Here is a 144,179-nt window from a genome sequence, read left to right on the forward strand (position 1 = left end):
TCATGAAACGAAAACAAATATAATCTGAAGCATAAACTACCAAATGTATAATGGGCTCATCCAACTAGTCGAGAGTTGATAAGGAGAGTGTGGAGTCAATCCCGATCTCGCCTATGCCGTAACAGACAACCGGGAGCTAGCCGCTCATGGTGGTGATGACGGAGGTCGAAACGGTGGAAACGGAGCTGACCATGGCGGAGAGGAGGTAACCGACAGCGATATGGTGCGAAAAAGGGCGAAAACGCAACGGACAGCCCGGATACGAACAGTGCGGTTCGCCAGAAACCGTTAATTTTCCGGCGGGTCTCCAGAAAACGGTGGCGGAAATGGGATCCGAAGGTACCGATGGAAGCTCTGGTGAGGGGAGTTCAGATCAGGTCCCGGGGAGGTGAGAAGTCGCCGGAAATGACAGGATCTGGCCTGGAAGATGAAGAGTCGCGGCGGCTAAATCACGGATTCGGCGGTTTTCGCGGCGGCTGGCTGAGCTAGGAAGTATAGATCCGGCTATGGGGAATGAAGATCTACCTGGGGAGCTAGAAAGTCACCGAAAACGGCCAAAACTGGCCGGGAAGACGAAACGACGGGTGGAAGACGAAGCGTCGCGGCGTGGTGGTTGGCTCACGGTGGTGATGAAGCGATGATGGTGATCTGTGGTCGAGGAAGACGAAGGGTCGCCGGAGGTGGAAGACGAAGGGTCGCCGGAAAACCTATCGATGGCAGCCTCCTGTTCACGCGATCTGCACTTTCTTTTATAGTGGATATTGCAAAATTTCAGTTGTCCTGCACAATTGAAAGTGACAAAATCAGCCCCTTAAAACATGACTTTTACCCCCTAAACAGATAAATGAGACAAAATCACCCTGGATCCATAAACCACAACCTAAATCAATCATATATTTTCCAAAATCATTCCAAACACATTAGATTCATAAGAAAAAATATTAGGAAGCGATTTTCGTGAATAAATCATAAATTCTTTAATTGTTCTAATATACTTCAAATAATCACAAATGGGGTATTTATCACCAAAATAGAGTCACTTTTATGACTCTAACAAAATGTCTTTTATTGATGAATAAACATTATCAAAGAGTCAATTATACAATAATTGATTTGCTTTAGGGCACCTACTCCAACAGAAATGCACTCCTTAAAGGTAAATAGAACCTAGTCATTGATTTGAAAACCTAAAGATCAAAAGTGTGTAAAGTATAGATGGCTATTCAAGCTAAAGAAAGGGATAAATCAATCTGACCCTCTAAGATACAAGGCCACGGTAGTTGCAAAGGGCTACACACAAAGAAAAGGTAATGATTTAATGAGATATTTTCTTCTGTGTTAAAACTTAAACAATTAAGTTAGTGTGTCTATAGTTGCTCACTAGGATTTAGAACTAGAATAATAGACATTAAGATTGCATTCTTACGTGGTGAGTTAGAAGAAACTATATATATGAGTCAGCCATTGGTTTTATAGATAGAAATCTGCCTAAACATGTGTGCTTTGCATAAATCTCATATGGTCTAAACAGTCTCCTAGGCAGCGGTATAAACAATTTGATCTTTTATCGTTGGGATTGGGTTTACTATGAGTAAATATGACAATGCTTTTATTTTGCACTTTTCAATGACATGCCTAATATTTACTTTTGTATGTTGATGACATGTTGTTAATATGTGAGTCTAAGTCCAAAATAAATATTTAAGGCAAAGTTGAGTGTTGAATTTGATATGAGGGAGTTAGGATGTGCAAAGAGGATTCTAGGAATGGTGATAGAGAGAAAGGAATTTAATAACCTGAAAATTCACCAAATGTCATATTTACATAAACTTACATCCAAGTTTGGAATGACTAACTCTAGAATTGTTTCTATACCCTTAGCAAGTCACTTTGTATCAGCAAAGTGCAATGTCCTAAAACAGATTCTAAACTAATAAACATAGAGAACATTCCTATGCTAATGCATTAGGCTCAACAATGTAGCTAGATTAGACAAGACAAGACCTAGCCTTTGCTATTCTTTACTAAGTAGATCATGTCTAATCTTGGAATTGAGAATTGGGTTGCTTTGAAATGGCTTTTAAGTACATAAACAGTTTGTGCAGTTTGCAACACCCGACCCACTATCGGAACATAGAAGATATTGTCTACTTTGGCAAACTGGGTGGTCTGACTACAAAGCCCAACCCCTCCACAGTTTAGTATTTAACAGCTCAGGCTCCTCCTTCAAGCAATGTGGGAGTCTCAATCTCCCCCTCAGGATCCAACGTCCTCGCTGCGATCCCTTAGGCCACGAGATCTCTTGACTATCCACACACTTCCGGTTGGGGTTGGCTTTGATATCAATTGTAACACCCCGGCCTACTGCTGACCTAACACAGTCAAGATTTATCAGCTTTGGCAGCTTGGGTGGTCCAACTCCCAAGCCCAACCCTCACGGTTATTTTCAGGCCCAGAAAACCTTGCTCAAGCCCAAAACGCGTCTTGACTATCAGGGGGTTCCCCTAGTATTTAACTAGCTCAGGCGCCTCCTTCCTAAGTAATGTGGGATGTCTCAATGTGGTTGGATTATTGCAAGAGAAATATTGTACTTGATCTGGTTGGGTATATAGATTCTGATTTTGCAGGCGACAGAGATACTAGAAAATCTACTACAGCATATTGTTTTTTCTTGGTGGGAATTGTGTGAGCTGGAAGTCACAATTACAACCCCTGGTTGCTTTATCCACAACTGAGGCGATATGTGGCTTAACTGATGCGTTTAAGGAAGCAATTGGTTGCAAGGTATTCCGAAAGAGGCTAACTAGTTGGAAAGGCTTGTGATTGTATATTCTGACAGTCACACATCCACCTATGTAAAAATCCAATGTATCACGAGAGGACTATACACGTGGATGTGAGGTTCCATTTTGTGAGAGATTATTCAAGAGGCCATTGAACTTACGGAAGATCCCAACCGAGGAGATCCAGCTGACATGGGGACTAAGGTGGTGATTTCCACTAAGTTCAAGCATTGCTTGAACTTACTTCACATCAGATAAGGTAATAGAGTAAGAAGGAACATTAAAGATGCTTGTTGCACTAATTGGTACTGTTCAAAAGGGTGTGTTGGCTTCAAGTTGGAGATTGTTAAAGTATGAAGCCATAAACGGTGCAGATGACTTAATCCCATGCGTCCTATTTGAATGTGTCCTTTTTTAATCCTGGCGTCACATTGTGTGAAGATCCAATGTCTGCCCTCCTCTCATTTAGTCAACATATAAAAGCAGCCAATTCTCTATTGTGTGAACATATTTTGCTCTCTTCTTCGTGTATTTTTACTCTCTGCTAGGATTCTACTTTGCACTCAATTTGTGTAGTTCTTAGGCGATTTTGGTGAATCGTGAAAAAAGTTGTGTTTCCTTTTGGTTAAGAGGAGTGGGTTAGATTTCTCTTAGGTTTTATAAGGATTACTTTGAGTGGGTGTTTGTAATAGCGTTTGAGAGAGATTGAGAGTTCTTGTGAGTGTAATCTGTACAAACTTCCTTGATACATAGGCAGCGAGCCTCAGTGTTCTGGAGCTCAACGTGGACGTAGCTTGTTCAAATCTTAAACAAGTAAACCACGGTAATTGTTTGTGTCTTCGATTCTTCTTTAATCTGTGTGTGTTGATTAAATTGGCAGTAGATTAGAGTGTGATTTGGCCCAAATCACAACAATGTTTATCTGATTTCCAAACCTATTGTATAATTATCAATTTGCATTATTCAAAACCATTATAATATGTCGAACCCTTGTTATTATCTAAAAAAAAATCCACTATTTAATTCCAGTTATTAAAAAAAATGTGGTGTCAAAACCAATTTCATAAGCAACCCGCGCAATGCGCTGGCCTTTCAACTAGTTAAACTATAACATTAAAATTGAAATTAACAAGACTTTGATATTAATAACATATACTTAAAGAATTTAACATCAAACTTGATATTCTTAATATTTAAGTTGTACCCAATTAAAATTTAGTTTTTTTTAATTTTAAATATTAAAAAATTAAAACCTTAATTATGATTATTAATATTTTTTTTATTTTAAAAAAATAAAAAAAAATTGAACATTATGGTTGAAATTTTTATCACCCATTTCACACTTATGATACTTGATTAACATTAATTACATTTAGAATTATATATTAAATTTAAAATAAAAGTAATTTTAAAAGTATTTAAAATATGAATAATGTTACACTTATAAAGAAACTTACAAAGATCTCCATACAAAGTGATGTAGCAAAAAATGAAGGAATAGTGAATATGAGTTTGACTTTTTGTTTCACTTTTACATTCATTTTTGCTACTTCACTTTGTTGGATATCTTTGTAAGATAGATTGTTGTAAAAGTATTTTTAAGTAATTTTGACCATTGCCCTTGGTCATTGTCTAAGCCGCCTAATTTCGTGTAAGGTAGCAAAATCGTGATGGATCTTTGTCTATTTAATATTTATTTCTTATTTAAAAATTTTGTAATTTCAAATTTTGAAAGAGGAGAAATGAATTTTCTAATTTTTGGTTCAAAAATAAAAATTACTTAGACGTGTGAATAGCTGAACATGAATTGTTGTTTTGACACACAGGACCTCACGGTTTTGTTCTAGACTTAGACTCAACATGTTTTTTCCTGGGCTTCAAACCCAAAACGCCTTATGTTGGTTAAGGCCTCTAGCCCCATATATAAACACACCCGCTCTCACACTAGCAACGTGAGACTTCACAACATTAGAAATATTTTCATTTCTTTATTATTTGGAGTAGTATTTTGAAATATTATGTTAGATAGAGTTAGATAATATTACAAGGTAGAATTTAAAATTAAAAATAGTTGAATAATTTAGGATGATATTTTAAAAATAGAGAAATAGATATGCATTTGATTTGGAATAAGAATAGGGTATGGAAACAAAGTCACCATTAGTCTAACCCTTTTCACGGTGGTTGTTTTGTTGGTGATTCCACCGTAACATATCCGTTCGCAAACATCTGATTATTACCTGTTCCTAAATTACAAGTAAGCCAGTGGTTATTTTTCGCGGCCTTCCTCGTTTGAATTATGTTACGTACGGCTCACTTTCTCCAGAAAAGAATAATCTACTCCTCTCTACGTTCACCCTTTAAACCCTAGAAACACAACAGTTGCTCTTAATTTCTTAAAACCTAGAACGCACAATGAAGACCAAGAAGCCATTGAAACAACTCAAGCTTTCAGTTCCAGCTCAAGAAACATATCACCTCCTTCTGTATGTTATTATTTCACATTTTTAGATTTAATTACTGTTTATATTTCTTGATTGGGTCTTCAATTTGGCCGATAAATTGGAGAAAATTTTGAATCTCTACGATTTAGTTGTTAGTTTTCTTGGTTAATTTGATGCGATTAAATTGACACCATGAATCTTTATGAATTGTATATTCTCAGGACAGCGAGTGGCACATTTCATGATGGCGATTTGCTTTTGAATCAGAAAGGTTTGCGCCTCATTTCTGAAGAAAAAGAATCCAGGGTAAGTTCTTTATTTTGATTCTGTATTTATATTGCGTCTTATTTTGGGTCTTTGGTTAAAGATATAATTTTGAGTCTTCAGTGCGCTTGAATAACTATTCTTGAATTTTAAGGATTCTCTTTTCACTACAAGTTTGTCTCATAAACTCATGCTTATAGGAAACGATACCACAATGGCCCTGATGACTGTGAACTTGATGTCACAAACTCTTGTTATATGTACATCAGACTTTCATCCGCATGTCCGGAACAATATTCCTCAATTTTGTGTTTTAAAGCCTCTTGAAACTTGCTTCTATTGTAATTTGAACAGCATTCGATTGCAAGGAGCTTGATTTTGAGTTCTCTTTGGAAGACCTCGAGACAATCAAAGTAATTGGAAAGGGAAGTGGCGGTGGTGTACAACTGTTCGTCATAAATGGATAGGAAGACTGTTTGCATTGAAGGTCATTATACTAGCAACTAATGTGCTTTTGTTCCTTTTGGGCTTGCATATAAAACTATATGACCTGTTTGCTTTGTGCTTTAACTTATATTCTTCAACATTTGCTAGTGAATGAGTTTTTAATTTGTTTGAATCGATAAGTATTTTCCTTTATTCCTTATTCAATTATAAAAAAAAAAAAAAAAAAATAGGAGGGTTTAGGGTGTTTCATGTTTAGAAAATATTAAAAAAGAAAAAAAAAAAACACATTTCATCATCCCTAAAAGAACTTTTATTGCGGTTCCTATTTGTAAGTTTATACTACACAGATTCTCAAAGCAAAGAGATGCATAGGGAATTTGATTTCTGAACCATTTGGAATTTCGCCGAGTTGTGTATTACAGGTCATTCAGATGAACATACAAGAGGATATCGCAAACAATTGTGAGGAGCTGAAAATAAATCAGAGCACAATGTTCCCATGTTGTAGTTTGTACCACTCTTTTTATCACAATGGAGTTATTTCTTGTGTTAGAGATATGGATCGTGGTTCTTGGCAGATGTGATCCGACAAGTTAATACCATTCTGAACCATATCTTGCAGTTGTGTGTAAGCAGGTCTGTGAGCTTCCTTCTTATTAACTCATTGAGCAGCTTGCTACATAACAAAATCACTTGCAACATTTTAAAATCTTCTCTGTTTCTGGCTGAATAGCCTATTTCCTTTTGTATATATTTCAGGTTTTGCAAGGTCTTGTGTACTTGCACAATGAAAGACGTAATACACGGGACATAAAACCATCCAATTACTGGTAAATCAAAAAGGGGAAGTGAAAGTTACTGATTTTGGTGTGAGTGCAATGTAGCTAGCTCTATGGGTCAAAGGGATACATTTGTTGGAACTTACAATTATATGTCGGTATGTGAGCCTTTATTTCACTGTATTTCGTTTATCACATTGAATTCCTTAATCTGTATATTTCTCTTGTAGGCTTTATAGCATTTTCCCACACATCCAACCACATACGCAGTAAAGTTTCATGAGAATATTGACTTGAAATTTTTATTTTTTTCTTGTCTAGCAGAAAGAATTAGTGGGAGCCTTATGACTATAGCAGTGATATGTGGAGTTTGGGCTTGGTAGTACTTGAGTGTGCTATTGGACGTTTCCCTACATGCAATCTGAAGACCAGCAAAGCTGGCCTAGCTTTTATGAGCTGTTGGAAGCCATTGTGGAAAGCCCACCACCAACTGCTCCACCAGATCAATTTCACCAGAATTCTGTTCATTTGTGTCATCCGGTAACTTAAATAGATGTCAATTACATATTTAATATTGTCTAAATGTGTTAGTCTTTTCTTTTAGTTGCTTGTATTCTTTTTTTTTTTTTTTTTCGGTCATTGCTGATGTTTTAGATACCAACCCATTATTTTATATTTCCTTTTGGAGCCTATAAAGGATATCTGATGCGTAAGCTTGTGGATTTCATTTTGATGATATGCAATAATTCAGTTTCATTTGTTGAAATTTGAGTTCATAAACCTGAGCTTACTTTACAAGTTTGCTTCTGAAATTTGAAGACCCTGATAAATTAACAATATATCTACTGCACTTACCTTTTTGTCATTGAGTTGAAATGGTTATAGATTGCGTTTTTCAGTTTCTTCCAATGAGAATGGGGGTCAGTTGCAAAACATTTCTGCAATGACACAATGAAAATTTTGAAGCTTGTATTGAAAAAACAAAAATTTGAATTGTCTTGATAAATATTTTTATCATTCTACCATTTGTGAATATTTATTGCTGGAGCAGAATTGTTTATAAATAGTTTTGACTGCCACTTTCTTGCATTTTCAGCATACAGAAGGATCCCCGAGACAGGTCATCATCTTGGACCTCTTGGTTAGTAATCAACTGCACTGTACTGTTCATTTGACAATATTATGTTGAGAATGCTATGTGCACTAACTTATTGTACTAATCCAAGTACTAACCGTGAAAATTTGAATTTTTTTTTTTGAGGAATTTCAAATTTTCAATGTTAGTACTTGGATTAGTACAAAATGGTTAGTGCACATAGTATTATTGATTATTGTTTTATAAGTCATATATATATATATTTTCTTAAGAAAGAGTGGAGTCTCCTATGCATGATTTTTTTGTGCTTTCAGAGTCACCCATTCATCAAAAAGTTTGAAGACAAGGACATTGATCTTGGAATTTGGTTGGTAGCTTGGAACCTCCTGTTAATTATCAAGGTAGTTTGTCTTATAATGATGATATTTGAAGTGTAATATGAATCTACCAGTGTATCAGTAATCAGTCTGGCAACATTATATCAATTTTCATATAGCACTTTAAGCATATGATTTATAAAATATTCTTACAGATTGAGTTTAATATTTCAGTTGTGAGACAACTTAATGGAAAATTGTTGGTATCCTTCTGCTGTTATATTGAATCTTAAAAAAATGAAATAATTACTAATACAATCATTAGGGCCAACAAAATGACGAGGAAATGAGATAATAACATACTGTTTTTATTTATTTTTGCCCTTTTCCATATTTCTGGTTGAGCTAAAGTTTATTGCTAGGGATGAGTTAGGGGTGGCAAACTTGAGTGTGAGTTGAAGTAAGCACAAACTTTAATGATTTCAAATTAAGGCTACAAACTGATTGATTTTGTTAAAGTGCTTTTTATCAATATAAATGAGTTATTATTTAATAAGTAATTTAAAATGTATTAGTTCAACATTAGATTTTATTTTTATTTTATTTGTTATTAGGGTATTCGGGTCAACTTACGTGAATCTTAACTAGTCATTTGGAACCGTAAAACTACGGTTGGGTAAGAGCTTCGGTAACCACCCTTATAACAACTAAAGAGAGATTTAAACTTAAGATCTCTAAATAATACATCCAAGAATTTTTATAGAATCACTCGATTGTCCAAGAGTTGGTTATTAGATTTTAGATTGGTATGCGCAACTATTTGCCTAATTTCATGTAATTCAGTCGAGTGGATTTAGTAGGTGTGTATCAAATTAGTATTCTAAAAAGAATAATAATTATGAAAAGAAATTACAAATTCCAATACGCAATTTATGTTTTTCATCAAGGTCGTATGAGTAACAGACTCAATTTTTTCATTTCAGGAAACATATTTAAATTCGCTATTATTATATTAATTATGCCATTTATGTCCTTACATATGCAGACTTGTATTTCAATGAAATAGAGAACTACATCATCAACTCCGCGTGCCCAAACGAGATGAGAAAACGGATAGGACTTATTACGAGAAAATCAGTTGGTACATAAATGGGAATTAGGAAGGGCAAGTCATTTATTAGAAAAATAGTAGTAAAAGGTTTAAAGCATTAATAATAATAAAAGAAAAGGTGAGTGAGAGTGCATTATATTTTATGGAAGAATTACTAGAAGAATTAAATTTGGCAGTAGCATGTGGTGCAGTTTGGGTGCCCATCACATACCCACATGCTTTTCCTTTATCATCTAATCTAAGTCAACTTCTTATCCTTACCTACCTTAATTTCCCCCTTAAATATTAAGCTCATAACCCGAATATCCATAATTATTTACAGCTTTAATACATCATAATAAATTAGATAAATACTATATATTATATTTTTAAAGATCTGGGATTGTTTCCACATGAGAAATGAGTAAAGACAAATAAAGTTTGTACACATGAGTGAAAAAGGTGAAAAATGAAATTCTTGAATTATATCAGTTAAACAAGATTGTTGGAAGTATTATCCATGCCCAACAAAAATTGGTGCGGTCTGCTAAGTGTAGAGATTCTTGGGCATAAACTTTTACTTTGGTTATTGGCCTGAAATGGGGAAATATGCCAATTTGTCATAGCTTTATGAGGCAAAGTTGCCAAAGATGGTGACCTGAGTTTCAGCCATATAAAAAAAGAGGTGACTCGGATATGGATGTCTTCAAAATTAGACCTATCCTTTTCCTGTGTATGGGAAAGGCAATAAGTTTAAACCATACACAGTTGATAATTACAAATCTCATCATATTGATTTTAATGTATAAACAAATAAATAAAATGGTCAACATTATCCAATCTTTGCTGGCCACCGAGTATAAAGGTATTAGTATATATACAATATAGCTTCCTCTTCAAAGACCATACAACAGAAAAGTCTTCAATAGATCTTGAAGAATCGAACCAATAATTCAACTTCTGAATTTTGTGAAGTGGTGTCATGGATGGTAGCAACCAGTTTTTGAACATCTGAGTAATTTGAAAATAAACCAGATGATCAGTGGGTCATTATAGAAGGTAGTAATGAAATTTCGTGATCAGTATCATCTGTTGAATCCTTAGAAGATTCAACGAACTCTGTATCTTCTCATTGTTTGTAACGGAGTTGATGGAGGATGCATCTTTCTCAGGATGTGTATCTTCTTCATCATCTTCAAATGGACCTGTATGAATTATCTGAGCTGTGTGCTCAACTCCCATAAGTAAGCATAGAGATGAATGATGATATCATTTGTTGTGAATAATTATAGTTCTCTCTAAAGCTTATAAATTTTGTTATGCAGAAGAGGTCTTTCAAGTTTATCAGGGGAAGTCTCAATCTTTACATCTTTAGCAAGTGTGAAGAACCTGGAAGATTTGTAAAGAAGGGAGCTTCTTGTAGATTAAAAATGAAGTCTTGCAAGAGCTATGCAGCTGGTTTAGAGGCCACAAATCATACAGTCAAGGCTACTATCTCAAAGAAGTCTATTTACAAGAGGATGTTTTATCATCAATGGGTAATAGAAGTAATTTTGTGAATGGTTGCAGGCCTTCAGTACAGAAGAACTTATGATCTGGGCAAAAAGAATATCGAAACTCGCATGTTTTTTGTAGCAAGCTAGCTAGTTTGGGTTTTCTGTACTAGTTAAACTTGAGATGATTTTGATATATAATACATTCTGAGGCTTTATCTGCATTCTTCAGTAACACCTTATGTGATGATTTTTTTTTTTTTTTTTTTTTTTGAGAAAGAGATCAAAAACTTGAATGAAATTTTTTTATAATTAAGCGTTCAACTCGAGAAAAACTGGACACAAGATTAGTTCTCAAACATCACAAATATTCAGATGGAGTTACAAGTTGGGAGGTATCTGCAGTAGAATGCCAGCAAATAACAAACAAAATTCCTTTTCTCAATCCTGATCCTTAGCCCAGATCAAATCAAACACCAAATGAAAAGTAGCACAATTTTTCAAGGGAAGGTAGCTACAAATTCACGTTATACAGAGATCTGCAAATATCAGTGGCAAAAGGCTCCCTAGTGCTTCTACTCATCTAATTGTTGCCTTGTAAGAAACAGCTCAGCTGATACCATGAGAGATGAACAAAGGATTTGCAGGAAAGGCTATCAAACTTATTGAAACTGATGTGAGTGCTAATTGCAGCAAGTGAAATGAACGACCAATATTAAAAAGTGATATATGGCATTTATAAAAATACATAAAATCGCAGTTGATGAGTGACTGATATAGTGGATGATTATGTGAAGAAAGCGTCGTTCCTTGATAATATGTATGTCCAGTTTTCTCTCACTATAAAAGCGAAGCGTAATTGCTTATGAATAGTGGTCGTTTGGCAGCACCTATAAATAGTGATAGTTTGGCAATCTCTGGTCAATCACTCAGTTCAAAAGAGATGGTTTGATAATATTTGTTAGTTTTTGGCTTAAATCTTTACCCAAAAAGCCTTAATGAGTGAAATGATTGTCCATTCTTATAAACTTATTGACTGACCGTATCTATTCGACATGGGATCTCCAACCAAAATAATACCAAACCATCTTTGCATGTGCCATAAATAGTAGGGAAGGCCTTATTTAATAGATGAAAGATTATAGCCATACACAGAAAATGTACTCAAAAGTTATTTGACTCTTTTCAACAACTTTGTAGCTTGTTGAAGGTGTCGTCAGTATTGAATCGTTGCATCCACCTCCACTCTACTTATATGAAGTGTTAAAGCTTATAGAATTCACGTAGCCTCTTTAATGCTCAGGACATACAGCCATTTGAGAATTGATGTTGATACAGATTCTTACATCCGTTTGTTATACATGAAATTGAGAAAGTGTCCGATTAAGTTGAAGAATCAGGATCAACTTCTCTTGTTTGAGATAATGAAGTATAATGTACTTCACTCCAAGTCGGAAACGGCAAATCTCGTCTTCGGCAATTTTGTTTGTGAAAATTGATGCGAATCAAGTGAAGACTCCGAACTTCGACGGCATGATTCTTGAACATCTACTTCCGCATAAACAAAATTACGCAATGAAACTGACACTACTATTCTTGCATTTTTTTTTCTCACAATTCAGTCTGGTAATGAGTCAACTAATTTCCCCTCTGACATTTGAGTGTCATAAGCTTTTGTTGTACAGAGACTCCGTTATGCTTGTATGTGACCGATTTAACTGCAATACATAAGTATAGAGGTAGATCTTGAAACCAGCTTCACAATTAGTGTTTTAAAATCCAGCCGATTAAAATTGGATCTACGACCTTCACCGGGCTATGTTAACAATTTCTCTATTCACCCAAAACCCAAGAATTTGGATGATAATCGACAAAATATTAAAAGCCGGGATGTTGGGACTTTTGAAGAGGAAGTGCCGGTGAGTACAATGGTGACGACGAAATTGATTTCTGGTGAGTTAATCAACCGAAAATTAAAAAAAAAAAAAAACAATGGTAGCAATAGTCGACTTTTGCCAACGATTGGCAAGGTGAACGAGGGTAAGGTGAGATGGGTTTTGGTCAAGAGGCTGAAGAGAGTATTTCGTGGTGATGGAAAGGGTTGTCAACACCAACGATGGTGAGATCTAGGCGAATAGGTCAACGCCAACGTTGGTAAGATCCTACAGAAATCAGTCGATTTTGGCTTGATGTTGAGTAGATTTTCTATGGGGTGGACTCAAGAGGTGATTGGAATTGCGTTTGGTATGTCGCTGTCGTCAACTAGTCGACAGCCGATTTGTATTTGGGATGTATTTGTTAAATTTCAAACCTATAGGGACTTAACTAAATTTCATGGATGTATTTGTTGAATTTGAAGGGCCCCTTTGTTTCACAATTTTTCACTACTTTATTCCATATTCTATCCAAAATACACATTTATTTCCTTGTTCTCAAAATATTATTTTATATTATTCAATTCTTTTAAAACCCCCTAGATTTGTATTTAATTATTTTTAAACCTCCTAGATTTGTTAATTTCAAAAACACCCCCAAAAAAATTTAGAAATTGACAAAAACACCCCAACAACCCACATTTGTCAGATTCCAACCACCACCGTCAGCAGCTAGCCGGAATTTGGTATAATGGCGCACTACCGACTGGATTTGGCCGATAGTACGCCGATCTAGCCTTTTCCACTAGATCCACGGTGGATCTGACCAGAAAATGTCAGATCTTTAACCGTAGCCAGTTGTCAACGACGGCCAAAATATGGTCGTCGTTGACCATCAACAACGGCCAAAATATGGTCGTCGTTGACCATCAACAACGGCCAAAATATGGTCGTCGTTGACTATCAACAACAGCCATATCTAACCGACTAGTCGTAGATCTAGCCAAAAAAGATCATATCAACGCACGATCGGTCAGATCCAACCATTCATACGCCAATACGACGACTCCGACCACCCTCCCACAATGATAACCGATTATCAGTATTTAATGGTTAGGTGAAAGTGTTTTTGTTAATTTTCAATATTTTATTATAAGAGTATTTAATAAATAAACAAACCTAGAAGATGTTTTTGTTAATTTCCAAATTCTACATCGTAATAACCACCCAATTTTACTTTTTCCAAAATATTATTCTAAAAAATATCAGAATAATGAACCAAGTGCACCCTAAACTTTTTGACACCCGGTTTGACTAATCAAACCAGTCAACCCGAGACCCAACAACTTAGCCGAGTTCCACCCTAGGTTGGTTATTAAAACATTGTTCACAATTAAATAATACAAATTCAAAATCTGACTTTCTTATAAATTGCCTGGCCAAATTTTCCAACCAAAATTTGCCAAAAGTGCTATTCTGTATACAATCTCTAAATGAAGCGAATAACTTACAACCCTTTATAACGGGTTACACATTTAAACAGTCATATCTTGTAAACGGGTACAATCCCAAGAAGATAAAAGCATTTCCTCATAACTGTTGCTGTTGCTTCGCATAGTAAAAGTCTGCTTGTTTCCTCGGCTGACCCAACAACCTGTGCCATTTTTCAATAAAATGAAGTTACATAATAGGAAATTTAAAAAGTCATTTCCACAATTTTCATGCAAATTTTAAGTGCATCTTCATCTAGCAGGACATATTAAAATTTCCTTGCAATCATAATAAAATTGAGGAGACGCATACAGTGAACTCTTTGCTTAGTTAATATGGTTGATAAAGGTGGCTAAATCATACTTAGTTGCTGTCTTCCTATTCAACACTAAGGATGACCTAGAGAGCTACTTCCCTATCTCATCTCAAGCCAAAAAAAATGATGAAATCAAATACAAAATATCTACCACCATATTGAGTCTTGACCATACCTGACAATTCGAATAAAATTTTGTGAAGTATTCGGATAAATTGTAAAGGTATTCACACAAAACATTAGGCAGCAGATTAGAACAGGCCTCCTCAACAACCTGAAAAGTGAGGAAAACACATCCATCATAAGTAAATATTCTATATGATGAGCTAATTAAATAACATCCCAACTAAGGTCAAGATGCAAAGGAGAAATATCTACCTCAGAAAATTGTAGTAAATGAAGTCCCAACGCACGTTCATCTGCATGATCCAACACTAATGATCCGGTCTGTAAATCAAATATCAGTACATGTAAGAACAAAGCATGGCAAAGTCCACACCACTCACACAATAAGATGTTAATGTGCTTAGTAAAACAACAAACACAACAGTAATATATTGACTCCCTGATTTGTGATCCAACTACAGAATATTCCTGTAAATTATGAAAAACAGCCAGTAATTCAAATCAAACAACCTCCACATTCTGGTAAGATATATATTTAAAACTTGAGAATTTTTGACAATTTGCAACCACGGGCTTTAAAGGGGTAAGATTCAGAGAGTGGGTTAGATTTCTCTTAGGTTTTTAAGGATTACTTTGAGTGGTGTTTGTAATAGCGTTTGAGAGAGATTTGAGAGTTCTTGTGAGTTTAATCGTACACTTCCTTGATACATAGTGCAGGCGAGCCTCAGTGTTCTGGAGCTCAACGTGGACGTAGCTTGTTCAAATCTTAACAAGTAAACCACGGTAATTGTTTGTGTCTTCGATTCTTCTTTAATCTTGTGTTTGTTATAATTGGCAGTAGATTTAGAGTGTGATTTGGTCCCAAATCACAACAATGTTTATCTGATTTCCAAACCTTATTGTATAATTATCAATTGTGCATTATTCAAACCATTATAATATGTCGAACCATTGTTATTATCTTAAAAAAAATCCACTATTTAATTCCAGTTATTAAAAAATGTGGTGTCAAAACCAATTTCATAAGCAACCCGGCAATGCGCTGGCCTTTCAACTAGTTAAACTATAAACATTAAAATTGAAATTAACAAGACTTTGATATTAATAACATTATCTTAAGAATTTAACATCAAACTTGATATTCTTAATATTTAAGTTGTACCCAATTAAAATTTAGTTTTTTTTAATTTTATATTAAAATAATTAAAACCTTAATTATGATATATTATATTTTTTTCTATTTTAAAAAAAAAAAAAAATTGAACATTATGGTTGAAATTTTTATCATCCCATTTCACACTTATGATACTTGATTAACAATTAATTACATTTAGAATATATTATATTATTTAAATAAGTAATTTTAAAAGTATTAAAATATGAATAATGTTACACTTATAAAGAAATCTTACAAAGTCTCCTACAAAGTATGTAGCAAAAATGAATGGAATGTGAAATGAGTTTGACTTTTTGTTTCACTTTTACATTCATTTTTGCTACTTCACTTTGTATGGATATCTTGTAAGATATTATTGTTGTAAAAGTATTTTAGTAATTTTGACCCTTGCCCTTGTCATTGTCTAAGCCGCCTAATTTCGTGTAAGGTAGCAAAATCCGTGATGGACTTTGTCTATTTAATATTTATTTCTTCTATTTAAAAATTTTGTATTTCAATTTTGAAAGAGGAGAAATGAATTTTCTAATTTTTGGTTCAAAAAATAAAAAATTACTTAGACGTGTGAATAGCTGAACATGATTTGTCTGTTGACACTACAGGACCTCACGTTTTGTTTCTAGACTTCAGACTCAACATGTTTTTTCCTGGGCTTCAAACCCAAAACGCATTATGTTGGTTAAGGCCTCTAGCCCCATATAAACACACCCGCTCTCACACTAGCAACGTGAGACTTCACAACATTAGAAAATTTTCATTTCTTTAGTTATTTGGAGTAGTATTTTTGAAATATTATTGTTAGATAGAGTTAGATAATTATTACAAGGTAGAATTTAAAATTAAAAATAGTTGAATAATTTAGATGATTTTTAAAAATAGAAATAGATATGCATTTTGATTTGGAATAAGAATAGGGTATGGAAACAAAGTCACTATTTAGTCTAACCCTTTTCACGTGGTTGTTTTGTTGGTGATTCCACCGTAAACATACCGTTCGCAAACATCTGATTATTACCTGTTTCCTAAATTACAAGTAATGCCAGTGGTTATTTTTCGCGGCCTTCCTCGTTTGAATTTATGTTGTTAACGCCTCACTTTCTCCAGAAAAGAAAATCTACTCTCTCTCTCTCACGTCTCACCACCCTTTAAACCCTAGAAACCCAACAGTTGCTCTTAATTTCTTAAAACCTAGAACGCACAATGAAGACCAGAAGCCATGAAACAACTCAAGCTTTCAGTTCCAGCTCAAGAAACCCATATCACCTCCTTCTTGTATGTCTATTATTTCACATTTTTAGATTTTAATTACGTTTATATTTCTTGATTGGGTCTTCAATTTGGCCGATAATTGGAGAAAATTTTGAATCTCTACGATTAGTTTGTTAGTTTTCTTGGTTAATTTGATGCGATTAATTGCCACCATGAATCTTTATGAATTGTATATCTCAGACAGCGAGTGGCACATTTCATGATGGCGATTTGCTTTTGAATCAGAAAGGTTTGCGCCTCATTTCTGAAGAAAAAGAATCCAGGGTAAGTTCTTATATTTGATTCTGTATTTTATATTGCGTCTTATTTTGGGTCTTTGGTTAAGATATTTTGAGTCTTCAGTGCGCTTGAATAACTATTCTTGAATTTTAAGGATTCTCTTTTCACTACAAGTTTGTCTCTATAACTCATCTGCTTATAGGAAACGATAACCACAATGGCCCTGATGACTGTGAACTTGATGTCACAAACTCTTGTTAATGTACATCAGACTTTCATCCGCATGTCCGGCAATTATTCCTCAATTTGTGTTTTAAAGCCTCTTAAACTTGCTTCTTATTTGTAATTTGAACAGCATTCCGATTGCAAGGAGCTTATTTTGAGTTCTCTTTGGAAGACCTCGGACAATCAAAGTAATTGGAAAGGGAAGTGGCGGTGTTGTACAACTTGTTCGTCATAAATGGATAGAAGACACTGTTTGCATTGAAGGTCATTATACTACAACTAATGTGCTTTTGATTCCTTTTGGGCTTGCATATAAAACTATATTGACTGTTTGCTTTTGTCTTTAACTTATATTCCAACCATTTGCTAGATGAATGAGTTTTTAATTTGTTTGAATCGATAATTCTTTCCTTTATTCCTTATTCTATATTATAAAAAAAAAAAAAAAAAATAGGAGGGTTTAGGGTGTTTCATGTTTAGAAATTATTAAAAAGAAAAAAAAAAAACACATTTCATCATCCTAAAAGAACTTTTATTGCGTTCCTATTTGTAAGTTTAGTACTACACGATTCTCAAAGCAAAGAGATGCATAGGGAATTGATTTCTGAACCATTTGGAATTTCGCCGAGTTGTGTATTACAGGTCATTCAGATGAACTACAAGAGGATATCCGCAAACAAATTGTGCAGGAGCTGAAAATAATCAGGCATCACAATGTTCCCATGTTGTAGTTTGCTACCACCTTTTTTATCACAATGGAGTTATTCTCTTGTGCTAGAGTATAGGATCGTGGTTCTCTGGCAGATGTGATCCGACAAGTTAATACCATTTCTGAACCATATCTTGCGTTGTGTAACAGGTCTGTGAGCTTCCTTCTTATTAACTCAATGTTGACAGCTTGCTACAATACAAAATTCACTTGCAACATTTAAAATCTTCTCTGTTTCTGGCTGAATAGCCTTTTCCTTTTGTATATTTTTCAGGTTTTGCAAGGTCTTGTTACTTGCACAATGAAAGACACGTAATACACAGGGACATAAAACCATCCAATTTACTGGTAAATCAAAAAGGGGAAGTGAAGATTACTGATTTTGGTTTGAGTGCAATGCTAGCTAGCTCTATGGGTCAAAGGGATACATTTGTTGGAACTTACAATTATATGTCGGTATGTGAGCCTTTTATTTCACTGTATTTCGTTTATCACATTGAATTCCTTATCTGTATTTTCTTCCTTTGTAGTCTTTATAGCATTTTCCCACACATCCAACCACATACGCGTAAAGTTTCATGCAGATATTGACTTGAAATTTTTATTTTTTCTTGTCTAGCCAGAAAGAATTAGTGGGAGCACTTATGACTATAGCAGTGATATGTGGAGTTTGGGCTTGGTAGTACTTGAGTGTGCTATTGGACGTTTCCCTTACATGCATCTGAAGACCAGCAAAGCTGGCCTAGCTTTTATGAGCTGTTGGAACCATTGTGGAAAGCCCACCACCAACTGCTCCACCAGATCAATTCTCACCAAATTCTGTTCATTTGTGTCATCCTGGTAACTTAAATAGATGTCAATTACATTTATTATTTGTCTAAATGTGTTAGTCTTTTTTTTAGTTGCTTGTATTCTTTTTTTTTTTTTTTTTTCGGCATATGCTGTAGTTTTAGATACCAACCCATTATTTATATTCCTTTTGGAGCCTATAAAGGATATCTGATGCGTAGCTTGTGGATTTCATTTTGATGATATGCAATAATTCAGTTTCAATTTGTTGAAATTTGAGTCTCATAACCTGAGCTTACTTCTACAGTTTGCTTCTGAAATTTGAAGCACCTGATAAATTATACAATTATATCTCATGCCACTTACCTTTTTGTCATTGAGTTGAAATGGTTATAGATTGCGAGTTTTTCAGTTTCTTCCAAATGAGAATGGGGGGTCAGTTGTCAATTAACATTTCTGCAATGACACAATGAAACTTTTGAAGCTTGTATTGGAAAAAACAAAATATTTGAATTGTCTTGATAACTATTTTATCATTCTACCATTGTGAATATTTATTGCTGGAGCAGAATTTGTTATAAATAGTGTTTGACTGCCACTTTCTTGCATTTTAGCATACAGAGGATCCCCGAGACAGGTCATCATCTTTGGACCTCTTGGTTAGTAATCAACTGCACTGTACTGTTCATTTGACAATATTATTGTTGAGTAATGCTATGTGCACTAACTAATTGGTACAATCCAAGTACTACCGTGAAAATTTGAATTTTTTTTTTTAGGAATTTCAAATTTTCAATGTTAGTACTTGGATTAGTACAAAATGTTAGTGCACATAGTATTATTGATTATTGTTTTATAAGTCATATATATATATTTCTCTTAAGAAGAGTGGAGTCTCATATGCATGATTTTTTTGTGCTTTCAGAGTCACCCTTCATCAAAAATTTTGAAGACAAGGACATTGATCTTGGAATTTTGGTTGGTAGCTTGGAACTCCTGTTAATTATCCAAGGTAGTTTGTCTATAATGATGATATTTGAAGGTAATATGAATCTACCATGGTATCAGTAATCAGTCTTGCCAACTTATATCAATTTTCATAGCACTTTAAGCATATGATTTATATAAATTATTCTTACAGATTGAGTTTAATATTTCAGTTGTAGACAACTTAATGGAAATGTTGGTATCCTTCTGCTGTTTATATTGAATCTTAAAAAAATGAAATTAATTACTAAACATCATTAGGGCCAAACAAAATGACGAGGAAATGAGATAATAACATACTGTATTATATTATTTTTGCCTCTTTCCTATTTCTGGTTGAGCTAAAGTTATTTGCTAGGGATGATTAGTGGCAAACTTGAGTGTGAGTTGAAGTTAAGCACAAACTTTAATATTTCAAATTAGGCTACAACTGATTGTTTTTGTTAAAGTGCTTTTTATCAATAAAATGAGTTATTATTTAATAAGTAATTTAAATGTATTGTTCAACTTGATTTTTTTATTTTTTATTTTATTTTGTTTATTGGGTATTCGTCAACTTACGTGAATCTTAACTAGTTCATTTGGAACCGTAAAACTATCGGTTGGGTAAGAGCTTGGTAACCACCCTTATTACAACTAAAAGAGATTTAACATTAAGATCTCTTAAATATCATCCAAGAATTTTTATAGAATCACTCGATTGTCCAAGAGTTGGTTTATTAGATTTTAGATTGGTATGCGCAACTATTTGCCTAATTTCATGTTAATTCAGTCGAGTGGATTTAGTAGGTGTGTATCAAATTAGTATTCTAAAAAGATAATAATTATGAAAAAGAAATTACAAATTCCAATACGCAATTTATGTTTTTCATCAGGTCGTATGAGTAACGACCAATTTTTTCATTTCGGAAACATATTTAAATTCGCTATTATTATATTAATTATGCCATTTATGTCCTTACATATGCAGACTTGTATTTCTAGAAATAGAGAACTACATCATCAACTCCGCGTGCCCAAAACGAGATGAGAAACGGATAGGACTTATTTACGAGAAAAATCAGTTGGTACATAAAGGGGAATTAGGAAAGGGCAAGTCATTATTAAAAATAGTAGTAAAAGGTTTAAAGCATAATAATAATAAAAGAAAAGGTGAGTGAGATGTCATTATATTTTATGGATAAGATTACTAGAAGAATTAATTGGCAGTAGCATGTGTGGCAGTTTGGGTGCCCATCACATACCCACATCTTTCCTTTATCATCTAATCTAAGTCAACCTTCTTATCCTTACCTACCTTAATTTCCCCCCTTAAATATTAAGCTCATAACCCTGAATATTCCATAATTATTTACAGCTTTAATACATCATAATAAATCTAGATAAATACTATATATTATATTTTTTAAAGTCTGGGATTGTTTCACACTGAAATGAGTAAAAGACATAAAGTTTGTACACATGAGTGAAAATGGTGAAAAATGAATTCTTGAATTATCATGTTAAACAAGATTGTTGGAAGTATTATCCATGCCCAACAAAAATTGGTGCGGTCTGCTAAGTGTAGAGATTCCTCTTGGGCATAAACTTTTACTTTGTTTTATGCCTTGAAATGGGGAAATATGCAAATTTGTCATAGCTTTATGAGGCAGTTGCCAAAGATGGTGACCTGAGTTTCAGCCATATAAAAAAGAGGTGACTCGGATATGGATGTCTTCAAAATTAGACCTTATCCTTTTTCCTAGTAGTATGGGAAAGGCAATAAGTTTAAACCATACACAGTTGATAATTCAAATCTCATCATATTGTTTTAATGTATACACAATATAAAATGGTCAACATTATCCAATCTTTGCTGGCCACCGAGTATAAAGGTATTATTATATATACATATATGCTTCCTCTTCAAAGACCATACAACAGAAAAGTCTTCAATAGATCTTGAAGAATCGAACCAATAATTCAACTTCTGATTTTTGTGAAGTGGGTGATCATGGATGGTAGCAACCAGTTTTTGAACATCTGAGTAATTTGAAAATAAACCAGATGATCAGTGGGTCATTAGAAGGTGTAATGAAATTTCTGAGTCAGTATCATCTTGTTGAATCCTTAGAAGATTCAACGAACTCTGTATCTTCTTCATTGTTTGTAACGGAGTTGATGGAGGATGCATCTTCTTCAGGATCGTGTACATTCTTCTCATCTTCAAATGGACCTTTGTATGAATTATCTGGGTTTGCTCAACTCCCATCAAGTAAGTATTCATAGAGATGAATGATGATATCATTTGTTTGTGAATAATTATAGTTCTATTCTCTAAAGCTTATAAATTTTGTTATGCAGAAGAGGTCTTTCAAAGTTTATCAGGGGAATTCTCAATCTTTTACATCTTTAGCAAGTGTGAAGAACCTGGAAGATCTTGTAAAGAAGGGAGCTTCTGTAGATTAAAAATGAAGTCTTGCAAGACTAGGCAGCTGGTTTAGATGGCCACAAATCATACAGTCCTAAGGCTACTATCTCAAGAAGTCTTCATTTACAGAGATCGTTTTTATCATCAATGGGTAATAGAAGTAATTTTGTGAATGGTTGCAGGCCTTCAGTACAGAAGAACTTATGATCTGGGCAAAAAGAATATCGAAACTCGCATGTTTTTTGTAGCAAGCTAGCTAGTTTTGGGTTTTCTGTACTAGTTAACTTGAGATGATTTGATATATAATTACATTCTGAGGCTTTATCTGCATTCCCAGTAACACCTTTATGTGTGATTTTTTTTTTTTTTTTTTTTTTTTTGAGAAAGAGATCAAAAACTTGAATGAAATTTTTTTATAATTAAGCGTTCAACTCGAGAAAAACTGGACACAAGATTAGTTCTCAAACATCACAAATATTCAGATGGAGTTCAAGTTGGGAGTATCTGCAGTAGATATGCCAGCAAATAACAAACAAAATTCCTTTTCTCAATCTGATCCTTAGCCCAGATCAAAATTCAAAACACCAAATGAAAAGTAGCACAATTTTTCAAGGGAAGGTAGCTACAAATTCACCCGTTACAGAGATACTGCAAATATCAGTGGCAAAAGGCTCCCTAGCTGCTTCTACTCATCTAATTGTTTGCCTTGTAAGAAACAGCTCAGCTGATACCATGAGAGATTGAACAAAGGATTTGCAGAAGGCTATCAAACTTATTGAAACTGATGTGAGTGCTATGCAGCAAGTTAAATGAACGACCAATATTAAAAAGTGATATATGGCATTTATAAAATACATAAAATCCGCAGTTGATTGAGTGACCTGATATAGTGATGATTATGTGAAAGAAAGCGTCGTTCCTTGATAATATATGTCCAGTTTTCTCTCACTATAAATCGGAAGCGTAATTGCTTATGAATAGTGGTCGTTTGGCAGCCCACCTATAAATAGTGATAGTTTGGCAATCTCTGGTCAATCACTCAGTTCAAAAGAGATTGGTTTTGATAATATTTGTTAGTTTTTAGGCTTAAATCTTTACCCAAAAAGCCTTAATGAGTGAAAGATGTTCCATTTCTTATAAACTTATTGACTTGACCGTATCTATTCGACATGGGATCTCCAACCAAATTATCCAAACCATCTTTGAAATGTGCCATAAATAGTAGGGAAGCCTTATTTAATAGAGAAAGATTATAGCCATACACAGAAAATGCTTACTCAAAGTTATGTGTCTTTTCAACAACTTTGTAGCTTGTTGAAGCGTGTCGTCAGTATTGAATCGTTGCATCCACCTCCACTCTACTTATATGAAGTGTTAAAGCTTATAGAATTCCCGTTAGCCTCTTTATGCTCAGGACATACAGCCATTTGAGAATTGATGTGATACAGATTCTTTACACCCGTTTGTTATACATGAAAATTTGAGAAAGTTCCGATTAAGTTGAAGAATCAGATCAACTTCTCTTGTTTAGAGATTAATGAAGTATAATGTACTTCCCCTCCAAGTCGGAACGCAAATCTCGTCTTCGGCCAATTGTTTGTGAAAATTGATGCGAATCAAGTGAAGACTCCGAACTTCGACGGCATGATTCTTGAACATCTACTTCCGCATAAACAAAATTACGCAATAAACTTGACACTACTATTCTTGCATTTTTTTTTTCTCACAATTCGTCTGGTAATGAGTCAACTAATTCCCCTCTGACATTTGAGTGTCATAAGCTTTTGTTGTACAGAGACTCCGTTATGCTTGTATGTGACTCGATTAACTGCACTACATAAGTATAGAGGTGATCTTTGAACCAGCTTCACAATTAGTGTTTAAAAATCCAGCCGATTAAATTGGATCTACGACCTTCACCGGGCTATGTTAACAATTTCTCTATTCACCCAAAACCCAAGAATTTGGATGATAATCGACAAAATATTAAAAGCCGGGATGTTGGGACTTTTTTAATCACAAATGGGGTATTTTTATCACCAAAATAGAGTCACTTTTATGACTCTAACAAAATGTCTTTTATTGATGAATAAACATTATTACAAAGAGTCAATTATACAATAATTGATTTGCTTTAGGGCACCTACTCCAACAGAAATGCACTCCTTAAAGGTAAATAGAACCTAGTCATTGATTTGAAAACCTAAAGATCAAAAGTGTGTAAAGTATAGATGGCTATTCAAGCTAAAGAAAGGGATAAATCAATCTGACCCTCTAAGATACAAGGCCACGGTAGTTGCAAAGGGCTACACACAAAGAAAAGGTAATGATTTTAATGAGATATTTTCTTCTGTAGTTAAACTTAAAACAATTAAGTTAGTGTTGTCTATAGTTGCTCACTAGGATTTAGAACTAGAATAATTAGACATTAAGATTGCATTCTTACGTGGTGAGTTAGAAGAAACTATATATATGAGTCAGCCTATTGGTTTTATAGATAGAAATCTGCCTAAACATGTGTGCTTGTTGCATAAATCTCTATATGGTCTTAAACAGTCTCCTAGGCAGCGGTATAAACAATTTGACTCTTTTATCGTTGGGATTGGGTTTACTATGAGTAAATATGACAATTGCTTTTATTTTGCACTTTTCAATGACATGCCTATATATTTACTTTTGTATGTTGATGACATGTTGTTAATATGTGAGTCTAAGTCCAAAATAAATTATTTAAAGGCAAAGTTGAGTGTTGAATTTGATATGAGGGAGTTAGGATGTGCAAAGAGGATTCTAGGAATGGTGATAGAGAGAAAGGAAATTTAATAACCTGAAAATTCACCAAATGTCATATTTACATAAACTTACATCCAAGTTTGGAATGACTAACTCTAGAATTGTTTCTATACCCTTAGCAAGTCACTTTGTACTCAGCAAAGTGCAATGTCCTAAAACAGATTCTAAACTAATAAACATAGAGAACATTCCCTATGCTAATGCATTAGGCTCAACAATGTATGCTATGATTAGTACAAGACAAGACCTAGCCTTTGCTATTTCTTTACTAAGTAGATACATGTCTAATCTTGGAATTGAGAATTGGGTTGCTTTGAAATGGCTTTTAAGATACATAAACAGTTTTGTGCATGTTTGCAACACCCCGACCCACTATCGGCCCAACATAGTCAAGATATTGTCTACTTTGGCAACCTGGGTGGTCTGACTACAAAGCCCAACCCCTCACAGTTTAGTATTTAACTAGCTCAGGCTCCTCCTTCCCAAGCAATGTGGGATGTCTCAATCTCCCCCCTCAGGATCCAACGTCCTCGCTGCGATCCCTCTTAGGCCAGACGAGATCTCTTGACTATCCACACACTTCCGGTTGGGGTTGGCTTTGATATCAATTGTAACACCCCGGCCTACTGCTGACCTAACACAGTCAAGATATTATCAGCTTTGGCAGCTTGGGTGGTCCAACTCCCAAGCCCAACCCCTCACGGTTTTATTTTCAGGCCCAAGAACCCTTGCTCAAGCCCAAAACGCGTCTTGACTATCAGGGGGTTCCCCTAGTATTTAACTAGCTCAGGCGCCTCCTTCCTAAGTAATGTGGGATGTCTCAATGTTGGTTTGGATTATTGCAAGAGAAATATTGTACTTGATCTGGTTGGGTATATAGATTCTGATTTTGCAGGCGACAGAGATACTAGAAAATCTACTACAGCATATTGTTTTATTCTTGGTGGGAATTGTGTGAGCTGGAAGTCACAATTACAACCCCTGGTTGCTTTATCCACAACTGAGGCTGAATATGTGGCTCTAACTGATGCGTTTAAGGAAGCAATTTGGTTGCAAGGTATTCCGAAAGAGGCTAACTAGTTGGAAAGGCTTGTGATTGTATATTCTGACAGTCACACCATCCACCTATGTAAAAATCCAATGTATCACGAGAGGACTATACACGTGGATGTGAGGTTCCATTTTGTGAGAGATCTCATCTCAAGAGGCCAATTGAACTTACGGAAGATCCCAACCGAGGAGAATCCAGCTGACATGGGGACTAAGGTGGTGATTTCCACTAAGTTCAAGCATTGCTTGAACTTACTTCACATCAGATAAGGTAATAGAGCTAAGAAGGAACATTAAAGATGCTTGTTGCACTAATTGGTACTGTTCAAAAGGGGTGTGTTGGCTTCAAGTTGGAGATTGTTAAAGTATGAAGCCATAAACGGTGCAGCATGACTTAATCCCATGCGCTCCTATTTTGAATGCTGTCCTTTTTTAATCCTGGCCGTCACATTGTGTGAAGATCCAATGTCTGCCCTCCTCTCATTTAGTCAACATATAAAAGCAGCCAATTCTCTATTGTGTGAACATATTTTTTGCTCTCTTCTTCGTGTATTTTTACTCTCTGCTAGGATTCTTACTTTGCACTCAATTTGTGTAGTTCTTAGGCGATTTTGGTGAATCGTGTAGAAAAAGGTTGTGTTTCCTTTTGGTTAAGAGGAGTGGGTTAGATTTCTCTTAGGTTTTATAAGGATTACTTTGAGTGGGTGTTTGTAATAGCGTTTGAGAGAGATTTGAGAGTTCTTGTGAGTTGTAATCTGTACAAACTTCCTTGATACATAGTGCAGCGAGCCTCAGTGTTCTGGAGCTCAACGTGGACGTAGCTTGTTCAAATCTTAAACAAGTAAACCACGGTAATTGTTTGTGTCTTCGATTCTTCTTTAATCTTGTGTGTGTGATTAAATTGGCAGTAGATTTAGAGTGTGATTTGGTCCCAAATCACAACAATGTTTATCTGATTTCCAAACCTTATTGTATAATTATCAATTTGCATTATTCAAAACCATTATAATATGTCGAACCATTGTTATTATCTTAAAAAAAAATCCACTATTTAAATTCCAGTTATTAAAAAAAATGTGGTGTCAAAACCAATTTCATAAGCAACCCGCGCAATGCGCTGGCCTTTCAACTAGTTAAACTATAAACATTAAAATTGAAATTAACAAGACTTTGATATTAATAACATTATACTTAAAGAATTTAACATCAAACTTGATATTCTTAATATTTAAGTTGTACCCAATTAAAATTTAGTTTTTTTTAATTTTAAATATTAAAATAATTAAAACCTTAATTATGATATATTAATATTTTTTTCTATTTTAAAAAAATAAAAAAAAAATTGAACATTATGGTTGAAATTTTTATCATCCCATTTCACACTTATGATACTTGATTAACAATTAATTACATTTAGAATTATATTATATATAATTTAAAATAAAAGTAATTTTAAAAGTATTTAAAATATGAATAATGTTACACTTATAAAGAAATCTTACAAAGATCTCCATACAAAGTGATGTAGCAAAAAATGAATGGAATAGTGAATATGAGTTTGACTTTTTGTTTCACTTTTACATTCATTTTTGCTACTTCACTTTGTATGGATATCTTTGTAAGAATAGTATTGTTGTAAAAGTATTTTTAAGTAATTTTGACCCATTGCCCTTGGTCATTGTCTAAGCCGCCTAATTTCGTGTAAGGTAGCAAAATCCGTGATGGATCTTTGTCTATTTAATATTTATTTCTTCTATTTAAAAATTTTGTAATTTCAAATTTTGAAAGAGGAGAAATGAATTTTCTAATTTTTGGTTCAAAAAATAAAAAATTACTTAGACGTGTGAATAGCTGAACATGATATTGTCTGTTTTGACACTACAGGACCTCACGGTTTTGTTTCTAGACTTCAGACTCAACATGTTTTTTCCTGGGCTTCAAACCCAAAACGCATTATGTTGGTTAAGGCCTCTAGCCCCATATATAAACACACCCGCTCTCACACTAGCAACGTGAGACTTCACAACATTAGAAATATTTTCATTTCTTTAGTTATTTGGAGTAGTATTTTTGAAATATTATTGTTAGATAGAGTTAGATAATTATTACAAGGTAGAATTTAAAAATTAAAAATAGTTGAATAATTTAGGATGATATTTTAAAAATAGAGAAATAGATATGCATTTTGATTTGGAATAAGAATAGGGTATGGAAACAAAGTCACTATTTAGTCTAACCCTTTTCACGGTGGTTGTTTTGTTGGTGATTCCACCGTAACATAATCCGTTCGCAAACATCTGATTATTACCTGTTTCCTAAATTACAAGTAATGCCAGTGGTTATTTTTCGCGGCCTTCCTCGTTTGAATTTATGTTACGTTAACGGCTCACTTTCTCCAGAAAAGAATAATCTACTCTCTCTCTCTCACGTCTCACCCTTTAAACCCTAGAAACACAACAGTTGCTCTTAATTTCTTAAAACCTAGAACGCACAATGAAGACCAAGAAGCCATTGAAACAACTCAAGCTTTCAGTTCCAGCTCAAGAAACCCATATCACCTCCTTCTTGTATGTCTATTATTTCACATTTTTAGATTTTAATTACTGTTTATATTTCTTGATTGGGTCTTCAATTTGGCCGATAAATTGGAGAAAATTTTGAATCTCTACGATTTAGTTGTTAGTTTTCTTGGTTAATTTGATGCGATTAAATTGACACCATGAATCTTTATGAATTGTATATTCTCAGGACAGCGAGTGGCACATTTCATGATGGCGATTTGCTTTTGAATCAGAAAGGTTTGCGCCTCATTTCTGAAGAAAAAGAATCCAGGGTAAGTTCTTTATTTTGATTCTGTATTTTATATTGCGTCTTATTTTGGGTCTTTGGTTAAAGATATAATTTTGAGTCTTCAGTGCGCTTGAATAACTATTCTTGAATTTTAAGGATTCTCTTTTCACTACAAGTTTTGTCTCTATAACTCATCTGCTTATAGGAAACGATAACCACAATGGCCCTGATGATTGATCTTCTCCTATTTATGTCTGTGAACTTGATGTCACAAACTCTTGTTATATGTACATCAGACTTTTATCCGCATGTCCAGAACAATTATTCTTCAATTTTGTGTTTTAAAGCCTCTTAAAACTTGTTTCTTATTTGTAATTTGAACAGCCTTCCGATTGCAAGGAGCTTGATTTTGAGTTCTCTTTGGAAGACCTCGAGACAATCAAAGTAATTGGAAAGGGAAGTGGCGGTGTTGTACAACTTGTTCGTCATAAATGGATAGGAAGACTGTTTGCATTGAAGGTCATTATACTAGCAACTAATGTGCTTTTGATTCCTTTTGGGGTTCCATATAAAACTATATTGACCTGTTTGCTTTTGTGCTTTAACTTATGTTCTTCAACCATTTGCTAGATGAATGAGTTTTTAATTTGTTTGAATCGATAAGTATCTTTCCTTTATTCCTTATTCAATTATAAAAAAAAATAGGAGGGTTTAGGGTGTTTCACGTTTAGAAATTATTAAAAAAGAAAAAAAAAACACATTTCATCATCCCTAAAAGAACTTTTTATTGCGGTTCCTATTTGTAAGTTTAGTACTACACAGATTCTCAAAGCAAAGAGATGCATAGGGAATTTGATTTCTGAACCATTTGGAATTTCGCCGAGTTGTGTATTACAGGTCATTCAGATGAACATACAAGAGGATATCCGCAAACAAATTGTGCAGGAGCTGAAAATAAATCAGGCATCACAATGTTCCCATGTTGTAGTTTGCTACCACTCTTTTTATCACAATGGAGTTATTTCTCTTGTGCTAGAGTATATGGATCGTGGTTCTCTGGCAGATGTGATCCGACAAGTTAATACCATTCTTGAACCATATCTTGCAGTTGTGTGTAAGCAGGTCTGTGAGCTTCCTTCTTATTAACTCAATGTTGGGCAGCTTGCTACAATACAAAATTCACTTGCAACATTTTAAAAACTTCTCTGTTTCTGGCTGAATAGCCTATTTCCTTTTGTATATATTTCAGGTTTTGCAAGGTCTTGTGTACTTGCACAATGAAAGACACGTAATACACAGGGACATAAAACCATCCAATTTACTGGTAAATCAAAAAGGGGAAGTGAAGATTACTGATTTTGGTGTGAGTGCAATGCTAGCTAGCTCTATGGGTCAAAGGGATACATTTGTTGGAACTTACAATTATATGTCGGTATGTGAGCCTTTTATTTCACTGTATTTCGTTTATCACATTGAATTCCTTGATCTGTATATTTCTTCCTTTGTAGTCTTTATAGCATTTTCCCACACATCCAACCACATACGCAGTAAAGTTTCATGCAGAATATTGACTTGAAATTTTTATTTTTTCTTGTCTAGCCAGAAAGAATTAGTGGGAGCACTTATGACTATAGCAGTGATATGTGGAGTTTGGGCTTGGTAGTACTTGAGTGTGCTATTGGACGTTTCCCTTACATGCAATCTGAAGACCAGCAAAGCTGGCCTAGCTTTTATGAGCTGTTGGAAGCCATTGTGGAAAGCCCACCACCAACTGCTCCACCAGATCAATTCTCACCAGAATTCTGTTCATTTGTGTCATCCTGGTAACTTAAATAGATGTCAATTACATTTATTAATATTGTCTAAATGTGTTGTCTTTTTATTTTAGTTGCTTGTATTCTATTTTTTTTTTTAGGTCATATGCTGATAGTTTTAGATACCAACCCATTATTTTATATTTCCTTTTGGAGCCTATAAAGGATATCTGATGCGTAAGCTTGTGGATTTCATTTTGATGATATGCAATAATTCAGTTTCAATTTGTTGAAATTTGAGTCTCATAACCTGAGCTTACTTCTACAAGTTTGCTTCTGAAATTTGAAGACCCTGATAAATTATACAATTATATCTACTGCCACTTACCTTTTTTGTCATTGAGTTGAAATGGTTATAGATTGCGAGTTTTTCAGTTTCTTCCAAATGAGAATGGGGGGTCAGTTGTCAATTAACATTTCTGCAATGACACAATGAAACTTTTGAAGCTTGTATTGGAAAAAACAAAATATTTGAATTGTCTTGATAACTATTTTTATCATTCTACCATTTGTGAATATTTATTGCTGGAGCAGAATTTGTTTATAAATAGTGTTTTGACTGCCACTTTCTTGCATTTTCAGCATACAGAAGGATCCCCGAGACAGGTCATCATCTTTGGACCTCTTGGTTAGTAATCAACTGCACTGTACTGTTCATTTGACAATATTATTGTTGAGTAATGCTATGTGCACTAACTAATTTGTACTAATCCAAGTACTAACCGTGAAAATTTGAATTTTTTTTTTTGAGGAATTTCAAATTTTCAATGTTAGTACTTGGATTAGTACAAAATGGTTAGTGCACATAGTATTATTGATTATTGTTTTATAAGTCATATATATATATATTTCTCTTAAGAAAGAGTGGAGTCTCATATGCATGATTTTTTTGTGCTTTCAGAGTCACCCATTCATCAAAAAGTTTGAAGACAAGGACATTGATCTTGGAATTTTGGTTGGTAGCTTGGAACCTCCTGTTAATTATCCAAGGTAGTTTGTCTTATAATGATGATATTTGAAGTGTAATATGAATCTACCAGTGTATCAGTAATCAGTCTTGGCCAACATTATATCAATTTTCATATAGCACTTTAAGCATATGATTTATATAAATTATTCTTACAGATTGAGTTTAATATTTCAGTTGTGAGACAACTTAATGGAAAATTGTTGGTATCCTTCTGCTGTTTATATTGAATCTTAAAAAAATGAAATTAATTACTAATACAATCATTAGGGCCAAACAAAATGACGAGGAAATGAGATAATAACATACTGTATTATATTTATTTTTGCCTCTTTTCCATATTTCTGGTTGAGCTAAAGTTTATTTGCTAGGGATGAGTTAGGGGTGGCAAACTTGAGTGTGAGTTGAAGTTAAGCACAAACTTTAATGATTTCAAATTAAGGCTACAACTGATTGATTTTGTTAAAGTGCTTTTTATCAATATAAATGAGTTATTATTTAATAAGTAATTTTAAAATGTATTAGTTCAACATTAGATTTTTTATTTTTTATTTTATTTTGTTATTAGGGTATTCGGGTCAACTTACGTGAATCTTAACTAGTCATTTGGAACCGTAAAACTATCGGTTGGGTAAGAGCTTCGGTAACCACCCTTATTAACAACTAAAGAGAGATTTAAACTTAAGATCTCTTAAATAATACATCCAAGAATTTTTATAGAATCACTCGATTGTCCAAGAGTTGGTTTATTAGATTTTAGATTGGTATGCGCAACTATTTGCCTAATTTCATGTTAATTCAGTCGAGTGGATTTAGTAGGTGTGTATCAAATTAGTATTCTAAAAAGAATAATAATTATGAAAAAGAAATTACAAATTCCAATACGCAATTTATGTTTTTCATCAAGGTCGTATGAGTAACAGACTCAATTTTTTCATTTCAGGAAACATATTTAAATTCGCTATTATTATATTAATTATGCCATTTATGTCCTTACATATGCAGACTTGTATTTCTAATGAAATAGAGAACTACATCATCAACTCCGCGTGCCCAAAACGAGATGAGAAAACGGATAGGACTTATTTACGAGAAAAATCAGTTGGTACATAAATGGGAATTAGGAAAGGGCAAGTCATTTATTAGAAAAATAGTAGTAAAAGGTTTAAAGCATTAATAATAATAAAAGAAAAGGTGAGTGAGATGTCATTATATTTTATGGATAAGATTACTAGAAGAATTAAATTTGGCAGTAGCATGTGGTGGCAGTTTGGGTGCCCATCACATACCCACATGCTTTTCCTTTATCATCTAATCTAAGTCAACCTTCTTATCCTTACCTACCTTAATTTCCCCCCTTAAATATTAAGCTCATAACCCATGAATATTCCATAATTATTTACAGCTTTAATACATCATAATAAATCTAGATAAATACTATATATTATATTTTTTAAAGATCTGGGATTGTTTTACACTGAGAAATGAGTAAAAGACAAATAAAGTTTGTACACATGAGTGAAAATGGTGAAAAATGAAATTCTTGAATTATATCATGTTAAACAAGAATTGGTGGAAGTATTATCCATGCCCACCAAAAATTGGTGCGGTCTGCTAAGTGTAGAGATTCCTCTTGGGCATAAACTTTTACTTTGTGTTATTGGCCTTGAAATGGGGAAATATGCAAATTTGTCATAGCTTTATGAGGCAAAGTTGCCAAAGATGGTGACCTGAGTTTCAGCCATATAAAAAAGAGGTGACTCGGATATGGATGTCTTCAAAATTAGACCTTATCCTTTTTCCTAGTAGTATGGGAAAGGCAATAAGTTTAAACCATACACAGTTGATAATTACAAATCTCATCATATTGTATTTTAATGTATAAACAAATAAATAAAATGGTCAACATTATCCAATCTTTGCTGGCCACCGAGTATAAAGGTATTATGTATATATACATAAATGCTCCCTCTTCAAAGACCATACAACAGAAAAGTCTTCAATAGATCTTGAAGAATCGAACCAATAATTCAACTTCTGAATTTTTGTGAAGTGGGTGATCATGGATGGTAGCAACCAGTTATTTGAACATCTGAGTAATTTGAAAAATAAACCAGATGATCAGTGGGTCATTATAGAAGGTAGTAATGAAATTTCTGAGTCAGTATCATCTGTTGAATCCTTAGAAGATTCAACAAACTCTGTATCTTCTTCATTGTTTGTAACGGAGTTGATGGAGGATGCATCTTCTTCAGGGTCGTGTACATCTTCTTCATCATCTTCAAATGGACCTTTGTATGAATTATCTGAGCTTGTTGCTCAACTCCCCATCAAGTAAGTATTCATAGAGATGAATGGTGATATCATTTGTTTGTGAATAATTATAGTTCTATTCTCTAAAGCTTATAAATTTTGTTATGCAGAAGAGGTCTTTCAAAGTTTTATCAGGGGAAGTCTCAGTCTTTTACATCTTTAGCAAGTGTGAAGAACCTGGAAGATCTTGTAAAGAAGGGAGCTTCTTGTAGATTAAAAATGAAGTCTTGCAAGAGCTATGCAGCTGGTTTGGATGGCCACAAGTCATACAGTCCTAAGGCTACTATCTCAAAGAAGTCTTCATTTACAAGAGGATCGTTTTTATCATCAATGGGTAATAGAAGTAATTTTGTGAATGGTTGCAGGCCTTCAGTACAGAAGAACTTATGACCTGGGCAAAACTAATATCGAAACTCGCATGTTTTTTGTAGCAAGCTAGCTAGTTTTGGGTTTTCTGTACTAGTTAAACTTGAGATGATTTTGATATATAATTACATTCTGAGGCTTTATCTGCATTCTTCAGTAACACCTTTATGTGATGATTTTTTTTTTTTTTTTTTTTTTTGAGAAAGAGATCAAAAACTTGAATGAATTTTTTTTATAATTAAGCGTTCAACTCGAGAAAAACTGGACACAAGATTAGTTCTCAAACATCACAAATATTCAGATGGAGTTACAAGTTGGGAGGTATCTGCAGTAGATATGCCAGCAAATAACAAACAAAATTCCTTTTCTCAATCCTGATCCTTAGCCCAGATCAAAATTCAAACACCAAATGAAAAGTAGCACAAATTTTTCAAGGGAAGGTAGCTACAAATTCACCCGTTATACAGAGATACTGCAAATATCAGTGGTAAAAGGCTCCCTAGCTGTTTCTACTTGTCTAATTGTTTGCCTTGTAAGAAACAGCTCAGCTGATACCATGAGAGATTGAACAAAGGATTTGCAGGAAAGGCTATCAAACTTATTGAAACTGATGTGAGTGCTAATTGCAGCAAGTTGAAATGAACGACCAATATTTAAAAAGTGATATATGGCATTTATAAAATTACATAAAATCCGCAGTTGATCGAGTGACCTGATATGGTGGATGATTATGTGAATGAAAGCGTCGTTCCTTGATAATATGTATGCCCAGTTTTTCTCTCACTATAAATCGGAAGCGTAATTGCTTATGAATAGTGGTCGTTTGGCAGCCCACCTATAAATAGTGATAGTTTGGCAATCTCTGGTCAATCACTCAGTTCAAAAGAGATTGGTTTTGATAATATTTGTTAGTTTTTAGGCTTAAATCTTTACCCAAAAAGCCTTAATGAGTGAAATGATTGTCCATTCTTATAAACTTATTGACTTGACCGTATCTATTCGACATGGGATCTCCAACCAAAATTATCCAAACCATCTTTGCAATGTGCCATAAATAGTAGGGAAGGCCTTATTTAATAGATGAAAGATTATAGCCATACACAGAAAATGCTTACTCAAAAGTTATTTGACTCTTTTCAACAACTTTGTAGCTTGTTGAAGCGTGTCGTCAGTATTGAATCGTTGCATCCACCTCCACTCTACTTATATGAAGTGTTAAAGCTTATAGAGTTCACGTTAGCCTATTCTTTAATGCTCAGGACATACAGCCATTTGAGAATTGATGTGGATACAGATTCTTTACATCCCTTTTGTTATACATGAAAATTTGAGAAAGTGTCCGATTAAGTTGAAGAATCAGGATCAACTTCTCTTGTTTAGAGATTAATGAAGTATAATGTACTTCCACTCCAAGTCGGAAACGGCAAATCTCGTCTTCGGCCAATTTGTTTGTGAAAATTGATGCGAATCAAGTGAAGACTCCGAACTTCGACGGCATGATTCTTGAACATCTACTTCCGCATAAACAAAATTACGCAAGGAAACTTGACACTACTATTCTTGCATTTTTTTTTTTTTTTTTCTCACAATTCAGTCTGGTAATGAATCAACTAATTTACCCTCTGACATTTGAGTGTCATAAGCTTTTGTTGTACAGAGACTCCGTTATGCTTGTATGTGACTCGATGTAACTGCACTACATAAGTATAGAGGTAGATCTTTGAAACCAACTTCACAATCAGTGTTTTAAAACCCAGCCGATTAAAAAGGGACTTAAGACCTTCACCGGGCTAGGTTAATAATTTTTCTATTCACTCAAAACCTAAGAATTTGGGATGATGATTGACAAAAAATTAAAAGCCGGGATGTTGGGACTTTTGAACAGGATGTGCCGGTGAGTACAATGGTGACGACGAAATTGATTTCCGATGAGTTAATCAACCAAAAAAAAAAAAAAAAAAACAATGGTAGCAAGAGTCGACTTTTGCTGGCGATTGGCGAGGTGAACGGGGGTGAGGTGAGATGGGTTTTGGTCAAGAGGCTGAGGGGATATTTCATGGTGATGAAGAGGGTTGTCGATACCAATGATGGTGAGATTTAGGCGAATAGGTCAACGCCAACGTTGGTAAGATCCTGTAGAAATCGGTCGATTTTGGCTTGATGTTGAGTAGATTTTCTAAGGTATGGACTCAAGAGGTGATTGGAATTGTGTTTGGTGTGTCGCTGCTGTCAACTAGTCGACCGTTGATTTGTATTTGGGATGTGTTTGCTAAATTTCAAAACTATAGGGACTTAACAATGTTTTAGGGATGTATTTGCTGAACTTTAAAGGCCCCTTTGTTTCACAATTTTTCACTACCCTTTTCCATATTCTATCCAAAATACATATTTATTTCCTTATTCTCAAAATATTATTCAATTCTTTTTAAACCCCTTAGATTTATTAATTTAACTAAACACCCCAAAATAATAATTTAGAAATTGACAAAAGCACTCTAACAACCCACATTTGTCAGATTCCGACCACCACTGCCAAAAGTTGATCGAAATCTAGTATAATGGCGCACTATCGGTTAGATATGACCGGTAGTACGCCGACCTCACATTTTCCGGCCAGATCCACAGCCAAAGATCTGGCCGTTGACAGCCAGATCTTTGGCCATAGTCAGTCGTCAATGACGACAAAGATATGGTTGTCGTTGACGATCATATCTTTGGTCGTCTTGGACAACCAAATGCGACCAGATCTAACCGTCAATGGCCAAATCTAGCCGTCGATCTGACATTTTCTGACCAGATCCATCATGGATCTAACCGAAAAATGTCATATCGACGCAGACCAACCAGTCATACGCCGATACAATAACTCCAACTACCCTCCGACGATGGTGACCGATTGTCAGTATTTAATGGATGAATAGGGATGTTTTTGTTAATTTTCAATATTTTATTATAAAGATTTTTAATAAATAAACGAACCTATGAGATATTTTTGTTAATTTCCAAATCCTACATTGTAATAATCACCCAATTTTACTTTTTTTCAAAATATTATTCTAAAAAATATCAGAATAATGAACCAAGTGCACCCTAAACTTTTTGACACCCGATTTGGCCAACCGATCAAACCAGTTAAACCGGTCAACCCGAGACCCGACAACTTAGTCGAGTTCCACCCTAGGTTAGTTATTAAAACATTGTTCACAATTAAATAATACAAATTCAAAATCTGACTTTCTTATAATTGCCTGGCCAAATTTTCCAACCAAAATTTGCCAAAAGTGCAATTCTGTATACAATCTCTAAATGAAGCGAATAACTTACAACCCTTTATAACGGGCTACACATTTAATCAGTCATATCTTGTAAACGGGTACAATCCCAAGAAGATAAAAGCATTTCCTCATAACTGTTGCTGTTGCTTCGCATAGTAAAAGTCTGCTTGTTTCCTCGGCTGACCCAACAACCTGTGCCATTTTTCAATAAAATGAAGTTACATAATAGGAAATTTAAAAAGTCATTTCCACAATTTTCATGCAAATTTTAAGTGCATCTTCATCTAGCAGGACATATTAAAATTTCCTTGCAATCATAATAAAATTGAGGAGACGCATACAGTGAACTCTTTGCTTAGTTAATATGGTTGATAAAGGTGGCTAAATCATACTTAGTTGCTGTCTTCCTATTCAACACTAAGGATGACCTAGAGAGCTACTTCCCTATCTCATCTCAAGCCAAAAAAAATGATGAAATCAAATACAAAATATCTACCACCATATTGAGTCTTGACCATACCTGACAATTCGAATAAAATTTTGTGAAGTATTCGGATAAATTGTAAAGGTATTCACACAAAACATTAGGCAGCAGATTAGAACAGGCCTCCTCAACAACCTGAAAAGTGAGGAAAACACATCCATCATAAGTAAATATTCTATATGATGAGCTAATTAAATAACATCCCAACTAAGGTCAAGATGCAAAGGAGAAATATCTACCTCAGAAAATTGTAGTAAATGAAGTCCCAACGCACGTTCATCTGCATGATCCAACACTAATGATCCGGTCTGTAAATCAAATATCAGTACATGTAAGAACAAAGCATGGCAAAGTCCACACCACTCACACAATAAGATGTTAATGTGCTTAGTAAAACAACAAACACAACAGTAATATATTGACTCCCTGATTTGTGATCCAACTACAGAATATTCCTGTAAATTATGAAAAACAGCCAGTAATTCAAATCAAACAACCTCCAAATTCTGGTAAGATATATATTTAAAACTTGAGAATTTTTGACAATTTGCAACCACGGGCTTTAAAGGGGTAAGACATATGTCAAGCTTATTTAGGTTTTGGGTTGTAAGTAAGCACATCGATCCATGTAGCTTGACTAAAGTACAAAATTAATTCATAGATTAAACTTCCACATAGATTCAGTTAGAAAACCTCTGAATAAGGAGAGCACCAAATGTGTGGGCCCCAGCTAATTCAATTGCTTAAGCATCTTAGGCTAGATCAAGACATATAGGAATTAGGCCTCGCTCACACCAAATATGGGAGGTGTTTGACTTGAGAGAAATATCTCCATTACATCATCTTCCTTATGTTATCTATACAAACATTTAATGATGTATTATTCAATAATATGTCATCTATATATTCATCTAATAAAATTATATTAAATAACATAAATTGAAAAGAACAATTTTTTTAAATAATAACTAATAAAAGAAACTAAAAATAATATATTAAAACTAAGAGTTATATATATTTTATACGAATTTCAATAAAATGAATTTGAATTTTGTAATTTTTAAAATGTATTAAATGTGTAAAATATATCGAATGTGCAAATTACATTAAATCTTGGAAGCCATAAACGTGCCGCATGACTTAATCCCATGCGCTGCTGTTTTGAATGCTGTCCTTTTTTAATCCTGTCGTCACTTTGTGTGAAGATCCAATGCTTCCCTCCTCTCATTTAGTCAACATATAAAGCAGCCAATTCTCCATTGTGTGAACATATTTTCTGCTCTCTTCTTCGTGTATTTTTGCTCTCTGCTGGATTCTTACTTTTCAGTCAATTTGTGTAGTTCTTGGGCGATTTTGGTGAATCATGTAGAAAAAGGTTGTGTTTCCTTTTGGTTAAGAGGAGTGGGTTAGATTTCTCTTAGGTTTTATAAGGATTACTTTGAGTGGGTGTTTGTATAGCGTTGAGAGAGTTTTGAGAGTTCTTGTGAGTTGTAATCTGTAAAAACTTTCTTGATACATAGTGCAATGAGCCTCAGTGTTCTGCAGCTCAATGTGGACAAGCTTGTTCAAATCTTGACAAGTGCCCATGGTAATTATTTGTGTCTTCGATTCTTCTTTGATCTTGTGTGTGTGATTGAATTGCAATAGATTTAGAGTGTGATTTGGTCCCAAATCACAAAATGTTTATTTGATTTCCAAACCTTATTGTAGAATTATCAATTTGCATTATTCAGACCATTATAATATGTCGAACAATTGTTATTATCTTTAAAAAATCCACTATTTAAATTCCAGTTATTCAAACAAACGTGGTGTCAAAACCAATTTCATAAGCAACCGCGCGATGTGCTGGCCTTTCAACTAGTTAAACTATAAACATTAAAATTGAAATTAACAAGACTTTGATATTAATAACATTATACTTAAAAAATTTAACATCAAACTTGATATCTTAATATTTAAGTTGTACCCAATTAAAATTAATTTTTTTATTTTAAATATTAAAATAATTAAAACCTTAATTATGATATGTTAATATTTTTTTCTATTTAAAAAAAAAAAAAAAAACTGAACGTTATGGTTGAAATTTTTATCATCCATTTCACACTTATGATACTTGATTAACAATTAATTACATTTAGAATTATATATATATAATTAAAATAAAATAATTTTAAAAGTATTTAAAATATGAGTAATGTTACACTTACAAAGATTTGCATACAAGTGATGTGGCAAAAAATGAAAATAGTGAATAGAGTTTGACTTTTTGTTTCACTTTTACATTCATTTTTTGCTACTTCACTTTGTATGTATATCTTTATAAGATTTCTTGTAAGTATAGTATTATTGTAAAATATTTTAATTAATTTTGACCCATTGCCCCTGGTCTTTGTCTAAGCCGCCTATTTCGTGTAGTGCAAAATCCGTGATGGATCTTTGTCTATTTAATATTTATTTCTTCTGTTTAAAAATTTTGTAATTTCAAATTTTGAAAGAGGAGAAATGAATTTTTCAATTTTTGGTTCAAAAAAAAAAAAATTACTTAGACAGTGTGAATGGCTAATATGATATTGTCCGTTTTGGCACTTAGGACCTCATGGTTTTGTTTCTGGACTTCAAACCCAACAGGTTTTTTTCCAGGGCTTCAGACCCAAAAAGCATTATGTTGGGTTAGGCCTCTAGCCCCATATATAAACACACCCCCTCTCACACTAGCGATGGGGGACTTCACAACAATAGAAATATTTTCGTTTGTTTAGTTATTTGAGTAGTATGTTTGATATATTATTGTTAGGTAGTGTTAATGGTTATTACAAGATAGAATTTAAAAATTAAAAATAGTTGAATAATTTAGGTGAGATTTTGATAATAGAGAACAAATTGGAATAAGAATAGATAGGAAACAAATGCACTATTCAGTCTAACCTTTTTTATGGTGGTTGTTTTGTGGTGTTCCCACGTAATAATACGTTCGCGAACATCTGATTATTACCTGTTTCCTAAATTACAAGTAATGCCAATGGTTATTTTTCGCGGCCTTCCTCGTTTGAATTTAGTTACGTTACGGCTCACTTTCTCCAGAAAAGATAATCTACTCTCTCTCTCTCTCACGTCTCACCCTTTAAACCCTAGAAACACAACAGTTGCTCTTAATTTCTTAAAACCTAGAACGTACAATGAAGACCAAGAAGCCATTAACAACTCAAGCTTTCAGTTCCAGCTCAAGAAACCCATATCACCTCCTTCTTGTATGTCTATTATTTCACATTTTTAGATTTTAATTACTGTTTATATTTCTTGATGGGTCTTCAATTTGGCCAATAAATTGGAGAAAATTTTGAATCTCTAGATTTAGTTGTTAGCTTCTTGGTTAATTTGAGCGCGTTAAATTGACACCATGAACTTTATGTTGTATATTGTCAGGACAGCGAGTGGCACGTTTCATGATGGCGATTTGCTTTTGAATCAGAAAGGTTTGCGCCTCATTTCTGAAGAAAAAGAATCCAGGGTAAGTTCTTTATTTTGATTCTGGATTTATATTGCGTCTTATTTTGGTATTTGGTTGAAGTATAACTTTGAGTCTTCAGTGCGCTTGAATAACTATTCTTGAATTTTAAGGATTCTCTTTTCACTACAAGTTTTGTCTCTATAACTCATCTGCTTATAGGAAACGATAACCACAGGCCCTGATGATTGATCTTCTCCTATTTATGTCTGTGAATTATGTCACAAACTCTTGTTATATGACATCAGACTTTTATCCGCATGTCCAGAACAATTATTCTTCAATTTTGTGTTTTAAAGCCTCTTAAACTTGTTCTTATTTGTAATTGAACAGCCTTCCGATTGCAAGGAGCTTGATTTTGAGTTCTCTTGAAACCTCGAGACAATCAAAGTAATTGGAAAGGGAAGTGGCGGTGTTGTACAACTTGTTCGTCATAAATGGATTGGAAGACTGTTTGCATTGAAGGTCATTATACTAGCAACTATGTCTTTTGATTCCTTGGGTTCCATATAAAACTATACTGACCTGTTTGCTTTGTGGCTTTAACTTATGTTCTTCAACCATTTGCTAGATGAATGAGTTTTTAATTTGTTTGAATCGTAAGTATCTTTCCTTTTCCTTATTCAATTATAAAAAAAATAGGAGGGTTTAGGGTGTTTCACGTTTAGAAATTATTAAAAAAGAAAAAAAAACACATTTCATCATCCCTAAAAGAACTTTTTATGCGGTTCCTATTTGTAAGTTTAGTACTACACGATTCTCAAACCAAAGAGATGCATAGGGAATTGATTTCTGAACCATGGAATTTCGCCGAGTTGTGTATTACAGGTCATTCAGTGAACATACAGAGGATATCCGCAAACAAATTGTGCAGGAGCTGAAAATAATCAGGCATCACAATGTTCCCATGTTGTGTTGCTACCACTCTTTTTATCACAATGGAGTTATTCTCTTGTGCTAGAGTATATGGATCGTGGTTCTCTGCAGATGTGATCCGACAAGTTAATCCCATTCTTGACCTATCTTGCAGTTGTGTGTAAGCAGGTCTGTGAGCTTCCTTCTTATTACTCATGTTGGGCAGCTTGCTACAAACAAAATTCACTTGCAACATTTTAAAACTTCTCTGTTTCTGCTGAATAGCCTATTTCCTTTTGTATATTTCAGGTTTTGCAAGTTCTTGTGTACTTGCACAATGAAAGACACGTAATCACCAGGGACATAAAACCATCCAATTTACTGGTAAATCAAAAAGGGGAAGTGAAGATTACTGATTTTGGTGTGAGTGCATGCTAGCTAGCTCTATGGTCAAAGGGATACATTTGTTGGAACTTACATTATATGTCGGTATGTGAACCTTTTATTTCACTGTTTTTCGTTTATCACATTGAATTCCTTGATCTGTATATTTCTTCCTTTGTAGTCTTTATAGCATTCCCCACACATCCAACCACATACGCAGTAAAGTTTCATGCAGAATATTGACTTGAAATTTTTATTTTTTCTTGCTAGCCAGAAAGAATAGTGGAGCACTTATGACTATAGCAGTGATAGTGGAGTTTGGGCTTGGTAGTACTTGAGTGTGCTATTGGACGTTTCCCTTACATGCAATCTGAAGACCAGCAAAGCTGGCCTAGCTTTTATAGCTGTTGGAAGCTATTGTGGAAAGCCCACCACCAACTGCTCCACCAGATCAATTCTCACCGGATTCTGTTCATTTGTGTCATCCTGGTAACTTAAATAGTGTCAATTACATTTATTAATTGTCTAAATGTGTTGTCTTTTTATTTTAGTTGCTTGTATTCTATTTTTTTTTTTAGGTCATATGCTGATAGTTTTAGATACCAACCCATTATTTTATATTTCCTTTGGAGCCTATGAAGGATATCTGATGCGTAAGCTTGAGATTTCATTTTGATGATAGCAATAATTCAGTTTCATTTGTTGAAATTTGAGTCTCATAACCTGAGCTTACTTCTACAAGTTTGCTTCTGAAATTTGAAGACCCTGAATAATTATACAATTATACTACTGCCACTTACCTTTTTTGTCATGGAGTTGAAATGGATATAGATTACATGAGTTTTTCAGTTTCTTCCAAATGAGAATGGGGGTCAGTTGTCTTAACATTTCTGCAATGACACAGAAACTTTTGAAGCTTGTATTGAAAACAATATTTGAATTGTCTTGATAACTATTTTTATTCATTCAACCATTTGTGGATATTTATTCTGGAACAGAATTTGTTTATAAATGTGTTTTGACTGCCACTTTCTTGCATTTTCAGCATACAAAGGTCCCCAGACAGGTCATCATCTTTGGACCTCTTGGTAGTAATCAACTGCACTGTACTGTTCATTTGACAATACTTGTTTTATAAGTCATATATATATATATATATTCTCTTAAAGAGTGGATCAGCCATATGCATGTTTTTTGTGCTTTCAGAGTCACCCATTCATCAAAAAGTTTGAAGACAGGACATTGATCGTGAATTTTGGTTGGTAGCTTGGAACCTCCTGTTAATTATCCAGGTAGTTTGTCTTATAATGAGATATTTGAAGTGTAATAGAATCTACCGTGTATCAGTATTCAGTCTTGGCCAACATTATATCAATTTTCATATAGCACTTTAAGCATATGATTTTATAAATTATTCTTACAGATGAGTTTAATATTTCAGTTGTGAGACAACTTAGTGCAAAATTGTTGGTACCTTCTGCTGCTATATTGAATCTTAAAAATGAAATTAATTACTAATGCAATCATTTGGGCCAAACAAAATGACGAGGAAATGAGAAATAACATATATATTATATTTATTTTTGCCTCTTTTCCATATTTCTGGTTGAGTTAAAGTTTATTTGCTAGGGATGAGTTATGGGGGTGGCAAACTTGAGTATGACTTGAAGTCAAGCACAAACTTTAATGATTTCAAGTAAGGCTACAGCTGCTTGATTTGTTAAAGTGCTTTTTATCAATATGAATGGTTCTTATTTAATAAGTAATTTTAAAATGTATAGTTCAACATTAGATTTTTTATTTTTTATTTTATTTTGTTATTCGGGTCAATTACGTGAACTTTAACTAATCTTTTGAAACCGTAAAACTATCGACTAGAAGAATTTCAGTAATCACCTTTATTAACAACCAAAGAGAGATTCAAACTTAAGATCTCTGAGTAATATTTCATTTTTTATAAAATCACTCAATTACCCAAGAGTTGGTTTATTAGATTTTAGATTGATATACGAGCTTTTTGCTTAATTCCATGCTAATTCATCTAGTGGATTTGATAGGTTTATATCAAATTAGTATCCAAAAAGAATAATAATTATGAAAAGAAATTAAAAATTCCAATACGCAAGGTCGTATGAGTAACAGACTCATTTTTATTCATTTCAGGAAACTATTTAAATTCGCTAGTTTATAATAATTATGCCATTTAGTCCTTATACGCAGGCATGTATTTCTAATGAATAGAGAAATACATCATCAAGTCCGCGTGCCCAAAACGATAGGACTTATTTATGGAAAAATCATTGGTACATAAATGGGAATTAGGAAGGGTCAAGTCATTTGTTAGAAAAATGGTAGTAAAGATTTAAACATTAATAATAATAAAAGAAAAGGTGAGGAGATGTCCAACCTGTGTGCATTATATTTTATGGATAAGATTACTAGAAGAATTAATGGGCAGTAGCATGTGGTGGCAGTTTGGTGCCCATCACATACCCACATCTTTTACTTTATCATCTAATCTAAGTCAACCTTCTTATCCTTACCTACCTTAATTTCCCCCCTTAAATATTATGCTCATAACGCATGAATATTCCATAATTATTTACAGCTTTAATACATCATAATAAATCTAGATAAATACTATATATTATATTTTTTAAAGCTGGATTGTTTTTACACTGAGAAATGAGTAAAAGACAAATAAATTTGTACACATTAGTGATGGTGAAAAGAAATTCTTGAATTATATCATTTTAACAAGAATTGGTGGAATATTATCCATGCCCACCAATGGTGCGGTCTGCTAAGTGTAGAGATTCCTCTGGCAAATAACTTTTACTTTGTGTTATTGGCCTTGAAATGGGGAAATATGCAAATTTGTCATAGCTTTATGAGCAAAGTTGCCAAAGATGGAGACCTGAGTTTCAGCCATATAAAAAAGAGGTGACTCGGATAGGATGTCTTCAAAATTAGACCTTATCCTTTTTCCTAGTATATGGGAAGGCAATAAGTTTAAACCATACACAGTTGATTTACAAATCTATATTTTAATGTATAAACAAAAATAAAATGGTCAACATTATCCAATCTTTGCTGGCCACCGAGTATAAAGGTATTATGTATTATACATAAATGCTCCCTCTTCAAAGACCATACAACAGAAAAGTCTTCAATAGATCTTGAAGAATCGAACCAATAATTCAACTTCTGAATTTTTGTGAATGGGTGATCATGATGGTAGGAACCAGTTATTTGAACATCTGAGTAATTTGAAAAATAAACCAGATGATCAGTGGGTCATTATAGAAGGTAGTAATGAAATTTCTGAGTCAGTATCATCTGTTGAATCCTTAGAAGATTCAACAAACTCTGTATCTTCTTCATTGTTGTAACGGAGTTGATGGAGGATGCATCTTCTTCAGGGTCGTGTACATTCTCTCATCATCTTCAAATGAGCCTTTGTATGAATTACTGAGCTTGTTCTCAACTCCCCATCAAGTAAGTATTCATAGAGATGAAGGTGATATCATTTGTTTGTGAATAATTATAGTTCTATTCTCTAAAGCTTATAAATTTTGTTATGCAGAAGAGTCTTTCAAAGTTTTATCAGGGGAAGTCTCAGTCTTTTACATCTTTAGCAATGTGGAAGAACCTGGAAGATCTTGTAAAGAAGGGAGCTTCTTGTAGATTAAAAATGAAGTCTTGCAAGAGCTATGCAGCTGGTTTGGATGGCCACAAGTCATACAGTCCTAAGGCTACTATCTCAAAGAAGTCTTCATTTACAAGAGGATCGTTTTATCATCAATAGGTAATAGAAGTAATTTTGTGAATGGTTGCAGGCCTTCAGTACAGAAGAACTTATACCTGGGCAAAACTAATATCGAACTCGCATGTTTTTTGTAGCAAGCTAGCTAGTTTTGGGTTTTCTGTACTAGTAAACTTGAGATGATTTTGATAATAAATTCACTTCTGACTTTTCTGCATTCTTCAGTAACACCTTTATGTATGATTTTTTTTTTTGGGAAGAGATCAAAAACTTGAATGAATTTTTTTTATAATTAAGCGTTCAACTCCAGAAAAACTGACACACAAGATTAGTTCTCAACATCACAAATTTTCAGATGGATTACAAGTGGGGAGGTATCTGCAGTAGAGTCCAGCAAATCACAAACAAAATTCCTTTTCTCAATCCGATCCTTAGCCCAGATCAAAATTCAAACACCAAATGAAAAGTAGCACAAATTTTTCAAGGGAAGGTAGCTACAAATTCACCCTTTATCAGAGATACTGCAAATATCAGTGGTAAAAGGCTCCCTAGCTGTTTCTACTTGTCTAATTGTTTCGCTTGTAAGAAACAGCTCAGCTGATACCATGAGAGAGATTGAACAAAGGATTTGCAGGAAAGGCTATCAAACTTATTGAAACTGATATGAGTGCTAATTACAGCAAGTTGAAATGAACGACCAATAGTTAAAAAGTGATATATGGCATTTATAAAATTACATAAAATCCGCAGTTGATCGAGTGACCTATATGTGGATGATTATGTGAATGAAAGCGTCGTTCCTTGATAATATGTATGCCCAGTTTTTCTCTCACTATAAATCGGAAGCGTAATTGCCTATGAATAGTGGTAGTTTGACAGCCCACCTATGAATAGTGGATAGTTTGGCATCTCTCAATCACTTAGCTAAAAAGGGACTGGGTTTGATACCATTTGTTGGTTTTTAGGCTTAAATCTTCACCCAAAAAGCTTTATTGAGTAAAAAGATTATCCATTCTTATAAACTTATTAGCTTGAGCATGTCTATTCGCTGTGGATCTCCAACAAAAATTATCCAACCGTCTTTGCAATGTGCCATAAATAGTAGGGAAGGCCTTATTTAATAGATGAAAGATTTAGCCTACACAGAAAATGCTTACTCAAAAGTTTTTTACTCTTTCAACAACTTTGTAGCTTGTTGAAGCGTGTCGTCAATATTGTCCTTGCATCCACCGCACTCTACTTATATGAAGTGTTAAAGCTTATAGAGTTCACGTTAGCCTATCTTTAATGCTCAGGACATACAGCCATTTGAGAATTGATGTGGTACAGATTCTTTACATCCCTTTTGTTATACATGAATTTGAGAAAGTGTCCGATTAAGTTGAAGAATCAGGATCGACAACTTCTCTTGTTTAGAAATTAATGAAGTATAATGTACTTCCACTCCAAGTCGGAAACGGCAAATCTCGTCTTCGGCCAATTTGTTTGTGAAAATTGATGCGAATCAAGCGAAGACTCCGAACTTCGACGGCATGATCTTGAACATCTACTTCGCATAAACAAAATTACGCAAGGAAACTTGACACTACTATTTGCATTTTTTTTTTTTTTTTCTCACAATTCAGTCTGGTAATGAATCAACTAATTACCCTCTGACATTTGGTGTCATAAGCTTTTGTTGTCAGAGACTCCGTTATGCTTGTATGTGACTCGATGTAACTGCACTACAAGTATAAGGTAGATCTTTGAAACCAACTTCACAATCAGTGTTTTAAACCCAGCCGATTAAAAGGGACTTAAGACCTTCACCGCTAGGTTAATAATTTTTCTATTCACTCAAAACCCTAAGAATTGTGGATGATGATTGACAAAAAATTAAAAGCCGGGATGTTGGGACTTTTGAACAGGATGTGCCGGTGAGTACATGGTGACGACGAAATTGATTTCCGATGAGTTAATCAACCAAAAAAAAAAAAAAAAACAATGGTAGCAGAGTCGACTTTTGCTGGCGATTGGCGAGGTGAACGGGGGTGAGTGAGATGGGTTTTGGTCAGAGGCTGAGGGGTATTTCATGGTGTAAAGGGTTGTCGATACCAATGATGTTGAGATTTAGGCGAATAGGTCAACGCCAACGTTGGTAAGATCCTGTAGAAATCGGTCGATTTTGGCTTGATGTTGAGTAGATTTCTAAGGTATGGACTCAAGAGGTGATTGGAATGTGTTTGGTGTGTCGTGCTGTCAACTAGTCGACCGTTGATTGTATTTGGGATGTGTTTGCTAATTTCAAAACTATAGGGACTTAACAATGTTTTAGGATGTATTTGCTGAACTTAAAGGCCCCTTTGTTTCACAATTTTTCACTACCCTTTTCCATATTCTATTCCAAATACTATTTATTTCCTTATTCTCAAATATTATATTCAATTCTTTAATTTAATTACACAGCAAAATTACCAATATGAATATTTTTCTAAAAGACAAATATGCCCTTACAAAATTTACCATCCTTAAACTATCTTCTAAGTGTGTGACCCGTAGGTTTCTCATCATATCGGCAGTGAGTAGTATCACGATTAACACCAATCAATCGTCTCACTATACACAGACCAAGATTGGCCCCTAGCAATGCATTATAGCCACCCAGTAAATTCGAATTCAGCAAAACAGCTATCTATCAACCATATGGTTACCGTGCAATCAAATTCTTTCATCATCTGTTATCTCATCGAGACTGAGGTACAGAAATAGTGTCAACCTCAGTTATCTTCGATACCTTTGTATTCAGTTACTGGACTGATGATCGGAATAATAAATTGGATTAGGCAACAACTCAATCCCACTGTGGCCACAGCTTTAGTGTCATTGCCATATACTGAATTGCGCCATGAGATAAATTCTTTCGTAATCGGGAGTGATGAATCCTCTATCAATCCACCATAATCTCGATATACTCCTCGATGCAACCAATCACTACCGGATGGATAGCTCTAAATAGAATTACATTAGACTAGTGTCAAACTATATCAATCGGTGCACAATGCGCTCCGGTGATCTCAAGTCTAAGGGTAACATGCACCACCATTCGTTGAAAGATTTATTCCATAGACAATGGGTTTCCATCTATATGGAATCCTCTGGTGGGTAAATCCAGTGAACTTGCCTGCAACATACACCCGTGTATTGCACTAGGTTGTCAGCAAACAACCTTGACAAGTGAAATCAGTCATTGGCTTTCAACTGGATCGTTCAAAACTATGATAGTCTTACCGTATTATCTGTGTCCTTGGTCAAAATAATACCGGGGCTATGGACATTTCTAGAATGGTCACCATATGTGATTATAGGGTTCTCACTATCAAGATTTGAAATACTTAATACACTCATCATGATTTTACTATCCTAAGGACATATATCAATACATACAATTATGATTTACATGATATAGTAGAAAATGTCTTTTATTGATTAATAAACATTATTACAAAGAGTCAATTATACAATAATTGATTGGTTTTAGGGTACCTACTCCAACAGAAATGAACTCCTTAAATGTAAATAGAACCTAGTCACTGATTTGAAAACCTAAAGATCAAATTTGTGTAGAGTGTAAATGGCTATTCAAGCTAAAGGAAAGGATACATCAATCTGACCCTCCAAGATACAAGGCCACGGTAGTTGCAAAGGGCTACACACAAAGAGAAGGTATTGATTTTAATGAGATATTTTCTTTTGTAGTTAAACTTAAAACAATTAGGTTAATGTTGTTTATAGTTGCTCACTAGGATTTAGAACTAGAATAATTATGACATTAAGACTGCATTCTTACATGGTGAGTTAGAAGAAACTATATACATGAGTCAGAATATTGGTTTTATAGATAGAAATATGCCTAAACATATGTGCTTGCTGCATAAATCTCTGTATGGTCTTAAACAGTCTGCTAGGCAGTGGTATAAACAACTTGACTCTTTTATCGTTGAGATTGGGTTTACTAGGAGTAAATATGACAATTGCTTTTATTTTACACTTTTTAATGGCATGCCTATATATTTGCTTTTGTATGTTGATGACATGTTGTTAATATGTGAGTCTAAGTCCAAAATAAATTATTTAAAGGCAAAGTTGAGTGTTGAATTTGATATGAAGGACTTAGGATGTGGAAAGAGGATTCTAGGAATGGTGATAGAGAGAAAAAGGAAATTAAATAACCTGAAAATTCACCAAATGTCATATTTATAGAAACTTGCATCCAAGTTTGGAATGACTGACTCTAGAGTTGTTTCTATACCCTTAGCAAGTCACTTTGTACTCAGCAAAGTGCAATGTCCTAAAACAAATTCTGAACTAATAAAAATGGAGAACATTCCCAATGCTAATACAATAGGCTCAACAATGTATGCTATGATTAGTACAAGACAAGACCTAGCCTTTGCTATTTCTTTACTAAGTAGATAAATGTCTAATCTTGGAATTGAGAATTGGGTTTCTTTGAAATCGCTTTCAAGATACATAAACAGTTCTGTGCATGTTCTGTGGATGTGTTTAAGGAAGCAATTTGGTTGCAAGGTATTCTGAAAGAGGCTAACCTATTGGAAGGGCTTGTGATTGTATATTCTGACAGTTACACCATCCACCTATGTAAAAATCCAGTGTATCACGAGAGGACTAAACACGTGGATGTGAGGTTCCATTTTGTGAGAGATCTCATCTCAAGAGGCTAATTGAACTTACGGAAGATCCAAACCGAGGAGAATCTAGCTAACATGAGGACTAAGGTGGTGACTGCCACTGAGTTCAAGCATTGCTTGAACTTACTTCACATCAAATGAGGTAATGGAGCTAAGAAGGAACATTAAAGATGCTTGCTGCACTAATTGGTACTGTTCAAAAGGGGTGTGTTAGCTTCAAGGTGGAGATTGTTAAAGTATGAAGCCATAAACGGTGCCGCATGACTTAATCCCATGCGCTGCTGTTTTGAATGCTGTCCTTTTTTAATCCTGGTCGTCACTTTGTGTGAAGATCCAATGGCTTCCCTCCTCTCATTTAGTCAACATATAAAAGCAGCCAATTCTCCATTGTGTGAACATATTTTCTGCTCTCTTCTTCGTGTATTTTTGCTCTCTGCTGGATTCTTACTTTTCAGTCAATTTGTGTAGTTCTTGGGCGATTTTGGTGAATCATGTAGAAAAAGGTTGTGTTTCCTTTTGGTTAAGAGGAGTGGGTTAGATTTCTCTTAGGTTTTATAAGGATTACTTTGAGTGGGTGTTTGTAATAGCGCTTGAGAGAGTTTTGAGAGTTCTTGTGAGTTGTAATCTGTAAAAACTTTCTTGATACATAGTGCAATGAGCCTCAGTGTTCTGCAGCTCAATGTGGACATAGCTTGTTCAAATCTTGAACAAGTGAACCATGGTAATTATTTGTGTCTTCGATTCTTCTTTGATCTTGTGTGTGTGATTGAATTGGCAATAGATTTAGAGTGTGATTTGGTCCCAAATCACAAAAATGTTTATTTGATTTCCAAACCTTATTGTAGAATTATCAATTTGCATTATTCAGAACCATTATAATATGTCGAACAATTGTTATTATCTTTAAAAAATCCACTATTTAAATTCCAGTTATTCAAACAAACGTGGTGTCAAAACCAATTTCATAAGCAACCCGCGCGATGTGCTGGCCTTTCAACTAGTTAAACTATAAACATTAAAATTGAAATTAACAAGACTTTGATATTAATAACATTATACTTAAAAAATTTAACATCAAACTTGATATTCTTAATATTTAAGTTGTACCCAATTAAAATTTAATTTTTTTATTTTAAATATTAAAATAATTAAAACCTTAATTATGATATGTTAATATTTTTTTCTATTTAAAAAAAAAAAAAAAAAAAACTGAACGTTATGGTTGAAATTTTTATCATCCTATTTCACACTTATGATACTTGATTAACAATTAATTACATTTAGAATTATATTATATATAATTTAAAATAAAAATAATTTTAAAAGTATTTAAAATATGAGTAATGTTACACTTACAAAGATTTGCATACAAGGTGATGTGGCAAAAAATGAATGAAATAGTGAATATGAGTTTGACTTTTTGTTTCACTTTTACATTCATTTTTTGCTACTTCACTTTGTATGTATATCTTTATAAGATTTCTTTGTAAGTATAGTATTATTGTAAAAATATTTTTAATTAATTTTGACCCATTGCCCCTGGTCATTGTCTAAGCCGCCTAATTTCGTGTAAGGTAGCAAAATCCGTGATGGATCTTTGTCTATTTAATATTTATTTCTTCTGTTTAAAAATTTTGTAATTTCAAATTTTGAAAGAGGAGAAATGAATTTTCTAATTTTTGGTTCAAAAAAAAAAAAATTACTTAGACAGTGTGAATGGCTGAATATGATATTGTCCGTTTTGGCACTATAGGACCTCATGGTTTTGTTTCTGGACTTCAAACCCAACAGGTTTTTTTCCAGGGCTTCAGACCCAAAAAGCATTATGTTGGGTTAAGGCCTCTAGCCCCATATATAAACACACCCCCTCTCACACTAGCGATGTGGGACTTCACAACAATAGAAATATTTTCGTTTGTTTAGTTATTTGGAGTAGTATGTTTGATATATTATTGTTAGGTAGTGTTAGATGGTTATTACAAGATAGAATTTAAAAATTAAAAATAGTTGAATAATTTAGGATGAGATTTTGATAATAGAGAAACAAATTGGAATAAGAATAGATATGGAAACAAATGCACTATTCAGTCTAACCATTTTTATGGTGGTTGTTTTGTTGGTGATTCCACCGTAACATAATACGTTCGCGAACATCTGATTATTACCTGTTTCCTAAATTACAAGTAATGCCAATGGTTATTTTTCGCGGCCTTCCTCGTTTGAATTTATGTTACGTTAACGGCTCACTTTCTCCAGAAAAGAATAATCTACTCTCTCTCTCTCTCACGTCTCACCCTTTAAACCCTAGAAACACAACAGTTGCTCTTAATTTCTTAAAACCTAGAACGTACAATGAAGACCAAGAAGCCATTGAAACAACTCAAGCTTTCAGTTCCAGCTCAAGAAACCCATATCACCTCCTTCTTGTATGTCTATTATTTCACATTTTTAGATTTTAATTACTGTTTATATTTCTTGATTGGGTCTTCAATTTGGCCGATAAATTGGAGAAAATTTTGAATCTCTAGGATTTAGTTGTTAGCTTTCTTGGTTAATTTGATGCGATTAAATTGACACCATGAATCTTTATGAATTGTATATTGTCAGGACAGCGAGTGGCACGTTTCATGATGGCGATTTGCTTTTGAATCAGAAAGGTTTGCGCCTCATTTCTGAAGAAAAAGAATCCAGGGTAAGTTCTTTATTTTGATTCTGGATTTTATATTGCGTCTTATTTTGGGTATTTGGTTGAAGATATAACTTTGAGTCTTCAGTGCGCTTGAATAACTATTCTTGAATTTTAAGGATTCTCTTTTCACTACAAGTTTTGTCTCTATAACTCATCTGCTTATAGGAAACGATAACCACAATGGCCCTGATGATTGATCTTCTCCTATTTATGTCTGTGAACTTGATGTCACAAACTCTTGTTATATGTACATCAGACTTTTATCCGCATGTCCAGAACAATTATTCTTCAATTTTGTGTTTTAAAGCCTCTTAAAACTTGTTTCTTATTTGTAATTTGAACAGCCTTCCGATTGCAAGGAGCTTGATTTTGAGTTCTCTTTGGAAGACCTCGAGACAATCAAAGTAATTGGAAAGGGAAGTGGCGGTGTTGTACAACTTGTTCGTCATAAATGGATTGGAAGACTGTTTGCATTGAAGGTCATTATACTAGCAACTAATGTGCTTTTGATTCCTTTTGGGGTTCCATATAAAACTATACTGACCTGTTTGCTTTTGTGCTTTAACTTATGTTCTTCAACCATTTGCTAGATGAATGAGTTTTTAATTTGTTTGAATCGATAAGTATCTTTCCTTTATTCCTTATTCAATTATAAAAAAAAATAGGAGGGTTTAGGGTGTTTCACGTTTAGAAATTATTAAAAAAGAAAAAAAAAACACATTTCATCATCCCTAAAAGAACTTTTTATTGCGGTTCCTATTTGTAAGTTTAGTACTACACAGATTCTCAAAGCAAAGAGATGCATAGGGAATTTGATTTCTGAACCATTTGGAATTTCGCCGAGTTGTGTATTACAGGTCATTCAGATGAACATACAAGAGGATATCCGCAAACAAATTGTGCAGGAGCTGAAAATAAATCAGGCATCACAATGTTCCCATGTTGTAGTTTGCTACCACTCTTTTTATCACAATGGAGTTATTTCTCTTGTGCTAGAGTATATGGATCGTGGTTCTCTGGCAGATGTGATCCGACAAGTTAATACCATTCTTGAACCATATCTTGCAGTTGTGTGTAAGCAGGTCTGTGAGCTTCCTTCTTATTAACTCAATGTTGGGCAGCTTGCTACAATACAAAATTCACTTGCAACATTTTAAAAACTTCTCTGTTTCTGGCTGAATAGCCTATTTCCTTTTGTATATATTTCAGGTTTTGCAAGGTCTTGTGTACTTGCACAATGAAAGACACGTAATACACAGGGACATAAAACCATCCAATTTACTGGTAAATCAAAAAGGGGAAGTGAAGATTACTGATTTTGGTGTGAGTGCAATGCTAGCTAGCTCTATGGGTCAAAGGGATACATTTGTTGGAACTTACAATTATATGTCGGTATGTGAGCCTTTTATTTCACTGTATTTCGTTTATCACATTGAATTCCTTGATCTGTATATTTCTTCCTTTGTAGTCTTTATAGCATTTTCCCACACATCCAACCACATACGCAGTAAAGTTTCATGCAGAATATTGACTTGAAATTTTTATTTTTTCTTGTCTAGCCAGAAAGAATTAGTGGGAGCACTTATGACTATAGCAGTGATATGTGGAGTTTGGGCTTGGTAGTACTTGAGTGTGCTATTGGACGTTTCCCTTACATGCAATCTGAAGACCAGCAAAGCTGGCCTAGCTTTTATGAGCTGTTGGAAGCTATTGTGGAAAGCCCACCACCAACTGCTCCACCAGATCAATTCTCACCGGAATTCTGTTCATTTGTGTCATCCTGGTAACTTAAATAGATGTCAATTACATTTATTAATATTGTCTAAATGTGTTGTCTTTTTATTTTAGTTGCTTGTATTCTATTTTTTTTTTTAGGTCATATGCTGATAGTTTTAGATACCAACCCATTATTTTATATTTCCTTTTGGAGCCTATGAAGGATATCTGATGCGTAAGCTTGAGGATTTCATTTTGATGATAAGCAATAATTCAGTTTCAATTAGTTGAAATTTGAGTCTCATAACCTGAGCTTACTTCTACAAGTTTGCTTCTGAAATTTGAAGACCCTGATAAATTATACAATTATATCTACTGCCACTTACCTTTTTTGTCATTGAGTTGAAATGGATATAGATTACATGAGTTTTTCAGTTTCTTCCAAATGAGAATGGGGGGTCAGTTGTCAATTAACATTTCTGCAATGACACAATGAAACTTTTGAAGCTTGTATTGGAAAAAACAAAATATTTGAATTGTCTTGATAACTATTTTTATCATTCTACCATTTGTGGATATTTATTGCTGGAACAGAATTTGTTTATAAATAGTGTTTTGACTGCCACTTTCTTGCATTTTCAGCATACAGAAGGATCCCCGAGACAGGTCATCATCTTTGGACCTCTTGGTTAGTAATCAACTGCACTGTACTGTTCATTTGACAATATTATTGTTGAGTAATGCTATGTGCACTAACTAATTTGTACTAATCCAAGTACTAACCGTGAAAATTTGAATTTTTTTTTTTGAGGAATTTCAAATTTTCAATGTTAGTACTTGGATTAGTACAAAATGGTTAGTGCACATAGTATTATTGATTATTGTTTTATAAGTCATATATATATATATTTCTCTTAAGAAAGAGTGGAGTCTCATATGCATGATTTTTTTGTGCTTTCAGAGTCACCCATTCATCAAAAAGTTTGAAGACAAGGACATTGATCTTGGAATTTTGGTTGGTAGCTTGGAACCTCCTGTTAATTATCCAAGGTAGTTTGTCTTATAATGATGATATTTGAAGTGTAATATGAATCTACCAGTGTATCAGTAATCAGTCTTGGCCAACATTATATCAATTTTCATATAGCACTTTAAGCATATGATTTATATAAATTATTCTTACAGATTGAGTTTAATATTTCAGTTGTGAGACAACTTAGTGCAAAATTGTTGGTATCCTTCTGCTGTTTATATTGAATCTTAAAAAAATGAAATTAATTACTAATGCAATCATTTGGGCCAAACAAAATGACGAGGAAATGAGATAATAACATATTATATTATATTTATTTTTGCCTCTTTTCCATATTTCTGGTTGAGTTAAAGTTTATTTGCTAGGGATGAGTTATGGGGGTGGCAAACTTGAGTATGACTTGAAGTCAAGCACAAACTTTAATGATTTCAAAGTAAGGCTACAGCTGCTTGATTTTGTTAAAGTGCTTTTTATCAATATGAATGGGTTCTTATTTAATAAGTAATTTTAAAATGTATTAGTTCAACATTAGATTTTTTATTTTTTATTTTATTTTGTTATTCGGGTCAATTTACGTGAACTTTAACTAATCTTTTGAAACCGTAAAACTATCGACTAGATAAGAATTTCAGTAATCACCTTTATTAACAACCAAAGAGAGATTCAAACTTAAGATCTCTTGAGTAATATATTCAATTTTTTTTATAAAATCACTCAATTACCCAAGAGTTGGTTTATTAGATTTTAGATTGATATACGAGCTTTTTGCTTAATTCCATGCTAATTCAATCTAGTGGATTTGATAGGTTTATATCAAATTAGTATTCCAAAAAGAATAATAATTATGAAAAAGAAATTAAAAATTCCAATACGCAAGGTCGTATGAGTAACAGACTCAATTTTATTCATTTCAGGAAACATATTTAAATTCGCTAGTATTATAATAATTATGCCATTTATGTCCTTACATACGCAGGCATGTATTTCTAATGAAATAGAGAAATACATCATCAAGTCCGCGTGCCCAAAACGGATAGGACTTATTTATGAGAAAAATCAGTTGGTACATAAATGGGAATTAGGAAAGGGCAAGTCATTTATTAGAAAAATAGTAGTAAAAGGTTTAAAGCATTAATAATAATAAAAGAAAAGGTGAGTGAGATGTCATTATATTTTATGGATAAGATTACTAGAAGAATTAAATTTGGCAGTAGCATGTGGTGGCAGTTTGGGTGCCCATCACATACCCACATGCTTTTCCTTTATCATCTAATCTAAGTCAACCTTCTTATCCTTACCTACCTTAATTTCCCCCCTTAAATATTAAGCTCATAACCCATGAATATTCCATAATTATTTACAGCTTTAATACATCATAATAAATCTAGATAAATACTATATATTATATTTTTTAAAGATCTGGGATTGTTTTACACTGAGAAATGAGTAAAAGACAAATAAAGTTTGTACACATGAGTGAAAATGGTGAAAAATGAAATTCTTGAATTATATCATGTTAAACAAGAATTGGTGGAAGTATTATCCATGCCCACCAAAAATTGGTGCGGTCTGCTAAGTGTAGAGATTCCTCTTGGGCATAAACTTTTACTTTGTGTTATTGGCCTTGAAATGGGGAAATATGCAAATTTGTCATAGCTTTATGAGGCAAAGTTGCCAAAGATGGTGACCTGAGTTTCAGCCATATAAAAAAGAGGTGACTCGGATATGGATGTCTTCAAAATTAGACCTTATCCTTTTTCCTAGTAGTATGGGAAAGGCAATAAGTTTAAACCATACACAGTTGATAATTACAAATCTCATCATATTGTATTTTAATGTATAAACAAATAAATAAAATGGTCAACATTATCCAATCTTTGCTGGCCACCGAGTATAAAGGTATTATGTATATATACATAAATGCTCCCTCTTCAAAGACCATACAACAGAAAAGTCTTCAATAGATCTTGAAGAATCGAACCAATAATTCAACTTCTGAATTTTTGTGAAGTGGGTGATCATGGATGGTAGCAACCAGTTATTTGAACATCTGAGTAATTTGAAAAATAAACCAGATGATCAGTGGGTCATTATAGAAGGTAGTAATGAAATTTCTGAGTCAGTATCATCTGTTGAATCCTTAGAAGATTCAACAAACTCTGTATCTTCTTCATTGTTTGTAACGGAGTTGATGGAGGATGCATCTTCTTCAGGGTCGTGTACATCTTCTTCATCATCTTCAAATGGACCTTTGTATGAATTATCTGAGCTTGTTGCTCAACTCCCCATCAAGTAAGTATTCATAGAGATGAATGGTGATATCATTTGTTTGTGAATAATTATAGTTCTATTCTCTAAAGCTTATAAATTTTGTTATGCAGAAGAGGTCTTTCAAAGTTTTATCAGGGGAAGTCTCAGTCTTTTACATCTTTAGCAAGTGTGAAGAACCTGGAAGATCTTGTAAAGAAGGGAGCTTCTTGTAGATTAAAAATGAAGTCTTGCAAGAGCTATGCAGCTGGTTTGGATGGCCACAAGTCATACAGTCCTAAGGCTACTATCTCAAAGAAGTCTTCATTTACAAGAGGATCGTTTTTATCATCAATGGGTAATAGAAGTAATTTTGTGAATGGTTGCAGGCCTTCAGTACAGAAGAACTTATGACCTGGGCAAAACTAATATCGAAACTCGCATGTTTTTTGTAGCAAGCTAGCTAGTTTTGGGTTTTCTGTACTAGTTAAACTTGAGATGATTTTGATATATAATTACATTCTGAGGCTTTATCTGCATTCTTCAGTAACACCTTTATGTGATGATTTTTTTTTTTTTTTTTTTTTTTGAGAAAGAGATCAAAAACTTGAATGAATTTTTTTTATAATTAAGCGTTCAACTCGAGAAAAACTGGACACAAGATTAGTTCTCAAACATCACAAATATTCAGATGGAGTTACAAGTTGGGAGGTATCTGCAGTAGATATGCCAGCAAATAACAAACAAAATTCCTTTTCTCAATCCTGATCCTTAGCCCAGATCAAAATTCAAACACCAAATGAAAAGTAGCACAAATTTTTCAAGGGAAGGTAGCTACAAATTCACCCGTTATACAGAGATACTGCAAATATCAGTGGTAAAAGGCTCCCTAGCTGTTTCTACTTGTCTAATTGTTTGCCTTGTAAGAAACAGCTCAGCTGATACCATGAGAGATTGAACAAAGGATTTGCAGGAAAGGCTATCAAACTTATTGAAACTGATGTGAGTGCTAATTGCAGCAAGTTGAAATGAACGACCAATATTTAAAAAGTGATATATGGCATTTATAAAATTACATAAAATCCGCAGTTGATCGAGTGACCTGATATGGTGGATGATTATGTGAATGAAAGCGTCGTTCCTTGATAATATGTATGCCCAGTTTTTCTCTCACTATAAATCGGAAGCGTAATTGCTTATGAATAGTGGTCGTTTGGCAGCCCACCTATAAATAGTGATAGTTTGGCAATCTCTGGTCAATCACTCAGTTCAAAAGAGATTGGTTTTGATAATATTTGTTAGTTTTTAGGCTTAAATCTTTACCCAAAAAGCCTTAATGAGTGAAATGATTGTCCATTCTTATAAACTTATTGACTTGACCGTATCTATTCGACATGGGATCTCCAACCAAAATTATCCAAACCATCTTTGCAATGTGCCATAAATAGTAGGGAAGGCCTTATTTAATAGATGAAAGATTATAGCCATACACAGAAAATGCTTACTCAAAAGTTATTTGACTCTTTTCAACAACTTTGTAGCTTGTTGAAGCGTGTCGTCAGTATTGAATCGTTGCATCCACCTCCACTCTACTTATATGAAGTGTTAAAGCTTATAGAGTTCACGTTAGCCTATTCTTTAATGCTCAGGACATACAGCCATTTGAGAATTGATGTGGATACAGATTCTTTACATCCCTTTTGTTATACATGAAAATTTGAGAAAGTGTCCGATTAAGTTGAAGAATCAGGATCAACTTCTCTTGTTTAGAGATTAATGAAGTATAATGTACTTCCACTCCAAGTCGGAAACGGCAAATCTCGTCTTCGGCCAATTTGTTTGTGAAAATTGATGCGAATCAAGTGAAGACTCCGAACTTCGACGGCATGATTCTTGAACATCTACTTCCGCATAAACAAAATTACGCAAGGAAACTTGACACTACTATTCTTGCATTTTTTTTTTTTTTTTTCTCACAATTCAGTCTGGTAATGAATCAACTAATTTACCCTCTGACATTTGAGTGTCATAAGCTTTTGTTGTACAGAGACTCCGTTATGCTTGTATGTGACTCGATTTAACTGCACTACATAAGTATAGAGGTAGATCTTTGAAACCAACTTCACAATCAGTGTTTAAAACCAGCCGATTAAAAAAGGACTTAAGACCTTCACCGGGCTAGGTTAATAATTTTTCTATTCACTCAAAACCTAAGAATTTGGGATGATGATTGACAAAAATTAAAAGCCGGGATGTTGGGACTTTTGAACAGGATGTGCCGGTGAGTACAATGGTGACGACGAAATTGATTTCCATGAGTTAATCAACCAAAAAAAAAAAAAAAAACAATGGTAGCAAGACGACTTTGCTGGCGATTGGCGAGGTGAACGGGGGTGAGGTGAGATGGGTTTGGTCAAGAGGCTGAGGGGATATTTCATGGTGATGAGAGGGTTGTCGTACCAATGATGGTGAGATTTAGGAATAGGTCAACGCCAACGTTGGAAGATCCTGTAGAAAACGGTCGATTTGTGCTTGATGTTGAGTAGATTTTCTAAGGTATGGACTCAAGAGGTGATTGGAAGTTGTTGGTGTGTCGCTGTGTCAACTAGTCGACCGTTGTTTGTATTTGGGATGTGTTTGCTAAATTTCAAAACTATAGGGACTTAACAATGTTTTAGGGATGTATTGCTGAACTTTAAAGGCCCTTTGTTCACAATTTTTCACTACCCTTTTCCATATTCTATCCAAATACATATTTATTTCTATTCTCAAAATATTATTCAATTCTTTTTAAACCCCTTAGATTATAATTTAACTAAACACCCCAAAATATAATTTAGAAAATGACAAAAGCACTCTACAACCCACATTTGTCAGATTCCGACCACCACTGCCAAAAGTTGATCGAATTAGTATAATGGCGCACTATCGGTTAGATATGACCGGTAGTACGCCGACCTCACATTTTCCGGCCAGATCCACAGCCAAAGATCTGGCCGTGACAGCAGATCTTGGCCATAGTCAGTCGTCAATGACGACAAAGATATGGTTGTCGTTGACGATCATATCTTTGGTCGTCTGGACAACAAATGCGACCAGTCTAACGAATGGCCAAATCTAGCCGGCGATCGACATTTTTGACCAGATCCATCATGGATCTACACGAAAAAAGTCATATCGAAGCAGACCAACCAGTCATACGACGATACAATACTCCACTACCCTCCCGATGGTGACGATTGTCAGTATTTAATGGATGAATAGGGATGTTTTGTTAATTTTCAATATTTTAATATAAAAGATTTTTATAAATAAACGAACCTATGAGATATTTTTGTTAATTTCCAAATCCTACATGTAATAATCACCCAATTTTACTTTTTTCAAAATATTCTAAAAAATATCAGAATAATGAACCAAGTGCACCCTAAACTTTTCACCCGATTTGGCCACCGATCAAACCAGTTAACGTAACCGAGACCCGACAACTTAGTCGAGTTCACCCTAGGTTAGTATTTAAACATTGTTCACAATTAATAATACAAATTCAAAATCTGACTTTCTTATAATTGCCTGGCCAAATTTTCCAACCAAAATTTGCCAAAAGTGAATTCTGTATACAATCTCTAAATGAAGCGAATAAATTACAACCCTTTATAACGGGCTACACATTTAATCAGTCATATCTTGTAAACGGGTACAATCCCAAGAAGATAAAGCATTTCCTCATAACTGTTGCTGTTGCTTGCAGTAAAAGCTGCTTGTTTCTCGGCTGACCCAACAACCTGTGCCATTTTTCAATAAATGAAGTTACATAAAGGAAATTAAAAAGTCATTTCCACAATTTTCATGCAAATTTTAAGTGCATCTTCATCTAGCAGGACTATAAAATTCCATGCATCATATAAAAATGAGGAGAGCATACAGTGAACTCTTTGCTTAGTTAATATGGTTGATAAAGGTGGCTAATCATACTTAGTTGCTGTCTTCCTATTCAACACTAAGGATGACCTAGAGAGTACTCCCTATCTCATCTAAGCCAAAAAAAATTATGAAATCAAATACAAAATATCTACCACCATATTGAGTCTTGACCATACTGACAATTCGAATAAAATTCGTGAAGTATTCAGATAAATTGTAAAGGTATTCACACAAACATTAGGCAGCAGATTAGAACAGGCTCCTCAACAACCTGAAAAGTGAGGAAAACACACATCATAAGTAAATATTCTATATGATGAGCTAATAAATAACATCCCACTAAGGTCAAGATGCAAAGGAGAAATATCTACCTCAGAAAATGTAGTAAATGAAGTCCCAACGCACGTTCATCTGCATGATCCAACACTAATGATCCGGTCTGTAAATCAAATATCAGTACATGTAAGAACAAAGCATGGCAAAGTCCACCACCAATGTGTAGTAAAACAACAAACACAACAGTAATATATTGACTCCCTGATTTGTGATCAACTACAGAATATTCCTGAAATTATGAAAAACAGCCAGTAATTCAAATCAAACAACCTCCACATTCTGGTAAATATATTTAAAACTTCCAAATTTTTGACAATTTGAAACCACGGCTTTAAAGGGGTAGACATATGTCAAGCTTATTTAGGTTTTGGGGAGTAAGTAAGCACATCGCATCCATGTAGCTTGACTAAAGTACAAAATTAATTCATAGATTAAACTTCCACATAGATTCAGTTAGAAAACCTCTGAATAAGGAGAGCACCAAATGTGTGGGCCCCAGCTAATTCAATTGCTTAAGCATCTTAGGCTAGATCAAGACTATAGGAATTAGGCCTCGCTCACACCAAATATGGGAGGTTGACTTGAGAGAAATATCTCATTACATCATCTTCCTTATGTTATCTATACAAACATTTAATGATGCATTATTCAATAATAGTCATCTATATATTCATCTAATAAAATATATTAAATAACATAAATTGAAAAGAACAATTTTTTAAATAATAACTAATAAAGAAACTAAAAATAATATATAAAACTAAGAGTTATATTATTTTATACGAATTTCAATAAATGAATTTGAATTTTAATTTTTAAAATGTATTAAATGTGTAAAATATATCGAATGTGCAAATTACATTAAATCTGATCATTTAAAATAAATAATAATTACAAAAAAATTATTATAATTTGCTTACTCATAAGAGTTGTTCTAAAAATAAATTTTATTTAAAAGAATAAAAACGAAATTAAAGTTAGTGATGAATGAGGTGATGGCATTTTTAAAATGTAGCAAATGTGTAAAATATATTGAATATGCAATTACATTAAATTTGATCATTTGAAGCATAATAATTTAATTACTAAAAATATCTAATAATTTGATTATTCATAGAGTTGTTTAAAAGTAGATTTATTATTAAAAAAAATAAATGTGAAATTAAGAATTTAGTGATAAATGAGGTGATGTGTCAAAAAAGAATAGGGGGTCCCACATGATAACTAGATAATGGTATGATAGTAGAGTAGGTAGTTCCATGTGCCCTAAGCTCAACCCAATTCTAACTGGGTGGGAAAGGGTAAGCCAAATGGGTTGAAACTGTGAATACCCGACCCGTTTACCCATATTACCATCCTACCACCAGCAGTTGGACTAATCTAAGGGATAATTTAGAGTATGTATGTCTAACTAGCTTACGATTCTCAATCCATGACAGATTATACCATCTTTTAACATATTATACGATATAAACAAATATTTAGAAAAGACATCAACTAATCATCTTGTTGAATCTCCTTTATAACTGCATTCACAATAAGCTCTAATGATCTTCTATGCTTTCCTCGTTAACTCGCGATTCCAAACCCCAAAACCAACCTCAAAATATCCCCAATGAAAGCGAAACAGCAAAATAGGTAAACGGGTTGGGTTCTCACGCATTTAAATCATTTAGAATTAGGTTGAGATTGGAATGCCTGAATCTCAATCCATTAAATTGGATTGGGTGTCACTGCATCACCTAACTACCACATGGAACCACCCTATTCTGCTAATCTACTCCAACACATCACCTCATTTATCACTAACTATTAATTACACTTTATTAACTATAATTTCACTTTTTTTAAATAATAAATTTATTTTCTCAAGCTTTTTAAAAAGTTTTATTAATTTTTTTTTTTAAATTAACAATCACTGAAACAAGTAATTATAGATTTATTTATTTGTCGTAAATTTAATTTGAATTACATAATAAAACAATTATTTTTAAATAAATTTAATGAATAATATTATTTATAATAATTTTAATTTTAATTATCGCTAAAAAATTCCTAATTTAAAATCTATTATTGTAATAATTTAAACAATATAATGAATGAATTTTAAAAGTAGGTCGGGGCGGGTAAACCCACAACCCAATCATATCCACCCCAGTTCCCCTGAATGTTGGATTCAAATAATGGGGTGGGGTGGGGTGCCTCACAACCCAAAAATTGCCATCTAGTCAGGTTAGTCCACGTGCAAAAAATAACAAATGAGAATTTAAAAAACATTGCTACAAGAAGGAAATAAAAGCATTTTCAAAGAACTCTTTATATGACTTAAACTCTTTATTATAAAGAGTTTATTCATAGAAATAAGAATTTAACACTCTTTATTCTTTATATATAAATTAAGAGTAATACTAAACTTACAAAGAAATTTTACAAAGACCTCCATACAAAATGATGTAGCAAAAAATGAATGGAAGAGTGAAATTAATGAGTTTGACTTTTTGTTTCACTCTTCCATTCATATTTTGCCACCTCACTATGTATATAAATCTTTGTAAGTATAGTATTATTGATAAATTAAAGAGTGAGTTTGGCTCTCCATATTTAAAGAGTCAAATTTCACTCTCTATCCTAATTTTAAATAATAAATTGCAAGTTTTTATGCATTTTATTTATGATTTATCTCTCCTATTAAGTTTCTCTCTTTAAAAAATATATTCTCTCTCCTAAAATTTAAAGAGTATAAGATTTGAATAAAAATTTTGTTCTTTATATTTAAAAATCAATAAAGATGCTCTTTATTTATATGAAAGATGTTCTTTAAAATAAACAACACAATTGGAGATGCTCTAATCATTGCTTTTGCTTCAAATAGAAAGCTTACCTTTTTCAACTCTTCTATATCTTTGCCAGATTTTCTGATGATCGAACAGATCCGTGCATGAGCATACNTGTTTGACTTGAGAGAAATATCTCCATTACATCATCTTCCTTATGTTATCTATACAAACATTTAATGATGTATTATTCAATAATATGTCATCTATATATTCATCTAATAAAATTATATTAAATAACATAAATTGAAAAGAACAATTTTTTTAAATAATAACTAATAAAAGAAACTAAAAATAATATATTAAAACTAAGAGTTATATATATTTTATACGAATTTCAATAAAATGAATTTGAATTTTGTAATTTTTAAAATGTATTAAATGTGTAAAATATATCGAATGTGCAAATTACATTAAATCTTGATCATTTAAAATATAATAATTTAATTACAAAAAATTATATTATAATTTGCTTACTCATAAGAGTTGTTCTAAAAATAAATTTATTATTTAAAAAGAATAAAAAAGAAATTAAAAGTTTAGTGATGAATGAGGTGATGTCATTTTTAAAATGTAGCAAATGTGTAAAATATATTGAATATGCAATTTACATTAAATTTTGATCGTTTGAATCATAATAATTTAATTACTAAAAATTATCTAATAATTTGATTATTCATAAGAGTTGTTCTAAAAGTAGATTTATTATTTAAAAAAAATAAATGTGAAATTAAGAATTTAGTGATAAATGAGGTGATGTGTCCAACGAAGAATAGGGGGTCCCACATGATAACTAGATAATGGTATGATAGTAGAGTTAGGTAGTTCCATGTGCCCCAAGCTCAACCCAATTCTAATTGGGTGGGATAAAGGGTAAGCCAAATGGGTTGAAACTCGTGAATACCCAACCCGTTTACCCATATTACCATCCTACCACCAGCAGTTGGACGTAATCTAAGGGATAATTTAGAGTATGTATGTCTAACTATGCTTACGATTCTCAATCCAATGACAAGATATTATACCATCTTTTAACAATATTATACGATATAAACAAATATTTAGAAAAGACATCAACTAATCATCTTGTTGAATCTTCCTTTATAACTGCATTCACAATAAGTCTCTAATGATCTTCTATGCCTTTCCTCGTTAACTCGCGATTCCAAACTCCCTAAACCAACCTCAAAATATCCCCAAATGACAAGGAAAATCAAAATAGGTTAACTCGCGATTCCAAACTCCCTAAACCAACCTCAAAATATCCCCAAATGACGAGGAAAATCAAAATAGGTAAACGGGTTGGGTTCTCACGCATTTAAATCATTTAGAATTAGGTTGAGACTGGAATGCCTGAATCTCAATCAATTAAATTGGATTGGGTGTCGCTGCATCACCTAACTACCACATGGAACCACCTATTCTGCTAATCTACTCCAACACATCACCTCATTTATCACTCAACTATTAATTACACTTTATTTAACTATTAATTTCACATTTTTTTAATAATAAATTTATTTTTCTCAAGACTTTTTAAAAAGTTTTATTAATTTTTTTTAAATTAACAATCACTGAAACAAGTAATTATAGATTTATTCATTTGTCGTAAATTTAATTTGAATTACATAATAAAACAATTATTTTTAAATAAATTTAATGAATAATATTATTTATAATAATTTTAATTATAATTATCGCTAAAAAATCCCTAATTTAAAATCTATTATTGTAATAATTTAAACAATATAATGAATGAATTTTAAAAGTAGGTCGAGGCGGGCAAGCCCACAACCCAATCATATCCACCCCAGACCCCCTCAATGTTGGATTCAAATAATGGGGTGGGGTGGGGTGCCTCACAACCCAAATATTGCCATCTAGTCAGGTTAGGCCACGCGCAAAAAATAACAAATGAGAATTTAAAGAACATTGCTACAAACATCTTCAAATGACTCTTTATATGATTTAAACTCTTTATTATAAAGAGTTTATTCATAGAAATAAGAATTTAACAGACTCTTTATTCTTTAAATATAAATTAAAGAGTGAGTTTGACTCTCCACATTTAAAGAGTCAAATTTCACTCTCTATCCTAATTTTAAATAATAAATTGCAAGTTTCTATGCATTTTATTTATGATTTATCTCTCCTATTAAGTTTCTTTCTTTAAAAAACATATTCTCTCTCCTAAAATTTAAAGAGTATAGGATTTGAATAAAAATTTTGCTCTTTATATTTAAAAATCAATGAACATGCTCTTTATTTATATGAAAGATATTCTTTAAAATAAATAACACCATTAGAGATGCTCTAAGCATTGCTTTTGCTTCAAATAGAAAGCTTACCTTTTTCAACTCTTCTATATCTTTGCCAGATTTTCTGATGATCGAACAGATCCGTGCATGAGCATACAACAAATAAACAGCAGTATTTCCCTGCTCATATAAATTTTAGAATGTAAGAAATATAAACAATGGTGGTAGTGGCAATCATATGATTAACAATAATGAGAGAAGGTGTGTGGCGTTTGTTTGTTAATTGCAGACATCAACTCCGATTAGAATACTACACTGGTAACATATAAAGCAAAAGCAGGGGGAAAAGAGAAGAATATACAGAAAAAAGTTCAATAAAACAATATTTAGAACTGATCAAACTAAACATCAGTAAATAGTACAGACACACCTTATCATTAAGCATCTGATCAAAATTAAATGTGTAATTGGTCAATCTGTTGTTCTTCAGGTCAGCATACCTGCCAAGACAAATGTAAATATACATTTACATATCATAAAGGGGAACTGACAATAAAATTAAAAGGCATGGTCATTACAGAGAGACGATATTGTAGGAGTCATTTGAGACCCAATTCACATACTATCAATCATTTATTTCATCCACAAACCTTATGTAGTTTATAAGATCCAGCACACTGTTGCATGAAAATAATACCTCAACGCATATATTTGATAGAATATTCAGACAACAATCATGGGAAATGATCATGGATTACCATAATAATTAAATAATAATAAAAGTATATTTCATTATTTCTGATAACCCCCTCCCAACACCAGATAAAAGTTCCCAAGAAGCATGTAACTTTGAATATAAAAATAACAAATTATTAAAAAAAGAAACAAGATAAAGTCTACTTTGACATGTTTTCTAATGACAACTAACCCCCTTTGATACGCCTCCCACCCTTTACTTTGCCAACCTAGAACGCCATCCCTTAGCTTATATTATAAGGTGATAAGATATTTGGTCCAAGGGCAATGGCCTAAGTGCAACAGATCGTTTAATACATCATATCCAAACTGAAAAGGGTGTGTATTACTAAGTTGTGATAGTTGGCAGAAAGGAATTGACTATGAAAATCCTATTAATCACATGAGACTAATATATCTAGATATTGGAGTCAATTGTATAACAATTCCTAAGATCCATGGAACCATTTTCAAAAATTTAAGAATAGAGTTGTAGTCAATATATACTGGAATTGCAACAATGTTTTCATCAACATAGCATGTAAAGTATCCCTTTCTTTTCTTTTCTTTTTTTCTTTTCTTTTCTTGAGTGCATGCAACCTGTGTTGCAAGCCACAACCAATGATTCTGGTGATTCAAACTGTTGCCAAGGAAAAGCTTATAAGATTATAGAAAGCTTACTTAACAGCACCATAACCCACTGCCTCAGCAGTTTGCTCCAGCTCCTCCTCAGTCCATTCTTCAGCCTTACCTGATCAGGGATAGATGAACTATTTTCACACTTGAGAAAATGAAAGGATGAAAGGTACCTCACAGAAGCACATGAAATTCAAAGGTATCTTACAGGAACAAAACTGAATAAGCACACAATATCAGATTATGCATACAGTGAGATGGAGCACATGTCTAGTAATTAAAAAAAAAAAAAAAAGATCACTCAATATTATACCACGCTCAATTAGTGCCATTTTACTGCGGCTCTTGGCTTCATCGAGTAAATCAACTAACCGAACTACTTCACTGCTGCGAGTCCGAAAACGCTTGCCATCTTCTCCAAGAACAAGGCCAAAACCAACATGGCTAGCTTTAGGGTATGTACTACCATCAGATGGAAGCCAACCAGCACGTTTGGCAGCCTGAATATAAAATCAAAAGCATGTATTACCTTCTGATACCATTACAGAATGCTATTTGCACAAATCCACAATTTTTATAATGAAATGTTTCTTAGTATACAATTTAACAGACCACCACTAAAGGGAATTAGCATTATAATGTCATTACAGGTCAAATAACAGGGAAAAGAAAGAAGAGTTTAGACAACATGATGAAAAGCCACAAAAACAGAAAACAGCACATGGGTTTTGATACATACACTGAACACCATATCAAAATGTTGCTGCTGACCAACATCAGTAACATAAATAATCCATTCAGCCTTCTCTTCATTAAGGCGATACCTGCACAATTTAAGCAGTGCAATAAATAAGACTATGTTAACTAGTTCCCACTTTTATACCACACAGAGATATGTAATCAAATGAATGTTGATTAACACTAGAACTGTAGTTGAGTAACTGACAACAGCATAGTTCCAAAAATTAACAAGTTAAAAACCTCTAAAATACAGCATTTAGATGTTATCCAGAAAGCACATGAAAACACGTAACTCAGTGGAAACAGTGTGACGTGACCACTATGAGATATATTCACAACACACCACCAAAGGACAAAAGCGTAACATGACACTAAATGACAGCGAAAATGGCAACTCCAAACAGGTCAATACAAACTGTAAAAGTCTGGCATGCTATGCTGTACAAAGAATTAGCAAGATGGGCACCAAAATCCGGCAATTCAATTCACTAATCCAGATATCATATTAGATCTCCATGACACTTAACTTAATTTTACAAGTCCAAGGCTCCATGCAACTCGAACATCCAAACTTTTGAAAACAGAGAATTCAAAAGAGAAGATTCCAATATTTGATATTTATCTTTACAATCATCAATAACTAATCTTTTTAGCTCTAACTCCAATTGCTACCCATAAAAAAAAAAAAAGAAAGAAAAAAGAAAAATGAAAAAAGCCAACAGGTCTAATTATTGATATATAATTAGTGCAACAAGTCTGCAGAGTGCTATAGTTGTGTTACAAGCATATATATGTGAAAATTGTATAACCCAATGGCATAACCCACTCTATTTCAGTGTCTCTCAACCGTGTAAGATATTTATCAACATTTCTCGTCAACTTAGCCAATAAAATACAACGAAAATCTAAGAAATGAAACAACAAACAAAAAAACACTTAAGAATCTTAAGATCTACAATTCATCAGCTCCAAAATTTTATTTTCAAAACATAATAGAAGAAGAATAGAACAAAAGACTAACCAGAGAGCAGTTAGATCCGTTGAAGCATAATTGAAACCACCATCACTCTTCACAACAATGAGAGGTATGTTAACCCCTTCAATAAAGATCACACGAGCACCCTGACTTTCTTCAACCAATCCTAGCTTTGTCAATGCCTCAATCACCCCAGGAATATATGGATTATAAAAGCTTTCCCCCTGTCAACAAAGAAAAATTATTTAATACATTCTAAATTTGCCCTAATTTTTTGTATTAACTATATCAGCTTAAAATTTGAAGAGATCTATGCAGTGAATCAATCTGGAAAAAGAACGCAGCTTGCATTTTGTACACAACTTCAATTCAAAATATCTAATTCTCTTTTTTTAAGTTTCCAAGTCATATAAAAACAACTACTCAACATCATCATATACATTCACATCATGTATTCATATAAAATTCTAAAAAAATAAAGGTAAACTTTCATTTCAATGGTATAGCTGGAGTTGAATTTATTCTAACAAGGTTCTTTAAAACCTTTCTCTATATCAAAACATTACTATACGTGTATTGAGAATGTGCAGGTGGCTGCGCAACTTAATTTCCTTCTCAATTTACCTCTTCCAAAGGTTACTCAGACATAATGTTACAACAGCCACACTCATTAACTTGACAAGGTTGCAGATTTACATATTAATGCCACTAACAGCTTCAAGGAACATACTAATTGCCTAGACCTAACCTGGTAGCAGAGCTTGTAAGAAAGAATCATAGAATACAACTAAAGCTAGGATTTAAGAAATTCAACTCATGAAGCAAAATGCAGTATATCAGATCAATTAATATAAACAAGCTTCCAGCTACAACTGTCATGCTTATACAAAAGTAATAAGCACAAAACAAAATATTTTCTTTATAAATGCACAAGTTTCCAGGGGACCCATGAGTGCCCATGAAAGTTAGCATGGTGCACAACAACAAAATGTTAAATAAAGCTAAACATTTACCTTCTCCTCTAGCTGAACTCTAAGCCTTTGATAGACCTTATCAAACTCTCTTCGACTGATCTCACAAATCTGTGCCCAAGCCTGGTGATACTTGGGTTCCCCGCCCTGTAATGATTTTGGCATAACAAGAATATATAGGGAAATTTATACATGAAAAAATTAAAAGTCTCACAGATCTTTAAAAGATCTTTCAATAGCACATAGATCAACCTTACAAGTATCACACTACAAGGGCAAACAGTTCACCTGAAGCCGAACTACAGCCTTTTGAGCTATATCCTTAAAAGCTGGATCAGAGTCAAATCGCTGTTTGGATGCCTTGTAGAATGCCTAATAATGGTATAACATCCAAGTAAGAGTTGCAATAACAATCATATTAAACTTCACATTTTCATTTTTTGTTTTTCCATACAAAATATGTGTTATTAAATTCTTTAGTATCAAGAAAATAACTAATTTCAAATATCGATTCATCATTTCTACATGCATAATAGTTTACTGACAAAGTAAAGGACAACAACAAACATACTCCATGAAAGTTTTGTCTGCACCTTTTTATACTTTTATCATGAGCTGATTGCTTAATTAGAAATAACTTTTTTTAGCTTCCTCATTAACATGTGGATATTATTTAACTGAAAATAGTAGAGCCACCATCTTCTGTTGCACACAAAAAGCAGTCATCAATGTACAGAATATTTTTTCTTCTTCTCCTCCTTTTTTTTACAGGAACTCTATAGCATGAAGTTGCACCAATTTAAAAATCTAAAAAAAATAAAAATAAAGAAAGAGGTCCAGGATTGCAATGCAAAGTGCTATATTTGGTAAGTCTGTATAAATTAAAGCTCAGTATTCCAAGATTATTGATATTTTTCACTCACCTGTAAATCTCCGATGGCTGTTTCATTAACATCTTCAAAATTGGGGAACTTCTCAAAGAGATGTTCAATCAGCATACCAAACTGCAAAATATGTTTGAAATCTTTAAGCTGGACAGAATGATGAAGGGAAATGAAGTTTGGAGTACCAACAAAATCAATATACAGTGAAGAAATAAGCAAACCTATCAAGAATACGAACTTCAAAATCATAAAGGATACAAACTTTGTAATGGAACAAAATCATGAATCATTAAGTTGTCACCCTCAAAATTACAGTGTCAAAAGATTGGGATCTCATCTTTGTAAATTATTAAATAATCCACACAGGCAAATATATGTAGACAAGAACTATGTGTTGTACAGCAAAGAAACTCTTAAGAAAAACTTCAATTTGCCATTTTCTGTCAGGAAATAATTCAGCTCTGATTGGAATAATATTGAAAAACGAAGCATAAATATTGATGCTACATTGAGTAGTCTAAAATTAAGGTTGATGACTTAAGTCCTTATAAGACATGAGAAGCTTCCACACAGAGGATACATATTTTCAGAAACCAAATCTACCTGTGTACCCCAGTCACCAACATGATTCCGCCTAAGAACTTCAACATTGGAAAATTCAAGCATTCGGGCTAGTGAGTCACCAATAATAGTAGATCTCAAGTGGCCAACATGCATTTCTTTTGCAATATTGGGTGAGGAAAAGTCAACCACGGCCTTTTTCACACAAAGCCTAGGTGCCCATGTTTCAATACCATCAATTAGCATCCTCTGAATGGTCTGAAATAGCAATCAACAAATAAGCAGTCTTGCAAAACTGTTGCAACTACAAATCAGGTGAAATAAGATAAAACAAAATTACAGATTTGAAATAAAATAGATGATATGCAGACACCTTAGCTATCCAATTCTTTGCTAACACAACATTCACAAATCCAGGTCCTGCTACAGAGCACGACTCTATCATTTCAGATGGAGGAAGATTTTTCATGATGGCCTAACCAAGAAAAAAAATTGTCAACAATTATTTGATGCAATAAAGTAAGTCCAAAAGCAAGGTCATCCACACTCAAATTAGAAGTAGAAGATAGAACCATACAGAATGACAATGTAAATACCTGTCCAACAGCTGGGGGACCCCTAAATTCAGTACCCTTTCCTTTAATTTTGGACCATAAACCCATGGCATTATTACTGCAGCAGATAAAAAATTTAATTAAATTCATAGAGAAAGCGTATAAAACATGAACTCAAAAACTGAAATATAGGTCTAGTTTAGATATCCCTTCTAAAGAAAACTCATTAACTATATTTATTCATATTTTTCAGGCTACCAGCACAGTATCATACCATTGGTAATCACCAAATTTTGCAGTGCAGGCAGCAACTAATGGCTCTACATCCGGCTCGTTAGGTACTGTTGCTTTAAGTGATTCATCAAAGAGTTTTGCTAATTGCCGCTTTACATTGCCCGCATTTTCTTCTTCCTGTATCACAACAATGGAACAATTTCAGGGCAAATCAAGTTGCACCAGACATGAATCTCAGAGGTGCACATGACAACAAAATATATCAGCTTACCTTAGCCATGCTTGTTATTGTACTAGCCTTTGTTGCCAACGCAAGCCTTCTAGACGTTGCCCTCAATAGGTCTATCTAGTTTTGCAATTACCACATAAATTACTCCGAATGATACAATAATGTATAGAACAGAAGACCCGCCCGAACAACCAATGAATCAATTCATGCTTATAATTTTCTTTCTGAAGAAGTAAAGCAGCAAAATCCATGGAATTTAGATTCTATTTTCATTTTAAAACAAAAGAATATCCACCAAACAACCATAAAACTAAATAACTGATTATTTATAAGACAAAAAAAAAGGAAAAATAAAAAGCCGCGTCTAAGTTTTATCAATGCATGCACAATCATATCCTTATTACAGTAGATAAAATTACAAGTCTACTTAGAATGCACTTAGTCCTCCATAAGTATAGAGCAGAAAATTCTAATTAAAAAAGGAATAGAAAGTCAAAATGAAATGAATTTCAGATAATGTGAGAACAAGCAAGCATGCAGCAAAAGTTTGAAGGGTAAATTATCTGGTGCAAAACTAGAGAAAGAGGAAAGAAGGATTTGAAGGATTACCAGAGGCAGAGAGTGCAGAAGAGGAGTGAAAACAAGAGAGTCGATTTAAGGAGAGAAATGGGGAAGAAGAAACCGGCGCCAGCAGAAGGTTTAAAGACCCTATCATAACTCAACTTATATATTTATTTGCTTTTGGTATATAGGTGAGAGTGGGAGACAACCAAACCCTCTCTCACTCAGCCTAACTTTTCCATTCATTGATACTTCCTTCTCGTTTTAACTTAACTGGGCTTTTAGCGAATCCAATTCTTTTCAGCTCTATTGGTCGCCCCATGGCGTGTTGACATCTCAGCAATTATATAGCCACTGGAAATTTTTTTTTTTATTATTTATTCTTTGGTAAATTGGAAAAGAAGTTAATAGTAAAATTAGCTTGATTCTCAGGCTACCAAAGAAAAATGTTATTAATAGTGTGATTTATTCGAGATGTAAATATGAATTTTTTATATAATTATAATCATAATATTCTTGAGTGCGTTTGGACCGTTTGGTTCCATATTTTTACCCATATTCTTAATCTTATTCCCTAAATTTTGTTTGGCACATTATTTGATAAATATTACTATATCTTTTAATTATTTTTAGACCTTTTAAGTTTATTAATTTCATAAATACCCCTAGAAAAAAATTTAAATTAACAAAAACACCCCTTACTTGCCAGATTCTGGCAACCACCATCAGTGGTAGCTAAAATCTATCACAACGGCCTACACCACGATCTAAACTGGCCGATTATTCACCGATCTGGCCTTTTTCGGCTAGATCCACAATAGATTTGGCCAGAAAATGGCAGATCTAACTGTCGTTGACAACCAAAAATGGACTTTTGTGGCCGTTGATGGTCGCATCTGGCCATAGACCTGGCATTTTTCGGTCAAATCTATGGTGAATCTGGTTGGAAAATGTCATATTGACGCTATACCAGCCAGATCTGAACGGTATGTGTCATTACGCAATTTTACGGCTAGATTCCAGCAGTGGTGGTTGAAATCTGGCACTACGGGTGGTGGGGGTGTTTTTGTCATCTTACAAAAATTTTATATATTGGGGTGTTTAGTTAAATTAGCAAATCTATGAGGTTTTTTTATAAATTTTTAAATTTTACCTCAGAATACTCCCCTATTCAACAACCTAATATTATTCTCAAAACTCTATCCAAAATAATAAAACAATATATATAACATGAACTCAATACAATATTAATAGGCAGTGGCGGATCCAGCCACATGGCCCACCCTCAAATTTTTTTTTTTTAATATTAATATGTATAATTTATATATTTTGGCCCACCCTAATAAAAATATTAATGGACAAAAATAGTAATGTATAATAAATTTTTATTTTAGCCTACCCTAAAAGAAATTTCTGGATCCGCTACTGTTAATAGGTACAATCAATTGATGGATTAAAATAAAATTTCAATAATAACATCATACATACCAGTGATCATATAAGAAGGTCCAAATATAACTTTACAATAATGAGGTTACATGTCAATTTTATGTAATATGAATAATGTCATGCACAAAGATCATGCAAATAGATAATTAGAATAAAGTGGTATTCGAGGTCGTGGAAGTGGATTAAGCACAATTATTGGAATAACGCTAAGAATCGATACTTACCATGTTAAGGTATCGGAAACTTTACATAGCGAAATCAACATCCAGCAATCACAAATAGATGAGTTTATTTGCAAAAAATAATTCAATACATAAATTTTAATTTTGATAAATATAAAATATGTGATCCATAATTTGTAAAGATTTAAAACTTGAAATATATGACACTACTTAAAAAAAAAAAAAAAAGTTATTACTGTTTTACTTGGATAAATATTGGCTAGCATTGTATTATAAAGTAGATATTTCGAACTTATTAGGATGTAACTGTTTATTATTAATAATATGCTTTAAAACTAATAATAATAATAATAATAAGGGTGAGTGGTAGACTGGTAGTAGCTATCATGCTCCATTGGGGTGTTTGTCAACCACGTATTTGGGTTTGGGAAACACGGCAAGGCAGCCGTCCCGTTGGCTGTTGTGCGTGTGCTTGTCCCTCAAGTCAATTGACCAACTATTCAAGAGTCAAGATTAAATCATTAAACTGCTAAATTGCTTTTATTTATTAGATTTTTTCATGGTTCTTTAAAACTAGTTGACTCGTAAATATACAATTCTAACTAGGAAGTTTTCTCATAAACAATTAAATTTTTATATTTATCAAATTTGGTAACTGATCCTAAAATTTAAATGGCTTATAATTATAAGAGTATTTTGAAGAGAGTAACATTGTTTTAATTTTTTAGTATCTGAGAGTGTCCAGACTAGCTTGTGCACACTTCAACTAGTCTTCGAGACTCTGAAATTAACAGTCAGATGAACTTCCAGTGATTACCCCTTATTAATAGTTATGGAGATTCGAATTTATGACTTCTTGAGTAATACACCCAAGAGTCTTAAGCAAATATGTTGAGAAAAACTATGTTTGCATATTTAATCCTCAATATTGAAACTATATATCTCATATCTTACATTAAAATATACAATGATTTTTTTTTTCACTTTTATTTTATTTTTGGTAATTTCGGAGTTCATCTCCAAAATGAAGAAGACCAAAAATACAAACTTATGCAACAATAATAAAAGAATGGATCAAAGCATTCCATTTAAGATAAGATTGAAATAATTTCCTAGTTTACTGCAGGGCTTCTTTTTTTATGTTTCTCATTTTCGTATTCCATTCTAATGCAAAACTAATTCACAGAATAACTATTTTCATTTATATTCTTACACATCATAAGCTTTCTTTTAAATATAGATGATTTGGATAAATTGTACATAAATGATAATAGTATTTATCTCAATTTTTTGTTCTAAATGATGAATCAATTAATTAACATAACCTCTATGTATATTAAATTGATATGATGTTATTAATACTAGGGGTGTTAAAAAATGTAAAAACTGAACCGAAAACCGGTTAACCGAAAAAACGGTTCTGTTATGGTTCGAAAAATTCAAAAATTGGATTTTCGATTCAGAAAAAAAAAAACAGTTAATCGAAACCGGTTTTACAAATATATATATTAAATAAAAATAAAAATAATATTTATATATTTAAATAAAAAAATATTCATTCCAGACTTTCATTTGCATCAATTTTAATGTATTGTGATAGTGGTCAATTGATACGTATGAATATTTAATTTTTATTTGGATATATATTATTTATATTTACAATTTAATTTAGGAAAAAAAAACCGGTTAATGAGAGTATTTAACACAATTTTTTTAAGTATTTCATGAAAGAAATTATTTTAGATCGATCACGGAAATAAGGTATCTGTTTTTTGAAGTTGAAGAGGTAAATGTCTTAAAATAATTAAATCAAATTACCGCAAATCAAATTTCGAAAGATCCAAACTCCGTACTGATGATCAAATATTTTTGCCACGTGCACGGTGAAGGAAATTTGATGCCAAATTGCGTCTCTGATTCATGCAGTCTCCCATGGCGCGTACGAGAGAGCAACTATTCTCTCACAAAATAAAAATGAAAATAAATGTTGTCCTTATCCACTCAGCAGGGTCCACGAATCACAGCATAACAGACCGATCATGGGTTCAGACCATTTCTCCTCTATATAAAACGCGGCAAATCTCGACCCATTGGCCATTACACATTAATAATTCAGTTGATAAGATAAAGAGAGGCGAGAGTGAGAATGGGGAAGGCAGAGAAAAGCCACATGGGAACTGTTAAGGTAAACGGAAAATTAACAGAGGTGAAGATGGACAAAAAATCTGGCACTGGCTTGAGAGGATCGCCCAAGAAAGGAGGTCGTGGAGGAAAGTGGACGTGGTCCGGTGATGGCTATTCGAAGGCTGAGATCGGTTTCGCCAAAGAGGTTGTGGATGTTAAAGATCCAAACTATGAAGATCCAGAACCAGAAGAGACCGTCGCCGTGGCCGTTTGATTTTCATCAAGATGATTGTTGGGTCATCATCGTTATTGTCGTTTAGCTATTCTACTTATCGGCTGATGTGATGTATATATATTATGGTTTCGGATTAGAATAAAAACTTTGTTTTCTGGAATTTCTATAAAGGGAATTAGTTGTTATTGTCTTACTTGATTGCTGTTCGGATTTTATCTCAGTAGATCAAAATTAGGAGTGCTGGTGAAAAATTCACTGATCAGATAATGTGATAATCAAATCAGCTGCTTTTTGGGTTGAGATTCAACAAAACTTATTCAAACTATTGAGGATTTGTTGCTGCTTAAAGATGTTTCCCCATGAATTAACAATAAAATGCTCAGTTTCAGTGTGATTTATATGGATCCATAAAAAAAAATTCCCTTAATTTAAAGTTTGTTGGGAATGGATTAATTGGTTTATTTTTAAAATATTAAATTTATGTAGTATCTAATAGATCTTAAAAATTAGTTGAGGTATTTAATATATATATATATAATAAAAAATCCACAAAAATGGTAGACCACAATTGTCGAATCTATATGGAATGATTAGAATACGTAAATCTACTGTCTCATCAAACTCTTACCAGAATATTATTTTATTGGTCAAAATTCTGATAAGTTAATCGCCGTTGGTCACTGTTATTAGAATAACTATAAGTTCGATAACACTATTTATACCAAAATAATCGAAACACGATTTGCAATTTAATCATAAAACTATCTTCAACAAACAACTTACTATCTACAGATATGTTACGAATTTTTTTCCCCCACAAGCAACTTTGATTAGTGTATTTAAATTTAATTTATGAAACACCGTAATAAAAGAATCAGAATAATTATTAACTATTACCGGTTTTGACTTTTGAGTTAAGTCTGCATGGCTAAATGGTGGGCAACATTATCACTCCAAATTGAGCCTTAAAGTAAAGATCTCGACAAGTAGCAAATTCAATTGCTTCAGTTTTTCATAAGAAATTTTGTTTTAAATTTCATTTTATTAGAGATGCGTAAATCATACATGTGTTCTGGTAGGATCCCACATCGGGATCTCACACTCATAAAGTGTGTTACTTAAGCCTAGTGCTCTCCCATTTATCAGACCTATTTTTTGGGTTGGACTCTTCCATGAGCTTGAGTTTTAACATAGATGTTTTTCGTTGAGAGTTGGGCTACAGAGAGGGCTACTTATATGCTTGATTAAGGTGTAGTGTGCTCAAGAGGTATTGCATCGAATAACTGATAGGTGAGTGAAACCACTCAAAGGGATAAAAGGTTACTGTCGGGGGTGCAATGCTAGGATCCCACATCAGGATCTCACACCTGTCAAGTGTGATACTTAAGTCCAGGGATTCTTCCACCTATCAAGTTGGTCTTATGAAATAACGGTGATGGATAAAAGATGTTAATCCAATTAGATAGTTAATGTTTAAAGAATAGGGGTAATTTTAAAACAAATTATAACTTATATTTTAAGTTCATTTTTTCTAATAAATTTAAACAATAATAAGACTTGTGAAAAGAAATAATACCACTGTAAATATAATTTAAAAAGGAAATTCATTAGTTTTAATAATTTGTCTTAACAATAAGATATGTGTTTAGTGAATTACCTCTTGATGGTTGAGTGGTTTAATAAAGACTTTTGAGTGTATTACACTATTACTCAAGAGACTCTGAGTTTGACTCCTTCCTCGATTGCTAATAAAGTAGTCACTAAAACTTTTATTCGATTAGTAGTTCTAAGGTCCTGAGAGATTAATTGAAGCATGCGTAAGATAGTTAGTTATAAAAATAAAATAAAAAATACATGCTAAAGTGCCCGAACAAGTTTATAAGAGCAATGCTTAATACAGAAATAAAATTTAAATAGATGGAAATTCTTTTCTTTTAAAATGGGTTAAGATATTATAACACTAAAATTTGTCTTTCAAAAAAAAAAAAAAAAGTAAACAATGTAACAGTCACATATTAATTAAGTTGGATTAAAAAGTAAATTTTTAAATATAATAAAAAAATGATAAGCAATGGTTAAATTAACGGGGGCTTGCGTTTTCCCTTATATCCCTTTTAAATAAAACAAACATAAGCAATTAAAATTTCACTTTTGTCTTTAAAAACCGGCTCCACCCTTTCAATCGTTAAGAAATCGGAAAAGAGAAAAGCCCCTTTTTTTTTTCTTTAGACAGACGAAGCCTCTTTAGAAATTCAAACAAAAACAAATGTAATTTAATTGAGAGAACAAAGAGAAAAGAAAAAGAAAAATAAAAATGGGCAACAAGATCGCGCGAACGACGCAAGTATCGGCGTCGGAGTATTACCTGCACGACCTGCCTTCCTCATACAATTTGGTTCTGAAAGAGGTATTGGGACGTGGCCGATTCTTTAAGTCGATTCAGTGCAAGCACGATGAAGGCTTGGTCCTGGTGAAGGTGTATTTCAAGCGTGGTGACTACATCGATCTCAGAGAGTACGAACGCCGACTCGCTCACATCAAGGAAACCTTCCGTGTTATTGACCACCCTCATGTCTGGCCCTTCCAGGTCCAATTCTTTGTCATCTCTTACTTTATTAAAACAACTCCGTTTGATTTTTTTTGTTTGTTTCTAAGAAAAAGCGAATTTGAGAATTTGAGTTTAACATGGTTTGGTTTTAGATAATTTTTTTTTTTTAAATTCTGTTGAGTAATATTGGTAGGTTTAAACTAGTGCCTTTTAATTTTGTGTTTGGTTGCTGAGAAAACTCAAAAAGAGTAATGTTAAGGATTTTGGATCTTAGAATTGTGACTGTGGTAGTGACAGATTTACTTTATCGACTTCAAGGTCTTGGTGGAACCGGCGTAAAGCTAAGATGGTAGAATTTTACGAGTATTTGATGAATGATAAAAGAATTAGGATAGCTGTGTTTATTTTATTTTTAACTTTGCTGGATTTTCATGCCATTGTCTATTCTAGGCAAAATTAAATAGAGGATATTTCTTTAAATTTCTCATTTTTAGTGTGCTCTTGCAGTTTTGGCAAGAAACAGACAAGGCTGCATACTTATTGAGACAGTATTTTTTTAATAATCTTCATGACCGGTTAAGTACTAGACCTTTTCTCAGTCTTGTGGAGAAGAAATGGTTGGCTTTTCAGGTACTTATCTCCCATTTTCTCTTTATATCTCTCTTTCTTTGTTAATTATAACTATTACCAGCAGAATTCCACTGAAAATTCTACATTTTTGTCATAATGCAGTTACTTCTTGCAGTAAAACAGTGCCATGAGCATGGGATTTGTCATGGTAAGTTTAGTGGAGGAAATTTATATAATGTTATTGTGATGGTTGATTTGTGATGAACTTTAATTTTCTAGGTGATATAAAGTGTGAGAATGTGCTGGTCACTTCCTGGAATTGGCTTTATCTTGCTGACTTTGCGTCATTTAAACCCACATACATTCCTTATGACGACCCTTCAGATTTCTCATTCTTTTTTGATACTGGAGGAAGAAGGCTTTGTTATCTTGCTCCAGAGGTTGGTTTTTAGTTTCCGTTCATTTCATTGATATATTACCACGTTAAATATACTGTCTATGATATTTCCGTTCTACATGAATGCTTGTTATGAGCCATCAATGAGTTGATGATATGTGGTGAAACTTAGCATTTATATATGAAGCTTCTTTTTCTGCTTTTCTTTTGCTCATGTATATCAAGGTTTTGGGTTTTAACGTACAAGTTGTTCGTCAATTGTATTAGAACTGGAATTGTGAGGTTTTAGAATCATAAGTGGTCTATATAATCTTCAGTCGTAGTAATGCAAATTAAATTCTTGCTGCAAGTCAATCTTTGAAAGCTTATTCTGAAAAAGAAAATAGCAAGGTTACTCTACCAGTTTTATTCATTAATATTTCACAGTGTACAGGCCCCATCAGTTCTTAGGGTTTGATATACAACCTTGGCTTTAGATTATGGAAATTCATGTTGTACACATTTTGCAGGGACATTTGGTGGATTAATACCAACAATATGCTTTCTAATTCTCTTTACTTTTCTGTTGCATATCAATGCAGCAATCTGTGTGGTTGACAAATTTTTTTTTTTATAGTTGGCACTTTCAAACAGTAGATGTCTTTGTAGAAGTGGTATATTCATAGTGGAGGTGTAGTTGTTAATTTGTGTGGATAAAGAGTTTATGGAATATTACTTTCTTAATCATTTCATTTTTGCCTCTTTTTTATTGTTCATAACCATAAATCGTTTTCTATTTGATTCTATGAAAACTGTCTACCATGGCAGTTGACTGCCCGGTATATTTACTTCTACCTCTAATTATCTTTATATGTCTTCTATTAGAACTAAATTTCTATTTTTATGTTCTTACTTGTCATCCTAAGCTTTTAGGTCAAGTGTTAACTTAATATGGTATTAGAGCAAAGCTGACCAGATGGTCTTTGGTTTGAACCCCACAACAATATTAAATAAATTATAATAGGTTATGTTTATGGTTATGATCTTATCGCTGGTTGTGGTTGTTATTTATTTTTCTTTTTTTTCCAGTAGGGGGCATGTCAAATCAATTACTATTTTTGGACCATGACCTATTTTCTTAAAATTTTAGTTTATGCAGTGACTCAGTATCTTGTGATTTGTGCATTGCCTTTTAGATTATGATTTACGTAACATTTTTCTTGAAGAATGGCTTGTGTTTGGTGTAGTTATAGTCTTCTGCTTGGATTTTTCAAATCATTTATGGTTGAAATCAAGTGATGCAGTTTCAATTATTAGTTTGTTGTTTCTTATGGAAGAAAGGGATGGAGTTTTAATTAGTCTTGTATTGAAAAATCTTATTGTGTTAAATATGGATTTAGTTAACTTTTGTGGCAAAAACTTTAACAAATCTTCTCATCTTGTAATGTAATTGTTATGTAGTATATGTATTGACAGTGTAGTTGAATTCTCCCTTGATTTTTTAGAGATTTTATGAGCATGGAGGTGAGATGCAAGTCGCACAAGATGCTCCTTTAAAGCCATCTATGGATATCTTTGCTGTAGGGTGAGTGTTAAAAGTATTAGCGTCGATGTCTTAGTGCTATATATTGTATTTAAATTATGATGTGGAAAGATATCTTGATATCGAGAATGTAGAAGTGCATTATGCAATTTTTGACTTCTTCTTCTTTTTCTTTAGCATTTTCCTTGTTCATTTTTTTTTAAATTTCTGCTGAACAAAGTTTGTAGGCTACTGTTTAATTGGCTGTAATTTATGGTACTGGAACTAGATGTTTCTATATTCCACAATCTTTTTTAGGAGAAACATAAAGCAATCTTAATTAAGAGTCTTACAGATTTCTGTTCCAGAGGACTAATCTAGTTCATTTGTATTAGTTATATATTAAAAGACAAAGTATTAAAACAAGAGTGAGAGAAGAAGAGCTATGTAAAAGTTATATTTAAAGATAGAGAAGTTAATTTTATTAGTACTGACTTGAATAATAATCTCACCAATTTGTTGTTATTTTCTCACCAAAAGTAGAACATAGGCTTGCTCCTTGAAAACAGTTTGTACTTTTCATTGGTTTTATTGACCTATTTTTGTTGCATTAATGAAAGAAAATTTTCTTTTTTAATTTTTATAAAATTAAAATGGAAGCTGGTATTACATAATTTGTTTCTTCTAGCAAATTTAATTACATAATATTTTTGCGAAAAGTGATACTTTTGTATGTTTTGTGGTTTTTCATGAACTAATGATCTGTACTTGTATTGCAACTATTTAAGGTGTGTAATTGCAGAGCTTTTCCTTGAGGGTCAGCCCCTGTTTGAACTCTCTCAGCTGCTTGCTTATCGCAGAGGGCAGTATGATCCCAGCCAACATCTTGAAAAGGTATGCATTTTCTCCTCTTTACATCCCTGCTCCCTCCTCCACTCTATTTTCTTAACTCTGTTCTTTTTTTTTTAAAAATTAATTTGTACTATCTAGTCATGTTTAATCAGTATTAAACTCAAGAAAATCCTATCTTACTTGAACTACACACCTCTATTTGGACATTTGATTTTGTTAAAGTGTAACTGAGAATATGCCCATTTTTCCCTTTTTTTTTTTTTTTCCTGCCATCACTTATGGTCTGTGCATGGCTTTATAAATGATTACTCTATTGAAGATTACTAGAATTTTTTGAATTGTTTTCATGTTTATTGTCATTTATGCTCGATAATCTTTTCGTCAATTCATATGCCCTGTGCTTGCAGATCCCAGATTCTGGAATCCGCAAGATGATACTTCATATGATTCAACTGGAACCAGAATCGCGATTTTCAGCTGAAAGCTACATGCAGAATTATGCAGCTGTTGTGTTTCCAATGTATTTCTCACCGTTTTTGCATAATTTCTACTGCTGCTGGAATGCTCGTCATTCTGATACAAGGGTAAACAACTTTCTAAAGTTGTGCTTTAAACTTTGTATTTCCCACTACTTATTCTTTCCTTTTGCAGGTTGAGATGTGCCAGAGTGTTTTCCCTGAGATACTTAAGCAGATGGTGGGCAATAAATCAAGTGATGAGACAGTTAGTGGACTTGGAACACCATCAATTGCTACTGTTAAAGAGTCACAAGAGAGAGTTGTAAAACAGAAGTTGAACTTTCAAAATGACTTTTTTGGGAAGACAGAAAAGATGGAGAAAGGTATAGTCCAGAACAGGTTCAGACTTGGTGATATTAGTACCCTGCTTGGAGATGGTAAACAAAGCCATCACTATTCTAGTGCGAAACCTATGCTGAAGGATGTGCAGAATTGTCAAGATCCCAGAAATGGTGGTGTGCATTCTGCTGGCGAGCTTCTTCAAAGCACTTCTGATGCATTTAGGAGAAACTTTCATCCATTCCTGAAAAAGATTACAATGAATGATTTAAATTCATTGATGTCGGAGTATGACAGCCAATCGGACACCTTTGGCAGGACCTTTTTACCATTACCTGAAGATAGTGTGAAATGTGAAGGAATGGTTCTTATTGCATCTCTGCTCTGTTCCTGCATACGCAATGTTAAGCTTCCTCACATGAGAAGGAGGGCTGTACTCTTACTGAAGTCTTCTTCATTATATATTGATGATGAAGATCGCTTGCAGCGTGTTCTTCCATATGTTATTGCAATGCTTTCTGATCCAGCTGCAATTGTTCGTAGTGCTGCATTGGAAACTTTGTGTGATATTTTGCCTTTAGTCCGGGATTTTCCTCCTAGTGATGCTAAAATTTTTCCAGAGTATATCCTTCCAATGCTTTCCATGCTTCCTGATGATCCAGAGGAAAGTGTGAGAATATGTTATGCCAGCAACATAGCTAAGCTGGCACTTACTGCCTATGGGTTCCTGGTTCACTCAATAAGCTTGAGTGAAGCAGGTGTTCTTGACAAATTGAGTTCACCACATAAATCACTGGCATCCTCTAATGAGACATCTGGACAATTGCAGAGATTAAATGTTGATTCTCAGCTTGCACAGCTAAGAAAGTCCATAGCTGAGGTTGTTCAAGAACTTGTAATGGGTCCTAAGCAAACTCCTAATATCCGTAGAGCGCTCCTTCAGGATATTGGCAACCTTTGTTGCTTTTTTGGCCAGAGACAGAGTAATGACTTTCTGTTACCCATCCTTCCTGCTTTTCTTAATGATCGAGATGAGCAATTAAGGGCTGTATTTTATGGCCAGATTGTGTATGTCTGCTTCTTTGTGGGTGAAAGAAGTGTGGAGGAATATCTGTTACCTTACATTGAGCAGGCATTAAGTGATGCAACAGAGGCTGTCATTGTCAATGCATTGGATTGTTTGGCTATTCTGTGCAAAGGTGGTTTTCTTCGGAAGAGGATACTTCTTGAGATGATAGAGCGTGCATTTCAATTGTTATGTTTTCCTAGTCAATGGGTGAGAAGGTCAGCTGTGACTTTCATTGCTGCTAGCAGTGAGAGCTTGGGTGCGGTAGATTCCTATGTATTCCTTGCCCCAGTTATACGCCCTTTCCTCTGCAGACAACCAGCATCTTTAGCTTCTGTGAAAGCTCTTCTTTCTTGTTTAAAACCTCCAGTGTCTAGAGAGGTTTTCTATCAAGTGTTAGAAAATGCTCGGAGTTCTGACATGTTAGAGAGGCAGAGAAAGATATGGTATAATTCATCTGCACAATCTAAACAACAGGAAACTGTGGATTTACTCAAGAGAGGGGCAATGGATTTAAATTCAATGAAGTACTGGCCTGACAAGCAACCAAGTATAGAGGGTCAAAGGATGGCAGTCAATGCCTCAAAACGGTCTGAGTTGAGTAAAAGCCATGATGGTGATGATAATGATGATGATGATGACGACGATGATGATAAGGCTAAGCTGAGAAGTATGGGAAATTTTGTGTATCATGCTTCTAGCATGGTTGACATTCGGGATCCTCTATGCTCAGAGAAATTTCAATTCCCAGGCTTTATGTCTCAACAGGTCAGTGGTGCAAATAGCCTCTTATGTGATAAATCATCGGAAGGCATACCTCTATACTCCTTTACTATGGACAAGCGGGCAGTTTTCCCTGCAGCTTCTGATTCTTCCTTGCATGTTAACTCCCTAGGAATCAGTTCATCATCCATGCCATGGATGGATCCACTGAATAAATCTTTTAGCTTGGCCAGTTCAGTTCCTGTGCCTAAGCTTGTTTCAGGCTCATTTAGCATTAGTAATGGTTCTAAACAGTTCTATAGAGTAGTACATGAACCAGAAGGCAGGGAAAATGATCAAACTACATACGTGAACAGTAAATTTCAAGAGATGGGGATATCTAGCACAATAAAAGGGAGTTCTATATCTGGGGAGGATGCTTCTTCTCCTTCTGATCTTATGGGTTTGCCATCTTTTGCACAAACATCATCAATTTCAGATTCAGGCTGGAAACCTCGTGGAGTGCTGGTTGCACACCTCCAAGAGCATCGCTCTGCTGTCAATGACATTGCAATTTCAAATGATCATAGCTTTTTTGTGAGTGCATCTGATGATTCCACTGTCAAGGTGTGGGATTCAAGGAAGTTAGAAAAGGACATTTCATTTAGATCAAGGCTAACTTATCACTTAGAGGGAAGCCGAGCTTTGTGCTCTATAATGCTTCGGAATTCGACTCAAGTTGTTGTTGGAGCATGTGATGGCATGATACATATGTTTTCTGTGGATCACATCTCCAGAGGTCTTGGTAATGTTGTTGAAAAGTATTCAGGTATTGCTGATATAAAAAAGAAGGATACCAAGGAAGGTGCCATAGTTACCCTTGTAAACTACAATGCTGATAATTGTGCCAGTCAGATGTTTATGTACAGTACTCAAAGTTGTGGGATACATCTGTGGGATGCAAGATTAAATTCACATGCATGGACATTAAAAGCAATTCCTGAGGAAGGCTACATATCTTCTCTGGTGACAGGTCCTTCTGGAAATTGGTTTGTGTCAGGATCTTCTAGGGGTGTGCTCACTCTTTGGGATCTGAGGTTCCTTATACCTGTGAACTCATGGCAGTATTCTGTTGTATGCCCTATAGAGAAAATGTGCCTTTTTGTTCCTCCTGCAAATACCTCTCTATCTACTAGTGCAAGACCTCTTATATATGCTGCTGCGGGTTGCAATGAAGTTTCACTTTGGAATGCAGAAAATGGGAGCTGCCACCAGGTACATTTTGATTTGCTTTTTGTTGTAAAATGTAGATAAGATGGCACTAAATAGTTTAGGAGTCCCAATGATCCTGTTAACATCATAAATTAGGTAGTATAGTTTAAACACAGCCCACGAAAATGGGACAAAAGCTTTTTTTTGGGGAGGAAATTTGAAACAGTGGATTGATTGTCAACAGAAAATTGAAAAGTATCTGGCACCATTTCTAAAAACAGGACATCTCATGGTCACTGAGAGTTTCTGAATCCTTTGACATTTTCTTAAAATATTTTGCATATGACAATTTAAGATTTCTACTGTGACTTAAAAATAATTTAACTGAATACTTTTACCTGGATTAGATCCCCCTCTTCATTATATCCTGAAGAACTTACCAATAATAAAAAAGGGGTAAGGGGTTGAAGAAACTGAAGTGAACAGCATAACATGTATTATCACCTTTAATAAAATTTCAGAAGAAGTCTTATCTAGTGGTACTGTGTAATGGAAGAGATGTTTGATTGAGTACTCACATCGTCTTTTTCTCTTAGAGTGAAAAAGCGGTGGTGATTTATATCTGGTAACACAAACTCATCTTGTAACTGCATAGCTGGAAGGACCACTTTGGTATATCTGTATTTTCATTATCTTATTACTGATCAACCAACATAGTTGAGTTGATTTTTTAATGTTTAAACTTTCCTTTTTAGGTCTTGAGAGTGGCCAATTATGATGGTGAGGCTGAAACTTCTGATTTGCCTTGGGCCTTTGCAAGGCCGTCCAGCAAGTCAAATCCTAAACCAGATCTGCGACGGAATGTCAATCCCAAGTATAGAGTTGATGAGCTGAATGAACCTCCCCCTCGTCTACCTGGTGTTCGAACATTACTTCCTTTACCTGGGGGTGACTTGTTAACTGGGGGTACAGACTTGAAGATTCGTCGATGGGACCACTGCAGGTGCTAGTTTGATTTATATTTTCATTTGCTTGGTCATCTGAATACAGTTGTGGTTTAATTGACATTTGTGCCTTATATTGCAGCCCTGACAGAAGTTACTGTATCTGTGGGCCAAATTTGAAGGGGGTTGGAAATGATGATTTCTATGAAATACGATCGAGCTCTGGGGTGCAAGTTGTACAGGTATATCAGTTGGATAATTACTGTTTTTGCCTTCGAACTTGCTAACTTTTGTTGCATTAGTATGGTATATCCCCTCTTTGAAAGATAGGGCAAGGTGGATCTACAGTCTTTACATGGGGTATCATAATATTGAAAGACTGGGTTGTTTGATTTTATCTTTGTGCTGAAAGTAAGATCAGATAATTTGGTAGAATTGACTGTCCATTTTTCCGTAGGAGAGAAAACTAAGCTTGTATAATTGTTAGCACAATTAAATGGACAACGAGTTGTCACACTTTATACCTGTTTCAAATTTATGCTTCCCTCTCAGCTATTATCTTGTGTCCTCTGCACAAATTTTTTCAATCTCTATTATTTTCACTCAGCAGAATTAGCACAATAAAATGGAAAATGGGGTGTCCTGGAGCTCATTGGAGAACTTGTGATTTCAAACTATTCTTGCCTCTTAAATTTCATCCGATTCCCTCTGACAGATTCTTTCAAGTCTTGTTTCTGTTCTGAGTTGCGGAGTGAGCTATAGGAGATTGTTTGCTGCATCTTTTCCTTAAGTTTATAATCTGATGGCTGAAAAGTTTAAATAGACAATCATTAACAATCAAGTTAATGCAAAAGGAAAACCGTGAAGAGCCATATTTATCACTAGAATTTGTAATACTAACATTTAATCATTTCTCTTGCAAACAGGAGAGAAAGAGGCAACCGCTAACAACCAAGTTGACAGCAAAAGCAGTTCTTGCGGCTGCTGCCACTGATTCTGCTGGTTGTCACCGTGACTCCATTCTTTCTTTGGCTTCTGTCAAGCTGAACCAGAGACTCCTCATATCAAGCAGTAGAGATGGGGCTATCAAGGTTTGGAAGTAAATGTTCTAAGCATACAATTGCCTTATTGTACATGTTTGAAAGTGTATATAATATATTAAGATTAAATCTTTACTTTCCAGATTCAAAATCCTAACCACTTATAGTTTTCCTTTTAATTGTACCCCAGCTTGATTTGTACAGCATGCAAGCACCTAGGAACAGATTGGAATTCATATTGTTAAGTGATATCTTTTTTCGTAATAATAAAATCTTAGAATTAAATATTTGTATTAGAAAAGGTGTGATATTGAATTTTAGTAGTATAAATGATTTCTCTTGAACCATGATACATAAGTTTTCATGCATGTGGATTGAATAATCTATGGCAACAAGGGTTTTTCCTTTTATTTTTCTTTTTACCTTTCATATTTGATCTACTGAGTTGAATTTTGGAACCATCTTTGTAACTGTTCAGCCCTTCTTGATTTTTCCCTGTAACTGTTAGCAGCAAGGATGGTACTTGGAGGCAGTATATTTAGCTTTTATCTCACCCTTATGGGTTCATATCAATCTTTTAACATGTGAGCTGAGCTTGATCTAAGAATACATGACGTATTGAGTGTATTTCTTAAATGCAGCTTATATAGATGGGTAAGGTTCAAGAACCCTGTTTTTCCTTTTGGCACAAGTTCTGACACAATTTTTAAGCCATTAGAGTAAAGCATTTGAATATAAATTGTGTCATTTTCGAAGTGCATTTGAATGGTCTAAACACTGTGTCATAATTTATGGAAAAAAATTGGTGTGCTTGAACCTTCCCCTATATATATAAAGAACCTCGTATTTTTAACACAAGTTTTGACACAATTTTTCAGTAATTTGGTTGATGCATTTGAACGATTGAGGTTGCGTCTTAGTTGTGTCATTTTCAAGATGCATTGAATCTGAGCCATTGAAAGTATCTTGATTCAATATCTCAAAAACTATATCATAATTTGTGTAAAAAAAATGTGCCTTGAACCTGCCGCTATATATATATTTATGCACACACACTTAAAACAAAACCTTTCATCTATTTGTTCAATGTAACTAATATAAATTTATATTTCCGAATCTTCATATTGAGCTGCAATATGAGCTTGACATTGCACTCAAAGTGGCTTGATATTTAATTAAATAAATAAGACTTGAGCTTGAGCTTATTTCAAGTCCTTTGCAAATGGTGTTGATTTTAAAATTTGAAACTCAATTGTTTGTGCTCATTATCTCTTACTCAACTTAAATTGATAAGCTATCTAATTTGGCTGAGCTTAGCTCATTTGCACGCCTAACCAGAGGTATCCCTTGAGACTTTTCATGGTGTCTTGCTGGTTTTTTCTGCATTGAGTGCTAGAACAATGATGTTGGACGGAGTGTAATTTTTATAGGACATAATTTGTTCTCATGGTTCTCTAGCACCTGAACGTTTTAACTATTCTGTCAATCTATAGATTTGATTTTTATTTCTGAAATTCCTTCATTCTTGTGGAAATGTGTTTTTCTCATTGTGAGTGGTTGGCGAGCTTGAGGATTATCTGAGTGAGTTTTCATAGTTTAGGAGATACCATTTTTGCGGAGAATGTTGTGACTGATGTGAGATCTTGAAAACTTGGAATTGCTTTTGTTAGTGTTTAACTTCGGGGTTTGCACTCTTTTTCTTTTTTGGATAGTATGTACTATTGATATGATTTTATTTCACGCAATATTCTTGATTCCTGTTAATTTATGGTAGTAGTAGTCTAGTTGTCAATGGATGTTTCTGCGGTTATCAGTTTAGCTCTTTCTCTACAGTTTTTTTTTTAGTTTTTGTCCAACATGGAGGATATGATGGTGTTAACATCTGTAGATAGCCGACCAAGAGAAGATGAGAAGTTAGGCATGTTGCATTATGTGAAAGAGCTGTGACTGTGAGAACATTGATCCAGGTGGCCCAAAATGACTTGATAATCTGTGATTTAATTAGGAATTTAATCCCAGAGAAAGCCTAAGGACAAAATTGGAAATATAGGGCTTATTGTCAATTACTTTATTCCGTTCTGTTTTTGATTCATGTAAGTCAAGAACAGTTTGGCTGTCTCCTGACTACCATTGTGTCTGGCTAAACAGTTCCTCTAGTAAACTTTTAGCACATCCAGAACATTTGTTCATAAATTGCCTCGAGAATCATTACATTGTAGATTATGCATTTCATGTTAGTTCCCCATTGAGGACTAGAGAGACATGATTGACTGCTCTGGAGACTCTCCAAACTTCATGTTGTACAGTAAGCCATGACTCTGCTGTTTTTAGATTGTTTGCCTCTTCAACGGCATCCTGTATTCCAGGGAAGGATCTAGACCCATAATTATTATGCTTTGAGGGCGCATAAATCTGAAAGAAAGATGGAAGGTAAAGTTATTCCATTTTAGTACTAATAAAAAAGAAACCAAAACAAAGATCTAATTGCATCAATATTTTGCATTATAACCTGGATGTTTTCAATTCGTAGTTTTTGTCAAAAACTTTATTCTGTGAATAGTGATGCAAAAAGTTAATAATTGGAGAAACATACCAAGTGCTTGTACCATGTCCTTCCAAAGAGTCCATCTCGATCTGTGAATGCTCTTTCTGCCATCATTAGTCTGTCATTCAGCTCTCTCACCTTAGAGTGATCTTTTTTCCATATGGATGCCCAACCTTTAGCCTTGTTTATTGCCTAGGGAATCATATTAAATTTAGTTCATGTTGAACATTAATTGTACGAGTCTTGAATCATAAGATCTTGTTTGATACCTTTTTCTCATCATTGATTTTGGTGGCTGCTTTTGTTAGCTCTTCAATAGACTTGAACAAGGGATTTAAGCTTATGCCCTTACCTGAGACTTCATCCTCCAAGTCTTTTGCGCTTTTCTATTAATATGGAGTTTTTAATTGCATTATCAGTTTTCGCTATAGACAATAATATTTGGTTTGTACTGATGACTGCATGCAATTGTTGATGCCTGTTATATACTGATATACCTGGAGCTCGCAAGCATAGGAGAGATAGTTGAAAGGTAAGAACTCCTCATCTGCTAGTCGAAGAGCTACTAAACCCCAAACACTTGCGACTTTTTTTTATTTTTTTGATAAGAGAAAAAACGAAGGGTCAGTAAGCATGCTTAAATAGACACTTGGAATTCATGTGATTTCAGACTTCAAGGTTACTCATTGTATAATGAATAGCTTGGGGTTAGATTTTTGAAAATGAAGTGGTTCAACAAATTCGGGAGTAATATTATGAGCTGTGAATACTGTGTTTCTATAACAAACATGGTCCAATCTTTGCTTATCTCAATATAAGGTGGGATCTCTAGGATGACATCAACTAAATTAATACTTCGTTCTATTTTCTGTTTGATGGGGTTTCAATCATTATGCCATGGATAAATTTTCTGACAAAACTGCAACATGTCTGGAACAGTAGGTCTCCAAACTTTTCCATCCAGACGAAGTCATCATACATTGAGTGGTATTCTGGGTGTCCTGTGATTGATATGTACTATTCGTTAGCCATGAGACTATATAACTGCATCTAAGACATCATTATCAAAATCCATTTTGTTAGTAATAAAATATTTGCTAGGGCTTAGTATATCTGAGCATTGGGAGTCATTAATTATTTATAACAAATATCATAAAGCTTTTACAACCGTTTTGTAGTACTTGTTTACCTGTGTTCAAGTTAGATGGCTTATTGCTTGAGGATCAAGTTTGCTTGTCATTTATCAGTCAATTTTTTCGTTTAGGATGAAAAATCAAAACTCATTCTGATACTGCAGTAGAAAGTTATGTTTATTCTCTGACTACATGTTATACTCTGAAATGTTCACATTAAAGAATGTTGGCCTGTTGGATCAAATAATAGATTCAATACTTCATGAACACCGCCTCTTCACATGCCATATAGAGCTTGTTTAGGACTACAAAGCAAATGAGAGGAGTTGGGAAGTCTCATGGACAAATTTTCAACGTAACTGGGAAATTTGATGGAGTAATGTGGTTTTCTGATTTGATTTGAGTTTGTTTGTATCCAATTATTTTCTGTTGCTATATGAGTGTTGATACTGCTTTGCTTTCACTGTTGATAATTTAGGAATTAGTATGTATGTTGCTGCTGCATTTTCAACATAAATATTCATCCTGTCACCAGTGTGTAATGCATATAAAAATCACTATGCCTCCATGCATATACACATGTACATATTTTGCTAGTATATTTTATAGTTCAGTTATGAAAATAAAAAATCATTCAAGAGATCAGAGCACAATGTATTTTGTACCTTTTCCAAAGACATGTCAAGGCTGGAATACGATGTGCTGCACAAAAGCTGCATAATCTGATCCTCCACCTCCTAGTCCCAATCTTCATATAGAAGAATGATAATGGAATATATAAAGCAAGAATTATTGTGATCACTAGAGGGTTGGAGGACCGAGTAAGCTCACTGATTTTAGTCATGTTAATTAAAACTACCACATTAAGGAGGTGCAGTTAAAACTATTGGATTGCACTTACACTGGAGAATTCCTGGAACCAACCCACGATTCGTAGATTGTTTTTGATGAGTTATCTGGATCTTGAACTCAAATTGTTAAAAAGATTAAGATGAGCTAAAGCAGCAACATTGAAATAAGATAAATTCAAGTAGCACAATAGGTCAACTACTGTTTCTTTCTTTTTGTTAATTCTTGTTGCTGTTCCACTATGTTTGTCTTGTGATCAAGGACTGATGATTATTTACACTAGTTGACAAATATGCTGTCTTTAATTTTTGTGGTGGCTACTTTTGTTATGCCAATTGGTGCTTGTAGAATTGGCAATACTAATGAGTACTGTAGAGTAGCTTGTTTGAGTAGTTCATCAAGTTGTGGAGTTGCCGAGGTGGAATCCTGCTCCATGTACAGCAGAGTCAACGTTCAAATAAGCAACAACTCTTGAAGCTAGCATCCCTGTTCTCTTCTACCCATTCAGTGATCCTATCTGTAAAGAGAGCAGGGGTTGTTAATGTTTCTGTTCTCTCTCTCAGATACAGGAATAAGATAGGGAGAGAGATAGACCAGGCCATACTCTCAGCATCCAATTGCTAACAGAATGGTTCGTCGAGGTTTCCACCCTCTTTTCTGCATTTTTTCTAGTCTTTGCGTAACCTACGATGCAGGTGAATCCAGTTGAAGGGCGATTATTGAAATGTGATGCTTATTTCTTCGAAGAGAAAAATATGGTTACCTCCAGGAGAGCAGCAGTGCCCTGTTAGGATATCCGGCTCCAAACGTCCATGATCCCATGATTACCCAGGATGACAAATCTAGATATAGTTGAACAGGGACAAAATACTATGAGGTGGGTTACTTATTTCTATATTCCATTTGATGAGTTATATGTTACATTGAATTATGGTCTTTTTTTAGTTGCATGCTTATTGAAGTTTTAATGAATCTTTTAATCCATGCCATTTCCAGAAGTTATAAACTCGATCGGCTCTCTTCTCCTATAATGACACCAATTACATTTTGGATTGTTGCAATGACATGTTCTCCCTGAAATGCATACAGTGCCAAGCAGTAACTTGTTTAGTTTGGTTTTGACTGGTTGGACTAGAATGATAATGCTTTAATGAAATTAATGGGTTGCATACTACCTTGTTAGAGATTCAACTCTGGTCCTGGTCCAGTCCTGTAAAATGGGCATCTTTGTCTCTTGCCAATCTGATTCCCACTTGTCCCTCAATGGACCTCAGATTATGGCTCTTGTGCCAAATTGGCACGAAGGTTAAGTGGAACATACCTGTTTTCTCAACCTCTTCATAGATATCCTCTACATCTTCCGTACTAGCCCATCCAGGTGTAGTCGGGTACCCACCCCATCTAAAACTGAACCCACCTGGACTCCACTTGGCGGCATCCACTTATCATCTGGAAACCACCTTGCGTCACCACTCCGCCGCCGTAATCTTTCCTATCTGTATAAATCAGGGCCCATAGCACCTGCCTCAAACATTGTGCACAATGTCTCCCCTGTATATTTCTCCATATCTTGCCAACACAACAATACCGACACATTCACACCCATTTCTTCCAATGTCACGTAGCTTCCAACCCCATAGTTACATAAACAAACTGGTCCTGTTGCAGTACCTGACTTCCGTTCCATGAAAGTCGGTAGGACTTGTCAGCAACATCAGCAAATGGATCACCATCATAAATTTTTGGCGGAGAGAGAAAGTGATGGGAGGGTCGGGAAAGGACGTGTTAGTGATAAAGAACGTGAAACTGGGTAAGTTAGGGAGACAGCATAGGAAGCAATATGTGCTTTTACATTGCAGGAAGTGAGAACTGAAACACATAAGCTGCAGCCTCGGGTTGGCTCTGAACCGGCGACATGGGGTTGGCGAGTGAGGGTTTGGAGGTGTTGTGATACTGAGACATGTCAGATAGGGCAGGGATATGTAGAGAGAGTAATAGAAAGATTTTGGTGGTGGAGAAAGAGGAGGAAGGAGAAAGAGGTAGCTACGCTAGAAGAAAGAATTTGATTGCTGTTTGATCATGGAGTTCAGGTTTGGGGTGTTTTGAGTTGGGTCTTGAGAGTTTTGGAATGGCTAGTTAAAAGGAAAACCGTAGAAGATCATAAGAAAGAAAGAGAGAGACTTATTATGAATGCAATGATTTAAGTTTGAACCTTTAGATAAGCTTCCTAATAAATCTTATATTCCATTTCAAAATGACTTCTATGGAATTCTATGTTATTTATTTCCATTGAGGCAGTATGCGAGTCCTTTTGCCATTCTTTGCTTTTCCTTTTGTTTATTCTATGGCGGGACCATTCCCTTTTATTCTTTATCTATGTTGTGTTTGTAATAGAACTTGAAATTTAAAAAGGAAGATCAACAGGATGATTGGTTTGATGTCTTTCCTAAATATTGTATATCTCTTTTAATATTATTAAAAGATGGTATAGAGTCTTGTCATTAGATTGAGAACCGTAGCAAAGTTAGAATATACCCAAAAGGTTATTTCGAAACAACCACTGCTGCTGACCTGCATCGAAAAAGATAATTGGAAGTGGGACCAACACTTGTGTAATGACAAAGTTCTATTCAGTTCATTCCGTGGTTGATTTACGATTATGTCTTGTTCCTCTCCATGTGTGTCTGTTATATTAGATCTTCTGTTTTTGGTGTATTGCAAATATGCATCGATTCTCTCTATGTAATATGGGAATGCAGTACGCATATGCTTAATAAAATAACTTGTAGTTTCTGAGGAGTTTAGGACCCGTATCTGTGGTAAACTTTATGTGCCGTTCCCTTGAATTGTATTGGCATTTACTTCCAAACAGTTATCGTCATTAGGAATCACGCGTATTTCATGCTTGATCCAGTTGGCCAAAAAAGACGATATTCTGTGATTAATTGAATTAAATCCTAAAGAGATATGACAAACTGGAAATGTGTTATTGGAATATTGGGCTTGGCGAATATTATTTGGGATATGGGTGCTTATTATCGTCATTGAATTTCCTGTTTTCCTCAATTGATGTGTGGAAGTGGTAAACCATCATCTCATATCATATTACTAGCACAATGCAGTAGATATCAAATTACTAACTTCTTTCGCAGTTCTATTTATGATTAATTTAGATTCAGAGCAATCAGGCTGATGCCTGCCATTGTATTTGGCAACATACACTGCAACTGCCAGTGAGTTTCTAGCACATAATGGATATTGCTCATAAATCCTTGAAGTAGAATCTGCATTATAGTTTGTACGTATTCATGTTAGTTCTCCGTGTGAGAATCGAGCGGCATGCTGACTGCTCTGGAACTCTCCAAACTTCATGTTGTACGGTAGCCGACTCCGCAGTGTGGGGTTTTGTCTCTAAAATGGCATTCTATTCCCGGGAATGAATTAGATCCATAATCATATGCCTCGGGGTGCATAAATCTGCAAAGTAAAATATAAAGGAAAGGTTAGTCATTTCTATGAAGTTCTAATTACGTCAATATGATGTGCACTATACATCAGGATGTTTCACGTTGTAGTTTTCAACAAAAACTGTTTGTGTGGATGCGTGAGAATTTAATTAAGTACAAACGTACCAAATGCTGTACACGGCCTTCCAGAGAGTCCATCTCGGTCTGTAAATGCTCTTTCTGCCATCATTAGCCCGTCATTCAGCTCTCTCACCCTAGAATGGTCTTTTCGCCATATTGATGCACAACCTTTGGCTTCGACTATTGCCTAGGAAACATATTTGAATTATTGAAAAGCATCAATTGTATCAGTTTTGAAATCAGATCACGTTTGATACCTTTTTCTCGTATCGATTTTGGTGGCTGCTTTTGCTAGCTCCTCAATGGACTGAACAAGGGAATTAAGCTTATGCCCATACCTGAGACCTTATCCTTCAAATCCTTTGCGCTTTTCTATCAATATGATTTTTTAATTGCATTATAGTTCTGGTTTAGACTTAAAAATATTTGGATGTATTGTAGACATGTATGGCTGTTAATACAAATTTACCTGGAGCTCGAAGCATAGGAGAGATAATTGAAAGGCAGAACTCTTGGTCTGCTAGTGGAGAGCCACTAAACCCCAAACACTGCCGCTGTTTTTTTTTTTAATAGAGAGAAACGGAAAGATAAACATAGGGTCAATGGAATGTTAAAACAGATACCCCCTTGTACAATGTAATAGCTTGTGTGTATTAGATTTATGAACAACTTTGTTCTTCAACGTTATACAGAACTGTTAACACTCTGTTTCAATAAGCATGCCCCAATCTCTACTTATCTCATTGTAGGATGGAATTTTAATCATTTATGCCATGGAAGTTTTTTTACGACAAACCTGCAACATGTCTTTGGAACAGTGGGTCTCCAAATTTTTCCATCCAGACAAAGTCATCGTACATTGAGTGGTATACTGGGTATCCTGTGATTGATGCTTACTAAGAGTTAGTCACCAGAAGACATGTTTTGCTACAAGATGTATTAAGCATCAATTATACTAGTAGCTAAGAATATATCAGCATTTATAGTGATTAATTCGTTATGACAAATCATATAAAAGCGTTTTCAACTTTAAGGATAGTCTTGGGTGTGTAAGGTTGAAAGTTCCTCACTGCAGGACTCAACTTGTTTCTTCCTGTAAGTTTCAATTAATTTAGATGGTTTTATTATGTATGGGTCAACTGTTTCGTTTCAAAAGCTCATTCTGATGCTAAGTTGGAGTCTTTTCTTAATTTCTCTAAGACAACTCTAATGGTCACGTTAAAGAAAGTTCACATACCACAAGTTATCAGAGCTCTATTTAGGATTACGAAGTAAATGATTTGGCAAATTTATGCATAAATAATGTACATATTTTGCTAGAATGCTAATATGTATTATGGGATCAAAGACCTTGTAATGTTCTTTTACCTTCTCCGAAAGCCAGGTCAGCTGATGGAACACCGATATGCTGCACAAAAGCTGAATAATCTGATCCTCCACCTCCTAATCTCCCAATCTTCATAGAGAGAGTATGTTACCATTCATGATCTATTGTAATGTAAGATTTATGTAATGATCACTGATGGGTTGCGAGATTTTTAATCTATTTTTCCGTGAAGGTTATTAAAACTACCTCATCAAGGTGGTGCAGTTTAATGCAATTGGCATTGCACTTACCACTGGAGAATGACTAGAACCAACCCAGGAATCGTAGACTGTTTGTGATGAGTTATCTGGATCTTGAACCTTCAAAATCAGTAACAAATTTGATTGAGATGAGCTAAAGTCGCAATAACAAAAAGATTTAAACCCAACCATATAGATGTTTTTTGCTTGTCCTACTCAGAACCGATTTGTTTTTGGGCACTAAGCAACCACCTTCATTCAAACCATATCTACTTAGTTGAGGGATTTAAGGTAATCTGATACAAACTCTTATTCGTTAGAGACCAGAGATGTGAAATATCTATTTGGTTGGGTACAGACTTTTACAATTGATATCAAAGCTGGCTTGCAATCCGAGAATGTAGTCTTGTGAAGACGTGAGATCCATAAAGTGGAGAATCTGTCACAATCCACATCTCTAACGAAGGAGAGTTTAGTCGATTTGTCTCAATTAAGTAGATGTGTTTTGAGCTAAGGATGATTGCTTAAAACCAAAAACAAATCTGTGCAGATAGACCAAACATACAAAGTAATGAATATCTAGTCGATTGAGTAATACCACTCCCATGGAGTGATGGAGGCAAAAATTATTTTGGAAAATCATAGCAGTTGCTTTTGTAATGTCTATTGGTGCCTGTAGATTTGGTAAAATTTTATTAATAAACCTGTTGAGTAGCTTGCTTGAGTAGTTCATCAAGTTGAGGAGTTGCTGAGGCATAGAATCCTGGTCCGTATACTGCAGAGTCAACGTTCAAGTAAGCAACAACCCTTGAAGCTAGCATCTCCCTGTTGTCTTCTACCCATTCAGTTGATCCTGTCTGGAAATACAACAGGGATTATCTTAAGTTTCTGTTCTCTGTCACAAACACAGAGAATGAGAGAGGGAGAGAAAGAGAGAGACCAGGCCATACTCCTCAGCATCCCAATTGCATAACACTATGGTTCTTCGAGGTTTCCACCCTTTTTTCCGCAGCTTTTCTAGTCTTTCCGCAACCTACAGTGCCGGCCCACTAATTGAAATGTGTGATTTCTGTTTCTTATCAAGAGAAGAAATACAATTACCTCTAGTAGAGCAGCAGTGCCACTGTTAGGATCCACAGCTCCAAATGTCCATGCATCTCGATGATTACCCAGTATCACAAATCTAGAAACGGTTTCAAGAATGACAAAATTCTACTATAATGTCATCATTTATATTCCATTTTGAAGAGAAGAATATACAATCTTCTCTTTAGTTGCATGCCTATTTAAGTTCTTAACCAATGTTTACATATACCATTAATCACAATTTGGTAGCTTACCGATCAGGCTCCTCTGTACCTGTAATGACACCAATCACATTTTGGATCGTGGCTATGACGTTTGCCCCCTGAAGCAAGTACAATTAGTAAAATATTGATTATATCGACAGTCTGACTTGTTGAACCGTAGGATTAATACATTGCTTTGACTTATACTGAAATTGAAACTAGGTTGCATACTGACCTTGTAACTGAGATTGACAACTCCTGGTCCTGGTCCAGTCCTGTAAATAGGGGCATCTTTGTCTCCTTGCCAATCCTGATTCACCACTTGTCCCTCAATGGACCTCATGATTGTATGGCCATCTTGTGCCGAAATTGGCAATGAAGGTATAAGTGGAACATCACCTGTTGTCTCAACCTCTTCATTAGATATCCTCTCACATCCTTCCGTACTAGCCCATCCAGGTGTAGTCGGGTCACCCACCCCATCATAAACTGAACCCACCTGGACTCCACTTGGCGGCATCCACTTATCATCCGGAAACCACCTTGCGTCACCACTCCCGCCGCCGTAATCTTTCCTATCTGTATAAATCAGAGCCCCAATAGCACCTGCCTCAAACCCATTGTGCACAATGTCTCCCCTGTATATTTCTCCATATCTTGCCAACACAACACTAACCGACACATTCACGCCCATTTCTTCCAATGTCACGTAGTCTTCCATTCTTCCATAGTTCACATAAACAACTGGTCCTGTTGCAGTACCTGACTTCCCGTCTCCATGAAACGTCGGTAGGACTTGGTCAGCAACATCAGCAAATGGATCACCATCATAAATTTCTTGGCGGAGAGAGAAAGTGATGGGAGGGTCTGGGAACGGACGTGTTAGTGATAAAGAACGTGAAACTGGGTAAGTTAGGGAGACAGCATAGGAAGCAATATGTGCTTTTATCTTGCAGGAAGTGAGAACTGATAACACATAAGCTGCAGCCTCGGTGTTGGCTCTGAACCGGCGACATGGGGTCGGCGAGTGAGGGTTTGGAGGTGTTGTGATACTGAGACATTGTCAGATAGGGCAGGGTATATGTAGAGAGAGTAATAGAAAGATTTTGGTGGTGGAGAAAAGAGGAGGAAGGAGAAAGAGGTAGCTACTGCTAGAAGAAAGATTTTGATTGCTGTTTTGATCATGGAGTTCAGGTTTGGTGATGTTTTGAGTTGGGTCTTGAGAGTTTTGGAATGGCTAGTTAACAAGGAAAACCGTAGAAGATCATAGGAAAGAAAGAGAGAGACTTATTATGAATGCAATGATTTACAGTTTGAACCTTTAGATAAGCTTCCATTAATAAATCTTATATTCCATTTCAAAATGACTTCTTCTATGGAATTCTATGTTTATTTATTTCCATTGAGGCAGTATGCGACGTCCTTTTGCCATTCTTTGCTTTTCCTTTTGATTTATTCTATGGCCGGGACCATTCCCTTTTATTCTTTATCTAATGTTATGTTTTTGTAATAGAACTTGAAATTTAAAAAGGAAGATTCAACAGGATGATTGGTTTGATGTCTTTCCTAAATATAGTATATCTCTTTTAATATTATTAAAAGATGGTATAGAGTCTTGTCATTAGATTGAGAACCGTAAGCAAAGTTAGATATATACCCCAAAAGGTTATTTCGAAACAACCTACTGCTGCTGACCTGCATCGAAAAAGATAATTGGAAGTGGGACCCCCGAAAGATGTGATGTATACTCCCTCCTTGAGGAAGAATCTGGTGTCAAGTTTCCTTCTAATAAGCTTGTTTCAAACAGACTATAGTGTTGATCAATATATAATTCTAAGAAGGGAAATTTTGTTGGCAAGGGTTAGCTAATGATAGCATGTTTAAATTGAATGTTGAGAATAATAAAACTACTTCTGCTTCAGCATTTTTTTTTTTTTTTGGTGGTCTTGTGTGAATTTTTGGCATGTCGTTTTTTCATATTAATTCTAGATATGTTGGCATGATGAGTAGTTTGGATCAATTCCTTGATCAAACAAAGATTTGAAAATATGAAATTTGCAGTAAAGAAAAAAACACTAAGGGGCCTCATAAAAGTGTTGAAAGAAAAAGAATTGCTTGAATTGATTCATACTGATTTACGTGAGTTTAACGGAATTTTGACTCAGAGAGGAAATATAACATATTACTTTGATTGATGTTTTTTTCAAGTTTACGTATGTGTATTACTTAAGAATAAATGCGATGCTCTTGAAATGTGTAAATTGTTCCTCCTTGAAGTTGAAAACTAATTAGATAAAAAGAATTCGAAGTGTAAAGGCCGAGAGTACGAATCTTTTGGATTTAACTCATATGTCCAATTTTAGGATTATCCATGAAATTACACCTCTTATTCACTTGCATCTAATGGTGTAGCTGAAAGGAAAAATGTCCATCTAAAGATGTCTTATGTGTGTCTAGAATAACCAAAAATCTTCTCCAGCATGCAAATTTACCGAAGATAACAATGTTGTAGTAGAATTCACTTCTGATTGTTGTACTGTTAAAGACAGGCTACAAGGAAAGTGCTATTGTAGGGAGAGCTTAAGCTGGACCTTATCAGTTGAGTTTTCCCTCCTCCAATTTGTCTTCACAATCTGTTGCTTCCAATAGTTTTCCCAATTAAATTCTGTGTATTGTATCTTTTTAGTAGTGTTCAACTCTCCTTTAGCTTGTGTTAAAGAATTCAATAATGATTTGATGTCAAAATATCTGCCTGAAACTTTGGTTTGAAAGAAAACTGTAAAAATTAGATTGTAGCTTTGTAATATCAATACTTGTAATGACAGTTCCCTTAATAAAAGCAATAGCCTTAATAAAAGCAACAATGATTTGGATTTAAAAGCCAATATGTTGTGATTCTCATGCATCTTGTCCTTCTCATTCATGCATGATTAGCAATGTTTGGTTACTAGTCAACATGATAATTCTGAACTGACAATGTATCTCGTTGTCATCCTTTAGCTTGTCAGTTACCAATAGTAGAAATATGTAAGCTTGCTCTGACATAACAGACTAGAACACCTCACTTTAAGGCATTTCATAGATTATGAGTCATGTTGATAGCAAACTATGTTCAAAACTAGTAGTCTTTTTGTGACACCTACCATTTAGATATGCATAGGAATAGTTTCCCTCTTTCAGCATCAAAAGCAACTGAACTTTATGCATAGTGACATGTGGGGTCCTGCTCCATTTGCTTCATTAGAAGGGTTTAAGTATTATGTACAGTTTATTGATGATTTTAGTTTCCCTCTTTCAGCATCAAGAGCAACTGAACCTTCCCTGTATATAAGAGAACCGTATTTTTAACACAAGTTTTGACACAATTTTTCAGTAATTTGGTTGATGCATTTGAACGATTGAGGTTGCTCTTAGTTGTGTCATTTTCAAGATGCATTGAATTGAGCCATTGAAAGTATCTTGATTCAATATCTCAAAACATATCATAATTTGTGAAAAAAATGTGCCTTAACCTGCCGCTCTATATATATATTATTTATGCACACACACTTACAAACAAAGCTTTCATCTATTTGTTCAATGTAACTAAATATATTTATATTCTGAGTCTTAAATTGAGCTGCAATATGAGTTGACATTGCACTCCAAGTGGCTTGATATTTAATTAAATAAATAGACTTGAGCTTGAGCTTATTTCAAGTCCTTTGCAATGTGTGTTGATTCTAAAATTTGAAACTCAATTGTTGGGTCATTATCTCTTACTCAACTTAAATTGATAAGCTATCTAATTTGGCTGAGCTTAGCTCATTTGCACGCCTAACCAGAGGTACCCTTGAGACTTTTCATGGTGTCTTGCTGGTTTTTTCTGCATTGGTGCTAGAATAATGATGTTGGAGGAGTGTAATTTTTATAGGACATACTTTGTTCTCATGGTTCTCTAGCACCTGAACGTTTTAACTATTCTGTCAATCTATAGATTTGATTTTATTTCTAAAATTCCTTCATTCTTGTGGAAATGTGTTTTTCTCATTGTGAGTGGTTGGCGAGCTTGAGGATTATCTGAGTGAGTTTCATTTTAGGATACCATTTTTGCGGAGAATGTTGTGACTGTTGTGAGTCTTGAAAACTTGGAATTGCTTTTGTTAGTGTTTAACTTCGGGGTTTGCACTCTTTTTCTTTTTTGGATAGTATGTACTATTGATATGATTATTATGCAATTCTTGATTCCAGTTAATTTATGGTAGTGTAGTCTAGTTGTCAATGGATGTTTCTGCGTTATCAGTTTAGCTCTTTCTCAAGTTCTATTTTTTTTTATTTGATTTTGTCCAACATGGAGGATATGATGGTAAACATTTGTAGATAGCCAACCAAGAGAAGATGGAAGTTAGGCATGTTGCTTATGTGAAAGAGCTGTGAGAACATTGATCAGGTGGCCCAAAATGACTTGATAATCTGTGATTTAATTAGGAATTTAATCCCAGAGAAAGTCTAAGGACAAAATTGAAATATGGGCTTATTGTCAATTACTTATTCTTCTGTTTTTTATTCATGTAAGTCAAGAACAGTTTGGCTGTCTCCTGACTACCATTGTGTCTGGCTAAACGTTCCTCTAGTAAACTTGTAGACATCCAGAACATTTGTTCTAAATTGCCTCGAGAATCATTACATTGTAGATTATGCATTTCATGTTAGTTCCCCATTGAGGACTAGAGAGACATGATTGACTGCTCTGGAGACTCTCCAAACTTCATGTTGTACAGTAAGCCATGACTCTGCTGTTTTAGATGTTTGCCTCTTCAACGGCATCTTGTATTCCAGGGAAGGATCTAGACCCATAATCTTATGCTTTGAGGCGCATAAATGAAAGAAAGATGGAAGGTAAAGTTATTCCATTTTAGTACTAATAAAAAGAACCAAAACAAAGCTCTATTGCATCAATCATATTGCATTATAACCTGGAGTTTCATTTTCGTAGTTTTGTCAAAATTTATTCTGTGAATAGTGCTGCAAAAGTTAATAATTGGAGAAACATACCAAGTGCTTGTACCATGTCCTCCAAAGAGTCCATCTCGATCTGTAAATGCTCTTTCTGCCATCATTAGTCTGTCATTCAGCTTCTCACCTTAGAGTGATCTTTTTTCCATATAGCCCAACCTTTAGCCTTGTTTATTGCCTAGGGATCATATTTAAATTTAGTTCATGTTGAACTTAATTGTACGAGTCTTGAATCATAAGATCTTTTTTGAAACCTTTTTCTCATCATTGATTTTGGTGGCTGCTTTTGTTAGCTTTCATAGACTTGACAAGGGATTAAGCTTATGCCCTTACCTGAGACTTCATCCTCCAAGTTTTTGCGCTTTTCTATTAATAGGAGTTTTTAATTGCATTATCAGTTTTCGCTATAGACAATATATTTGGTTGTTACTGATGACTGATGCAATTGTTGATGCCTGTATATACTGATATACCTGGAGCTCGAAGCATAGGAGAGATAGTTGAAAGGAAGATCCTCATCTGCCAGTCGAAGAGCTACTAAACCCAAACACTTGCGACTGTTTTTTTTTTTTTTTTTTTTTGAATAAGAGAAAAAACGAAGGGTCAGTAAGCATGCTTAAATAGACACTTGGAATTCATGTGATTTCAGACTTGCAAGGTTACTCATTGTATAAGAATAGCTGGGGGTTAGATTTTTGAAAATGAAGTGGTTCAACAAATTCTGGGAGTATTATTATGAGCTGTGAATACTGTGTTTCTATAACAAACATGGTCCAATCTTTGCTTATCTCAATATAGGTGGGGTCTTCTAGGTGACATCAACTAAATTTAATATTCTTGTTCTATTTTCTGTTTGATGGAGTTTCAATCTTATGCCATGGATAAAATTTTCTGACAAACCTGCAACATGTCTTGGAACAGTAGGTCTCCAAACTTTTCATCCAGACGAATCATCACATTGAGTGGTATACTGGGTGTGGTCCTGTGATTGATATGTACTATTCGTAGCCATGAGACATATAACTGCATCTAAGACATCATTTATCAAACATCTTTTTTGCTTAGTAATAAAAATATCCATAAAAGCTTTTACAACCGTTTTGTAGTACTTGATTCACCTGTGTAAGTTAGATGGCTTTATTGCTTGAGGATCAAGTTTGCTTGTCATTTATCAGTCAATTTTTCTTTTAGGATGAAAAATCAAAAACTCATTCTGATACTGCAGTGAAAGTTATGTTTATCTCTATGACTACTATTATACTCTGAAATGTTCACATTAAAGAATGTTGGCCTGTTGGATTCAAATAATAGATTCAACTATCATGAACACCTCCTCCTCTCACATGCCATATAGAGCCCTGTTTAGGACTACAAAGCAAATGAGAGGAGTTGGGAAGTCCTCATGAATATTTTCAACGTAACTGGGAATATGATGGAGTAATGTGGTTTTCTGATTTGATTTGAGTTTGTTTGTATCCAATTATTTTCTGTTGCTATATGAGTGTTGATACTGCTTTGCTTTCACTGATTGATAATTTAGTGATTAGTATGTATGTGCTGCTGCATTTTCACATAAATATTCATTCTTGTCACCAGTGTGTAATGCATATAAAAATCCTCTATGCCTCCGCATATACACATGTACAATTTTGCTAGTATATTTTATATGTTCACGTTATGAAAATAAAAATCATTCAAGAGATCAGAGCACAATGTATTTTGTACCTTTTCCAAAAGACATGTCACGGCTGGAATACCGATGTGCTGCACAAAAGCGCATAATCTGATCCTCGACCTCCTAGTCTCCCAATCTTATATAGAATGAATGATAATGGATATTATAAAAGCAAGATTATGTGTTCGATCACTAGAGGGTTGGGACTAGATAAAGCTCATCTGATTTGTCATGTTATTAAACTTGAACATGTATATTATTAAGGTAATACTATCACTGAATATCTTACTTACATTAATGAGAGGTGCAGTTAAAACTATTGGATTGATACCACTGGAGAATCCTGGAACCAACCCACGATTCGTAGTAGTTTGTGATGAGTTATCTGGATCTTGAACCTTCAAAATCGGTTAAAAATTCGATTAAGATGAGCTAAAGCAGCAACATTGAAATAAGATTAAATTCAAGTAGCACAATAGGTCAACTACTGTTTCTTTTCTTTTTGTTAATTCTTATTGTTGCTGCTTCCACTACTTGTTGTTGTGATCAAGGACGTGATGATTATTTACACATAGTTGAAACAATATGCTGTCTTTAATTTTTTGTGGTGGCCACTTTGTTATGCCAATTGTTGCTTGTAGAATTGGCAATACTAATGAGTACCTGTAGGTAGTGTGTTTGCTTTATGTGTTTATGCAAGTAGATTATTTTTTGTGATAAAAAGGTGGAAGATACGAAAGGAAAAATGATTGGTTTATATATATATATATTATTAGTTTGATTGTTATTTGAGAAACCAGAATCATCAGGCATATATTCTCCGATTACCATAAAGCCATATAAAAACGAGCTTGCAAGACCAACTCTTAATGCAACGAGAAAGCCTCTATTTATTGTAATTATGTCTGACTGGATGTCCGCAAATTTAAAAACCTATCTAATTTTTTCTATTTGTATTACAATTTTTTTTTTTTTTTGTGGTAGATGCGTTTTTCTATGTATATAACGAATAATACAGAAACTTATATTTTTAGAATGTTAATTCCTCTCAAATTTGAGAAGAATTCACTATCAATTTGTTAAAAGTAAAGAAGGGAGTGGACAATATAACCTTATTGACTTATTCAATTGGCCAAGTAAACATGGTTTTTGATCACATAATAAGTGCTCCGTCTGTTGCATTTTAATAGTCTGTCCAGCCCAACCCAAATCAATTGTTTAGTTAAGACTCCAGAGTCTTTATACCCACATCAAGAACCTCGTTTCTGCATAAAGAATTGGTTGTATTTTGAACAAAGCCAGATAATGGAAAAAGGTATGGCATTTTTTTTTCTTTTTTTTGGTTTGTTTCTTCCTTTGTTCTCATTTTATTGTAATTACTATGAAGATTATATTTATAGAAAAACAAGGCCAATACATTAGTAAGCTTAAACTTGCAGTGTATGTGGAAGATGGAAAGGGAAAAGGGATTTGATTTGACCCAACAGAGACCCAAAAGACACCGCCCAGTCATGATGGTCCAGTAGAGCTTTAGTTGACAATATGAATATATGATAGCTATCCTTTGGACTGGCTTTTGTAACTGGACCAGTTTGTGTCATTGTTTCTTAACACTTTCACATTAATTGCCGCCTTGGAATGTACATCTTAATCTTATTCTTTTTCGGTAAAGAGTTAGAGGACATGTTCCCACCCAAAATGTGGTCCATTGACAAATTTATACCCGTACACTTTTTAAATATGCTTTCAGCACCCAAATATTATGTTTTGGAAGAGAAATACAATGATTTACGAAAAAACCCCTTTTTTTCTTCTCTTCTTAGCCTCTTCTACTGATGGCAATTGTCACAGTTCGTTGCTGGGAGCTGGGTGTAGCAATAAATCGAACAGCTGGTGAGCGACTTTGGGGCAGCGAGGTTGGAGTGATCTAGGAGAGAATGGTGGCAAAAAAAAAAAAAAGGAAAAAAAAAAAAAAAACACACACACACACACACACACAACACCAAAACAACCAATCAAAACCCACTAATTGAGCACCAAAAACCCAACGATTTGCGGAGGAAACCACAGCAAATTGCAACTGTCCCACAGCGGAAAGAGCTGGACATAGGCAGCCAATGGCTCTCACGGAGGGTTAGGGGAGGGGTGGATTTTGAAGAGCAGAGGGTGGGGAGTTGGACGGTGGTGGCAGAGGGTGTTTTGGGTGACTGAATCGGCTGAAAAAAGGCCAAAAAGATGGGAAATCACACAAAAACTTAGGCGGTGATTTCCGGTGATTGGTAGGTGCACTAGGCTCAGGGTGAATGAATTAAGGGTGAGAGAGGATGAGGGAGGCAGTGAGTTTCAAGGTGGATTTCCGACACAAAAAACGATCAAAAATTTGGCTTGAAGAGTTAGCCATGTGAATGGAGGTAATGGTGGGAAATAGTGAATGAAGACGACAAATGGAGGCTTGGTCTTTGTAGAAGAGGTGACGGGGATTCTGTGGGTGGTCTCGAAAGTGATTTGGACGTTAGGATCTGCCCAAAAAGGGCAAAAATCGTTGACTGCGATGCTATTAACATGCGTTGTCCCTTTTCTTGTCTCTTCTTTTACGGCCAAATGTTCGTTGACCATTCTACCCTTATTAATAATAAACTTTTGACCATTTTACCCTTCCTCACAACGAAAATTATTAACAAAATTGTGTGCTTTAGGTATTAAAAGGGTATTTAAAAAGTGGGCATGTATGAATTTGTCAATCGACCATTTTTTGGGTGGGAACATGATGTTAACTCTTTTCTCTTAGCCAAGTATTAATATTTGAGGTTTACATGTAGTTATACCAAACACGCAAAAGATTTTCCCTCAACCAAAACAAGTAATCTTGTTTTTTATGTGTAAATAATTGATGGGATTAACAAGATTGAAGTTAACGTAAGAGGCATCAAAATTTTAAAAATTACAGATGAGATTTCAAACTCATTGACATTTCAAGTTCCAAAAGTTAGAAATAAAATGCTGGATACAAGGGCCAAATTACTTAAACCACCCGTGGCTTTGAAGCCCACTACTATTATTGTTGTAACTTGCATTTTTTTTTTTTTTTTATTTATTATCCCCATGAAAGATTAGAAGATGAAAGATGGAAGGTTGGAAGATTAAAGATGACGGGAGTTAAGTCATTGAATTGCGAAAGATGTGATGTATACTCCCTCCTTGAGGAAGAATCTGGTGTCAAGTTTCCTTCTCAATAAAGCTTGTTTCAAACAGACTATAGTGTCTGATCAATATATAATTCTAAGAAGGGAAATTTTGTTGGCAAGGGTTATGCTAATGATAGAATGTTTAAATTGAATGTTGAGAATAATAAAACTACTTCTGCTTCAGCATTTTTTTTTTTTTTTTTTTTGGTGGTCTTGTGTGAATTTTTGGCATGCTCGTTTTTTTCATATTAATTCTAGATATGTTGGCATGATGAGTAGTTTAGGATCAATTCCTTGATCAAACAAAGAATTTGAAAAATATGAAATTTGCAGTAAAGAAAAAATCACTAAGGGGCCTCATAAAAGTGTTGAAAGAAAATAAGAATTGCTTGAATTGATTCATACTGATTTACGTGAGTTTAACGGAATTTTGACTCAAGGAGGAAATATATACATTATTACTTTGATTGATGTTTTTTTCAAGTTTACGTATGTGTATTTACTTAAGAATAAATGCGATGCTCTTGAAATGTGTAAATTGTTCCTCCTTGAAGTTGAAAACTAATTAGATAAAAAGAATTCGAAGTGATAAAGGCCGAGAGTACGAATCTTTTGGATTTAACTCATATGTCCAATTTTTAGGAATTATCCATGAAATTACACCTCCTTATTCACTTGCATCTAATGGTGTAGCTGAAAGGAAAAATGTCTACATCTAAAGAATGTCTTATGTGTGTCTAGAATAACCAAAAATCTTCTCAGCATTGCTAAATTTACCGAAGATAACAATGTTGTAGTAGAATTCACTTCTGATTGTTGTACTGTTAAAGACAAGGCTACAAGGAAAGTGCTATTGTAGGGAGAGCTTAAAGCTGGACCTTATCAGTTGAGTCTTCCCTCCTCCAATTTGTCTTCACAATCTGTTGCTTCCAATAGTTTTCCCAATTAAATTCTGTGTATTGTATCTTTTTAGTAGTGTTCAACTCTCCTTTAGCTTGTGTTAAAGAATTCAATAATGATTTGATGTCAAAATATCTGCCTGAAACTTTGGTTTGCAAAGAAAACTGTAAAAAATTAGATTGTAGCTTTTGTAATATCAATACTTGTAATGACAGTTCCCTTAATAAAAGCAATAGCCTTAATAAAAGCAACAATGATTTGGATTTAAAAGCCAATATGTTTGTGATTCTCATGCATCTTGTCATTCTCATTTCATGCATGATTAGCAATGTTTGGTTACTAGTCAACATGATAATTCTGGAACTGACAATGTATCTCGTTGTCATCCTTTAGCTTGTCAAGTTACCAATAGTAGAAATAATGTAAGCTTGCTCTGACATAACAGACTAGAACACCCTCACTTTAAGGCATTTCATAAGATTATGAGTCATGTTGATAGCAAACTATGTTCAAAACTATAGTAGTCTTTTTGTGACACCTACCATTTAAGAAATATGCATAGGAATAGTTTCCCTCTTTCAGCATCAAAAGCAACTGAACTTTATGCATAGTGACATGTGGGGTCCTGCTCCATTTGCTTCATTAGAAGGGTTTAAGTATTATGTACAGTTTATTGATGATTTTAGTTTCCCTCTTTCAGCATCAAGAGCAACTGAACCTTCCCCTGTATATAGAGAGAACCTCGTATTTTTAACACAAGTTTTGACACAATTTTTCAGTAATTTGGTTGATGCATTTGAACGATTGAGGTTGCATCTTAGTTGTGTCATTTTCAAGATGCATTGAATATGAGCCATTGAAAGTATCTTGATTCAATATCTCAAAAACTATATCATAATTTGTGTAAAAAAAATGTGCCTTGAACCTGCCGCTATACATATATATATATATATTTATTTATTTATTTATTTATGCACACACACTTACAAACAAAAGCTTTCATCTATTTGTTCAATGTAACTAATATATATTTATATTTCTGAGTCTTAAAATTGAGCTGCAATATGAGCTTGACATTGCACTCCAAGTGGTTGATATTTAATTAAATAAATAAGACTTGAGCTTGAGCTTATTTCAAGTCCTTTGCAAATGGTGTTGATTCTAAAATTTGAAACTCAATTGTTTGTGCTCATTATCTCTTACTCAACTTAAATTGATAAGCTATCTAATTTGGCTGAGCTTAGCTCATTTGCACGCCTAACCAGAGGTATCCCTTGAGACTTTTCATGGTGTCTTGCTGGTTTTTTCTGCATTGAGTGCTAGAATAATGATGTTGGATGGAGTGTAATTTTTATAGGACATACTTTGTTCTCATGGTTCTCTAGCACCTGAACGTTTTAACTATTCTGTCAATCTATAGATTTGATTTTTATTTCTAAAATTCCTTCATTCTTGTGGAAATGTGTTTTTCTCATTGTGAGTGGTTGGCGAGCTTGAGGATTATCTGAGTGAGTTTTCATAGTTTAGGAGATACCATTTTTGCGGAGAATGTTGTGACTGTTGTGAGATCTTGAAAACTTGGAATTGCTTTTGTTAGTGTTTAACTTCGGGGTTTGCACTCTTTTTCTTTTTTGGATAGTATGTACTATTGATATGATTTTATTTCATGCAATCTTCTTGATTCCAGTTAATTTATGGTAGTGGTAGTCTAGTTGTCAATGGATGTTTCTGCAGTTATCAGTTTAGCTCTTTCTCTACAGTTCTATTTTTTTTTATTTGATTTTGTCCAACATGGAGGATATGATGGTATTAACATTTGTAGATAGCCAACCAAGAGAAGATGAGAAGTTAGGCATGTTGCATTATGTGAAAGAGCTGTGAGAACATTGATCCAGGTGGCCCAAAATGACTTGATAATCTGTGATTTAATTAGGAATTTAATCCCAGAGAAAGTCTAAGGACAAAATTGGAAATATAGGGCTTATTGTCAATTACTTTATTCCGTTCTGTTTTTTATTCATGTAAGTCAAGAACAGTTTGGCTGTCTCCTGACTACCATTGTGTCTGGCTAAACCGTTCCTCTAGTAAACTTGTAGTACATCCAGAACATTTGTTCATAAATTGCCTCGAGAATCATTACATTGTAGATTATGCATTTCATGTTAGTTCCCCATTGAGGACTAGAGAGACATGATTGACTGCTCTGGAGACTCTCCAAACTTCATGTTGTACAGTAAGCCATGACTCTGCTGTTTTTAGATTGTTTGCCTCTTCAACGGCATCTTGTATTCCAGGGAAGGATCTAGACCCATAATTATTATGCTTTGAGGGCGCATAAATCTGAAAGAAAGATGGAAGGTAAAGTTATTCCATTTTAGTACTAATAAAAAGGAGACCAAAACAAAGATCTGATTGCATCAACATATTGCATTATAACCTGGATGTTTTCATTTCGTAGTTTTTGTCAAAAATTTTATTCTGTGAATAGTGCTGCAAAAAGTTAATAATTGGAGAAACATACCAAGTGCTTGTACCATGTCCTTCCAAAGAGTCCATCTCGATCTGTAAATGCTCTTTCTGCCATCATTAGTCTGTCATTTAGCTGTCTCACCTTAGAGTGATCTTTTTTCCATATAGATGCCCAACCTTTAGCCTTGTTTATTGCCTAGGGAATCATATTTAAATTTAGTTCATGTTGAACATTAATTGTACGAGTCTTGAATCATAAGATCTTATTTGAAACCTTTTTCTCATCATTGATTTTGGTGGCTGCTTTTGTTAGCTCTTCAATAGACTTGAACAAGGGATTCAAGCTTATGCCCTTACCTGAGACTTCATCCTCCAAGTCTTCTGCGCTTTTCTATTAATATGGAGTTTTTTAATTGCATTATCAGTTTTCGCTATAGACAATAATATTTGGTTTGTACTGATGACTGCATGCAATTGTTGATGCCTGTCATATACTGATATACCTGGAGCTCGCAAGCATAGGAGAGATAGTTGAAAGGTAAGAACTCCTCATCTGCTAGTCGAAGAGCTACTAAACCCCAAACACTTGCGACTGTTTTTTTTTTTTTTTGAATAAGAGAAAAAACGAAGGGTCAGTAAGCATGCTTAAATAGACACTTGGAATTCATGTGATTTCAGACTTACAAGGTTACTCATTGTATAATGAATAGCTTGGGGGTTAGATTCTTTGAAAATGAAGTGGTTCAACAAATTCTGGGAGTAATTATTATGAGCTGTGAATACTGTGTTTCTATAACAAACATGGTCCAATCTTTGCTTATCTCAATATAAGGTGGGATCTTCTAGGATGACATCAACTAAATTTAATACTTCTTGTTCTATTTTCTGTTTGATGGAGTTTCAATCATTTATGCCATGGATAAAATTTTCTGACAAACCTGCAACATGTCTTTGGAACAGTAGGTCTCCAAACTTTTCCATCCAGACGAAGTCATCATACATTGAGTGGTATACTGGGTGTGGTCCTGTGATTGATATGTACTATTCGTTAGCCATGAGACTATATAACTGCATCTAAGACATCATTTATCAAACATCCTTTTTGCTAGTAATAAAAATATCATAAAAGCTTTTACAACCGTTTTGTAGTACTTGATTCACCTGTGTTCAAGTTAGATGGCTTTATTGCTTGAGGATAAAGTTTGCTTGTCATTTATCAGTCAATTTTTTCATTTTAGGATGAAAAATCAAAAACTCATTCTGATACTGCAGTAGAAAGTTATGTTTAATCTCTATGACTACATATTATACTCTGAAATGTTCACATTAAAGAATGTTGGCCTGTTGGATTCAAATAATAGATTCAACTATCATGAACACCTACCTACCTCTTCACATGCCATATAAAGCCCTGTTTAGGACTACAAAGCAAATGAGAGGAGTTGGGAAGTCCTCATGAACAATATTTTCAACGTAACTGGGAATATTTGATGGAGTAATGTGGTTTTCTGATTTGATTTGAGTTTGTATGTATCCAATTATTTTCTGTTGCTATATGAGTGTTGATACTGCTTTGCTTTCACTGATTGATAATTTAGTAATTAGATATGTATGTTGCTGCTGCATTTTCAACATAAATATTCATTCTTGTCACCAGTGTGTACATGCATATAAAAATCATCTATGCCTCCATGCATATACACATGTACATATTTTGCTAGTATATTTTATATGTTCACGTTATGAAAATAAAAAATCATTCAAGAGATCAGAGCACAATGTATTTTGTACCTTTTCCAAAAGACATGTCAACGGCTGGAATACCGATGTGCTGCACAAAAGCCGCATAATCTGATCCTCGACCTCCTAGTCTCCCAATCTTGATATAGAATGAATGATAATGGATATATTATAAAGCAAGATTTATGTGTCGATCACTAGAGGGTTGGAGGACTAGATAAAGCTCATCTGATTTTAGTCATGTTAATTAAAACTGTTGGAAACTATGTATATGTAGTGTAAAGGGTATATACGTAATTGCAGAGTGTATATATTTGTTAGGTTGTACTGTTGAGAAAGACAAGTGGAATAGAAATTGAGGAGGTGCAGTTAAAACTATTGGATTGCACTTACCACTGGAGAATTCCTGGAACCAACCCACGATTCGTAGATAGTTTGTGATGAGTTATCTGGATCTTGAACCTTCAAAATCGGTTAAAAATTCGATTAAGATGAGCTAAAGCAGCAACATTGAAATAAGATTAAATTCAAGTAGCACAATAGGTCAACTACTGTTTCTTTTCTTTTTGTTAATTCTTATTGTTGCTGCTTCCACTACTTGTTTGTCTTGTGATCAAGGACGTGATGATTATTTACACATAGTTGAAACAATATGCTGTCTTTAATTTTTTGTGGTGGCCACTAACAATACTAATTGAGTACCTGTAGAGTAGCTTGTTTGAGTAGTTCATCAAGTTGTGGAGTTGCCGAGGCCTGGAATCCTGCTCCATGTACAGCAGAGTCAACGTTCAAATAAGCAACAACTCTTGAAGCTAGCATCTCCCTGTTCTCTTCTACCAATTCAGTAGATCCTATCTGTAAAGAGAGCAGGGGTTGTTAATGTTTCTGTTCTCTCTCTCAGATACAGAGAATAAGATAGGGAGAGAGATAGACCAGGCCATACTCCTCAGCATCCCAATTGCATAACAGAATAGTTCGTCGAGGTTTCCACCCTCTTTTCTGCATTTTTTCTAGTCTTTGCGTAACCTACGATGCAGGTGAAATCCAGTTGAAGGGCTGATTATTGAAATGTGATGCTTATTTCTTGCGAAGAGAAAAATATGGTTACCTCCAGGAGAGCAGCAGTGCCACTGTTAGGATCTACGGCTCCAAACGTCCATGCATCCCGATGATTACCCAGGATGACAAATCTAGATATAGTTGCAACAGGGACAAAATACTATGAGGTGGGTTTACTTAATCTTCTGTATTCCATTTTGATGAGTTACCACGTTACATTGAATTATGGTCTTTATTTTAGTTGCATGCTTATTGAAGTTTTTAATGAATCTTTTAATACCATGCCATTTCCAGAAGTTCTATAACTCACCGATCAGGCTCCTCTTCTCCTATAATGACACCAATTACATTTTGGATTGTTGCAATGACATGTTCTCCCTGAAATGCATACAGTTGCCAAAGCAGTAACTTGTTTAGTTTGACAGTTTTGACTGGTTGGACTAGAATGATAAAAGCTTTAACTGAAATTTAAATTAGGTTGCATACTTACCTTGTAGCTGAGATTTACAACTCCTGGTCCTGGTCCAGTCCTGTAAATAGGGGCATCTTTGTCTCCTTGCCAATCCTGATTCGCCACTTGTCCCTCAATGGACCTCATGATTGTATGGCCATCTTGTGACGAAATTGGCAACGAAGGTATAAGTGGAACATCACCTGTTTTCTCAACCTCTTCATTAGATATCCTCTCACATCCTTCTGTACTAGCCCATCCAGGTGTAGTCGGGTCACCCACCCCATCATAAACTGAACCCACCTGGACTCCACTTGGTGGCATCCACTTATCATCCGGAAACCACCTTGCGTCACCACTCCCGCCGCCGTAATCTTTCCTATCTGTATAAATCAGAGCCCCAATAGCACCTGCCTCAAACGCATTATGCACAATGTCTCCCCTGTATATTTCTCCATATCTTGCCAACACAACACTACCTGACACATTCACACCCATTTCTTCCAATGTCACGTAGTCTTCCACGCGTCCATAGTTCACATAAACAACTGGTCCTGTTGCAGTACCTGACTTCCCGTATCCATGAAACGTCGGTAGGACTTGAACAGCAACATCAGCAAATGGATCACCATCATAAATTTCTTGGCGGAGAGAGAAAGTGATGGGAGGGTCCGGGAACGGACGTGTTAGTGATAAAGAACGTGAAACTGGGTAAGTTAGGGAGACAGCATAGGAAGCAATATGTGATTTTATATTGCAGGAAGTGAGAACTGATAACACATAAGCTGCAGCCTCGGCGTTGGCCTCTGAACCGGCGACATGGGGTCGGCGAGTGAGGGTTTGGAGGTGTTGTGATACTGAGACATTGTCAGATAGGGCAGGGGATATGTAGAGAGAGTAATAGAAAGATTTTGGTGGTGGAGAAAAGAGGAGGAAGGAGAAAGAGGTAGCTACTGCTAGAAGAAAGATTTTGATTGCTGTTTTGATCATGGAGTTCAGGTTTGGGGATGTTTTGAGTTGGGTCTTGAGAGTTTTGGAATGGCTAGTTAACAAGGAAAACCGTAGAAGATCATAAGAAAGAAAGAGAGAGACTTATTATGAATGCAATGATTTAGAGTTTGAACCTTTAGATAAGCTTCCATTAATAAATCTTATATTCCATTTCAAAATGACTTCTTCTATGGAATTCTATGTTTATTTATTTCCATTGAGGCAGTATGCGATGTCCTTTTGCCATTCTTTGCTTTTCCTTTTGATTTATTCTATGGCTGGGACCATTCCCTTTTATTCTTTATCTAATGTTATGTTTTTGTAATAGAACTTGAAATTTAAAAAGGAAGATTCAACAGGATGATTGGTTTGATGTCTTTCCTAAATATTGTATATCTCTTTTAATATTATTAAAAGATGGTATAGAGTCTTGTCATTAGATTGAGAACCGTAAGCAAAGTTAGATATATACCCCAAAAGGTTATTTCGAAACAACCTACTGCTGCTGACCTGCATCGAAAAAGATAATTGGAAGTGGGACCAACGCTTCGTGTAATGACAAAGATTCTGTTCAGTTCATTCCAGTGGGTTGAGATGCCGAGACATTGTCAGAGAGGGCAGTGGATATGAAAAGAGCAGGAAGGAGAAAGAGGTCGCTATGGCTAGGAGAAGGATTTTAGTGGCTGTTTTGATCATGGAGTTTAGTTTTTGGAGATGATTTGAGGTGGGTCTACGGAGTTTTTGAGGGACGATTTAACATGGAAAGCTGCAGAAGATCATAAGAGAGAGAAGGAGAGACACTGTAGACTAGTTATGAACATTAATAATTTAGGAATTTGAATCAAATCAACAGATAAAGACTCCATATATAAAACAAATCTTATGTTGAACCTCAAAATGACTCTTTGACTAAAATAACTTGGTAATGTTGATCTACTTTGCTGGCAATATACGATGTCCCCATTGTTTTCTGTCGCTTTTGATTGATTTTTATATTATGGCTGGGACCATTTCCTTTATTTGTTTATGCAAGTAGATTATTTTTTGTGATAAAAAGGTGGAAGACACGAAAGGAAAGATGATTGGTTTATATATATATATATATATATAATTAGTTTGATTGTTATTTGAGAAACCAGAATCATCAGGCATATATTCTCCGATTACCATAAAGCCATATAAAAACGAGCTTGCAAGACCAACTCTTAATGCAACGAGAAAGCCTCTATTTATTGTAATTATGTCTGACTGGATGTCCGCAAATTTAAAAACCTATCTAATTTTTTCTATTTGTATTACATTTTTTTTTTTTTTTTGTGGTAGATGCGTTTTTCTATGTATATAACGAATAATACAGAAACTTATATTTTTAGAATGTTAATTCCTCTCAAATTTGAGAAGAATTCACTATCAATTTGTTAAAAGTAAAGAAGGGAGTGAACAATATTACCTTATTGACTTATTCTATTGGCCAGGTAAACATGGTCTTTGATCACATAATAAGTGCTCCGTCTGTTGCATTTTAATAGTTTGATAGATTTCTATACTATGGTTGGGACCATTTCCTTTATGTGTTTATACAAGTAGATTATTTTTTGTGATAAAAAGGTGGAAGATACAAAAGGAAAGATGATTGGTTTATATATATTGTTAGTTTGATTGTTATTTGAGAAACCAGAATCATCAGGCATATATTCTCCGATTACCATAAAGCCATATAAAAACGAGATCTTGCAAGACCAACTCTTAATGCAACGAGAAAGCCTCTATTTATTGTAATTATGTCTGACTGGATGTCCGCAAATTTAAAAACCTATCTAGCTTTTTCTATTTGTATTAAAAATAAAAAAATATATTTTTTTTTTTGGGTGGGGGGGTGTGTTAGATGTGTTTTTCTATGTATATAACGAATAATACAGAAACTTATATTTTTAGAATGTTAATTCCTCTCAAATTTGAGAAGAATTCACTATCAATTTGTTAAAAGTAAAGAAGGGAGTGGACAATATTACCTTATTGACTTATTCAATTGGCCAAGTAAACATGGTCTTTGATCACATAATAAGTGCTCCGTCTGTTGCAATTTAATAGTCTGTCCAGCCCAACCCATATCAATTGTTTAGTTAAGACTCCACAGTCTTTACACCCACATCAAGAACCTGGTTTCTGCATAAAGAATTGGTTGTATTTTGAACAAAGCCAGATGATGGAAAAAGGCATGGCATTTTTTTTTTTTTGGTTTGTTTCTTCCTTTGTTCTCATTTTATTGTAATTACTATGAAGATTATATTTATAGAAAAACAAGGCCAATACATTAGTAAGCTTAAACTTGCAGTGTATGTGGAAGATGGAAAGGGTAAAGGGATTTGATTTGACCCAACAGAGACCCAAAAGACACCGCCTAGTCATGATGGTCCAGTAGAGCTTTAGTTGACAATATGAATATATGATAGCTATCCTTTGGACTGGCTTTTGTAACTGGACCAGTTTATGTCATTGTTTCTTAACACTTTCACATTAATTGCCGCCTTGGAATGTACATCTTAATCCTATTCTTTTTCTGTTAAGAGTTAAAGTTCCCACCCAAAATGTGGTCCATTGACAAATTCATACCCGTACACTTTTTAAATACACTTTCAGTACCCAAATATTATGTTTTGGATGAGAAATACAATGATTTACAAAAAAACCCCTTTTTTTCTTCTCTTCTTAGCCTCTTCCACTGCTGGCAATTGTCACAGTTGGATGCTGGGAGCTGGGTGTAGCAATGAATTGAACAGTTGGTAAGCGACTTTGGGGCAGCGAGGTTGGAGTGATCTAGGAGAGAATGGTGGCAAAAAAAAAACACACACACACACAACACCAAAACAACCAATCAAAACCCACTAATTGAGCACCAAAAACCCAACGATTTGCGGAGGAAACCACAGCAAATTGCAACTGTCCCACAGCGGAAAGAGCTGGACATAGGCGGCCAATGGCTCTCACGGAGGGTTAGGGGAGGGGTGGGTTTTGAAGAGCAGAGGGTGGGGAGTCGGACGGTGGTGGTAGAGGGTGTTTTGGGTGACTGAATCGGTTGAAAAAATGCCAAAAAGATGGGAAATCACACAAAAACTTAGGCGGTGATTTCTAGTGATTGGTAGGTGCACTAGGCTCAAGGTGAATGAATTAAGGGTGAAAGAGGATGAGGGAGGCAGTGAGTTTCAAGGTGGATTTCCGACACCGAAAATGATCAAAAATCTGGCTTGAAGAGTTAGCCATGTGAATGGAGGTAATGGTGGGAAATAGTGAATGTTGATGACAAATGGAGGCTTGGGCTTTGTGGAAGAGGTGACGGGGATTCTGTGGGTGGTCTCGGAAGTGATTTGGACATCAAGATCTGCCCAAAAAGGGCAAAAATCGTCGACTGCAACGCTACTAACGTGCGCTGTCCCTTTTCTTTTCTCTTCTTTGACGACCAAATGTTCATTGACCATTATACCCTTATTAATAACGAACTTTTGACCATTTTACCCTTCCTCACAACGAAAATTACTAACAAAATTGTGCTTTGGGTATTAAAAGGGTATTTAAAAAGTGGGCATGTATGAATTTGTCAATGGACCATTTTTTGGGTGGGAACATGACGTTAACTCTTTTCTCTTAGCCAAGTATTAATATTTGAGATTTACAAGTATTTATACCAAACACATGAAAGATTTTCCCTCAAGCGAAAAAAGTAATCTTGTTTCTTGTGTGTAAATAATTGAAGCGATTAACAAGACTGAAGTTAACGTAAGAGGCATCAAAATTGTAAAAATTACAGATGAGATTTCAAACTCATCATGTCACGGCCCAAATCTCCACCCTTGGGCTGGGTTGATCGATCCCTCACGGGCCCACTCTGGGCTCGCCCCAGCGTGACTCACTAGGACTATCTCCCCCCCTTAAGGGATTTCTTGGCTTGATGGTACTCACCATGCTCCCCAATTGACTATAGCCCCTTGGTCTTGGGTTCGAGTGGTGAGGAAGGCAAAAGAAATCCCTTAAGGGGGGAGAGATAGTCCTAGTGAGTCACGCTGGGGCGAGCCCAGAGTGGGCCCGTGAGGGGTCGATCAACCCAGCCCAAGGGTGGAGATTTGGGCCGTGACACATCAACATTTCAAGTTCCAAAAGTTAGAAATAAAATGCTGGATACAAGGGCCAAATTACTTAAACCACCCATGGCTCTGAAGCACACTACTATTATTGTTGTAACTTGCATTTTTTCTTTTTTATATTTATTATCCCCATGAAAGATTAGAAGATGAAAGATGGAAGGTTGGAAGATTAAAGATGACGGGAGTTAAGTCATTAAATGGCGAAAGATGTGATGTATACCCCCTCCTTGAGGAAGAATCTGGTGTCAAGTTTCCTTCTCAATAAAGCTAGTTTCAAACAGACTATAGTGTCTTATCAATATATAATTCTAAGAATTTGCAATAAAGAAAAAATTACTAAGGGGCCTCATAAAAGTGTTGAAAGAAAAACATAATTGCTTGAATTGATTCATACTGATTTATGTGAGTTTAACGGAATTTTGACTCAAGGAGGAAATATATACATTATTACTTTTATTGATGTTTTTTTTTCAAGTTTACATATGTGTATTTACTTACGAATAAGTGTGATGCTCTTAAAAATTTTAAATTGTTCCTCCTTGAAGTTGAAAACCAATTAGATAAAAAGATAAAAAGAATTCGAAGTGATAGAGGCCGAGAGTACGAATCTTTTGGATTTAACTCATATGTCCAATTTTTAGGAATTATCCATGAAACTACACCTCTTTATTCACTTGCATCTAATGGTGTAGCTGAAAGGAAGAATGTCTTATGTGTGCCTAGAATAACCAAAAATTTTCTTAGCATTGCTAAATTTACCAAAGATAACAATGTTGTAGTAGAATTCACTTCTGATTTTTGTACTGTTAAGGACAAGGCTACAAGGAAAGTGTTGTTGTAGGGAGAGCTTAAAGCTGGACTTTATCAGTTGAGTCTTCGCTCCTCCCATTTGTCTTCACAATATGTTGCTTCTAATAGTTTTCCCAATTACAATTATGTGTCTTGTATCTTTTTAGTAGTGTCCAACTCTCCTTTAGCTTAAACTGTAAAAAGTCAGATTGTAGCTTTTGTAATATCAATACTTGTAATGACAGTTTACTTAATAAAAGCAACAATGATTTGGATTCAAAAGCCAATATGTTTGTGATTCTCATGCATCTTGTCATTCTCATTTCATGCATGATTAGCAATGTTGATTACTAGTCAACATGATAATTCTTGAACTGACAATGTATCTCGCTGTCATCCTTTAGCTTGTCAAGTTACCAATAGTAGAAATAGTGCAAGCTTGCTCTGGCATAACAGACTAGAACACCCTCACTTTGAGGCATTTCATAAGATTATAAGTCATGTTGATAGCAAACTATGTTCAAAACTACAGTAGTCTTTTTGTGATGCCTGCCATTTAGGAAATATGCATAGGAATAGTTTCCCTCTTTCAGCATCAAGAGCAATTGAACCTTTTGCTCTTATACATAGTAGCATGTGGGCTCCTGCTCCATTTGCTTCATTAGAAGGCTTTACGTATTATGTACAGTTTATTGATGATTTTAGTAGATTCACATGGTTGTTCCCACTAAGAACAAAAGCTGAGGTTAGGTCTATTTTTTATCAAGTTCCATCATCTTGTAGAAAGATAGTTTGGTCATAAGCTCAAGTGTCTCCAATCTAATCAAGGGTAGGCTTAATTCCTTATCTTAATTCTACTGGAAGTATAGACACTCTTGTTCCTATGTGCACCAACAAAATGGTAGAAGTGAGCCAAAACACATACATGTAGTTGAAACAGGTCTCCCCTTGCTTGCTCATGGATCCATGCCCTTGCACTTGTGGGGGTTTGCATTTGAAACATCTATTTTCTTGATTAATAGGATGTCATCTACTGTTCTAAAGTTTGCTTCTCCATATCAAGTTCTTTTCTGCCAAACCCTCTTTATTTTTCTCTTAAAGTGTTTGGATGTACATGCTTTCCTTACTTAAGGGATTTTAACAAACAAAAGTTTAGTTTTCACTCTTTAAGATGTGTCTTTATTGGCTACAGTTTGGTCCATAAAGGGTATAGGTCTGATGGGCAAATGTTTATCACACCAAATGTCAAGTTTCTTGAGGAAGAGTTTCCTTTTGCCAACAATTTTAGTCCTTTTCTTTCTACTACTGACTCACAGCTGTCAAATAAAAATAATCCTGCTGTACCTTCTACTAGTTCTTCAAGTTCTCTTTTTCCTTTTGTCTCTTTTAAGTTTGATAACTGTCTAGCTACTAAAGACTCTCCAGCAATGCAATGTCCTCAGTCTAATCCTAACACAATAGCAAAAGGTAAGAAAAATTCTTCCTTAACATCTTTTATACCTACTTCATCTCATCATCAAGCATCACAACTTTCACCTTTAATACAATCTGCACCAAATACAATTTCTCCTACCGTATCTACCAAAACACGGTCTGTCTCATCTCACTTCAATAGTCCTGCTTATTCACCCTCTTTACCAGCATTTGATAGTATAGTTTCACCAGAAACTGTGCCAAAAACGACGTCTCCTACATTATCTACAAACCTACAACCTACACCAACCTACTCCAACAATTCAGCTCACTCACCTTTTCCACAGATATCACATAGTATAGATCATCTTGACCTTTCTCAATTAAGTTCCTCTCCTTCTCAATTGTCAACACCGTCCTGTCCACTTGAAGTAGACTTAATTTCTTCCAAACAGCTCCTTTATTAGTCATCTTGCTCTCTCGAGATTGATTTCAGTTCATCACATTTTCTTGCACTCTTTGCTGGTTCTCAAGAGCCCATCAATACACATCCAATGTTAACCAAAAATGATGTGACAAAGAAGAAAATTGCACTAATTAACCAATCAACCTCTTGTTTTACCTGAACTTGCTTAAGTTAAAGAAGCTCTCATGTGTCCAGAATGGAAAAAGGTTATCAAGTGTGAATTTGATGCCTTAGTTAAGCATAACACATGGACTTTAGTTCCTTTATCATCAGATATGAATGTAGTTGGCAATAAATGGGTGTATAGGACTAAGTTTAATGCTGATGGATCACTCCAAAGGTATAAAGCTAGACTGGTTTCTAAAGGGTTTCAACAAATCACTGGTCTTGATTATTTTGAGACATTCAGTCCTGTTATAAACCTGCAACCATTAGGATTATATTCACCCTAGTTGTTACACATCATTGGGACATCCAACAAGTAGACGTGAATAATGCCTTCCTAAATAACATTCTCCATGAGACTGTTTTTATGAAACAACCCGAAGGCTTTGAAGATGTCAATTTTTCATCTCATGTATGTAAGCTAAATAAAGCACTCTATGGGCTCAAACAAGCATCAAGAGCTTGGTTTGATAAGTTGAAACAAGCTTTCTTGGACAAAGGGTTTCTGAATTCTGTTTCAGATTCCAACCTTTTTATTTTCAAAGAAGCTACTCAGGTGACCTATATCCTAATCTATGTTGATGACATTCTTATCACTGGCTCCAGCAACACTTTTATTCAACAGCTTGTTATAGACTTAAATGATCAGTTTGCTCTTAAAACTCTTGGTCGTGTCAAGTATTTCCTTGGACTTGAAGCCACAAGATCAGATCAAGACATTCACCTTAAACAAACCAAGTACATTAGTGATCTTCTCATTAAACAAGCATGATGGATGCTCACTCCTACCCTACTCCTATGGCTGTGGGAACCAAATTGTGTGTCAATGACAATGCATCTTTTCAATATCCTAGTCTCTACAAGAGCACTGTTGGTGCTCTGCAATATTTAACTTTGACCAGACCCAACATAAGCTATCTTGTAAATAAGCTTAGTTAGTTTCTTCAGGCCCCCACTGAACTACAATGGTGCGCATGTAAGAGAGTATTGAGGTATATTAAAGGGACTCAATATTAAGGGTTACAGTTTAGACTAGCAGCCTCTCTATGTGTGGAGTGTTATGCTGATGCATATTGGGGTAGCAATTTAGATGATAGAAGGTCTACAAGTGGCTACTGTGTTTACTTGGGTCCTAATCTTGTCCAATGGAGCTCTCATAAACAAAAGGTAGTGGCCTTGTCATCAACTAAAGCAGAATACAGAGCTTTAGCTCACACTGCTACTGAAATAGCATGGCTGGAAAGCGTTTTCTCAGAGTTTGGTTTAACCTTAAAATTTGCTCCCATCATCTACTATGACAATGTAAGTGCTAGTGCATTGGGCTTCCAATCCTGTGTTCCATGCAAGAACCAAGCATATTGAAATCGATGCTCATTACATCAGAGATTAAGTGCTTGCTAAAAAGATTATGGTACAATATGTGCCTTCCAAACTGCAAATTGCAGACATTCTCACTAAAACTCTATCCATTTCTCAATTTCATGAGCTGAAGAAAAAAATTAACTGTTGTTGAAGTAAATAGTGAAGAATAAATCACATGAGGCCTAGTACTTTGAGAAAATCTATGTCATTATGTGTGCTGGTGTTGTAGAAGTTTGTGTGCTGGTGTTGTAGAGTTGTTGTAGAAGTTGCAGTATAATCTCTGTCATTTGTGTGTTGGTGTTGTAGAAATTGTGTAGTATGCTTGTATTATGTGTTGGTATTGAAGAAGTTGTGCAGTATGATGTGTGCTAGTGTGTGATAGAGTATTGAAGAAGTTGTGCAGTACGATGTGTGCTAGTGTTGATAGAAGTTATGTAGTATAATCTCTATCATTGTGTGTGCTGGTGTTGTAAAAGTTGTGCAGTATGTGAGTATTGTGTACTGGTATTGAAGAACTTGTTCAATATGATGTGTGTTGGTGTATGATATGTGCAAATTAAGTTGTGGTATGTGTTGGTGAATTGGAGTAGTTTGTTGATTGAAATATATTGAAGTGTGATGTGTATTGTAGAAGCTTACAGATTGAAATAGATTGGATCAATTGTAGTAGTTTGCATATTGAAATTGAAATTGAAATTGATAATTTGTACAGTGAAGTTGAATTGAGTAGTTTGCATATTGAAGTTGAAAGTGATAGTTTGCAGATTGATAATGATAGTAGTTCGCAGTTGTGATAATTGTAATAGTTTGCAGAGTGAAGTTGATGAAATTGCATAGTAGCAGACTGAAGTGATTGTAATTTGCAGATTGAGTACAGATTGAAATTTGCAAATTGAAGTTGAAATTGATAGTTTGCATATTGGTAATTGTAGTAGCTTGCAGTTGTGATAATTGTAATATTTTACAGAGTGAAGTGCAGAGTGAAGTTGAAGAAATTGCATAGCTGCAGACTGAAGTTTGTACTATGCAAATTGAAGTTGAAATTGCAGAGTAAAATTTGCAGATTAAGTGCAGATTGAAGTTGAAAGCGCAGATTAAGTAGCTTTGCAAATTGATTGATTGAAGTAGTTCTTCTTAATAACAAGTCTTAATGAACAATGTGCAGATTGAAGTTTGTAGACCCAAAAAAAAAAAAAAAAAAAGGAAAAAAAAAAAAAAAGCTTTTTTGTGCAGATTGAAGTTTGTTTTGCAAACTAAAAAGTTTGCAGTTCGGAGTAGTTTACAGATTAAAGTCATTAATAAAGGTTAAGAACCAAACGTCAAGAAGTGATTGGAATTTGCATATTGAAGTTGAAATTGATAGTTTGCAGATTGGTAATTGTATTAGCTTGCAGTTGTGATAATTGTAATAGTTTGCAAAGTAAGTTAAAGAAATTACATAGTTGCAGACTGAAGTTTGCACTATGCAGATTGAAGTTGAAATTGTAGAGTGGAATTTGCAGATTGAAGTTGAAATTGTAGAGTGGAATTTGCAGATTGAAGTTGAAAGTTCATATTGGAATTTGCAGATTAAGTAGCTTTACAGATTGATTGATCGAAGTAGTTCTTCTTAATAACAAGTTTTAATAAACAATGTGCAGATTGAAGTTTGTAGACAAAAAAAAAAAAAAAAAAAGTTTTCTTGTGCAGATTGAAGTTTGTTTTGCAAACTAAAAAGTTTGCAGTTCGGAGTAGTTTACAGATTAAAGTCATTAATAAAGGTCAAGAACCAAACGTCAAGAAGTAAGCAGTCTGATTTTAGGGAGAATGTTGCCAATATTGGATTCCATTGAGGAGTTCTGTTTGAGGGGGAATGTTGCCCTGTTTGTAAAGTTAGAAGTCCTAAAGTGCTATAATTGTAAAGCTGATGTACTAATTATAATAGTTAAATAGTTAGGGAAATGATGTTGTTTGACACTTTCATTTGTGTAGTACAACAACTTCGCCATCTTTCACTCACTCTTGTGTTATAAACACTTCACTCTTTATGACTTGTTTGAGCCCATAGAGTGCTTTATTTAGCTTACACACATGAGATGAAAAATTGACATCTTCAAAGCCTTCAGGTTGTTTCATAAAAACAGTCTCATGGAGAATGTCATTTAGGAAGACATTGTTCACATCTACTTGTTGGATGTTCCAATGATGTATAACAGGTAGGGTGAATATAATCCTAATGGTTGAAGGTTTATAACAGGACAGAATGTCTCAAAAGAATCAAGACTAGGGATTTGTTGAAACCCTTTAGCAACTAGTCTAGCTTTATACCTTTGGAGTGATCCATCAGCATTAAATTTATGTTAACAAATCTTCCATGAAACTCTAAGGAATTGAACTTTTCTAGTCTTAGTTCATATTTTTGGAGCAAAAATTGAACTTCTTGTAGGGTTACTATATCAATTTTCAATTCAATTATGGAGGTTAAATTAACTACTGCAGCATCAAACTCAAGCCCAAGGCCATCTAAGATAAACTGAAGAAGGTCTACATCAGAAACTACCTGACCACTAGTCAACAGACTTTGAGTCATTCTCTTCATTTTCTTAACATAATTGTTAATGCTAAGATTTATTTTCTGTGTGTTTTGAAGTAGATTTTTGAGGTGTAAAGCCCTAGCCTTAGAGTCATTAAGAAACTCATGTTCAAGTGCAAACCATATTTCTGTCACAAACTTACACTTCGACACATTTTCATACATTCAAAAATAGAGGCCAAAAGCCAGGTTACTAAGAATTTATCTGTGTGTTTCCAAGCCACATAAGCATGATTAATTTTTTGTGTAACAATTTTATCATTTGACCTAGGTTCAATTGAAGGAGAAGAATTCTCAGAATCAGAATCAATTAAAGATTCAAGACAAGGAATTCGACCTGTTAAATGATCCTCTAGCTCATGAGCACCTACCGCAAAGAGAACCTATGACCTCCAAAATTTGTAATTGTCTCAATAGCTATCTCTGGTTAGCTTTAGATTGACTACTTGAAGACTAGAGAGAAAAGCTGAAGTAAACGAGCTAGCTAAGCTGTTAGATCCTTTCTCCATGTCAGCCATAGTTTGATTGAAGCTAGAATTAGAAGCCATTGATGTGAGTCTCAAGCTCTTATACCATGTGAAGCTTAAACAAGAACGCGAAAATTCTAGAGAGAATCTGTATGTTTAGTGTGTTTACTTTATTTTGTAAATGAATGAATACAAGTAGTAAAACACTTCACTCTTTATAACACAAGAATGAGTGAAAGATGATGAAGTTGTTGTACTACACAAATGAAGGTGTCAAACGACACCGTTTCCCTAAATATTTAACTATTATAATTAGTACCTCAACTTTAGAAGAATAGCATTTTAGGACTTCTAACTTTACAAACATGGCAACATTCCCCCTCAAACAGAACTTCTCTGTAGAATCCAATATTGGACAACAATCTAATGGTGTAGCTGAAAGGAAGAATAGAACTCTCATAGAATTGACTAATGCCATGTTGATTGAGTCATGCACACCTACAAACATAAATGGTGAAGCTATTTTAACTACATGTCATGTCTTGAATTGTGTGCCACATAACAAAACTAAGTTAACTCCGTATGAATTATGAAAAGGTCATAGGACATTTGAGAGTTTGGGGCTGTTTTGCATATGTTAGAGTGCCCGACCCTAATAAACTTAAACTGGGTGTTCGAGCTACCACTTGTGTTTTTCTTGGTTATGCTAGAAATAGCACAGGTTTCTAGACTTTGAAAAAAAAATGTGATTTTTGAATTTAATGATGTAATTTTTCATAAAGATAAGTTTCCTTTTAAATGTAAGAATAGTGGGGGTCAAAATATTTTTGATAGGCCTACCTCTTCATCTTCTATCTTAGAAAATAAAAAAAAGATGTTTCTACATCCTCTGTTTTGGAAAATAATGTTTTTGAACCAAAAAGAAGTAAAAGAGGTAGGATAGAAAAGGACTTTGGCCCTGAATATTTTGTTTATAATGTTGAGAATTCTGTAATTTTACAAGAGGCTTTGTCTTCTAATGACTTAGTTTTTTGGAAAGACGCCGTAAATGATGAGATGGAATAACTAATTTCTAATAAAACTTGGAGAAGGAAACAAAGTGTGCAAACTAAAAAAATCTCTTTATGGCTTAAAACAGTCACCCAAAATGTGGCATGAAAATTTTGATTCTTGCTTGTAGAGGTGGGCATTTGGGACTGGGTCCAAAAACCCAGCCCAAAAACCTAATCCTAGGAGGCCTAGTTCCAAAACGGGACCAGGCCTAAGGAGGAGGGCCCGGACCCTCCACTGGGCCCTCCTCCAAGCCTGGGTCCAAATTTTTTTAAATATTTTTGTTTTAGTCCCTTGTATAATTACATAAAACCCCTTATAAATTTTGAAATAAACATAAATTATAGGGGTTAAAATAAAATTTTACAAAATTGATAAATTAAAAAAAAAAATGAAAAAAAATTTCCAAGCCCTGAAAAACATTAAAAACTCCTACAAAATTTCATTTCGCCTCTAAAATATAAAAAAAGATCAGGGGAGAAAAAGAAAATTTTCAGGCCCATAGGATCGGTGTAGGTCCTAAAATTGCTCATAGACTTGGGATCGATCTCAGGCCCAGGCCCGGGCCTGCTTGGGATTGGTCCTTGACCAGCTCTACTTGCATGATTACTAATAGCATTAAATCAAATGAGTGTGACAATTGCATATATCATAAATCTGTCAATAATTCACATGTGATTATTTATCTTTATATTGATGACATGTTGATTTTTTGCTCTAACTTGCGTGTTGTTTAAGATACAAAGAAAATGCTTGGAAGTCATTTTGATATGAAAGACTTGGGTGGGGCAAATTTTATCTTGGGCATTAAAATCACTAGAACTATTGATGGTATATTTCTTAATCAATTACATTATGTTGAGAAAATTTTGAAAAAATTATAATTATGTTGATTGCAAGCAGTATTTGATATTCCATTTTTTGAAAAAAATTGTTCCATTTATTTTAATACATTGTGATAGTACTGTTGTAATTGTTAGAGTAAGAAACTGTTTTACAACGGTAAATCCCTAACCGTAAGAAGAAAACATAGTATTATAAGATCTTACTTGTGCAATGGCAACATTAACATAAGAGTATATTAAATCTCTTGATAATCTTGTAGATCCGTTGACCAAGGCCTTGGCAAGAGATAGCGTCTAGAGCACATCGAGGGGGACGAGATTGAAACCCATAGAATCATGATCCACATATAAGGACACCCAACCCAAAGACCAGAGATCCTGTAATTGGGTTCAATGGGAAGAACGAATTATATGGTGAACGTAAAAAAAAAAAAAAATGCTTTATTTTTTTCTCTACTTGAACATCCATCCCTATGAAGTGAGTGCATTATCCTGTAAAGGATGAAGGGTTGAGTTACAAGTTCTTAATGAAAATCTGTAGCTCATTATGAGTGGGATGTTGACAATTACATAAGCATCCTTGATAGATTTCACCTATATGACTGTGAAAGTGGGGCTGCTTTCTATGAGAATTGGACTTGTTCTAAAANCGTTTGGTTCACTTTTTACATTTTTTAGAAAAGTTTTTTGAAAAAAATTAAAAAAAGTTGAATTGGACGGGTATTACGATGTAGAATTTGAAAATTAATAAAAATACCCCCTATGTTTGTTTATTTACTAAACACCCCTATAATAAAACTTTGAAAGTTAACAAAAACATCCCCAACCCACCCATTAAATAATCACAGCTGGCCACCACCGCCAGAGGGTGGACGGAGTCGCCGTATCGGCGCATGACCGGCTGGATCTTGCCGGTCGTGCGCCGATATGGCCATTGTCGGCCAGATCCGCAGTGGATCTGGCCGACAAAGGCCAGATCTACGGCTAGATCTGGCCATTGATGGCCAGATCTGGCCGCATTTGCTCGTCAACAATGACCAAAGATACTGCCGTCGTTGATGACCATATGTTGGCTGTCGTTGACGTCTGGTTACGGCCAAAGATCTGACCATCAACAGCCAGATCTTTGGCCTTAGATCTGGCCTTTTCCGGCCAGATCCACCGTGGATCTGGCCGAAAAAGGCTAGATCGGCGCACTACCGGCCAGATTCAGCCGGTAGTGCGCCATTATATCAGATTCTGGCCAACTTCCGACAGTGGTGGCCGGAATCTGATATAATGTGGGTTTAGAGGTGTTTTTGCAATTTCGAAAAAAAATATTTAGAGATATTTAATTAAATTAACAAATTTAAGGGGTTTAAAAAAAGTTGAATAATATTGGATAATATTGTAAGTTTTTGGGCATTTTACTGTTTAACTTTTTTGGGAATACTAATAATAGTATTCCCAAAATCCAACCAAACGGAGCCTTATACTTTTAGAATGTTAATTCCTCTCAAATTTGAGAAGAATTCACCTATCAATTTGTTAAAAGTAAAGGAGGGAGTGGACAATATTACCTTATTGACTTATCCTATTGGCCAAGTAAACATGGCCTTTGATCACATAATAAGTGCTCCGTTTGTTGCATTTTAATAGCCTGTCCAGCCCAACCCATATCAATTGTTTAGTTAAGACTCAAGAGTCTTTATGCCCACATCAAGAACCTGGTTTCTGCATAAAGAATTGGTTGTATTTTGAACAAGAGTTATACTACACATACATCATTTTCATACAACATTTCCCATACAACATTATGTGGTAAGATATGATTGGCTAATTTAAAGTTAAAATTAAACTTTCACCCAATCACATCTTGCCACATAATGTTGTATGAGAAATATTGTATGGGAATGATGTATGTGTAGTATTATTCTTTGAACAAAGCCAAATGATGGAAAAAAGTATGGCATTTTTTTTTTTGGTTTGTCTCTTCCTTTGTTCTCATTTTATTGTAATTACTATGAAGATTATATTTATAGAAAAACAAGCCAATACATTAGAAAGCTTAAACTTGCAGTGCATTTGGAAGATGGAAAGGGAAAAGGGATTTGATTTGACCCAACAGAGACCCAAAAGACACCGCCCAGTCATGATGGTCCAGTAGAGCTTTAGTTGACAATATGAATATATGATAGCTATCCTTTGGACTGGCTTTTGTAACTGGACCAGTTTATGTCATTGTTTCTTAACACTTTCACATTAATTGCCGCCTTGGAATGTACATCTTAATCTTATTCTCTTTCTCTTAAGAGTTAAAGGACATGTTCCCACCCAAAAAATGGTCTATTGACAAATTCATACTCGTACACTTTTTAAATATGCTTTCATTACCTAAATATTATGTTTTGGACGGGAAGTACAATGATTTGCGCAAAAACCCCTTTTTTTTTCTTCTCTTCTTAGCCTCTTCCACTGCCGGCAATTGTCACAGTTGGATGTTGGGAGATGGGTGCAATAGTAAATCGAACAGCTGGTGAGCGACTTTGGGGTAGCGTGGTTGGAGTGATCTAGGAGAGAACGATGGCAAAAAGAAAAAAAAAAAAAACACACACACACACACACACACACACAACACCAAAACAACCAATCAAAACCCACTAATTGAGCACCAAAAACCCAACAATTTGTGGAGGAAACCACAGCAAATCGCAACTGTCCCACAGCGGAAAGAGCTAGACATAGGTGGCCAATGGTGAGCACGGAGGGTTGGGTTTTGAATAGTAGAGGGTGGGGAGTCGGACGGTGGTGGCAAATGGTGTTTTGGGTGACTGAATCGACTGAAAAAAAGCCGAGAAGATGGGAAATCGCACAAAAACTTAGGCGGTGATTTCTGGTGATTGGTAGGTGCACCAGGCTCAAGGTGAATGGATTAAGGGTGAGAGAGGATGAGGGAAGAGGATGGAGGAGGCAGTGAGTTTCAAGGTGGATTTCTGACACCAGAAATGATCAAAAATCCGGCTTCAAGAGTTAGCTGTGTGAATGGAGGCAATGGTGGGAAATAGTGAATGATGACAGCAAATGGAGGCTTGGGCTCTGTAGAAGAGGTGACGGGATTCTGTGGGTGGTCTCGGAACTGATTTTGGACGTCGGGATCTGCCTAAAGAGGGCAAAAATCGCCGATTGTGGCGCTACTAACGTGCGCTATCCCTTTTCTTTTCTCTTCTTCGACGGCCAAATGTTCGTTGACCATTCTGCCCTTATTAATAACGAACTTTTGACCATTTTACCCTTCCTCATAACGAAAATTACTAACAAAATTGTGCTTTGGGTATTTAAAAAGTGGGCAGGTATGAATTTGTCAATCGACCATTTTTTGGGTGGGAACACGACGTTAACTCTTTTCTCTTAGCCAAGTATTAATATTTGAGATTTACAAGTATTTATACCAAACACACGAAAGATTTTCCCTCAAGCAAAAAAAGTAATCTTGTTTCTTGTGTGTAAACAATTGAAGGGATTAACAAGACTGAAGTTAACGTAAGAGGCATCAAAATTTTAAAAATTACAGATGTGATTTCAAACTCATTGACATTTCAAGTTTCAAAAGTTAGAAATAAAATGCTGGATACAAGGGCCAAATTACTTAAACCGCCCGAGGCTCTGAAGCCCACTACTGTTATTGTTGTAACTTGCATTTTTTTTTTTTTATATTTATTATTCCCGTGAAAGATTAGAAGATGAAAGATGGAAGGTTGGAAGATTAAAGATGATGGGAGTTAAGTCATTGAATTGCGAAAGATGTGATGTATACTCCCTCCGTGAGGAAGAATCTGGTGTCAAGTTTCCTTCTCAATAAAGCTTGTTTTAAATAGACTATAGTGTCTGATCAATATATAATTCTAAGAAGGGAAATTTTGTTGGCAAGGGTTATGCTAGTGATAGCATGTTAAAATTGAATGTTGAGAATAATAAAACTACTTCTACTTTTGCTTTTTTTTTTTTTTTTGGTCTTGTGTGAATTTTTGGCATACTCGTTTATGTTATATTAATTCTAGATACGTTGGCATGATGAGTAGTTTAGGATTAATTCCTTGATTAAACAAAGAATTTGAAAAATATGAAATTTCCAGTAAAGAAAAAATTACTAAAGGGCCTCATAAAAGTGTTGAAAGAAAAACAGAATTGCTTGAATTGATTCATACTAATTTATGTGAATTTAACGGAATTTTGACTCGAGGAGGAAATATATACATTATTACTTTTATTGATGTTTTTTTAAAGTTTACATATGTGTATTTACTTAAGAATAAATGTGATGCTCTTGAAATTTTTAAATTGTTCCTCCTTGAAGTTGAAAACCAATTAGATAAAACGATAAAAAGAATTCGAAGTGATAGAGGTCGAGAGTACGAATCTTTTGGATTTAACTCATATGTTCAATTTTTAGGAATTATCCATGAAACTACACCTCCTTATTCACCTGCTTCTAATGGTGTAGCTGAAAGGAAGAATGTCTACATCTAAAGAATGTCTTATGTGTGCCTAGAATAACCAAAAATCTTCTCATCATTGCTAAATTTACCAAAGATAACAATGTTGTAGTAGAATTCACTTCTGATTGTTGTACTGTTAAGGACAAGGCTACAAGGAAAGTGCTATTGTAGGGAGAGCTTAAAGCTGGACTTTATCAGTTGAGTCTTCCCTCCTCCAATTTGTCTTCACAATCTGTTGCTTCCAATAGTTTTCCCAATTACAATTCTGTGTCTTGTATCTTTTTAATAGTGTTCAACTCTCCTTTAGCTTGTGTTAAAGAATTCAATAATGATTTGATGTCAAAATATCTGCCTGAAACTTTGGTTTGCAAAGAAAACTGTAAAAAGTCAAATTGTAGCTTTTGTAATATCAATACTTGTAATGACAGTTTCCTTAATAAAAGCAACAATGATTTGGATTCAAAAGCCAATATGTTTGTGATTCTCATGCATCTTGTCATTCTCATTTCATGCATGATTAGCAATGTTTGGTTACTAGTCAACATGATAATTCTGGAAATGAAAATGTATCTCGCTGTCATCCTTTAGCTTGTCAAGTTACCAATAGTAGAAATAGTGCAAGCTTGCTCTGGCATAACAGACTAGGACACCCTCACTTTGAGGCCTTTCATAAGATGATGAGTCATGTTGATAGCAAACTATGTTCAAAACTATAGTAGTCTTTTTGTGACGCCTGCCATTTTGGAAATATGCATAGGAATAGTTTCCCTCTTTCAGCATCAAGAGCAACTGAACCTTTTACTCTTATACATAGTGACATGTGGGGTCCTGCTCCATTTGCTTCATTAGAAGGGTTTAAGTATTATGTACTGTTTATTGATGATTTTAGTAGATTCACATGGTTGTTCCCACTAAGAACAAAAGCCGAGGTTAGGTCTCTTTTTATCAAGTTCCATTATCTTGTAGAAAGACAGTTTGGTCATAAGCTCAAGTGTCTCCCATCTAATCAAAGGTAGGCTTAATTCCTTATCTTAACTCTGCTGGAATTCAGTATAGACACTCTTGTTCCTATGTGCAACAACAAAATGGTAGAAGTGAGCGAAAACACAAGCATGTAGTTGAAACGGGTCTCACCTTGCTTGCTCATGCATCCATGCCCTTGCACTTGTGGTGGTTTGCATTTGAAACAGTTGTTTTCTTGATTAATAGGATGTCATCTGCTGTTCTAAAGTTTGCTTCTCCATATCAAGTTCTTTTTTGCCAAACCCCTCTTTACTATGCTCTTGAAGTGTTTGGATGTTCATGCTTTCCTTACTTAAGGGATTTTAACAAACAAAAGTTTAGTTTTCACTCCTCAAAATGTGTCTTTATTGGCTACAGTTTGGTCCATAAAGGGTATAAGTGTCTTAGGTCTGATGGGCAAGTATTTATCACACCAAATGTCAAGTTTCATGAGGAAGAGTTTCCTTTTGCCAACAATTTCAGTCTTTTTCTTTCTATTACTGACTCCCAGCTGTCAAATAAAAATAATCTTGCAATACCTTCTACTAGTTCTTCAAGTTCTCTTTTTCCTTTTGTCTCTTTTAAGTTTGATAACTGTCCAGCTACTAAAGACTCTCCAACAATGCAATGTCCTTAGTCTAATCCTAACACAATAGCAAAAGGTAAGCAAAATTCTTCCTCAACATCTGTTATACATGTTTCATCTCATCATCCAGCATCACAACTTTCACTTTACTACAATCTGCACCAAATACAATTTCTCCTACCGTATCTACCAAAACACGATCTGTCTTATCTCACTTCAGTAGTCTTGCTTATTCACCCTCTTTACCAGCATTTGACAGTATGGTTTCACCAGAAACTGTGCCAAAAAGGACGTCTCCTACATTATCTACAAACCTACAACCTGCACCAACCTACTGCAACAATTCAGCTCACTCACCTTCTCCACATATATCACATAGGACAGATCCTCTTGACCTTTCACAATTAAGTTCCTCTCCTTCTCAATTGTCAACACTGTCTTGTCCACTTGAAGTAGACCTAACCTCTTCCAAACAACTCCCTTGTCAGTCATCTTGCTCTCTTGAGATTGATTTCAGTTCATCACATTTTCTTGCACTCTTTGCTGGTTCTCAAGGGCCCATCAATACACATCCAATGTTAGCTAGAGCCAAAAATGGTGTGACAAAGAAGAAAATTGCACTACTATTGACCAATCAACCTCTTATTTTACCTGAACTTGCTTCAGTTAAAGAAGCTCTCATGTGTCTAGAATGGAAAGGGGCTATGAAGTGTGAATTTGATGCCTTAGTTAAGAATAACACATGGACTTTAGTTCCCTTATCATTAGATATGAATGTGGTTGGCAATAAATGGGTGTATAGTTTAATGCTAATGGATCACTCCAGAGGTATAAAGCTAGACTAGTTGCTAAAAGGTTTCAATAAATACCTAGTCTTGATTATTTTGAGACATTCAGTCTTATTATAAAACCTACAACTATTAGGATTATATTCACCCTAACTATTACACATCATTGGGATATCCAACAAGTAGATGTGAACAATGTCTTTCTAAATGGCATTCTCCATAAGACTCTTTTTATGAAACAACCTGAAGGCTTTGAAGATGTCAATTTTTCATCTCATGTGTGTAAGCTAAAATAAAGCACTCTATGGGCTCAATCAAACACCAAGAGCTTGGTTTGATAAGTTGAAACAAACTCTCTTAGACAAAGGGTTTCTGAATTCTGTTTTAGATTCTAACCTTTTTATTTTCAAAGAAGCTACTCAGGTGACCTATGTCTTAATCTATGTTGATGACATTCTTATCATTGGCTCCAGCAACACTTTTATTCAACAACTTGTTATAGACTTAAATGACCAGTTTGCTCTTAAAACTCTTGGTTGTGTCAAGTATTTCATTGGACTTGAAGCCACAAGATCAGATCATGACATTCACCTTAAACAAACCAAGTACATTAGTGATCTTCTCATTAAAACAGGCATGATGGATGCTCACTCCTGCCCTACTCCTATGGCTATGGGGACCAAATTGTGTGTCAATGACAGTGCAGCTTTTCAATATCCTAGCCTCTACAAGAGCATTGTTGGTACTCTGCAATATTTAACTTTGACTGGACTTGACATAAGCTATCCTGTAAATAATCTTAGTTAGTTTCTTCAAGCCCCCACTGAACTACAATGGCAAGCATGTAAGAGAGTATTGAGGTATATTAAAGGGACTCAATATCAAGGGTTACAGTCTAGACCAACAACCTCTCTATGTGTGGAGTGTTATGCTGATACAGATTGGGGCGACAATTTAGATGATAGAAGATCTACAAGTGGCTACTGTGTTTACTTGGGTCCTAATCTTGTCCAATGGAGCTCTCGTAAGTAAAAGGTAGTGGCTTTATCATCAACTGAAGCAGAATACGGAGCTTTAGTTCACACCACTAATAAAATAGCATGGCTAGAAAGTGTTTTCTCAGAGTTTGGTTTAACCTTAAAATTCGCTCCCATCATCTAGTGTGACAATGTAAGTGCTGGTGCATTGGGCTTCTAATCCTATGTTCCATGCAAGAACCAAGCATATTGAACTCGATGCTCATTATATTAGAGATCAAGTGCTTGCTAAAAAAATTATGGTACAATATGTGCCTTCCAAACTGCAAATTGCAAACATTCTCACTAAAGCTCTATCCATTTCTCAAATTCATGAGCTGAAGAAAAAATTAACTATTGTTGAAGTAAGTAGTGAAGAATAAATCATAGGAGGTCTAGTACTTTGAGAAAATCTTTGTCATTGTGTGTGCTGGTGTTGTAGAAGTTGTAGTATAATCTCTGTCATTTGTGTGTTGCTGTTGTAGAAATTGTGTAGTATGCTAGTATTGTATGCTGGTATTGAAGAAGTTGTGTAGTATGATGCGTGCTGGTGTGTGATAGAATATTGAAGAAGTTGTGCAGTACGATGTGTGCTGGTGTTAATAGAAGTTGTGCAGTATAATCTCTGTCATTATGTGTGTTGGTGTTGTAAAAGTTGTGTACTATGCGAGTATTGTGTATTGGTGTTGTAAAAGTTGTGTACTATGCGAGTATTGTGTGTTGGTATTGAAGAACTTGTTCAGTATAATGTGTGTTGGTGTATAATATGTGTAAATTAAGTTGTGGTATGTGTTGGTGAATTGGGGTAGTTTGTAGATTGAAATAGATTGAAGTGTGATGTGTATTGTAGAAGCTTGCAGATTGAAATAGATTGGATCAACTGCAATAGTTTGCAAATTGAAATTGAAATTGATAGTTTGCACAATGAAGTTGAATTAAGTAGTTTGCAGATTGATAATGGTAATAGTTTGTAGTTGTGATAATTAGGCATGGCAATGTTCCCCAGGATTTCGGGGACCCGTCCTGCGCCGCCCCATATGGGGCGGGGAAGCCCCGATTTTTTCGGGGATAAGGGCGAGGGTGGGGGGTGTTTTAATCCCCGTCCTCGGGGATGGGGAGAGGGTGGGTGATGCCTTTCCCCCGGCCCGCCCCGTATATAATATATAAAATTAAAAAAATGTATATATATATTTACTTTTCACTAATATCCCTATATTTCACCTAATTACACAATTATCCTACCTATATAAACCCATATTTTCCTAATTTCTCTCACCCTAAACAATTGAACAAGAACAAACCCTGACCCATATTTATGTATAATTAATTATGTTTAAACGATTAATTTAAGTGTTTGTCATGTGGATGAGAATTAACTATTGTGTTTGATAATGCTCAAATTAATTTATGTTTATATAAAATTAACGGGGCGGGGACGGGCCTCCAACATTCCCCTTTGGGGCAGGGAAGGGGAATTCCTGTCATCCCCGTAACGGGGATGGGGCGGGGGTGGGGAATGATTTTGAGGGTGGGGACGGGTACGGTGAATGAGATCCTCGCCCCGCCCCGCCCCATTGCCATGCTACTGATAATTGTAATAGTTTGAAGAGTGAAGATGAAATTGCATAGTTGTAGACTGAAGTGATTGGAATTTGCAGATTGAGTGCATATTGAAATTTGCAAATTGAAGTTGAAATTGATAGTTTGTAGATTGGTAATTGTAGTAGCTTGCAGTTGTGATAATTGTAATAGTTTACAGAGTGAAGTTGAAGAAATTGCATAGTTGCAGACTGAAGTTTACACTATGTAGATCGAAGTTGAAATTGCAGAGTAAAATTTGTAGATTGAGTGCAAATTTCAATTTATAATGGTTAAATAATTAGGGAAACGATGTCATTTGACACCTTCATTTGTGTACTACAACTTCTTCATCATCTTTCAGTCACTCTTGTGTTATAAACAGTGTTTATAACACAAGAGTGACTGAAAGATGATGAAGAAGTTGTAGTACACAAATGAAGGTGTCAAATGACATCATTTCCCTAACTATTTAACTATTATAATTAGTACCTCAGCTTTACAAGAATATCACTTTAGGACTTCTAACTTTACAAACAAGACAACATTCCCCCTTAAATAGAACTCCTCAGTGGATTCCAATATTGGACAACATTCCCCCTCAAATCAGACTGCTTACTTCTTGACGTTTGGTTCTTGACCTTTATTAATGACTTTAATTTGAAAACTACTTTGAACTGCAAACTTTTTAGTTTGCAAAACAAACTTCAATCTATACAAGAAAACTTCTTTTTTTTTTTTTGTCTACAAACTTCAATATGCACATTGTTCATTAAGACTCATTATGAAGAAGAACTACTTCAATCAATCAATCAGCAAATTTTACTCTGCAATTTCAACTTCAATCTGCATAGTGTAAACTTCAGTCTGCAACTATGCAATTTCTTCAACTTCACTTTGTAAACTAATACAATTATCACAATTGCAAGCTACTACAATTACCAATCTGCAAACTATCAATTTCAACTTCAATTTGCAAATTTCAATCTGCAAATTCTAATAACTTCAGTCTACAACTATGCAATTTCATCAACTTCACTTTTCAAACTATTACAATTATCACAATTGCAAACTACTACTATTATCAATCTACAAACTATCAATTTCAACTTCAATTTGCAAACTATCAATTTCAACTTCAATTTGCAAACTACTCAATTCAACTTCATTGTGCAAACTATCAATTTCAATTTCAATCTACAAACTATTGCAGTTGATAGAATCTATTTCAATCTGCAAGCTTCTACAATACACATCACACTTCAATCTATTTTAATTTACAAACTACTCCAATTCACCAGCACATACCACAACTTAATTTGCACATATTATACACCAACACACATCATACTGAACAAGTTCTCCAATACCAGCATACAATACTCGCATACTACGCAACTTTTACAACACCAACACACATAATGACAGAGATTATACTGCACAACTTCTATTAACACCAGCACACATCGTACTACACAACTTATTCAATAATCTATCACACACCAGCACACATCATACTACACAACTTCTTCAATACCAACATACAATACCAGCATACTACACAATTTCTACAACACCAACACACAAATAACAGAAATTATACTGCAACTTCTACAACACCAACACAGACAATGATAGAGATTTTCTCAAAGTACTAGACCTTCTGTGATTTATTCTTCACTACTTACTTCAACAACAGTTAATTTTTTCTTCAACTCATGAAATTGAGAAATAGATAGAGCTTTAGTGAGAATGTCTGTAATTTGCAATTTGGAAGGCACATATTGTACCATAATCTTTTTAGCAAGCATTTGATCTCTAATGTAATAAGCATCGATTTCAATATACTTGGTTCTTGCATGGAACACAAGATTAGAAGCCCAATGCACCACCACTTACATTGTCACACTAGATGATAGAAGCAGATTTTAAGGTTAAAC

General features: G+C 34.5%; 10 protein-coding genes and 2 pseudogenes across 17 annotated transcripts; 8 read left to right on the forward strand and 4 right to left on the reverse strand.

Moving 5' to 3' along the window:
- The first annotated feature begins 5,198 nt into the window (after window positions 1-5,198).
- Window positions 5,199-8,243, forward strand: LOC116130563 (annotated as a pseudogene).
- Window positions 8,244-13,985: 5,742 nt separating this feature from the next.
- LOC116130564 (arginine--tRNA ligase, chloroplastic/mitochondrial-like) lies at window positions 13,986-15,472 on the reverse strand. Its single transcript, XM_031416286.1, has 4 exons — window positions 15,452-15,472; window positions 14,773-14,988; window positions 14,570-14,668; window positions 13,986-14,241 (listed from the first exon to the last, which is right to left on the reverse strand). Exons 1-4 carry the CDS (start codon window positions 15,470-15,472, stop codon window positions 14,131-14,133), a joined length of 447 nt encoding a protein of 148 aa, XP_031272146.1. The 3' UTR covers window positions 13,986-14,130.
- A 1,438-nt stretch (window positions 15,473-16,910) lies between these two features.
- On the forward strand, window positions 16,911-19,921 carry LOC116130565 (annotated as a pseudogene).
- A 2,017-nt stretch (window positions 19,922-21,938) lies between these two features.
- On the forward strand, window positions 21,939-26,175 carry LOC116130566. The gene is made up of 4 exons (XM_031416287.1): window positions 21,939-22,146; window positions 22,236-22,369; window positions 22,485-22,539; window positions 25,991-26,175. Exons 1-4 carry the CDS (start codon window positions 21,939-21,941, stop codon window positions 26,173-26,175), a joined length of 582 nt encoding a protein of 193 aa, XP_031272147.1.
- A 2,368-nt stretch (window positions 26,176-28,543) lies between these two features.
- Window positions 28,544-31,866, forward strand: LOC116130622 (mitogen-activated protein kinase kinase 6). Its single transcript, XM_031416353.1, has 8 exons — window positions 28,544-28,712; window positions 28,894-28,978; window positions 29,320-29,454; window positions 29,833-30,057; window positions 30,185-30,367; window positions 30,535-30,758; window positions 31,332-31,377; window positions 31,651-31,866. Exons 1-8 carry the CDS (start codon window positions 28,639-28,641, stop codon window positions 31,741-31,743), a joined length of 1,065 nt encoding a protein of 354 aa, XP_031272213.1. The 5' UTR covers window positions 28,544-28,638; the 3' UTR covers window positions 31,744-31,866.
- Window positions 31,867-33,679: 1,813 nt separating this feature from the next.
- LOC116130700 lies at window positions 33,680-34,555 on the forward strand. Its single transcript, XM_031416425.1, has 2 exons — window positions 33,680-34,050; window positions 34,140-34,555. The coding sequence occupies exons 1-2, from the start codon at window positions 33,779-33,781 to the stop codon at window positions 34,417-34,419; spliced, it is 552 nt and encodes a 183-aa protein (XP_031272285.1). The 5' UTR covers window positions 33,680-33,778; the 3' UTR covers window positions 34,420-34,555.
- A 3,196-nt stretch (window positions 34,556-37,751) lies between these two features.
- LOC116130581 (arginine--tRNA ligase, chloroplastic/mitochondrial-like) lies at window positions 37,752-75,714 on the reverse strand. Of its 4 annotated transcripts, none has more exons than XM_031416296.1 (18): window positions 75,523-75,713; window positions 74,956-75,026; window positions 74,725-74,861; window positions 74,493-74,568; window positions 74,270-74,371; window positions 73,939-74,154; window positions 73,375-73,455; window positions 72,740-72,823; window positions 72,494-72,598; window positions 71,526-71,704; window positions 70,503-70,587; window positions 70,077-70,263; window positions 69,809-69,878; window positions 68,823-68,892; window positions 68,483-68,572; window positions 38,394-38,462; window positions 38,191-38,289; window positions 37,752-37,862 (listed from the first exon to the last, which is right to left on the reverse strand). In XM_031416296.1, the coding sequence occupies exons 1-18, from the start codon at window positions 75,626-75,628 to the stop codon at window positions 37,752-37,754; spliced, it is 1,938 nt and encodes a 645-aa protein (XP_031272156.1). In that variant the 5' UTR covers window positions 75,629-75,713. The 4 variants fall into 4 exon arrangements, with proteins under 4 accessions (XP_031272156.1, XP_031272158.1, XP_031272157.1 ...); XM_031416298.1 differs by having other exon boundaries at window positions 74,956-75,030; window positions 75,523-75,676; XM_031416297.1 differs by having other exon boundaries at window positions 74,956-75,137; window positions 75,523-75,667.
- LOC116130583 (mitogen-activated protein kinase kinase 6) lies at window positions 53,651-56,937 on the forward strand. The gene is made up of 8 exons (XM_031416300.1): window positions 53,651-53,781; window positions 53,963-54,047; window positions 54,389-54,523; window positions 54,902-55,126; window positions 55,254-55,436; window positions 55,604-55,827; window positions 56,403-56,448; window positions 56,722-56,937. The coding sequence occupies exons 1-8, from the start codon at window positions 53,708-53,710 to the stop codon at window positions 56,812-56,814; spliced, it is 1,065 nt and encodes a 354-aa protein (XP_031272160.1). The 5' UTR covers window positions 53,651-53,707; the 3' UTR covers window positions 56,815-56,937.
- LOC116130585 lies at window positions 58,715-59,590 on the forward strand. The gene is made up of 2 exons (XM_031416301.1): window positions 58,715-59,085; window positions 59,175-59,590. Exons 1-2 carry the CDS (start codon window positions 58,814-58,816, stop codon window positions 59,452-59,454), a joined length of 552 nt encoding a protein of 183 aa, XP_031272161.1. The 5' UTR covers window positions 58,715-58,813; the 3' UTR covers window positions 59,455-59,590.
- A 6,001-nt stretch (window positions 75,715-81,715) lies between the features above and the next one.
- Window positions 81,716-91,378, forward strand: LOC116130580 (serine/threonine-protein kinase VPS15). The gene is made up of 11 exons (XM_031416295.1): window positions 81,716-82,051; window positions 82,520-82,642; window positions 82,745-82,790; window positions 82,862-83,022; window positions 84,464-84,543; window positions 85,269-85,374; window positions 85,740-85,916; window positions 85,984-89,172; window positions 89,865-90,112; window positions 90,196-90,295; window positions 90,980-91,378. Exons 1-11 carry the CDS (start codon window positions 81,779-81,781, stop codon window positions 91,154-91,156), a joined length of 4,680 nt encoding a protein of 1,559 aa, XP_031272155.1. The 5' UTR covers window positions 81,716-81,778; the 3' UTR covers window positions 91,157-91,378.
- A 1,716-nt stretch (window positions 91,379-93,094) lies between these two features.
- Window positions 93,095-120,354, reverse strand: LOC116130554 (probable glutamate carboxypeptidase LAMP1). 5 transcript variants are annotated; one of them, XM_031416280.1, is made up of 13 exons: window positions 120,163-120,354; window positions 118,576-119,466; window positions 118,396-118,463; window positions 118,135-118,216; window positions 117,960-118,052; window positions 117,729-117,881; window positions 117,420-117,488; window positions 117,078-117,165; window positions 116,225-116,311; window positions 115,790-115,878; window positions 115,561-115,677; window positions 93,687-93,830; window positions 93,095-93,505 (listed from the first exon to the last, which is right to left on the reverse strand). In XM_031416280.1, the coding sequence occupies exons 1-13, from the start codon at window positions 120,220-120,222 to the stop codon at window positions 93,323-93,325; spliced, it is 2,124 nt and encodes a 707-aa protein (XP_031272140.1). In that variant the 5' UTR covers window positions 120,223-120,354; the 3' UTR covers window positions 93,095-93,322. The 5 variants fall into 5 exon arrangements, with proteins under 5 accessions (XP_031272140.1, XP_031272138.1, XP_031272139.1 ...); XM_031416278.1 differs by lacking the exons at window positions 93,095-93,505; window positions 93,687-93,830 and adding exons at window positions 114,733-115,157; window positions 115,339-115,482; XM_031416279.1 differs by lacking the exons at window positions 93,095-93,505; window positions 93,687-93,830 and adding exons at window positions 114,733-115,157; window positions 115,339-115,482 and having other exon boundaries at window positions 118,576-119,463; window positions 120,160-120,354.
- On the reverse strand, window positions 93,694-103,776 carry LOC116130555 (probable glutamate carboxypeptidase LAMP1). Its single transcript, XM_031416282.1, is given in 10 exon segments — window positions 93,694-93,830; window positions 100,004-100,087; window positions 100,576-100,663; window positions 100,825-100,893; window positions 101,478-101,630; window positions 101,714-101,806; window positions 101,875-101,956; window positions 102,114-102,181; window positions 102,298-103,064; window positions 103,067-103,776. Coding segments are annotated over 10 exon segments (1,602 nt in total). The 5' UTR covers window positions 103,248-103,776; the 3' UTR covers window positions 93,694-93,813.
- Window positions 120,355-144,179: the final 23,825 nt, after the last annotated feature.

The sequence above is a fragment of the Pistacia vera genome, unplaced genomic scaffold (assembly GCF_008641045.1).
Source record: "Pistacia vera cultivar Batoury unplaced genomic scaffold, PisVer_v2 Contig223, whole genome shotgun sequence".
NCBI lineage: Eukaryota > Viridiplantae > Streptophyta > Magnoliopsida > Sapindales > Anacardiaceae > Pistacia > Pistacia vera.

What these genes read in the sequence shown, in the direction of transcription:
- LOC116130564 (XM_031416286.1), bottom strand. Translation starts at nt 15,472, where the DNA reads ATGGTTCGACATATTATAATG. An exon ending in TGGTTCGACATATTATAATG is followed by an intron (nt 14,989 to 15,451) that starts GTTTGAATAATG and finishes CATAATTTACAG; the next exon opens with GAATATTCTGTAGTTGGATC. An exon ending in ATTTACTACAATTTTCTGAG is followed by an intron (nt 14,669 to 14,772) that starts GTAGATATTTCT and finishes CTCACTTTTCAG; the next exon opens with GTTGTTGAGGAGGCCTGTTC.
- LOC116130566 (XM_031416287.1), top strand. Translation starts at nt 21,939, where the DNA reads ATGATCAGTGGGTCATTAGAAGGTGTAATGAAATTTCTGAGTCAGTAT. An exon ending in CTTGCAAGACTAGGCAGCTG is followed by an intron (nt 22,370 to 22,484) that starts GTTTAGATGGCC and finishes GAATGGTTGCAG; the next exon opens with GCCTTCAGTACAGAAGAACT. An exon ending in AAGAATATCGAAACTCGCAT is followed by an intron (nt 22,540 to 25,990) that starts GTTTTTTGTAGC and finishes CTGATTTTGCAG; the next exon opens with GCGACAGAGATACTAGAAAA.
- LOC116130622 (XM_031416353.1), top strand. Translation starts at nt 28,639, where the DNA reads ATGAAGACCAAGAAGCCATTGAAACAACTCAAGCTTTCAGTTCCAGCT. An exon ending in TTGCAGTTGTGTGTAAGCAG is followed by an intron (nt 30,058 to 30,184) that starts GTCTGTGAGCTT and finishes TATATATTTCAG; the next exon opens with GTTTTGCAAGGTCTTGTGTA. An exon ending in CATCATCTTTGGACCTCTTG is followed by an intron (nt 31,378 to 31,650) that starts GTTAGTAATCAA and finishes TTGTGCTTTCAG; the next exon opens with AGTCACCCATTCATCAAAAA.
- LOC116130700 (XM_031416425.1), top strand. Translation starts at nt 33,779, where the DNA reads ATGGATGGTAGCAACCAGTTATTTGAACATCTGAGTAATTTGAAAAAT. An exon ending in GTTGCTCAACTCCCCATCAA is followed by an intron (nt 34,051 to 34,139) that starts GTAAGTATTCAT and finishes TTTGTTATGCAG; the next exon opens with AAGAGGTCTTTCAAAGTTTT.
- LOC116130583 (XM_031416300.1), top strand. Translation starts at nt 53,708, where the DNA reads ATGAAGACCAAGAAGCCATTGAAACAACTCAAGCTTTCAGTTCCAGCT. An exon ending in ACCCATATCACCTCCTTCTT is followed by an intron (nt 53,782 to 53,962) that starts GTATGTCTATTA and finishes GTATATTGTCAG; the next exon opens with GACAGCGAGTGGCACGTTTC. An exon ending in TTGCAGTTGTGTGTAAGCAG is followed by an intron (nt 55,127 to 55,253) that starts GTCTGTGAGCTT and finishes TATATATTTCAG; the next exon opens with GTTTTGCAAGGTCTTGTGTA.
- LOC116130585 (XM_031416301.1), top strand. Translation starts at nt 58,814, where the DNA reads ATGGATGGTAGCAACCAGTTATTTGAACATCTGAGTAATTTGAAAAAT. An exon ending in GTTGCTCAACTCCCCATCAA is followed by an intron (nt 59,086 to 59,174) that starts GTAAGTATTCAT and finishes TTTGTTATGCAG; the next exon opens with AAGAGGTCTTTCAAAGTTTT.
- LOC116130581 (XM_031416296.1), bottom strand. Translation starts at nt 75,628, where the DNA reads ATGATAGGGTCTTTAAACCTTCTGCTGGCGCCGGTTTCTTCTTCCCCA. An exon ending in AAATTTGGTGATTACCAATG is followed by an intron (nt 74,569 to 74,724) that starts GTATGATACTGT and finishes TATCTGCTGCAG; the next exon opens with TAATAATGCCATGGGTTTAT. An exon ending in ACGGATCTAACTGCTCTCTG is followed by an intron (nt 70,588 to 71,525) that starts GTTAGTCTTTTG and finishes TAAATTGTGCAG; the next exon opens with GTATCGCCTTAATGAAGAGA.
- LOC116130580 (XM_031416295.1), top strand. Translation starts at nt 81,779, where the DNA reads ATGGGCAACAAGATCGCGCGAACGACGCAAGTATCGGCGTCGGAGTAT. An exon ending in TTTGTTATCTTGCTCCAGAG is followed by an intron (nt 83,023 to 84,463) that starts GTTGGTTTTTAG and finishes TTGATTTTTTAG; the next exon opens with AGATTTTATGAGCATGGAGG. An exon ending in CGTCGATGGGACCACTGCAG is followed by an intron (nt 90,113 to 90,195) that starts GTGCTAGTTTGA and finishes CTTATATTGCAG; the next exon opens with CCCTGACAGAAGTTACTGTA.
- LOC116130554 (XM_031416280.1), bottom strand. Translation starts at nt 120,222, where the DNA reads ATGATCAAAACAGCCACTAAAATCCTTCTCCTAGCCATAGCGACCTCT. An exon ending in GCACTGCTGCTCTCCTGGAG is followed by an intron (nt 118,053 to 118,134) that starts GTAACCATATTT and finishes CCTGCATCGTAG; the next exon opens with GTTACGCAAAGACTAGAAAA. An exon ending in GTTCCAAAGACATGTTGCAG is followed by an intron (nt 115,879 to 116,224) that starts GTTTGTCAGAAA and finishes AAAAAAAAACAG; the next exon opens with TCGCAAGTGTTTGGGGTTTA.